This window comes from Adiantum capillus-veneris, chromosome 3 (genome assembly GCF_014529385.1).
Source record: "Adiantum capillus-veneris isolate H3 chromosome 3, ASM1452938v2, whole genome shotgun sequence".
Lineage (NCBI taxonomy): Eukaryota > Viridiplantae > Streptophyta > Polypodiopsida > Polypodiales > Pteridaceae > Adiantum > Adiantum capillus-veneris.
Genome location: NC_140933.1, coordinates 152,385,109 through 152,522,310, shown reverse-complemented (window position 1 = coordinate 152,522,310; position 137,202 = coordinate 152,385,109). Strand labels below are relative to the sequence as shown.

General features: G+C 42.1%; 1 protein-coding gene and 1 pseudogene across 2 annotated transcripts; both read right to left on the bottom strand.

Moving 5' to 3' along the window:
- Nucleotides 1-33,999: 33,999 nt before the first annotated feature.
- LOC147461958 (sterol 3-beta-glucosyltransferase UGT80A2-like) lies at nucleotides 34,000-91,341 on the bottom strand. Of its 2 annotated transcripts, XM_086509423.1 has the most exons (17): nucleotides 90,927-91,341; nucleotides 90,713-90,803; nucleotides 90,595-90,638; nucleotides 90,051-90,520; nucleotides 89,472-89,629; nucleotides 89,063-89,308; nucleotides 74,178-74,289; nucleotides 73,887-74,057; nucleotides 37,909-37,972; nucleotides 37,712-37,769; nucleotides 37,434-37,611; nucleotides 35,987-36,117; nucleotides 35,745-35,847; nucleotides 35,581-35,657; nucleotides 34,874-34,921; nucleotides 34,636-34,785; nucleotides 34,000-34,533 (listed from the first exon to the last, which is right to left on the bottom strand). In XM_086509423.1, the coding sequence occupies exons 1-17, from the start codon at nucleotides 90,998-91,000 to the stop codon at nucleotides 34,339-34,341; spliced, it is 2,370 nt and encodes a 789-aa protein (XP_086365549.1). In that variant the 5' UTR covers nucleotides 91,001-91,341; the 3' UTR covers nucleotides 34,000-34,338. The 2 variants fall into 2 exon arrangements, with proteins under 2 accessions (XP_086365549.1, XP_086365548.1); XM_086509422.1 differs by lacking the exon at nucleotides 90,927-91,341 and having other exon boundaries at nucleotides 90,051-90,846.
- Nucleotides 50,443-70,108, bottom strand: LOC147461959 (uncharacterized; annotated as a pseudogene).
- Nucleotides 91,342-137,202: the final 45,861 nt, after the last annotated feature.

Below are 137,202 nucleotides of genomic sequence, written 5' to 3'. Positions count from 1 at the left end.
TGTAAGATATTCATGCCTATGTATTCGATAATCCCTAGTGACCAATTAACTGCATGTTATAGATCTTTTGCATGTTACAAATCAATGTACAATTGTCATACATCCTCTGGTGGTCCCAACAAGTACAGTGAACAAAATTGAAGTGGGCGATTGACCAGATTGTACAGTATCTATGGAAGAGTAAGGTGGATGGGGATGGAGCTCTAGCACAAGGGCCCAAAACGCATGTCCATATGTGTTGGGTGTGAATCATGGTATGCATAATTTGGCTAGGCCTAGAGTCGGGGTGTAAAATATGCGGATATGGCAGTCTCTATGTCGACTCTCGATGATGTCGGTTGTGATCTCTTTCATGGCACTGTCTCTTGCTAGCTTGCAAGCCCTTTGCTCAAGCGTGACTTTACGCTGTGAGGGCATGGGTCTGGCGTAGACCCCAAAAAGAATGCATAATCTGTTTAATTGTTGTCCTGAGCCAATATAAGTATGACGATTTGAAGAGAGTGGGATATCTGTCTCTGATGATGGTATTGTATACTCTGTCTGCATTTGCACAAAATAAGACTCCTTGCACACTACCTCCTCTTGCCATGTTCTTTAGATTCTCTCTTCTTTGAGAATAAAATCCACTCTACCTGCCAGAGAGAGGGAGAGAGAGGGAGAGACCAGAAGGCTAGATTGATAATTGGTAGCCTCCGCCATACCTTTCACTTTCGAGGCTCAATGTTCTTGCTACGCACGTGGTTGCTTCCCACAGGGCTTCTGTAGCTCCTTCCTAGATTTCAACGTCTCCACCTAACCCTTCCCCTACCCATCATTAGACCACTTATCAGCTTCGAGCACCATCTCCTTCCATCCCTTCTCCACCCCCCATGACACTATGTGCCACGGATCTTAAATAAACCCCGAGTAGTGGGATCTATGGTGGGCAAGGTTTTGTGGGGATCTTACGCAGAGGATCGATGACCTACATGTGTTGATTGGCTTGCTACTTGACTCTCAAACCTGCAACCTCGGTATTTGGTAGGTAGCTGGTGCAACCGTGCACCCGCATGGGCTTGCCTATCCAAAACCTCCATGGACTTCGCCACTGTACAAAATAAACCAACGCACCTGCGTGGGTTTGCTTCTCCAAATCTCCATGGACTTCACAACTATATAAATTAAACCAACGCAGGAAAACATAAACTAGGACCACATCAACCGACCCTCCGGGGTTGTGAAAAGCGTGCCCGAGTTCTCGACAGTTGATCCCCTTGCTCGGTCTTCATTCAAGACCCTGTGTGATATAGTGTTGAGGGCTCCACCCCCCTTCATCCGTACCTATCCCTCTTCTTCTCGGGTGTGTGTGTGCGCACGCCCGTGCTAGTAAGAAGAGGGAAATGGTATAACCTTTCTATCACCAAGTGTGGTAGATTGGTTATGCCATTTCCCTCTTTAATAATAGGTTTTAAGTTCCAACTCTCCTCGTCTCATAGATCTTAAAGGTCTCTTGGGATAGTTTCCTACGACGTTAAAATTCTCTTCTTCTTCTTCTTCTTCCCTCGTCCACCCTTTCTTGGCCTCATGTACCATCTCAACTAGATCTCCCTCGAGACCCTACTCCTTCCACTCTTCCTTGGTTCCTGCCCTCGCTCCATTGTCACTTACCCTTGGACCTTGGTGCCTTGGTGTTGTCCTTGTTTACAAGCTGCAAAAGCCTTACCTTGGGACTTTGAGTGTGTGATTGCCTTTTTCTAGTCTAGGTACACGTGTACTTGACAACCGTTACAAGGGTTCAACTTCTTTGCTCAACAACCGCAAGGGACCTATGCTATCCTTCTATCTTCCTTTTGCAAGAAAGAAGGTTTGCTCATTACTTCTCTTTCCTTTATTTTATTTGAGCTGGGTGGGGAGGTGTGGATCAATGGTCCCCCATGCAGTGGCGGCCCCGTCCGCGTGATCTCATGCGTAGATAATCTCAAGATCCTGAGGTTATTTTTTAATCCCGGTATTAGCATTTTTGGATCTATAAACCCACGATCCCACATTGAAAACAAGATGACACACACGGGTGTAATGGTTAAGGCATTGAGCTCTCGCCTTAGTGGCGAGGGTTCAAATATCATGTGAGGGGGTGGGGTATCCTAAGATTAGGAGCCACATCCCGAGATTAGTTTTTCAGTGTACTACTTTTGGGATCTCGAGATTAGTTTTGACCACACAACGATTGAAAGTTTCCACTCTCCCCCAAATTCAACCTCCATCATTGATCCCTAGAATCGGCAATATGTCCTTCATATGTTCTAGTGAGCAGCGTGCAATATGTCCCTCATTTGTTCTAGTGATTGACATAGAGAACAATGATAAGATGTACATCACCCGCCTTATGCTTTACAAAGTGCTTTGCGTTGGACTATTTTGAAAATCCTTCGCAACCAAATAAGCATGTATATTCTCATACCAAGCATGTGGAGCTCGCTTTGACTGTATAGAGTCTTTTCCAACGTGCGTACCTTTTTGAGCCAAGATTAGGGTTAGTTTATATGAATACATAAACCCATACATATTACTGGAGGATGTGGAACTTGCTCTGACTATGCAACGCCTTTTCCAGTGTGTATCTTGTTTTCTTGTTCTTTATGAACAAAACAAGGTTGCACTACAAAAACTTCCTCCTGCAAATGATCATTAAAAAATGAAACCTTAATGTCCAAATGATGTACATTTGAACTAGTACGTGTTGTTGATGCACAAATACTACAAATGGTAGTCCTATGACAAGTGGGAGCAAAAGGATCATCAAGATCAATGCCCTTCTCTTGAGCATAACCGTTGGCTACAACTTAGTCTCCGATGGACTTTTTGTAAGGATGTAATCACACAAAGACCAAGCGCCATTCTTCACAATAGCATTATACTCACATTACCTTGCACCTAACCAATTTCATTTCATCAAACGAAAAAGGTTCCTCCTCGCCTCATATACTTGACACATCCAAAGCATAACAACTTGAGGGTGCTCTATTAAGAAGCCACATATATAGTGTGCGTTTATGGGCTATGAAAAAACTCCTTATTTAACTTGTCTTTATGAATAAAATGATGCGTCTTTTTTAGCGAAGAATGTTTTCTCTACATTAAATTCAAATAACTCCTCTTGTTAATGTACTTACATCTTGTATATATGCACAAATAGTGGGTTGATCCATAACATCATTTGAAACCTACATATGTGTTGTACATGCATCTCATTAGGACTTACATTCATATTTTCACCATTATACATTAGGAAGTTTTGGAGGTCATTTGGAGGGCCTTATTGAAGAGACAGAGAAAAGAAGGCGCAACCAATGAGCAGCAACTTTACGTAACGTAGAAATGCATGGAAAATATCACAAAAATGAAAGAAAGCATTTTAAAATATTAAGATTTGTCCCATTTTCGTAAGGTAACTTCCTCGTCTCACAAAGTAGGGCCCACTATCAGTAGTCGTCAAATTGCTAAAACCTCACTACTGATTGATAGCTAACTCTCTCCCTTCGTTAAAAGATATCCACTACCTTTATGAAAGGCTTTCAAAACTCATTCTCCCTCCATTATAGCTATGGCTTCGTTTTCTTCCCGCCCAAGAAGTTCTAGAGGTTGCTCTACACTGTCCCCAACTAACCTCACCATTAGGTGCCAAGAAGACCATGTAGTAGCATAAACACTATCTTAATCTCAAACTCTCACTACAGATAATAGGTGGCAAGAGCAGAGGATAAGCAAAGGTTCTTGGGTTCTTATGCAGCCAAGAAGGAGAAAAAGCTCGAAAGCAACAAATATGTTTTGTTCTGCATGGAAAGCAAGAGTTTTAGATTTCAAAGTCGAGGTTGGTAAGAAGACTGTGAAAGAGGTCTTTGTTCAACATGTTTTCACTCACTCAGGTGTGATTGCTAATGGCGGCGATGTCTCGATTGTGCATAATCCACGGTGCAAATGTGAGTTAATTATTTAGCACTCCTCTATAAATGTTATCTTACATTTCAAATGCGAATCTGTTTTTTTTTCTCTTATTACAGATATTTAAATAGGTTATAAGGATGTTTGTATTTATTTCTATTCTTTTACATTCACAGATGTCTATCCTTCCTCATATGAGGAATGGGAGCTACTAGAGTGCATTATAGGTCTCATCTCTGTGACCCATGCTCATATTGGGGTCTTGCAATATGCGGGCAGAACTAGCAAAAGCCTTGCAACAGACGATGGTATTTTCTTCTATGACCATTTCTACCAACTCAATCAAAGGAATCAAAGAGGAGTGTTGGTGAAGGTTTCACTACAAACCAACTGGAACTCCGTGGATTTGGCCCGTTCCCGATACAACAATGAGTGAGGCATTGAGGAGCAGGATCTATAGGGATGTTCAGAGGTCTGTCCGAAACTCTGTACCCACTAAATTGGTGAAACTTGCAAATTTCTGTCCTGTTGGTCTCTTTGTTGAGTTATTTCATACCTGCAATGTACATGTTACTAAAACTATGCTGCTCTCCAAATATTTTGATTCCCTCTTGTGTGATAAGCTTCTTGATCGAGGGTGGTATGTGAAAGAAACAGATGGCATATGTTGCGAGATTGCTCTTAACACTGTCATTGTCAAGTATATGCTTGCGACACAAACATTAATAATCTCCTTTTGGTACAAGCGTTCTCACATTGTTGAAGGTTGCTATGTGCCTATGGATCAAGAAGCAGCAAGTTTGACAAACAATGATGTCATAGACGTGGAAGTGATGGACAAAGACCTAAATCTTATGACAGTAATTACAATAAGGCAGCAATGCAATCTTTTGCAACTTCGACATGACATAGTGGAGGAGACTACCGACATTGACTCCGTAAACTTTTATTTTCTTGCTGGGTGGACGAAGAGTAATGCAACGAAGGGAGAAGCATTTTCTGTGTGGAGATCTTTCTGGCCATATTCAAATTGTGCCCATGTAATCTAGCATGAATGGCTTCTACGAAATGTTACTTTTTTGACTAGTTTAATCTTAATATCAAGTGTTTGCTCAAGGCTCTCTCTCTCTCTCTCTCTCTCTCTCTCTCTCTCTCTCTCTCTCTGAGTATTCGAAACACATAGACAGGTAGACAATATCAATTTATTGTATAAACAATGAATTACTAAGTACAAATTTCGATGTGCTCAATGGGCTTAAGTACATTCCTTGTAGGTAAGGGACCAAAATGTCCTCTAGGTAAAAATCGTGAAGATGCCCTTCAAATGAAGGTGGGGATATAGTAGTGCGGGGTGGATTAAGTAAACCCTTATGTGGTGTGTCATCAATCAACAAAGTATTGAGAGCATCATAAGGCACATTGGTCTGTTCAAAGGGCTTGTAGGAAAGTGGTACATTAGCTTTAGTTGGGTGGAAATGTCCCGCAATAGTATTACAATTTCTTTGACTATACACAAAATAAAATTCCGATCTCTGAATTTCAACCAAACTGCAAACTATGGAAACAACGGGATTCAAGTTTTGGGCCTGCATTGAAGACAAGATAGCAACCCTAAACCGTGGAATCAAAAAATTCAACAATTCCTTTGTGCCTGGTCGAATTACTACTTTGAGATTTCCCAAGCGGAAACTACTTAAATCAAAGATCTCTGTATGTACACTATACAATTGTCGTAGCAGCAACAATCCATTGAGATCCAAAATAATTAGTCTCTGCAATCATTGTGTGCATACATATAAGTAGTTAGAAACGAAAAAGAGTATATTATCTAGGTACAATGGATATTACTGGAACAACCATATCTGCTTGAAGCAAGAGTCCATACTGGTCATTTCTAATGTTGACATTCTGTTATTGAGTGTCGATGTTCCCTTTTGTATTGCCAAGGGTATCCACCTCTTGTGGTTGTGCATTACAGGACTCTTGTGTTCCCATGGTCGAATGGTTAACTTGTTCTGTTGTGTGTTCCTAGCTTTGATTTGCAACGATGGCCTCCTCCTCTACATGGTCTCGACACTTTGTATCTTCTCTCGGCTTTGAAGAGCTCTTCACATCAACAATTACAAGAGATTGGGCTCCCTCATATTGATCCTGTGCCTCATCTTGTGCCACAATAATAGGCAATCCCTTATCCTCCTCTACTTGGCCTAGACCCTCGGTTGCATTCCTCGGCTCTGAAGAGCATTTTACATCTGCATTTTCAAGAGCTTCGTCTACTTCACATTGATCAACCTCAACTTTTGTTTCAGCCGCTCCAACTGCAAAGCAAACCGATGTTCGTTCCTCTAATATGGGGTCAGTTTTAGAAATTTGGTTTCCAGTGGTGGAAACTAGCATGACTTCCTCATCATCGGTCATTGTTAAAGTTATAATATGGTCGTTAACAAAACTGTCTTCTGCATCTAAAACTCATGGAGTTGAAAGAGGTAGTAGATGTTGAATCATTGATGCGCGGTACCTTTATAAATATTCCAATGTATAATTTTCCACAGCATTCTGCAAAATTAGGTTAACTTGTGCTCAGTACTTCAATTAATAATAGAACCAAGTTGGTCCAAACCATAGCACAGAATTACCTTAGACATAAATGGATTCAAAGCAAAAAAACTCTGAAGTATGTACTCTGCGTGGAGAAGACATCTCCAACCACAGGAATTTAGGTCTGTTTGATTAGGCACTTCGACAGCTTTAAAGGTTGCCTGTAGAGTTCATGATCTCCACAAAGCCTTCCATAGATATGAAGTAATCTTTTTACATATCTATGAACAGTGAGAGTTATTTATTATTAACAATATTGAGGTCATCATCCATAGCCCAAATAAAAACACAAGGTTATACCAACACTCACACTCTTATCTCTGAATGTGTTCCTCGTATGGCGTTGACAGTCCATACCACTTGTTTGTTCAGTTCGATGCATACAAGGCTTCAATGATTATTTGATTCATATGGAAACACCAAAGTTGTTACCTGAAGCATTGGACAGTGGTCAAAATCCCAATATCAATAGAATCCAAAGCTAATTTCCGATCAGCAAGGGGAATGGTTGCTTATAGTCCTTCTTTCATGGAATGTAAAATATCGTTCTTTCTTTCATTCAAGTATGTGGTAACTTGCCCATAATTTCTCCTTTGTGCTTCTTCATCAGCAACAACAATCTGTATCCTCTTTAATTTCTCTGATTCCAGGTTACGTCTTTCTTCTTGCTCAAGTGTTCACATCATGAGTAACCTCATGAATCTTAACCCCATGATCCCGTCGGCCTGGTGGTATTAGCAATATATCCTTCATTTTAGGGTCAATAAACTCATTAGGGGATGAGGAGCTTATCGTATCTCCAACGTACTCTCTTGAGCGTCTCACTGTCCTTGTCCATTATTGTGACCCGGTGAGCATGAGCAGCAACAATGGTGATATCATTAAAGTACTCCAGTAAAAAATCTTATGCTGCTTCTTAAAGATAGAGCAGGGCAATAGCCTTCCATCTCATTGTACCAGCACATGCTTCCTCACAAATTTGCCTTACTGCTCTTTGGAAAGGAAGTTTAGGGACACAAAGCTCAATACATTTTTGAGCTTTTCTGATCTCTCTAAATAAACCCATGTTTCTCTGAATATTCTTCATTCTTGGTCCCTTCAAAATCTTCATTGGTTTACCTGAACTTTTCTTCTTGCTAGCAGACCTTCCACATGCTTTCTTTGTAAGCCCTGGTCCTTTCCCTGCCTTCCTTGCTGTTGCCTTTGTTCTTGCCATTCCACTATAAGGATAAATGCAAAGGATCTCTCTCTCTCTCTCTCTCTCTCTCTCTCTTCCCCTATATCTCTCTCTCTCTATCTATTTTCCTCTCTCTAACCATCTCTCTCTCTCTCTCTCTCTCTCTCTCTCTCTCTCTCTGTGTGTGTGTGTGTGTGTGTGTGTGTGTGTGTGTATGGATCACAACACGCGGGCTCAAATTTGCGTATAGAAAATAGTCCTTCGCACGTCGTGGTCCAATTATGACTCTCGTCTCTCTCTCTCTCTCTCTCTCTCTCTCTCTCTCTCTCTCTCTCTCTCTCTCTCTCTCTCTCTTCTACATCAACAAACTCTCTGGAAATACCTCTCTTGGTGGATAGAAGTGGTTTGAAATGATTATACGAGGCGGATTCCTCTATGTGCTGTTTTGAGTTGATTGAAAACGCTTGAAGGAGCTTTGCGCCTTGGTTGCAGAGGTCGTCTCGGTGGTTAGGTCTCTCTCTCTCTCTCTCTCTCTCTCTCTCTCTCTCTCTCTCTCTCTCTCTCTCTCGCAGAGGTGGTCTCCTTGCTTAGCTCTCTCTCTCTCTCTCTCTCTCTCTCTCATCATGAATCCAAGTGTGCATTTGTTACCATAAATAGTACACGTATTTTTTGGTTGTAAAAAACTATTTATTGTGGTCGTACCAGCCATTTATTGCATGTTGGTGTGCTTCGTTAAAAATGCTAACGGTAAAGTCTATTATTGTATGAAAAGAGGAGAGAGAGAGAGAGAGAGAGAGAGAGAGAGAGAGAGAGAGAGAGAGAGAGAGAGAGTAACTTAGTAAAGGGGAGAAGAGAAATCATAGTGGAGAAGCAAATACAGACATCGAGAGGAAGATAGAGGCTAGAGAGAGAGAGAGAGAGAGAGAGAGAGAGAGAGAGTTAAAAAGGCCTCTGCCTCCTAGAAGGTGCATTGATTAAAAGCGTGAAGACCACCAACAACATTCCCAGTCCTTAAATCTCTACTCCAAGAGCAATGTCTACTCCTAGAAAAGGTAAAGGCAATCTCTCTTCACTTTGATTTGGTCCATAGTTAAGTTGTGTCTAGGAATTGTGCTTCAAACTGTAAAAGACCATTTAACATTTCACCAACCAAAATTAGATCATGGCGCGCTAGTAGTGTTTTGAAGGTTTGTTTATGTATCTCACGCGCCGTGATCCACTCTGAAATTTTACAAAGGTTTTTTTTTTGGAGTATAATTTTTTTTGATGTTTTGGTAGCTATTACTTTGTTGAAAGCCAATCAAGTGGATCACGGCACGCCAGTAGTATTGTGGAGTTTTGTTTAGGTGTTCCGTGCACCGTGATCCACTTGATTGGCTTTTGCTCTTCACAACTATAAAGCTATTTTGCATTCTATCAAAGGATGCACACATACTAATCATCTTGTGTTATTGTGTATATGATTAGTTGGAAATAATTGTGAGACACCTACCTAGTGTTTATTCAATACTTATATGATCATGTGGTGTTCTTGTTATTTATGTTTGTAGAAACTTACTCAGTATGAAATAAATGGCAGGATTACGATCTCATAGGAGGAAGAGGCAGAAAATAGATCCCGAGCGCATCGTTGGCCAAGAAAACCTTCTGAGAAGACTGTCGGAACTGTTAAAGTAGACTTCACAGAACCCATTGATATATCTGGTGGAGAGCCTGCCATGAGTTTTGAGGAGCCTACCATGAGTTTGGAGGAGCGTGATACTGATCCATCTGTTGAGATGGAGTCCCCTTCTACTCCAAGATTTACTTTACTGAACTCACTTAAGAGAGATGTGGATTTTTCAGCACCTACTGTGCAGAGTGCCCAATGTGTTGCAACAATCCCAAAGAAAAAAGATGGCAGTTATTTATGAAGACCCTACAGTGATTGATGAAAGGCTTTTAGATTTTGCAGTTTCGTTTGGGGTTGGTGATAAGTTTGACTTGGTCTCCTGCATTTTTAATGCTCCATTTAATCTTGATGTGTTTATAGTTGAATAGAGTGAATACTTGAAGCTGGAACGAGAGAAGTTTGAGCTTCACACTCAAGAGGACAGGGTTAATGTTGGTGAAATGGTGGTAGTCCATTTAAAAGACTGTGATCCTAAAAGACAATCTTACAAGAAGTATAATCAATTGTCTCTTACATGAACGGGAGTGCAAGCTGGTTCAAGAATCCTTTGGATTTCTAATATTTTTAAATGGATTATTTACAAGTCTTATGAAAGATTCTAAGGAGGTCATGAAGGAACAAGATTTACCAACAGATGAAAAAGAGGAAAAGCATGAGGAATATATTGAAGTGACAGAGATAGAGGAGTCCATTGATCTTGAAGAAGAAGCAAAACAGGTGGAACGAAGCAATCTTCTCTCAGTGAGAACCTCAGATATCAAGCTACCTCTAGATTTTGTCAGGTTTCAATGAGCGGCAAGCCACCTTAATGCTACCAGGAGTGCCAGAATTTAAATTTGGAGATAGATCATACATTTTCCTTCATGATATACAAAGTATTTTTTGTTTGCGGGAGGACTTTGCATTGGCCACTATGTCCAAGTACCAAGAGGAGAGAAATGGATTTGTTTCAGATGACAGTAGTGATGACGAGGCAATGGAGGTCTCCAGTAACCCACTGGACTGCCTTAAATTCTGCTTTGAAAAGGCAAAAAAGTATAAAGAAAGCCTTCTTGATGAATCCACATTTCAAACTATTTGAAATAATCTCAAGCCATCAACTAGTAAACAGGATATGGAGGATTGGTTTAAGCGACCAACCCAGGAGTCAACCGGATCAGTCAACCTATGGAAGGATGAGCTTTTTTTGCAAGATGAGAGTTTCATCATATAAAATCCTGCCCCCCCCCCCCGGGCCCCCATCTCTATCTCTCTCTCCTGCTCTCTCTCTCTCTCTCACACACACACACACATACACAAACACTTCTTTTGTTTACTATCATGGATTGCTGAAAAGGGCGACTTTCTTCGTCATTGAAGAAGACAGTTCCGTGGTAGGGATGCAGCTCTAGGACAATATCTTCCTGGTTTATGTGAGGCACCCATCCTAATCTTCCACAACGGAACATCACAACAGGGAAATACTACAACCTATGCTTTCAAGACATTATCTCGCTTCTTAGGTGGTCCAATGCTGCCACAAAATGCTGACAAAGTTATCCTCGTCGATAAGGTTTTTGGGAGAGAATGTTTTGGTTACTCGCCAGGATATATTGGGGGCCGTGCAGCATATTACTACACATACACAACAATGACATTATCTTTAGGAAAAAAAAAACCCTACTGAACTCTTAGAGTATGGCAAGCATTTAATGATCAGATACAAGGGCGAGGTTCCAAATGATATTTGCAAATCATCAAAAGGTTGAAATAGTTGTGGTACATATTGAATTTAATTCTACAGGCATTTGTGGTACATCCGATCATCTAAACTCTAACTCTCTTGTTCCACCGATGATTGTCATATTGCATTGTCTCCCTCCACCTCATTTGACTTTCAAGAGCACTTGAGTTGTTGAGTGCGTCTCCTCGCTTTCTTTTCTGAAGTTGCAAATGTCTAATTGCCTGTACGGTTGTTGAAGAGGCCAATACTTGCTTTTATTGCATGCGATGAATGATTATGTGATAAAACCACTGAAATAACTCCTTCAGACTATTTGCCTTATTTTGAGAGCCTCCATGTTGTGTGTGTCTGAAGTAGGCATTTCTAGCCATGTAATGAGACTTCTCCAGGCCTTGGGTGTTCCATATACCTGGATTCCCATACTTTTGGATGAAGTATGGAAAATGATTAAAAATAATGTGCTGCAAAACAAGAAATTTATTTAGAAATTTAAACAAAAACTTAGTACTAAGACTATATGAGGTGCTTTGAATTTACCATGTAATGAGTGATTTGAGTGTCAGTCCATGCTGTCTTGAAGGAATTTTTCAGTAGCTGAAGGTTTTGTTTAAACTTGCTGAGATTATCCTGCGACCAATCATCATTGTCACACATTTGAAATAACGTGTCAATGGAACACCACACATCACCCTTTGCATTGCGAGTTGTTGGCTCTTGGTCTTTCACTGCTAAATGAAGTTTTTTCCAGTGCATATACTCAACTTTGCTAATGTAGGTAGAGTGATATACTCTCCCTCGCTTTGTTAGCTTCACATCTTTCATACCTTGAGGTTTAGATAGAAAACGGCATGCCTTGACCCCACCTATGGATGGTTTGCAAGGTACATCTTTCTCATTTGTTGACCTTTTTTCGTCCCTTTGGATTTTCACATTGTCCCCATGTAGACCAATATCTAACAAAACTAGTTCCAAAGCCTCTAGAGCGACTTGTCATTCAGCTGACTTTTTGATTTTCCAAGCAAACCCAATGTACAAATATACCAACTTCTCTACAATTCGGTAGAGACCATGCATTATACAAATATAGACATTAACAAGTGGTATGTCCAGAACTTAGGGGATTCACCCTGGAAAACTTACCGCACCACGTAAGTGCAGGGGAGGGGCATTTTTTTACAAGTTACATAAGCGTATAAGTTAGGGGCAGGCCCCCAATAATTTATCTCCCAAGCTTAAAAATAAGGGAGGGGGTATCATATTCGGGGGGGGGGAGGGGAAAATGAGAGGAAATTTTTGTTTTTCAAAATCATGGCTTTTCTGTTACCATATAAATGTGGCAGTGATGTGTATGAACACACTAGTACCGCTGGGGCATTTTTCCCCTCTTTAGGAGGTTTTTCCCCCTGTGCATCGTATATACGCCCATCACTCTAGGGCTATCCATCTTTCCATTGAAGACTAAGTAATATACTCTCAATTGTGTGCCTTGATCTTCATCTTCTCCAAGCTGTGTGCGTTTCTCTGCAACCCTAATTCCAACAATTTGTATCAGAGCAGGTTGCGTCCTCCCGGGCTCAGTCGCCAGCAGCTCCAGCACACGCCTGCTCAGTTCTTTGATTTTAGTAAGCTTTGACAAGCGTTCGCAGGTCGACAAAAATTTCGGGTCAGCTTGTAGAGCTTAGTCTGCTCAGATTTCTGATTCGGGCTCATTTCGGCCTCCGTTTCCACTACAATCAGGATTGCACAGGCAATTCCGTCATTTTGTGCAAAATTTTTCTCAGTGCCAAATACTGCATAATAAGACGCATACACTCTACTGCGGGTTGTGCTATATAGCACATGCTGGTCTCACTCAATTTCTCTTCATTTCGGGCAGTTTTCACATCAGGTGCAAGCATTTTCCATGGCTGACAACAACACAGATGTGTTCAAGATGTTTGCTGCTGAGGAAAGATTAGATGTGGACAATTACCCTATGTGGGCTTACATGATGCAACATGTTCTTGTGTCAAAGGGCATTTGGAATATTGTGTAGGGCATTGATGTACGCCTTGGTTTTGAGGATGTAGGTGATGTTGAGGGTGTTGCAGGTCTTGCTACAAGGATTGCTGCTATTAGAGTTGTTTTGCCTACGGTAGAACAAACTCGTTGGGATGTAAAGGATGCGCAGGCTCTTGCATTGATTGTGTTGTCTGTGAAGCACACCATTACTCCTCACATTTGTTCAACAAAATCTGCAAAACAGGCTTGGGATATTTTGGTTGGTCTTTATGCAAGTCGCAATGAGGCTAGAATTGCTTTGCTGCGTAAAGAGCTGGAATCGAAGATTATGCATAAGGAAGATGATATGGACACTTTCCTTGCTGGTGTCAAGGATATCAATGAGAAACTTATTTCTGCAGGTGAAGTCATTTCAGACAGTTCCCTTGTGTAGACTGTTCTTGATGCCTTATCAGATTCATACCGGACTTTTGCTAGTACTTGGAGACTTATGACCCAAGGAAATCCTGAAGTTGTCAAGTTTGATGCATTATGCACATTGCTGTTGCAAGAGTCACTTTCCAAAAAAAACAAGACTAGGTAGCGTGCAGTTAACATGCTTTTATTGCTTCTCAAAGAAAGGGTGGTAATAGCAATGAAGCCACTTTTTATGGTTCTCCTGCGAGTGGAAAAACTTATGTTCCTAATGCTTCTGGTGGCAGCAATTTGTTTGGAAATTCTGGTGATAAGGGCAAAAAGAAGATGCGTTGCCATTATTGTAAAGCTAATGATCACTTGATCAAACAGTGTCCTAAGTTGAATGCCAAAGAGGCTAAGAAGAAAGATGGTGGTTCCACTGCAAATACTGGTTCCACTACAAATGCAGCCATTGTTAAGTCTTCTGTGAAAGGAGACTCTGATGCTGATGTTGATGCACAATGGGCTTTTAGTGTAGAGTGCACTTACAATCCTGTTGTCCATGATGCATGCATGTCAGTTGCTGCAAATTCACATGTGTGGTATTTTGACAGTGGTGCTACAAAGCACATTACCTCACATTGTGAATTGTTCACCTCTCTCGAGTCTGTCCCTCATGGAAATTCAGTCACTTGTACCGACAATGCCTCTTATCCGGTTCAAGGAGTTGGAAAGATTGTGCTTATTGCTGCAAATGGTAGTTCTTTCACACTTGTTGATGCATTTTATGTACCTAGGATCAAGAAGAATCTTTTGTCTGTAATTGCACTTGCTAGAGTTGGACTTGTAGTCAAATTTGTGGATGATAGATGTAGAGTTCATGATCTCAGTTTTAGTGATGAAATTGTTGCATTTGGCCTTTCGTGCCGTGGGCTGTATAATCTCACTTTGTATGACAAGTGTGGAAAAAATTTTGCAAACGCAGTTGCAGATTCAAGGGCTATTTCATATGCAAAATTGTGGCATGCACGTTTTGGGCATTTGAATTTTGGCAGTTTGCTGCGTTTGTAGAAATTTGATATGGTTTCTTCTTTGCCGCCTCTTGAAGCACCCATCAAACATGTTTGTCAAGGATGTATTTTGGGTAAGATGCAACGTTCGAAGTTTCCAAAGGATGGTTCACTTAGGGCCACATGCAGGTTGCAGCTTGTGCATAGTGATGTTTGTGGGCCCATGCAAACTTCGTCCTTGGACAATTACCTTTACTTTGTGACTTTCATTGATGATTAATCCAGGCATGCATGGGTATTTCCGCTTAAAGCGAAGTCCGAAGTTTTTATGTGCTTCAAACAATTTCTGACTATGGCTGAAAATGTCTCGAAATGTGGTATGGGCACCCTCCGTTCCGATCGAGGGGGGGAGTATATGTCTCATGAATTTAATGCATTTCTGGCTAGTCGTGAGATAAAACACCAATGTACAGTGCCTTATACACCTCAGCAAAATGGTGTTTCTGAGAGGAAAAATAGGTCACGGAAATGGCACTATGTATGGTCAAAAGTCAAGCTTTGCCGCATTCTTTTTGGCTTGAGGCAATCATGTGTGCCACTTATGTACTGAACAAGTGTCCTACAAAAGCTTTGCAGTCTATTACTCCATATGAAGCATGGCATGATAAAAAGTCTTCTATTGAGCACATGCATGTTTTTGGCTGTTTGGCATATGCTTTGTTGCCACAAACACAACGCAAAAAATTAGATGATAAGGCTATCAAATGTATTTTTGTTGGTTACAATTCTGAAAGCAAAGGTTACATGTTGTATCATCCGTAAACAAACCGTATTCTGGTTTCACGAGATGTAGTGTTTGTGGAAGATTCTGTTCAGCCCTTGTTGTCATATACTAGAGACAGTAATGTAAGCTCACATGATATTTATGACACTTTGTTGCCTCTTTTCAGTGGTGGAAATACAAATGTAAATTCCAATGAGGCAAATGTACAGCCTATGGGGGTTCCAGTGTTACAGAGCAACATATTACTGATGCAGATATACTTGATGTACTTGATGAGGAAAGGGTTGAAAATGAGCAGGCTAGAGGTATGCCAAAATGGCTGGTGCATACATTGCGTGACAGTAAATTGATGCACCTTTGTCTAGTTGTACTCGTTCAGGCTCTAGCCATGCATCTTATGCATTAGATTATTATGCTTTGGCTGTGACTAGCTTACATGATGTTGAGGAACCTCTGTCTTTTGATGACGCACATACTTCAAAAAATTGGATGGTTGCCATGCAATCAAAATATGATGCACTTATAGAAAATGACACATGGACTTTATGTGATTTGCCTCCTGGCAAAAAGGCCATTAGTACAAAGTGGGTTTACAAGTTGAAACGCAAGCCGGATGGTGAGGTTGATCGCCATAAGGCTCGACTTGTTGCAAAAGGCTATGCGCAGCAAAAAAGCATAGATTATGAAGAAACTTTTGCTCCAACTTACCATATGACTATTGTTCATTTTGTATGTGCATTGGCAGCTCATTTTGGTTGGGATGTACATCAATCAGACATTGTTACTGCTTTCTTGAATGGTGACATATTTGAGGAAGTTTATGTAACGCAGCCTCGCAATTTTGTCAAGAAAGGACAAGAGGACAAAGTGTGAAGATGTAAGAAGGCTTTGTATGGGTTGAAGCAATCTTCTCCTCCTTCATATGAGAAAGCTGACACTCATTTGGTCAAACAAGGCTTTTGTAATAGTTCAATAGAAAGCACATTGTATGTAAAGTGTGAGGGTGATGTACTTTTTATTGTGGTTCTTTATGTAGATGATTTGCTAATCACTGGACCAAATGAGAGACATATTGTTGAATTTAAGGCTGATTTGAATGCTACTTTCAAGATGAAATATTCGGGGTTGTTGCATCATTACTTGGGTATACAATTTAAGCAGTGTCATGGTGGTATTGCCTTGTGCTAGAAAAATTACATAGAGACATTGCTATGTAAGTTTGGACTTGAGGATTGCAAACCTATTGCCACTCCCATGGAAACGGGTTAGAAATTCAGTCTTCATGATGCTGGCGATTGTGATGATGTCACTCTTTACCAAATTTTGTTGGATGCCTCATTTATGTATGCAACACGAGGCCGGATATTCAGTTTGCAGTTTCGCAGGTCAGCAGTTATATGCATAGCCCAGGATCTAAGCATTGTAGGCTGTCAAGAGGATTTTTCACTACCTTTGTGGCACTTTACATCTTGGCTTGTTTTATCCCAAGGGCGGATCATTGCCACTAGACTTACATGCTTTTTTGGACTCAGATTGGGATGGTTGTTTTGACACGCGAGTGTCCACAAGTGGTTTTTGTTTCATGCTTGGCAGTTCATGTATTTCATGGTTCACAAGAAGCAACTTGCTGCTGTGGCCACTTCTAGTTGTGAGGTTGAGTACAGGGCAGTTGAATGTGTATGGCTTAGAAGCCTTATGGTTGATATGGATGTTGGACAGGACACTGCCAACACTATCTACACTGACAGTCAGAGTGCATTGGCAGTTGTGAGGAACCCAATTTTTCATGCTCGCACAAAGCACATTGAGGTGCATTACCACTATGCCAGGGAGAGGCTCTTAGCAAGAGAGATCAGCTTGGCTTATGTGCCAACACAGGACAACCTTGCAGATCTTTTCACAAAGGCATTGTCTCTTGAGAAACTCAAAGATTTCCACAAAGCTTTGGGCTTACTCCCCTTTGTGGACTGGTCATGTCCTCAGGGCATGGCACTTCCCTTTACTCATGTTCCAGCTCTTATTCACCGCATCACTCCAGGTGGGATTTGTTACCATATACATGTGGTAGTGATGTGTGTGAACACACTAGGACCGCCGGGGCATTTTCTCTCTCTTTAGGAGGTTTTTTCCCCTGTGCATTGTATATACACCCATCACTCTAGGGCTATCCATCTTTCCATTGCACACTAAGTAATATACTCTCAGTTGTGTGCCTTGAGCTTCCTTTGTCTTCTCCAAGCTGTGTGCGTTTCTCTGCGACCCTAATTCCAACATTTCCAAAAGAGTCTTCCCTCAATCTTATGATTCAATAGCTATATATATACATGCAGAAACTAACACTGCTTTGTATCAATTGTTTGTTTTGTGATTATAGTCCATTTGTCGAGGGATGAAAGCTTGTATAGATGCAAATTTACATGGAGAACCTAACAAAACTTTATAACCATGTTTTTTGAGTAATTTAGATGAGTCCAAATTGGACGAGTAGCTAGAGTGCAGGTTGAACGAGCACATAGTTTGAAAGTCAAACTAAGAGACATTGAGAGTACATCTAGTTATCAACATAAGTGGCTCCTTTGTACGTTGCCAATCACTATGCTACACGCTCTTTGACTAGTTTTACTCGGTTAGATCATGTGAGACCTACATTTTATATGTAAGATAGGGGTATGATAGTTTTTTGCATTGATTGTCGTATAAGCATAGAAAGGGGGGTCATATTCTCTAATATGAGTCGTATATAGGGGTTTTATCAAAGTTGTCCGCTCGCAGGTGGCGTCCCATTTTGTATATAGAGTGAATCCCTTGGGTCCATAACTAGTCGGAAATTAGAGTCTTGATTGTGACGAGTAGGAGCCTTTCACCACCACTTTGGGTCCATCACCTTTGCAGGCTCCATGCAATACAAGCATGGAGACTTTGCCATGGCACCCATTCCACAATTATACATACACTTCAGTGTTTTGAGGTCACCTGCAAGATGCCATTGAACTTGAAAGTCTCCTCTCCCATCTACAGCCAGTACCTCTCCTCGATTCATTTGCCTATCAATGATATCTGGAATAGGGGTTTGATGGAACACCCAAAATAAAATGTCATGGTCTTCTTTCTTTACCTGCAAGATTAATCCTTTTGAGATATGAAAAATAAATCTAAAATTTAGGTACAATAGAGGGCTTGCTAGAGCTGCAAAATTGGAAATAATTGGATTACCTGAAATGCACCAAGCCACCATATGTTTGTTTCTGATTGAACATTGGAGTATGAAGGGTCATCAGTTGGACATTTTGAAAGATCCCTATTCATTAATGTGATTGTAACTCACTCTAGCTTCTTCTCTTTAAGAATTGCACAGTCATCTAGCTTCAAAACAAAATGTAGAACGCCACCTGTCTCTTCGAATGTGATATTTTAGAACTCTACCATTCTAGTTTGCAACAAAGTCAGATCCATGAAGATATTGTTGTACTCATCATAAGTGACAGTAGTTCCCTGCGAGCTATAAATATCTTGAATATGAAATGGACATCCAGTGAAGTCGGTCTGTTCATTATTGAGCTGGAGTCTTTCCTTCCAAACACTTGCAGCTGTTGGTAAAGCTTAGACTTTATTCTCTTCTTCACAAACATGGAAGAGATAGACTGTTGAATAGCTGAGTAAGCTCTTTTACTAACGCCAAGGGAGTCCAATGTACCCTGTATTTGCTTGGCAGGCACTTCATTCTTTGAAATGAATCTGTCAACGACATCCCGTTGCAAAACCTTAAACTTTTTGTCATGCATTATATCCTTTGCAAGACCACTAGTTATCAATGTCTTTAACTGCTTTCCTACATTGGCCTTCGGGTCTATGTTTTCTTTGTCTGGATAGATAGAATCTCTACAAAGAAAGCATAAGTAACATAAGCAAAAACTTAGATTAGTTTAAATTAATTATACAGTTCACAATGCTCACTTCAATGCTTGGATTCTTTTCTTGAGGCCGCCAGAGCCTACCTTCAACGTTTTAAGATTCCATAGTTTCTTCTTTTGCACTTAATGCCTAACATTGTGTATTTGTTTTGTAATGACCGTACCTTTGTTCGCAAGACCTGTGATTCTTGTGTGCACTGCATTACAGTCTTTTGGTCCTCATAATGCAAGTTTGAAAGTCCCTGAATCTCATTTTCTTGCTGCTTCACCATGTCTTTATAAGTTTTTTATTTGTTGTTTAGAGCTTTACAGTAGCCAAGCAATCCATTCTCTCCATTACCTGCAAAGGTCAATAAGTTAGTGGGATTTGAAAATGCAGGGAAAGCATTGGTCATGGGATTCAATGGATAGAGTGAGCCTTTTGTCCAAATATCTAGGTGCTTTGCTCCCTCTGCTCTGAGTCTCTCTGTCATGATCGGTGTCACTTTGATTTTAGTTTTGCCTCGCTTACACAGTGGCGTATATTGGAAATCCACATCAATGTGTAGATGATAGAAGAGTCTTTTAAGGAGGACATTTGTGGGGGTGGAAGAAGAAGCCATGTATGCAACAGTGCAAGAAAGGGAGGATTTCTTTGAGATCAGCGCATAAACAGTGAGAGAGTAAGGAGAGAGTAGGTTTGGAAGAATACGTCCTATTTCCTTTATTCATACATTCCACAAATAGGAAAATCCCTCCAATTTTAGGACATTCATTAAATGCAACTGAAAACGATTTATTCTTCAATCATCACGACCGTTATGATGTTGTGGCGAGAATCTAGTTGCAAGTGCACTTTTTGAATGGTTATTACAAGTTTACAATTGCTTTTACCACACCTATTTTCTAGAGAGAGAAATTCAAAATTCTATTTTTCTTAGAAGGCCCTCCAAATGACCTCCCAAATTTCCTAATGGAAAGGCAACATTGTATCATAGGTATTTATGAGCTCACATCTGTCTCCTTGGTATATGCGTGCTCACCCCTTATCTTTTCACATCCCACTCCTTGACAATTGTATACAACCACTAGTTATGTTTTTGTTTCAAACTTTGTCATTTTAGGTAGCAAACATAATAAATCAATTTTGGTCTCCACCTCTTTGTAGGCTTTTGTTAATGTATTTACATCTTGTACATATGCATTAGTAGAGTTGATCCATAGCATCATTGGAAACCTGCATATATGTTGTACATGCACCTCATTATGACTTATTTGTACTTTCACCATTCAACAAAGTCAACATTGTATCAAGTATTCTATGAGCTCACGTGTCTCCTTAGTACATGTCTGCTGGCCCCTTACCTTGTCACAACCCACTCACTAGTAACTGATGATTGATAGTTGTATACAACCACTAGTTATGTTATTGTTCCAAATTATGCTTTGTAGACTTAACTTGTCATTTTAGGTAATGAACATAATAAGTAAATTTTGGCCTCTACCTCTGCATGGGCTCTCTTAGTGTGTGCACATGTGCTTGCAAGAGAGCAAGCTTAAAGTTTCTCATTCTCCATTTCTTTTAGAAAGGAATGGTGCCTCATGAGGTGATCCCCCTTGAAGCTATGTATTTAAGCTATAGGCAATCCTTAAAGAGGTGTACCATAGCTTGAACCATCAAAAGTCCCAATACCTCTTACCCTAGATAATGAATTAGCTCTCCTCGTATGTATCTACCCTCTTTGAGTGGAATTGGAGCTGATCTCTTTTAGATAGGTGATTCCAGTGTTAGAAGTTTACAGCTACTGGTGATGTATTAGTTCAAACAGTAGACTGGACAAGGAAACATAAACTAAACTGGAATACATCTACTGGAATGAGAACCAGACTAAAGTACTGAGAATGACATTCATATTCAGACTCAGAGAGAACGAGTACAAAGTATGTATGACTGGAATATATTGTATTGCTGTATTTGGGATCACAGATGAAAGATTACAATGGAGATGATGTAGCTCAAGAACAACTTAGGGCTAAGGATTATGAAGCAAAAGCTTAACAGAGGTATAGTCGACAAATGACTCAATTCATGCCCGCAACTTATGCCAACCAGATTACAATGTAATGGGTCCTATTTATACGCTTTGTGATTACTATGGTAACTGTCATGGAAATTACTGACTGATCCACTGCCCGTCTCATAGGAGCCAGTTTCCACCCAGTAAGACTGTCGCAGCCATCTACATCCTTCCCTCCTTTCTTGAATTTTGGCAAGATTCCAAAATTTCTGAGAAAAGAAAAAATCCACCATCTAATTCTGATTCCAAGGATGGGACTTGACCAATGACAGAATGGCCATACAAAGATTGCGAGAAGCAGTTGAAAAGGCCAATGTAGAGCTCTCATCATCTACACAGACTGACATCAACCTTCTACCTGAGAAAAAGGAAAAAATCCTTGATCGAATTCTGAGATGGAGCTACCCAGTATCCTTCCACTGAACCCGCTTCCGTTTACCCTTTGGCCGGGATGGCGTCTGAGAAGTCCCAGTGCTAGCATTCTCCTTCTGAATGAGTCTGTAAATGGCCTCCTGCTCAAGCTGATCCCGCCTTTCTGTGGTCATCTCCATTTCATAAGGCGTGAGAGGATGATAGGTTTTGGTGTCGGGATCATAGAGCGTACGTCTGCCTTTGGTGATCCTAGTTCTGGCCATGATTAGTTTTGATCCGAGCTTCAAAAAGAATCTCAACCATCTCTCTATCATGTGGGCCTAGGCCTGGTTTAGCCATAATGTCCTTTTCAGGCAGTTTAGAGGACTCCAAAGTGAGTTGCAATAGTTGGTTGGTGATCTTAGTGAGGCCTCTGATATGAATTTTCCACTGGCCCATACACAGTTTGATCCTCTGCACGTCCTCTTTCAGCTCCTGGATATCATTCATTTGGAGGGCGTCATTGAACAGTGTTTGCCAAGTTTTCCATTCCACAGTCGATCGCTTATACCAATCCTGAAGTTCATCAGTAATCTTGAAATATGTGAGCCAATTGACTGGTTCTAGATGTTGAGGGTAAAGTGCTGGAAAAATCCTTGGCAACTCTGCCTCTCTTGCTGGTAAAGCATACAAGAGAATTGGGGAATCAGGCACAAATTCTAAGAAATTAAGGACAGCCTGGTTCTCTTGCTGCATCAATTTTTTGGTTATTCTAACCAATTGAAACAATTTCTGGAGAGCAGTTGCCTATTCTCCCACTGACATTCGAGTTTGAGGTCCCTTGTTGGTGGCAGTCTGGTCTTCACGAATGGTCCGCACCCTTTGATCCAGAACTCCCCTAGCAATCTGCATTTGCACTAAGACCTCTTTCAATTGATTCCTGACATCCTTCATACATCTATATGTTGGCTTGTTTCCCAGCAGAAGCTGTAATTCCATAGCCAAAGAGCGACAATCTGCAGTCGATTGTCATTGCCAAGGTGGATTAATTACTCTCTCTTCAGCAGTTAGGATCCATTCAGGTACCCTTTCCAACAGTTGTATTGTGCTGGCATGCGCAGGTAATTGGCATGCCTCTTGATCATGGAAAGCAATTGATTTCCAATGCTCAACCATATCTCTGGCTCCAACATACAGTCGCTGAAAGCGTTCCAGATCAGATATAAGATCATCATCCTCCAGATACCGCATGATTATAGGAGCCTGCTGATGTCTCAATCTCTTGTTCAGCGTGATGAGTTGTAATGAATGTTGCTCATCACCTGATGATTTCTTTGTCACAGCTCTGCTTTTCCCTTTGACATCCCTATCGTGTTGTGACTGTTGTGACGGTGGACTCCCAGTGCTGCTGGGTTGTTGCTCTTCTGGCTACTGATTGCGTGGCTGCTACCCTTCTTGCTGGTCTGGCTGGGCTACCTGTGTGATTGATTTTCTCCAGTTGGCCTTGTACCACCAATAGCAGGTCCTGAAGGTGGAGATGGAGGAGAGGCATAGTCATCATCATCATTATGCCTTTCGTCTCGTTCATCCTCCTCCTTCTCTACTTCTTCTTCCTTATCCTCATCTTCTTCAATGGTAGTCCGCTGTTCAATGTAATCAAGGATAAGAGCACTGTTATATTCAGTAACTTTATCCTGCAAATCACTATGCATCGTCTCCATAAGAGACTTCAAGTTTTCCATATCAAAAACAACATTGCCTGATGGATTCAAGATCTCTGCCAGGTTATTATAGATATATCTTTCTGTTAGAGTGGTCTTCAGAGCATTGTGGCGGAGCAGTAAAGAGTTGAACTCAAAGAGCTTCATTCTTAACATGGTTTCAAACCTATCAGCAGCTCTTTGTGCTTCAGCCTTTTCTTCCCACATGATCTGCATCTCAGACTCTACCTTGGCTAGCTTACTTTGTAACTACTGAATGGTCCTATCCAAGTGAACTTCAAGGAGAGTGTGGCGCAAGTTCTGTGATGCTCTTGCTTGCTCCAGCTTTTCAATCTGCTCCTCAGTCTCCCTCAATTCAGCTTTTACCTTAATCATTTCATCTTCTGACCCTGCAACATCCAACATTTGTCCCATACAATTGACAATAGTATTCCATGATGACTGAATGAGCACTGAACAACCATCATTAACTGTTGTTGGGTCAGAATCAGTTGGCTCATAGATTGTGATAGGAGCCATATAAGGTACTGCAGAATAATCAGATTTCTGCAAAAGGAGATGTCGCTTGAGTGGATGAGTTTGCAACTGCTGTAACCTCTCTTTCTTAGTCAAGTGCAAGGCTTCTTCACTGTATGGGATGGAAACTCGGCCCAATGGATTTGGAGAAGCTAGGCCTTTGCCCTTATCAACCTGGTCTACTGATTTCTCAGGACTAGCCTTTTCTGTCTGATCTTGGCCAGTACCGATGGTTATTGAAATCTAGCCTGCTGACTGGTTGATTCCACCAGTGGTCTGGCAGTCTGTTGTTCAATCTGGCTAACTAGAGTCTTGTCAGTAGACACTGTTTTGACTTGACTTTCCAGCTGCTTCAGGAGAGCACTGCTCTTAGTCAGTGTCGTCCTTGGCTTCTTTGAACTGCCAGGTTCATCTTGTTTAGCCTTCCTTTTCAGTCCAGTAGGAGTTGATTGAGTGTCTGGCTCTTCTTCATCCGATGACAAGTTGATATATTTGGATATTGGAAACGGCTTCTTACTCCAAGCCATTCTCACCGAATCATGGGTGTCTGGAGCAATTTCCCAGTATAGAAATTTCCAAATATACCAAGCCTTGAATACACTTAGAGATTTCAGCTTGGCAGTTTGCGGAAGCACATTGTGCGACAATATCTAGCAGAGGTTGATAGAGACTTTGGAATCCATTCTTTTTGCTAAAATCATGGCAAAAAGCTTCTGTGAATATGTCGGGTTATTCTTCAGACTCACAACCTCAGCCACAAACCGATAAGCAACGTGAGCCTCTAGTCCTGCAACTGGAATTCCTTGCCCACTGGCTCTCCTTTTCCTCTTAGCAGCATCATCCTCCTTCAAAACTGCACTGATATGCTCTGCAGTTTCCACAGACGGTTTGGGCCCATTTGGCATACGAAATGCAAAAGCAATGCTTTTTGGTGTGACAGACACCTTCTTGCCATCAATCACAACACTACCCTCTTCAGCATTGACAGAGTCCAAGACTTGCCTTATGATGGTTGTGTCGAACTCAATCCTTGTGGCTTGCAGAACCACACGCAAGTCCCACAGTTAGAGTAGACACAGTAAACACATAACACTGAATTTTGCTGTACGGAATGAGTGGAAGAGTTGCCTTTGTCGCAGTAATAAGATCTTGTGTTTCGTCGATAGTGTCCTGCATCTTTTCTGACAGTTTCCTCCTACCCATGCACCGTGAAGATGATGAAGTAGGTGAAGAATAAGAAGACTTACTTGATTCTTCGAAATCGTACCCAGGTGTGGCTGGCAAATTCAGACGACAATCCACGGTCTCCTCAGAGGATGAAGTCTGCAACTGTGACGAAGACACTTCAGAGCTCGGCGATGGCGAGTGGACAACAGGATGTAATCCTCGCGCAGGGGATTTGCGAGGAAAAATGCCTACTCGCCTTATTGTTATACGCGTTCGTGCCATAAAAGCTCCATCACTTACCGTTCCTAGACTTCTGTGCACCACAACTGACGTGGCAGACATGCATTGGAGAAGACTTTCACCCGTCATTGAAATGATTACCACTAATATCCATCTGTCCATTGGTCGCCTAAAAATTGATAATTGTCTCTCCATTGTTCTGGTCCTGGTATCAGCTTGGCTTGGTTGCATTGGTACTGGTCTGAAACTGGTTCTGAGACTGGAACTGGCTATACATGAAAAATCCCCAAGATAGCTGATTCTGGAATTTCTTGGTCTTCAATGCCCAGATCCTCAGTACCCTGTTCCTGGCAAGGCTCTCTAGCTTCTAAATAGTAGAGCTTGATTTTAGCTCCATTATACACCCCTAACAGCAGTAATCCAGATAGGTCTTTCAGTCTTACCGTGCCATTAGAGAAAACCTAGTCCACTTCAAATGGTCCTGCCCAGGCTATCTTTAGATTCGGCTTCTTAGGACCCAATCTGGACTCATATAGGAGTACCAGATCCCCTTTCTGAAACTCCTGGACCTTAATTCTTTGGTCATGCCAGTGCTTCCTTCTTTGCTGAACAATCTCCTGTTCCAGCATAGCCCGTTACTTGAGTTCATCTAACTGGGTAAGCTCCTTCAATCACTTCTTAAGATTGTGATTAAAATCTAACGCATATTCTACAGCCATTCTGAGACTTGGAATAACAAACTCCATAGGGACAACAACTTCAGTGCCATATACCATTTTGAATGGTGTTAATCCTTATAAGTTGTCATGTATGCCCATAAAGCAGTTGAAGCTTCAAATCCCACTGGTCTGTCTTTTTCTGCACAACCTTAGTGAGAATAGTCTTAATGGTCTTGTTACTGCTTTCAGCCTTTCCATTCCATCTAGGATAATAAGGTGTGGATTTTTGATGCTTGACTGAAAGCATATCCAGAAGAATCTCCATAGTGTCATTGATGAAGTGTGTCCCTTGGTCCGACACAATCTCCACAGGACATCCATAGCGACAGACAATATTCTCAAATAAAAATTTTGCAGTGGATTTGGCTGTGTTGTCAGGAAGAGCCTTAGCTTCTACCCACTTAGTTACATAGCAGGTGGCCATCACTATATACCTATTCTTCCTGGGAGTAACCTTCTTGAAAGGTCCCATAAAATCCAAACCCCATTTCATGAAAACACCTAGTGGTTGTACTGGTGTTAAGGGAGTAATGTCTGCAGCTGTGGGTCTACCCATTCTTTGACATATGTCACAAGTTTTACAAAAGCTCTTCTGACATCAAATATCAATGTTTGCCACCATAAACCAGCCTGCAGAATCTTGTTATAAGTAACATCAGTAGAAAAGTGTCCACCAGATTCTCCATTATGCGCCTCTGAGATAACTTGCATTCTCCCTTCAATAGGCACACATCGGCGAAGAATACCATCAACACCTAACTGGTAGAGTGAACCCTCGATGATGGTGAACTTTAAGATTTTGATAACCAAAGCCTTCTTCTGGTTTTGCTTCCAATCATCTGGGAAAACACCCTGAGAAAGAAACTGATATACTTCATATAATCAGGATCAATTCATGGTTTAGAGAGAGAGAGAGAGAGAGAGAGAGAGAGAGAGAGAGAGAGAGAGAGAGAGAGAGAGAGAGAGGTCGAAAAAATGGGAGATAAATATGAAAATACTACACTTCCATTAGATATCCAAAGTATAAAGAATGTGCCTTTTATAAAGTCCCATATGGAGGTGCTTACATAAGCTGGTCCAATATAACATAGATTATTGAGCTTAGGGATGGTGCACACAAAGAGAAAAGAATTATCTAAAATCTAGAGGATTATCAACCATCCTTCCTTTAAGCCTTTGCTAATGAGAGCAATGAGAATGATTAATTTCTAGGCAGACACTGATGTAAATGCCAAGTAACAATAGAGCCTCATGTTGGAAATATGAGGTAGAGGAACCTAATGCATATATAAGGTAATAGAGCATGCGGTTGACACAGAATGGAGCCATGTGACTTTCTAAGATAGAGGTGTAGAGTGAACTTGAGCACTCTGTGAGAGGAGCACATCTAAAACATTTCAATTATGTGTGAAGAGGATATCAAAAGCTTTTGATTGAGGTGGTCTTACTGCTTGAGCATCAGTAGCTTGAGGGTAGGGTAGAGTCTAAAACCTCTTACAAAGTTTGTTTGATTTGCTAGCAGAGAGATACAAAGATGACCATGATTTGTTGATATTCCAAGTTTTCAATCTTTGACAATATAATATATCTTCATGATGTGTATACCTTGTCCTATAATTGTTGATGATGTTGCGACATAACTCCAAAGAAAATGGCTAGCATTTGTGTTTTTGGAAGTATACATGGACAAGAGCTTTGAGAAAGAGTTTATAACCCACTATCAATGTCGCTCTTTATAAAAATAAGAAAACAAATGACAAATATCACACACATGTGGGAATGGCTTACACACACATATGATGATGCTTAGTGGTTAATGCCCCTTTTACAAGAAAATGGATGAATGAAGGGTTTCCATTATGAATTTTCCATGAGGCAGCTATTGACAAGTTTTATCCAACGGTCCACAATTTCTTTGAAGAGTTCCATGGTTTACTAAGACCTTCTCATATATGTAGGCTAAAACATGTAGAAGGACACATATAAGGCTCTTAAATAACAAGACCTACTTATAAAGTATGCAAGGTAAAGGATCGAGTTTGTATTCTAAAACATAAAAAAGAAAAGAACACATATCGAGCCCTAATGAATATCCAAAAAATATTTTAATGCTTCAAGGTGAGAACTTTATTGATATGATTTTTTATGTAGTTCAAAAAGAAACTTTGAGAACCATACGATAATCTTGTACAACTGTAGCCAAACCTTGTGATCTTATGAATTGTTCTCACTTCTTACTATCATCAATACATGCCCTCAAGCACTCTTCTACATGTTATTTCCCATTTTTCCCTTTGTCATTGTAAATACATAAAATCATATCACAAATTTTGACTTTGTTGTTTTGCTATCAATCTTGGGGTACACATACATAATCAAGCTCCTCTAGTTGCAGCAAACAAGTCGAACAACTCCCATGTAAAAGGTTCTCGATCTTTACTTGAATCAAAGCCCATATTTGTTTCAAATTAAGCTAGCAGGCAAAATGCATTGTTTTCAATTGCACCATATCCCTGTCAGTGATTATATTGCTTCTCAAAGTCTAGTTTTATGAGTAGTAGACATTGATAGGAGCACACTTTGTTACCCAAAGATTAATTCACAACAACCAAAAACAGTGGTAAGGGATTCATGCCTATGCTTGTCACACATAAAGAGTATTGCACGTGTTGGATTGCAAAGGTGATATTTAGGAACTACTGCCTCTCAAGACAGACACACACATGCACAAACATATCATACACAAGAGGATATGGAGTGAAAATTCCTCAAACATAGTAGGATCTGAGAAGGCTTGCTCCACCATCTCCTATCTAGACCTTTACTCTTTTGCTAAGATCTCTGATCTCCCTATAATGTGCTCTCTAAGGTTGGTCTCATCCTCTAGATAAAGCATATTGCCTAGAATAGGGCCTTCACTATTATGGGCAGTTCAACCAACTCGACCTTAACAAGGTTGTTACAACCCCATAACGGCACACTACTCCAAGCGAGCACGCGAAGAGCGACGACCCTTGCTTACGACCTAGCCATAGAGGAGAATAATAATGAGGAAGCCTTTCTCATTCTCGGTTTTTTTAGTGTGTGGCCTACAATCCACCCTTGCCCGGCCGCATGTGCACTCCAGAATGGGCATCCTCACCCACTGAACCCTGGCTAGGACTTTGTCGTGGTACTCCGACCACGGTACCGACCATCCGGTCCATCGTCCGTCATTGCATTACAACCTATCTGACATCTCCCCCCCCCCCCCCCCCTCCAACACTATAAAGAGTTCTCCTTCTCAAAAACAACGTACGGAAATCTATTGGCAATCGCACTATATCGTTCCCAAGTTGTCGATTCTTCATTTAAGTCTGTCCACTTAACTAGTACCTCTTGGCACATTTTATGAAGGGTTTTTCTATCTCGATACCCTAGAATCCTTTCCCATTCTTGCGATATCTTTGGTGGCTCTATCAAGTCATCCAAAATATGTTCTCCAACCCATGAATTGATTTTTTCAGTTTACTAATGTGGAAGACAGGATGAATTTCCGATAACTTAAATTTATATGCTACATTCCCAATCCTCTTAAAAGGCCTTTAAAGGGACCACACTATCTAGGAGAAAATTTATCACACTTTTCCATTTCAAACACAATAAAAAAAGATGGCTTTGAATTGTTTGAGAACCCCGTTTGGCATGCATATGATTTATATTTATTTTTAAATCCAAGGCAAAGGAGACACCTGAGAAAAAGTATGTAGATGCTTTAATGAATTTATTAGAGGAGTTTCAAGATGTATATCTTGGTGATTTACGAAATGGCTTGCCGCCATCTTGAAGTAGACCATGGCATCAATGCCATGTTCAAAACCTATAAGATTAATCCACTCCGAGACAGAAGAAGTGGAAAAAAAATTTGATCGAATACTTTGGACAATATTTTACGTATGTACTTGGGAAAATTCTCAGTAGATGATACACTCATCTACAGTAAATCTCAAAAAGAACACTTAGAATATGTATGTCTAGTATTCGAGTTATCGAGAAAACGTAAACTATTAACAAAGGAAAGCAAACGTGATTTCTTTGAGACCGAGACTCATTATCTTGGGCATATTATATCCGCAGAGGGAACGTGGATGGAACCTGAGAAAGTGGAAGCTTTTTTTAGATGGCTGGCACCAAGAAATCTCAAGTTTGTAGATTCTTCTTGATATGTCGGGGTTCAACTGGCAATATGTGAAGAATTACACAAAGACCATAGTTCTATTGGCATACCAATTGAGGTCAAAAAGTAAAATTATAAGTTGGGAGGAGCTTGAGGTGGCTAAACCAGATGTACCTATATTGACTATAGTTGATTCGAATGAGCGTTTGTCTTGGAGATAACTCAAGTTATGAGGTTGTTGGAGCCGCGCTTATGCAAAGGGGACGCTCGATTGCAGTAAAAAGTTAGATCGTGCCCAACGAAACTATTCAACCTATGATCAAGAGTTACTAGCGATGGTATAGGCACTTAAAAAAGTGGAGACACTATTTATATGGTGCCACTTTTAATGTCCGGACGGACCATGGAAGCCTGAAGTGGCTTTCAAGTCAAAATGAATTGAAGGGAAGAATAGCTCGTGGGCGGAGATCCTACAAGACTTTGACAATCAGATAAGTTACGAGAGGTAAATAAAACATATATTGCTATGCCATTATGGAGAATGTCCTCTCTGTGCGCATGAAGAGCCCCTTAGTAAACTTAGTATTTTTAAGTTTTGAATTAATCTCTGTAAATACCTTGGTGTTGACAACAAATGCACTATGGGCAAGTGCGATGGCCGGCGTAACGACAACGGACAACAGTGGCAAGCGGTAGCTCAAACTGTGACCGTGACGGGTAGCGCCAAGGCAGCCGACAGGAGCGTCGAATAGCTGCAAGGAGCGACTGTTGAGGGAACCTGCGCGCAGCACCATGGCAGGGGGAGGGAGGCTGACGACCTGCGGGGTCAGTGGACGATATCCACGAGGGTGAGCGGGGGCACACAGCGGGGTGAGGGAGTGGTGGGTGTGTGTGTGTATGGCTCCGAGAGAGAAAGAGCTTCTATCAGCTATGGCTGTAGCCGCACTACTCTAGAGAGTGACGACCCTTGCTCACCACCAGAATAATAATGAGGAAGCCTTCCTCATTGCCGGACTTTATAGTGCATTGGTTGTCGTCCACACTTGCTTGGTCGTTCGTGGGACGCTCCGGCACGAGCGTCCCACCCACCGACCCTGGATGGCACCTCACTGGCGCTCTGGCCATTCGATTGGTCGTCTGTCATGACATTATAGCCTAGGTGACAAGGGCCTTCACTACCATGGGTTGCGTAACCAATTCCACCTTCACTACCATGGGAGCCAAATCGATCCTTAATAATAACATATGCTTAGGGTTTGATACTGTGAATGACATGTGAGAGGACCACAATTTGTGGCCTCTCATTCTAAGTCCGTCATGAGGCTATGACCACATTGAATGATAGCATGTGTGACTAATGTGTCAAAACAAATCAGCATACCCCCCCTCAAATGAGCTCATTTCTAGTTGCAATCCCATGGAGAATCAGACTCAACTACTACCGCTTGGGCCACTAGTAGTGTGAAGATAGCAGGTGTGACTAAAGACAAATCAGCATACCCTCTAATAAGTGCATTGCTAGTTGTGATCCCATGGAGAATCGACAAAAGTAGCTTTGAACCACACATAGACTCAACTATCCTCACTTGGGCCCCTAGTAATGTGAACATATCTCTACTTTTGACTTATGAAGAGATGTAGACGATCAGCCAAGTTTCCTATGAGTCCCCATCTGTAGACAAAACTCATCCAAGGCTTGAAGGTCCTATTGTAGGCCCTCCTACAACATGAGTGTGTATGTCCCACATTGCTGGTACTCCATTCAAAGAGAAACATAGTGAATGAAGGTTAAATTCGTGTTGCACATAACATATTCACTCTACCTATTCATCGATAGATCCACCATGTTTTAGATGGCACGTAAGTTGGGGATGCACGAAGGAGAAGATAGAGCACGAGCAGTAGGAGAAGAGAAGGAGAGAGAGACTTTGATGTGCTAAAGCAAACTAACTCTCAATTTTAAAATTGAAGAACAATCCTTGCAAGGACTAAAATGAGCTACAAAAAGTGTCAACCACAGTATCCCAGTATTTCTCACCCATGAATAAGCAAAAAAATCTAGCCCGAGTATTCTTCAATTCTTGATTTTACGGTAAATATCCTCGTCCCTCTAGAGTCTCATGCTCTATTGTTATTCCACAATGCATGCTCTAGATAAACTTACCTTGAGAAATCCCTACATTCATCTTGTCATAGAATGTAGCATGGTTTTAGAGGGTGCACCAACCTGAATGTGGTTGTGCGACCTGTGGCTAATGGCTAAGGTGTGTAAGATGCACTTGGCTGGTGAGTGTCTAGTGGTGCAATGGGGTTGAGATGGTAGATGCCCTCGTATACAAGAGGAGTGCGGACATCCAAGAGGGGGGATTCAGCATATAAACTCTAGAGGACGGCGCACACAATTTTTCTGCTGTAAACTAATGTATATAGCCTATGTTTGGGTTTTGGAGCTGCATTACTCCATCCATTGGAAATGAAAAGTGCCATTGATGTGGGTTGTTTTCTACTTCTCTCAAGTGGGCCTGGCATGCAAGAATTGGTTTATTTTTCAATTATTAGGAAATGAGTCATGTTGGTTACCAAGGAGGAATCCTACATTGGCAACTCAATACGATAACCAAGGGCAATTCAATATGATGAAGTATGCTCATGGAACTATGCTTAGCTCTTACTGAGCATTTGCATCTCTACTGTATTATTATGGCTATAAGAATTTTGAGACTTCAGCCCGTGTCGCTCCATTAATTAATGTAAATTTCCTATTACGAAAATAGAGGTTGCACACGCAAAGGGCAATCTCGACTAACATGAGGATTATGTGGAGTTGCATTTTAGTTACTTTAAAATGCACCTTGAAATTGATTGAAACCCTTTTCACTTCAATGCCAACACTTGCTATAATCATTGAACATAGAGCAACCACTCCTTTCAGTGCGCAATGAGTACAAAGTTAGCAAATTGGGCAATCTCCAATCACCCCTTGATTGGTCGAATATATGCACATAAAGTGACAACTCCAATAATGGCAACACATACGTCATCAATCAAATGCACGTGCGCGCGCGCACACACGCGCGCACACTGACTAGCATCCTCTGCATAAGGCAATGATGGTGAATGAGATCCAAGTTGCAACCATCATTAAAAAAAATACAACAATCTTGCACAACAGTATAATAGTATATTGAGAAAGTCCTAATCTCTCTCTCTCTCTCTCTCTCTCTCTCTCTCTCTCTCTCTCTCTCTCCAACAGAGAGATGCATCCAGACGAAGACACGATAGCATTACTAAATAGACAATTTATGAAAGAGAAAATATTCATATTTGAAAAGAAAATGAATGTTTTTCATTGCTAAAAAGTGAAATATGACATTATCAATGCTGTATGACAATCATCCACTGGCAGGTTCCGTTATGTGGGACACACCTCAAGGCAGGGCTACCCAAAAACGTTTTGGAAAAAGGTCATACTTAAATTTTCCCAGTTTCTAGGTTAAAATTGAAAGCATTACACAATTGTCTAATTTTGCCAGTTTTCTTAAGGGCAAGCTCAAAATCTAGCCCAGATTTTGCAATTTTAGCCAGTTAAAAATACACTAAAACACCAGTTTTTTTGAGAACACTACCTCAAGGGGCACTTGACTGAGCGTAGAAGGCTCATGCTCCTCAGTAGATGTCCCACCCCACCAGTTTCAAGGGCAAAACCAGGGAGGCCACAACTGACTGACTACAAAGTGCAAATTTTCAAGCTAATTGGGCTGTATCAACAACATAGCACAGGGAAAGAAAACAAGCGATACAAAGAACTTAGCACAAGAAATACGGTAACTGGACAAGTCCAAGAGCTCCGGCTAACATGATGTGCAGTATGTGAGCATGTAGCAACAACATCATCATTAGTTAACACTCTTGCATAAGATCAGATCCAATTATAAGAATGCCAAACTCAGCTGTCTCTATTACCTTATTTTACAGTCTGACGAGATGCACAAGCTGCATCCCTTCAAAAGAATAGAACCCAATAAATCACAAAATCGCTACCTACCGACTTACTCATCCTGTACAGAGAGATCCTCAATCTACACTCCCTACAATATTCACAACACAAGTATCACATGGAGAATACTATGGGACAATGACCCACAACCATGTAACTGCCACCCCCAGGAAAGGAACCCTGCTATACTCTATCACACGTTCTGTTTCTTTTCTGTGTTGCTACTCAAAGCACCACGGCAAACACCATAATCTCCGCAACCTAATTAAAAAAGTTTGATAACAGTTTAATGTCTCCGTGGTCGAGGAGACCTTTGGCAGTTTTCTTGCCCAATGCCTGTAAAATGCATCAACAGCAACTTCAACTCCGTCATCGTCCTCAATTTGCATTGCTAGCTCAAGAGCTCTTTCTTTCACCTGCAAAAACGCTCAGCTAGCATGAGTTATAAAGACGAGAAATTATTACTAGACACTTGACATGATGAACAAATTTGGGTTTAGCTTTTTGTAAACGAAGACCTCTGGATCCTGCATGAAATTGATAGCTTGCACGAGTCGCTCCAATGAGAACTGCTGAACAGGGATAGGTGGTGGACCCACACCTTTTGCACAAACTCTCTCGCCCCAAAATGGCTGGTCACCAAAAAATGGGACAATGGTAGTGGGACACTGCCCAAGTCCCACAACAATTTTAGTACTGTCGTAACAAACATGTTTACTAGAAACCAAGCTTATATTATCCAGACACAAATCATACCCCAGCCTTAAGCCCTGCGGCTGTTGTACCCGCACCACCATGATGGACCTTTACCACATCATGCACAAAAATACCTCATTAGTTAGAACATGGCATGTTCATAAGTCATTCTCCTTGGTCATCAACTAGATGTAGCCTATAAATTACAGAAGGTTAACAACACAATTAGGCTGTTCTATGCATTTTTTATTTACAAAAATTTGGGTGAAAATCTGGGATCTAGTTGGCTTTGACAGTATTGATTTTGAACTTGGTAGTATTGAAAATGACCACACGATGCTACAATGAGGTATGCCCCTACAGATTTTACTCTACCACATCAGATTATCATGGCGAGGGTCTCCAGGTTGGTTGTTTAGACGAGTTATGTCAAGATTCCAGATGAATTTAAAATATTTTCACAGGAGCAACAACTCTATGTAAAGCACAAATGATACCGTGACAACTGGCTTTACCCCCGAAACCCCTAATCTGTGTCTATTCTGCAGCACATCAGCTCATCACCATCATGAATTCTTCACACATGCTAAAATGCAGATAGCTATTTCTTTTCTACCAACAGATGACTTAGAAGATAGAACCACTATCTCTTAGGACATATGTCAAGGTTGATCTAAATTTCCAAGAATCAGGTTGCACCTGGGGGTGTTGATGGTTGATGGGAAGAAACAAAAAGAAGTTATAAAAGAAGAACTTTTCTTACTTACCACAGCAGCACATTGAGGAAACAACCAATCGTGTGGACAATTCTCCAGAAGGAATATAGAATCTGGAATCTCTTTCACTGCATCAAAAGGGTGTATCAAATTTACTTGTTCAAAGCAGATGCCTTGGGACTCAGCATTGCCCTACAAAGTTCAGAGGTACATACAATTTCCCAATCCACCCCAACCCTTATCAATAATACCCCTCTGTTTCGTCTCTTGCAATGCTTGGACAATAATTTCTGTCATCTTGCCTGGATGCTCAACTGGCTGCATTTACAAATCAGTATCAGTCCAAGCAGTTTTATGACGTAAGTACCTTATATTTGGACCTCTCAACCAACTGATAGTCCCCTAATAAATAGCATGTACCAAAACTACCTTGAGATCAAGGCCAAGACAGACTTACAAGACTACCAAATCCGACATAAATGGGTTTGTCCCCAGCAGCAAGCCACTTGACAAGAGCATCCGGCGGCTTATAATCATTTGCAAGACTTAAGAAGCAAAACCCAACTACGTCCACTCGCGGCCCCCAATCTGCAGAATAAAGTCACCATTAGCCAGCTACTCAATAAGCATCATCAATTTCAGACCATGTTTCATTTTTAATAGTTCTACGTTGCATATGTAATGAGTCTTATACAGAACAATGGTGAGTGCAACCATGCTTTATCTTGAATGATCCCATGTACGCAACACAAAAAGCCTTTTTATATTGAACAAACCATGACATACGTGAGAAAACTAGCATCTCCTTTGATGGGTATTTGTCAGTGTATATCACTACATTACCTTGATAAGATCATTCTACTTAATAGAAAAGGATAACAATGTTGAAAAAACAAAGTCAACAAATCGAGAGAGGAACAAAAATTTGTTAAAGAAATTTGGATATAAAGATGCTTAGAGTTGAGCAAAAAATTGACATCAAAACAACAAAAAGAACGTAACACTTACATGTGATTATTCCTTTATCTACCACACTATTTGAACAGACCTTGTGCTTTGAATGATCAACAGAGCAAAGAAAAAGAAATGTCTTTTGTAGATACCAAAACTGAACCATGATCTACAAATATAAATTAATTCGAACTCGTCAAACTAATTTGAGGCCTGTAGAGGTTGAATCACACAACCGTAGCTTCAGTAGTGTGCAAAAGAGAAGACTCTAAGATTGTCAGCCTTACAAGGACATTCCTGGTCACATTTTTCAACGCCCAAGAGTACACACAGGTTTGCAAAAAATAGTATTCTCTCAGGAAAAAAATAGCATTCTCTCTCTTGGGGAAAAATATTAAAACATCAAAACTGAAAAAAATTTTGCAGATAGCTGCACTAGCAATCAAGCATTTTTTGGGATTCTCCAAAAACTTCACATGTAATAAAAACTTCTCCATTTCCAGCCCCCCTCCCCCCCCCCCCCACCCCAAAAAAAAAAAAGAAAACAAAAATGTTTGGACTTCTTCTACTATATACAATCTCGGTTGTAAAATCATGAAGAATTGCAAACTGCGACCTATAGGGGCACATCGGATTTGATGTTTTGGGACTCCAAATTTCATAGACCTATCATCTTGAATCTCGTGGTCCACTTGCTTCACCTTGACAGTCGTAACTTGACTTGAAAATCATAGAAATGGTGAACACTCCCAAGTATGCTTCAGTAAGGCTTATAACATATGTGCCATGGCTCGTGTGTGAATGTGCAAGGTATATCATAAATAAGAAGCCGAAGAAAAGAAGTCCCATTTCTAGGCTGAAACTTCTAAAATGTTTAAAAATGTTTTGAAACACGGTGCAATTATGGCTCACACAAGACCTGAGATAATTCCATGATTAACAAGAGAGTAAACCTTTAGGCTTTGGGACTAAATGTGGGCTCCACATGTAACCAGTTGGCAGATGTGCAATGGAGCCTTGACTCCGGTTGAAATAATTCATCGGATTCAGCTTCAACTCTTTGACCCTGAACTCGTTAACAAGGCTCCTCATACCCCACCAGATAAGCGAGTCAACCACTTGATATGACATCTACAAGGACTTCCCCTTTGTGAGTTTCAGGGACCAAGATTCCCTTTCATTATAGGCATTAATGATGAGAAATCAAAAGAAGAATATAACCACACATTACCCAATAGCCAGCCTGCTGCTTGACTCGAGCTAGTGGGTGTGGAAATTCACTGGTTGGCCTGAACAAACCACAAACATGGGTTAGGGTCTAAGAAACAAAGTGATCTGTAACATGCAAAATGCAGGAGACTTCCACCCTCAAAGGAGTAAAAACGAGGTGAATCACAGTGCAAAAGCTGAAATTTCGATGCAGCTTACGTCCAAGGCATGGTGAAGAAGATGTGCAATGGCACATCCAGATACTCTGCCACATGAACATGTCCTACAAATCCCACCATTTACAAGTCAATGGCCACTTAAAAGACCTTAAGTGATTGGCAGCTCAAAATAGCATGTAAGTTGTTATTGACGGTTATGTGTTGCTTGAAATATTATTTCATCTTTACAAAATATCAAATCCCCTACTGAGGTCAGTTGCTGTTCTACTGTTTGAAAACACTGCTCCACACTCACAAATTCAACACGTCAGCAGCTGTTTACATAATACCAATCACTACTAACAACCATTACAAAAGAACTTATCCACAAGTACAAAGAGCTAGCCTTCATTTTCTCTCTAATTGCAATACCTTTATTCCACTTTTGCTATGACGAAACAAGGTGAACACAGTGCACTACAACTGCAAAAATCCTTAATTACAACTCTGAACTTAAATAATTGAACAAGAAAGAAAGAAAGAAAGATTTATTACTGGTCTATGAGACAGAACGATGTGCATTTGTGTGTCTTCAAGGTATCCACAAAAAAGGACTAGGGTTGAAAATAAACATGCTACAAAATAAAGTAGACTGACGTTGGGGTGCATATACATGTGTATGAAGAATGAGGGGGATAGAGCTCTATCTCTAATGGATATGAAACTATATGCAGGGGATGATATGAAAAAGACTAGATAGCTCCATCCAGTACCAAACTCGGTGTGTAGTATGGCATGCCTAGGAAGGTAGCACAGGTTCTGAGAAAGCCCGCTCTTTCTCCCTCCCTCTGGTCTGCTCACATCATAGTCTAATCTCCCGGATGGCCTGGCCTGGTATCCTGTGCTCTGGGGCGTCTGCAGGCTTGAACAATCTCTGCCTGCTGTAGAGCGACCCCTCTGGCATGGTGAAGAAGATGTGCAATGGCACATCCAGATACTCTGCCACATGAACAAGTCCTCCTTGTGTCTAGCTGAGTTAGGTCCTGGCGAATGAGCCTGGTGATCTCGGATTGTGTAAGAGTCAGAGAGGGTGCATCCAACGAGTACTGGAAGGGGGGCAATCTGTCCATGCTGAACCCATGTACCTGAAACCTTGATGTCATCTCCCCATACCAGCATGTTGTATCTCCCTGCATAGCTAACTGTCGAGAGGACTCGAGTGCTAGGTGGGCATATCTATCTCTGGGGAGATCCCATAGCGGTGTATAGAAGAGACTGATCTGGTGAGCGCCTCAACCACTAGTGGGGGGGCAACTAACTCTGCTCGAATAATGTCGTGGTACTGAAGCCTTGGCTCTAATAAGCCATGAGATCATAGAGACCAGAGGCTTCTCCATGTTTCCCCATCCATTAGTGCGACTTCCATGGTGATCCATTGAAGGCCCCCATACCTGAACTCCATAGAGTAATGCCAAAGCCACCAAAGTGTCAAAAAGCCAGAGCTTCGTCCTAGGCTCTTGAAACTGGATTTGTGAACACTTCCTCTCCAATCCACCCAATGCTGCATAGCTCTGGTCAGTCTAGTCTCTGCTGCTCTCCTCAATGAAAATACTGGTCCACTAAACACCACCCCAAGGTAGGTGTAAGCATTTGTATACTCCACTGTCTCATGTGAATGCAGGTACTGATCTCCTGATCCACTGTGGGGTGGTGTTAAACACCATGACCTTGGTTTTACCAAAGGTTGACAGACAAACCACTGTCATGGGCAAACCTATGCAAAGCATCCAAGCGACATTGCATCCCCTCCGGAGAGTCGGAGATCAACACAATATCATCAGCATATAGCAATAGTGGAATCCATGTCCCTGCCAGCTGTGCACCTCTATCACCATCTCTCTCATCCACATACATACCAAATAGAGTAGGAGAGAGCGGGCAGCCCTGCTTCATCCCAGTAGTGCAGTGAACTATTGTAGATAGCCCTGCTAGAGTGCATACATGCCCCACTACTGACCTGTATAATGCCATGATCCCCCAAATCAGTTCTGTGGGTACTCCCATCTCCTAGGAGTAGTCTGTGCATCAATCTAGCTCTGGGCACTGTGTCAAATGCTTTGCGGAAGTCCACAAAGCTACAATAGATCCGTCTCCCATGTGATTTGCCCTCCTCAATAATGGCTCTGAGTGTAAGGATGTGGAAAAACCTCTCCTAAACCCTGCCTGCCCGGCTACGCGTATACCCTCCCTCTCTGCCCATCTACTCAGCTATTGCTCAAGAATGGATGCGTACAATCGTGCCAATGTGAGTCCAATCATGATAGTACGATAATTCCCAAGCTCCATAGGGTCTCTTGACTTGAAGATAGGTACAATAGTAGATAAGGTCCAAGCATCAAGCAAGTCCTCACACAGCACGGTTGAACATAACTGCTAGAAGCTCTGCGAGCAGATCCCTCGCATGTATAAAATGCTCCGCCACTAAGCCATCATGATCATATGCTCTCCCAGTCCTCATCCTATCAATGGCCTTCTTCACCATCTCAGTGGTGAAAAAAGAACATGTGTGTGGGCATGCCTCGGGCGATTCGGGAAGAGGCGACTGTCCAAGAACTGTGTATAAAGATGATGCGTATTGGCCCCAAGCCTCTGTAGAAGTAATGGCAAGAGGGGGGGAATGCTCATGAAAGAGTCTCCATGGCTCACCTGAGTCCTGGCTAAAGAATAGCTGATATAGATCCTGCTCTAGTCGAGCCAAAAATACCCTCTTCTTCCGCCGTACTAGGCGTTGCAAGGCAATCCATGACTGTCTGTGAGTGGTGTCCCCCAAAAGCACCTCCCTTTGAAGTCTGGCTCTCGTCTCGCGGCACTCCTCATCATACTAGCTCAGGCATGCTCCCAAAACGTCGTCTCTACTCATGATGGATGTGTGGGTATGCCTCTACTACTGCATCATGCAATGTCTGTGTCAGTATAGTAGTAAGCTCCTCCAGAGGTCGCCCAGGCTCCTCATTGCATAGACGTCAGTAGATCCAATCTATGTAGACACAGTCTGTCTCCTGTGTGAAGGTGTAGCGAGTAGGGGCTGCTACCCGTGGCCTCTGTGCTACACTAAACTGGAAAGATGTAACAAACTTGGACACCCCAAGTCTGGAATCTGTCGCGACACCAGAGAGAATCACTTAAAATACTTCACAACTTTAAAATCACAGTTCAATTCGAGACGACACGGCCGAGCGTAGTAAAGGTATTGGCCCCTTTCGGTATTTCTTTTGCGATCATGTCTATAGAGATTTTCCACTCAAGCACTGTCATGTGCAAGTAGTCATTCGCCTCAAGCACTATCGTGTGCGAGAATTATTTCTAGGGATCCCAATCCATCACTAAGTTCATACTAAACAGAGTGGTTTAATCATTCATTCAATTAAATCAATCGTGATCCATGATTTGTTATCAGGTTCATTCGTCAGTCGTGATCCATGATTCGTTATCAGGTTCATCTCATTATTAATCCTGTTATCTGTTCACAAGTAGTAGGTTCTTTCATAAAACATTAGTTTCATTCAAAATTCATGATACTTATCAGATTCATTTTGAAGCGATCATTGCTCCCAATTGCATTCATCATCATTGATTTCACTTGTTATCTGCACGCAACAAGCAAGTTCTTTCAGACAACATTAATCTCATATATAAATGAGATTTACTTTGGGAAATTCCTGTTTCAAAGTTTTTTATTCACACACTTAGTTCATATTGAACACAGTGTTTCAATCATCTAGTCATCTCAATCGTCCAGAAGTCTTGATGCACCTAGATCCCTGTGTAGCCATCTCATCCCGCAGGAACTCTTGATGCGCTCACCACAACATCCAATCATTTCTTTCATATGGGAATCTTGATGCACTAGAATCATTCAACATGCGTCATTATTCATTCATTCATTCAAATACATCATTCATATCTCGAATCGAAAGGATATCCAATTCATTCCTGAGCTGTCGTTGCTCTCCATCCCACCATCTCATCCTTGATTTCACTTTGCAAAGCAAACAAGGAGATGGCTCACCTCGTTGCAAAAGAGTGGATGTCCAGCTCCATGCTTCCCAATCCACACAGAAGCGAGTTCCTCGCTCCTATTTACGGTTATCTGCCACAAACAACCAGATTGTTAGTACATCAGTATCTCTTTCGATGTCCTTTCTAGTATCTGGTTCATCTCAGTTCTGTTCCAGCTCTTCTTGCGAGTAAAGCTTCTGCTTTTCTGCACTCGTTTGTCCTTTCAACTTTCATCCCGTCCTGAGAGGAGACTCAATGGTCTCACGCCATCTCGAGTAAATCTCATCAATCGGGTAATACTTCAGGTGTTTCACAATCTCGGGTCTCTAGAGTATTTGATCAATCTTTTCACACCCATGTACCTGCAGTGGATGCTTGTATTCTGCTCTGGCAAACTTTACCAAAAACAATTTGCCCAAATTTTCATTCTTTTCTTCAGTTCTCGCGCCAGATTTCAACTTTTCTTTGCCTTCCCGTTGAGAGGTGTTTTCTTTGTCAGATTCTCCACGAGAACCCATGTGTAATCTGGGATTCTTTATGGCTTTATGCCTTGTAAGACAGAGCGATGAAGACGGGAGCGCGCCCGATCCACGATGTATGAAGGGTGGGAGTGACTAAAAAATCCAGGGTCGAGACCCGAAGATTCTTCAAATTCTTTAGTAACAGTTTCCAAAAGTGCAGAAGTGCCTTGTCCGCTCTTTGATAGGACCTGTATGCTTTGAGAAAAGCACACGTCTGATGCTCTGATACCACTGTAACAAACTTGGACACCCCAAGTCTGAAATCTCTCGCGACACCAGAGAGAATCATTTAAAATACTTCACAACTTTTAAATCACAGTTCAATTCGAGACGACATGGCTCGGTGTAGTTGCGTGCCTAGAGGTATAGGCCCCAAAGACTGGTACCCCTTTCAGTATTTCTTTTATATTAATGCTTGAACAAAGTTACAACTCCTGCGGGTGCTCGCTCTCGGACTCTCCGTCTAGATGCTCTGCAGAGTGAGCCCCTGGGTCACTTATAACAAGGGATGCTAAAAGCAGAGCCCCAAAAGCAGTTAAACTCAGAAGCAAATTGTCCCAAAAGCAACTAATCCTCAAAAATTGGCAAAAAGCAGCCAGCGCAAATTACAAAATTTCGTACGGCTGCCACGTCATCATGCGAGCGCGAATTGCGAGCGTCCATACAACTGCCACATCATCAACTAGTCAACGCAATTTTCGGACATTCCGTACAGTCTACCACGTCATCATTTTGTGACAAAAGAGATGGTCATCGACACAAGGGCATGATCTACTGCCACACCAACAGGTATGGGTCCAACTGTGAGGCCCTAGATACTAGAGATAAAGCTTAGTTGTGCCATGACATAGTCCACTGTGCTGGCTCCATGTCTATGTGGAAAGCATGTAAAACCTCCCGCAGCGGGAAATCTCTCTAGGCCATTCAAAATGGCCAATCCATGTGCAGTCCTCCCCATGTCTATCAAGTGTCATCCATGCTCAGTATGCTCCACATCTTGTGATACTCTAGATAGGCCCATCTCTGCAACATCCAAATCCCTCAGCATCTCCTCTGAAGTATCATAAAATACTGTCTGGTGATGGGCAATCCTAGCATTAAAGTCCCCTAGGATGATAAAGTCACCATCCCTAGAGAACTCCCATATGTCATCATCCAAAGCAGACAAAGGGGAATGTCCTCTAGGTGGTGCATATAAAGACGTACACGGAGGAAAGTAGCAAATAGCAATGTAAAGACACCTGCATGTCTCTGCCCTCAATCTCACCCACATGTACCTAGCCTGCTCATCCCTATGGGCTATATGTATCAATGGCTACAACTCCTCTCTGCCACTCCTCCTGAGCCCCATACTCTCTGCTCTGATCGAGTCTCTTCTCTGCAAGCTCCCTCCCATCTGTATCCGCTGACAAGTGGCATAAACTGCTCAGGAGCCTGATGTGCAAAGTAGAAAATGATGTCCCTCCCAGTAAAACTATCCTCAAAAGCACCCGCATCAAGGCGTAGAGATCCATTATAATTCCAGTAGCAACTGCGAGTGTGATCCCATAGGTCTTGCACCGTCATGCGGAGTGTCGCTCCAATATCACCACTCTCCCATCTCGGTAAAAAGCAATCTTACCTTTTTCCCTTGCCGCTCTAATAATCGGCATTAACTCCTGCATATGAGCAATCTATGAGAGGGTGAGGTCACCTCCGAGAAAGATACCGATCTTTTTAAGAGTTTGTCTCTTCTTCAAGAAGTCCTTCGCTTCCATGGACAGGAAACGAAGGATAAGTGCCCTTTCCTTCAAGGTTTCCCCATTGCCTCCGTTTTTCTTATTGCCCACTCTCCAAGCTCTCGTATGCGTCGGCTCACTAACCCTAATCATAGTCATGAGAGAGAGAGAGAGAGAGAGAGAGAGAGAGAGAGAGAGAGAGAGAGAGAGAACCCCCCTTCAAAATCAAACCTTATGTCCGTTGTGGGGCCCTCAATTAAATCTTCACGAGCTTAATTATTAAGAACAGCTTATGTAAAAGTATCACTAGAAAGAGAATCGCATCTCAAATGTTGAATATAATCCTCTCACACGCCAAAAGTCCCCTTTGAATCCATCAACATTTATGCTCAAGTCAGCTACCCCTATGGTAGGGGCCCTTGCTTCATAAAAAGGCCTAGATCCTATCATACACCCCCCTATCAAAAGCATTGTTCCTCTTTTATTCTAAAACCTCCCAAAATTTTCTTTGGTCACGTCCCTGTTGCTACTTTGCAACATCTTGTTTCGAAGGTTATAATTATCGGCTTGTTGCTACATGCTTGGACACTCCAAGCGAGAAATCAATAGCAGCACACAAACAGAAACTCCAAAATCATTGAACTCGACGAGCCACACACACAGAGAGAGAGAGAGAGAGAGAGAGAGAGAGAGAGAGAGAGAGTCGACACGACACGACGGAGTTCCGAGCCAAGACGAATTGGCCCCAAAGATTGGCGCCCCTCCCAGTATTTATGTTCGCAAAGTACAACTCCCAAGGGTCCAACTCTCTCCGAGACTTTGCATCCAGATGCTCTCTGGAAGAGTGGCCCAAAGGGCACTTATAAACAGTACAAGGGATGCCCAAATACAGAGTCCCAAAAAAGCACATGGTCCAAAAGCACTTCAACCCAAAAGCAACTGCCCTCAAAAGCTCTCAAAAAGCTGCCCTAAACTGCGAACAACGCAAAATGCGGAAATCCGTACAGCCTACCACATGGCACTACCATTGGAGCTCAGACGTCAAGTTTTTTATTATTTTGAGTTTTAGGCCCCACAACCGGTGCTCCTTTAACTTTGAAGATATGCTTGATCACTATGCTACAGATCCCAATTTTGCAAACATCTTTCACCGGTTACAAAGTGGGGAGAAAGTTGCAAATTATACTGTCAAGGAAAGGTTATTTGATGAGGAAGACAATGTTCTATGTCACTAAGGAGTTGAGCATAAAGGTGTTGACGGAATGCCATAATAATAAATAAATACCGAAAGGGGCACCAGTCTTGTCAAAGGTGGCAACAGAAAAAGCAATGAAGAGAAGAACTGGCTCGTGACCCGGTGGACACGTCGACTCCGATCTAGAACACCTGCAATGCCAAACACATGAACAAGGCACACCTGTGGAGAAGAGAGATAATTGAGATAGAAAGAGATGAGACATCTAAGAATGAGAGAGAGAGAGAGAGAGAGAGAGAGAGAAAGAAAGAATGAAAGAAAGAAAGAAAGAAAGATTTTTAAACATCTATAAAAGGCCGAAATCGGCCTATGAGACAAATGAAAGTACATGAGGTGGGTGTCCTCAGTGAATCCGTAAAGGATAAAGTGACTATCCTGTATAATGACTGGCGGATGAGGGAGGTGATACAAGGGTGGGGATGGAGCTCCAAAACTGAGAAAAAGATGCAATCCTATATGTTGGGGCAGATACAATCTGTGAGGATTAGTGGTGGTAATCCTATAATTAAAACTTAAACCTTCATACTTAAGATCATCCTGAGACTCAAGAGACTGAATGTGTGTTTGATTGATTGAATGAATGCCTCAAAACTGAGTACAATAGGCTCCTTATATAGGAGAGGAAGAGACACAAATGAAAAGACACGTCTCATGGTGAAGAGATGCGACTTTAGACGTAAAGACACATCCTTTCGGCGAAGAGCTACAACCATTGGACTAAGAGTCGCAACCGTGGCGAAGGGGTGTGAAGGAGTGTGGCTTTTGGCAAAGAGGCACGTCTCTTGAGCGAAGGGTAGTGACCATCCAAGCGTAGGGGTTCTCCTTGGTATGGCAACTAGAAGTAGATGTAATATTGCAACATAGTCACAATCGTCACATTCCCTCCCATTTAAAATGAGAGCCTCGACTAAAGGAATGACTTTTGATGTTGATAGAATTCTCGAAAAACATTGAATTTTTGAAATTTTATGTCTTTAAGTTATATGAAACCTTTGTCTTCAGCCTTTGCTTCTTGCGAAACCTTTTTTCTTTGACTGCTAAATCCCATGTCATTGCATCGTTCAAAGACCTTTTTAGAGGAATCTGGCATAATCAAGTTGACTGCAACAAAGGATTGATCTTGAAAATCCTGCATGTGATGTAAGAATTTTGATTCAAAATCTTCCAATAGCTGCAAAATATTTAGTGAAGAGAAAATATTATCAAGGCACTCGGTAGATGGGGTAACTTCAACCTTAGTAATCACTGGAGAGGATTCTGGCTTGAGAGTGTAATCATCATGCAATAATGAATCCCAAAATTCTTCGGAGTCATCTTCAAAAACTGCCACTTCATGACTTGCAATTGGCATATCATCATCCAACAAAGAATCAAAGAAAGCATAGTCATCTTCAGACTCGGAATCTGCAAATATGTCCTTATCGTTGTCCCGTAACGAAGTATCACTTGGAAAAACTTCTTCATCAATTATAATTTATGCATCTGCATCGGAAATCATATTCGTTTCATAATCCACTGTATCATGCCGTTTGACTTGTACACGTGAGGCTTGAATCACTCGTTCCACATGATAAAGCCCGTGTAAAATCAATTCACGTCCATCTTTGAACAAATTGATAGTATGTCCTCGAAAGCTAATGGCTGGATCATATTGAAATAACCAATGCTGACCAAGAATCATGTCGCAATAAGATAAAGGCATAACTTCGAAATCCAGTTGATCTGCATAATTTTGAATACCAAACTGCAACTGTCGAACTATATCATCACAACTTAAAATTGATCCATCTGCTAATTCCACATCATATAAGTGAGATGTCTTCTAAGTTGGAAAAGCTGTTAAACTATTTGAGTGCTGACGAAATTATCCGAGCATCCGCTATCCACCAAAATGTTGATGGAGCGACCATTGATAGTTCCAAGAAGGCTCAAAACTTGCTTTGAAAGAGGCTCCAAAACTGAAGAATCACGCTGAGCATGCTTCATAAGAATAGTCGTATCCTCTGAGACACGAATTGTGTTGACCACAGATTTTCCTTTATCTTGAGCAGAAGCTGGTTGTTCAGAATTCGATGATGTTTCCGCATTGAAATTTCTTTTCAAATTAGATGGATTTGGTCTCTTTGGATAATGATACCATCTATGGTCACCACCCCAAATTGTACATAATCCTTCCTTCTTGACGAAGCTTGCTGAGTAGTGAAACGCCGATCTTGAGGAAAATCACGTCCTTTACCACGATCAAGTGGAGCATTTAAAGAAGATCTGCTTTGAGATTGTCGATCTTGAGAGTAGAACCTTGAAATTGAATAAGGCGTTGTGGCTTGCTGTCTGAACTGAGATTGTTGTTGTTGACTTCAGCTATAGCTTTCTTTGCGATTATGCTGTAAAAAGCGAGCGCTATTTGAAGATCTGTCACCAGGGAGAAAATTCCGTGTAGGGCGCCGATTATCACCAAGACGCTCCACATAGGCTATTGCTCGATCCAAGGTGGTAGGGTTGTAATTGTGCACATCGTCCTTTAGGTTGGGTTCGAGTCCGTCGATAAAGCCGTGGAGTTTATCAGAGGGACTAAGGGTCTCTATCTCCAGAGTTAGCCTTTGGAACTCTGTCATGTACGCGGCCAGGGAACCTGTTTGGCTCAGGCGGCGAAGAGAGGACCGAGCATGAAAATCCACATTGGAAGGTTCGTACGCCTAGCGAAAAGCATGCCGGAATTTATCCCAAGAAGGTGTGTGTTTACCATCAGCAACCGGTCGTTGCCACCAAAGAAATGTTGTGTCCTTGAGCAGAGAACTAGCAAGTGCAACTTTTTTACTCTCAACTAAGTTCGTGTTGGACAAGTAGACCTCCATTTTGAATAGCCATTGGTCCAGCACGCACTTGTCACAGCGACCATTATATAGTTCCGACAACTTAACATCAAGCTTCTTCTTCTGCGCAACATTAAAAAATTTGATAAAGTAATTGAAGTTCACGATTGTCTACCTCATCAGTTGGATCTGGTTCGTTTCGTTTGTCCACTGAAGCTTCGGAAGAAGGTGATGGAGAAGCAGTATTAGTGATGCGAGACTTGTGGAAAGTGTGGCCATCTGCTCCTTGATAAGAGGAAGGGCGTCGTCAGATTGACCACCCCCATACTGAGAATTCGGCATGGTTACTCCTCAAAGGGAACTCTCGAACAGGTGCAGGAGCACCTACTCTCGAACAGGTGCAGGAGCAGGTGCTGGGACGGGTACTCTGGGAGCAGAAAGTCCCTCTAGAAAAAGTTCGCTCTCTAGAGTCGGAGAATCGGAAATAATTATCACGTCCGGCTCTGACAAATCGAGAATCTCAATAACTTCCAGTTTTGAGTATCTAGAATAATTATGACTTCAGTGTAGTAGGAATTTCCGGGAGAACGTTGTCGAGAATCTCCTCTATGTATGAAAGATAAGGGATAGGCACTTTAAATTCCACGTCAGTCATGGATGCGGTGCCAAAGGTGCACGAAAGAGAGGACCAGTGCGAGTCTCTCGTTGGCTTTCATTTTTTTTAATAAACTTACAAGTTTATTAAGTGAGACTACTTTCACATGAGGAGTTTCAATTTGTGGGCTGGTGTCCTGTTTTTTTTTTTTAATGTAACTTGTTTCTCTTGATGGGTGAGTTCACATTGGGTTAAATTTGGGTTAAATTTTGGGGGAAGGCTGGCCAGCCAATGTGAAGGTTGTAATAAACTAAGGAAATGGCTGCCAGAGTACAAAGAAGTCCAGCGCAGAAAATTTCCAAAAGGATGAGCTGCTGATGTTTTACGTGAAATATAGGCCAGCGAAAGGGGAACCCAGCCAGCGAAACATCAGCAAGGCTGCGATTTCAGCCCACAAAGGGGTGCGCAAAGGGCACGTCTCCTTGGGGAAAGGGTGCGAGCATGGGAGAAGGTGTGTCTGCATGGTGGGTCCGTGCCCTTTCACACGATTGGGTAGGAGTGTGGGTGTAAGAGGTATCACCCAAGGGAAGGGACACACGAAGAGTCACCAGCAGACATTCATCACGTACGCCTTACAGACATATCTGTGTTCTGTCTTTTATATATAGAGTTTGAGTGATAAAATTCAAGTTACCTCATATGGTCGTATGTACCATCTTTCTTCTGCTTCCATGCAACTCCCGGAAGGGGATAAAGTGTAGCAGCGAGGGTGAGAGGCTCACAACCTTCGGGTCCTGGAAAAAATTTGCTCTAATACCACTGTGAGGATTAGTGGTGCTAATCCTATAATTAAGACTTAAAACTTCATACGTAAGATCATCCTGAGACTCAAGAGATTGAATGTGTTTGATTGATTGAATGAATGCCTCAAAATTGAGTACAATAGGCTCCTTATATAGGAGACGAAGAGATACAAATGAAAAGACACGTCTCATGGTGAAGAGACGCGACTTTAGACGTAAAGACACATCCTTTCGGCGAAGAGCTGCAACCATTGGACGAAGAGTCGCAACCGTAGAGCGAAGGGGTGTGACCAGTCGTCGAAGGAGTGTGGCTTTTGGCGAAGAGGCACGTCCCTTGCGCAAAGGGTCGTGACTATCCAAGCGTAGGGGTTCTCCTTGGCATGGCACTTTGTGTATCTGCAACTAGGAGTAGATGTAATACTACAACATAGTCACAATCGTGACACAATTATGAGAAGAAATGTTATCCTATCTCTAGCTCCATCCAGTACCATAATCAGGGTGTAATACATAATGCATGGGCAGGTAGGGTGTGAACAATCCACGTAAGATAGCGGTTGGATCTGCAAAAGCCCGGATGTGTCTCTCTTCCAGAGATCTATAGTAGTGCTCCTGGATCTCTCTCTGGTGTAGGCGAGGTGCCCTACGTCCATGGGTACATGGCCGTTTGCGAGCTCGTACCTCCTCAACCTGCTGTAGAGTCACTCCTCTCTGGATGGTCGGAGGTGGTGGTGCTCCTATGGTCCTCTGAAAAAAATATGTGAGCTGTCTCGCGCTCGTCTCTCACAGCTGATGCTGCCTAGAGGAGGAAGTCCCGATGTTGCTGTGCCTCTAGGAGGAAGCGATCGAACTGTCGCTGGTCTCTCGACTCAAAAATTTGATGTAGATTGGGTTGATCTGCAAACAAAGTCGAATATCTGCCTCTGATCTCCTCATATGCCCTACATTTGCATACATAATGCTCCTCGCTCTCAATCTCTGCCGTGCAAAGTCTGCAAATCCTCTCTGCTCTGGGGACGTGCAACTCTCCTTGAGGCTTGCCTCAATCTCTAGCTGGTGTGATGATACTCTGAGTTGTCCGATGGCGACCCGTGCTCTATGTGGCATGTAGATATCCATGTATCTCGGTCTTTGGATGAACCCATCTGCTAAAATGGTCAAGAAGTGGTCTCTGTAGTACTGCCTCTTCGTGGGAACAGGCTCTCTGGGTGTGATCCATGTCTCCCTGATGTATAGCTGCCAGAGATCCTCTCTGAGAACTCGATTCCTCTCGGTGTGTGAGAGACATATATGAGGGGAATCATAGTGAAAAGGAGGCAGATCTGTGATGTCCAAGCCATGGGATGTAAACCACTCGATGACCTGTGAGTACCATGTCCTCGTGTCCCCCTCCTGATGCAACTGTATCGATGCCTCAAAAGCTCTGCAGGTAAGTCTCTCTGGTGGAAGCTCTCGCATGCGCTGGATGAAGCAAACTATCTGCAAGAGGGCCTCTACTAGCATCGGTGGTGCAGCTAACTCTGCTCCGATGATGTCATGTGGTACTGAGGGTTTGTTGTGGAGCAAACGAGAGATCGTGATGATCTGTGGGCGCTCTATCTGTGCCCATAGAGATGTTGATAGCCCTGGTGCCCATACTGTAGCGGCATACATCATGACAGGTGTGACTAGAGTGTCAAAAATCCAACCCTTGGTACGAGGCTCCTAGAAGTGGGCTTGATGACATCTGCACTCTAAGGTGGCCAGCGCTGCATATCCTGGTGTAAGCCGGTCTCGGGCTGCCTAGGCCATGGAAAATCTGCCAATGGTGCAAATAAAAGTCACCCCCAAGTATACATATGAATCAACCACCTCGACCTGCCCGCCTACTGTTGTGAGTACTGCTCTGCTCCGAACTGTCCTAGAGGTGTGGAAGATCATAACCTTAGTCTTGCCAAGGTTCACTGTGAGCCCTCGATGTGTGCAGAAATCATCCAAGGCTCGTAGGTGTCTCTCTAGTCCCTCCTGTGTCTCAGAAACTAGAATGATATCATCAACATAGAGAATAATATGGACTGGTATACCTCCTAAGTCTGATCCCTCTCTGCCTGCTCGTAGAATGTATCTGCTATCTCGTCGATGTAGAGACCAAATAGAGTCGAGGAGAGGGGGCATCCTTGCTTCACACCAATGGTGCATCGCACTCTACCTATGACCTGTGCGTACTGGAGGTGTTGTGCCGTGTACACTTCCTGTGTGTAGACTCCCACTGATAGTCCTGTACTCAAGGTAGACCTCTCTCTCTCAGCTCTCGCGTCTCTCTGAGTAGGATGATGTCTCTACAATACATCACCTCTTCCCGTCTCCCTAGGTGTGTCCATAGAAAGCCGTTGCAGTTCCAAACTGCCATGTGTATCTCCTCGTAGAGTGTCCCATAGGCGTGCACGTGTCACAAACTGGTGACGTGGCTGGCCCCTGGACACACACACCTGCTAGCTCAGTCCCGGAAATCGCGTTGGCAGGCTGACACGTGGCAGTTGTACGAACGCCGCAATTTCGATGACTGCTCACGTGGCATTCTCTGCAAAACGCGTTGACTTGATGACGTGGCAGTGCGTACGGATTTTCGGAAATATCGCTGGCTTTTTTTAGCAGCTTTCAGATGGAAGATTTTTAAGGAATTGCTTTTGGAACTTTGCTTTTGAGTTAAAAGATTTTGGGGCTCTGCTTTTGGGCATTTCGTTGTGCCAATAAATAAGTGGGTTGGGCCTCATTACTCAGAGCATCTGGACACAGAGTCTAAGAGTGAGCGCCTGCCGACTCTCTTGTACTTTGAACACAGATTAATATAAAAAGAAATACAAAAGGGGCGCTAGTCTTTGGGGCCAATACCTCTGGGCACGGAACTACGCCGAGCCGTGTCGTCTTTGTGGACTGTTTTGAAGTGAATCTCTGTTGTGTCGCAGTAGAATCTTGACTTGGGGTGTCCAAGTTTGTTACAGTGGTATCAGAGCACGGCTGATTTCTCTTCTACCGGGAAGTCCGATCCTTTTTCTCACGACACTTATGGATTCCAACAAGAATCAGTCGACTTCTCTTGCATCTGCTAATGTGGGAGGAGATCACGAAGAAGATTTTAATGATCAAACATAGGAAGAGTACGGGCCACCTCGGCCTACTTAGTACGAACTTGAAGACATGGAACGTCAACAGCATGTTGACGAGTGCACAAAGCTAATGATTAAAATTGCGAAGGATCTGCAATTTGCAAAATTTTGTCAAAGTAATCCATCGTAGAAGTGCACACCCAGTGGCAGAAAGCCACAAAACCACCCATCAAACCGGCAATCAAGAAACCTCCTTCTCCGAGGATGTTTACAGAGCAAGAATTACAAGAGGTGGTTCAGACACAGATTAGTCAGCTTTTGGACGCAAACAACAAATCCAAAAAGCAAGAGAAAAAGAACAAGAAGGGGATTCACTTCCCCGGTTATTTGGGTCATCAATCTTCTTTTGCATCGGCAAGAAAGCACAAGGAGCGTGTACGATTTGAAGGACTACCCAGTTCTTCTTCTTCTTCTTCTTCTTACAGTTCTTCTAGCTCTTCTGACTTGAGCGAGGAAGATAGAAAAGGCAAAAAGCGAAGCAAAAAGCTAACCTTCGGAAAGGGAAAGAAAAAGGCAAAGAGGCCTAAATTTCGCCCAGTTTCTGACACTTCTGCAGAGGAGTTCGGACTCCGAACGACCACATGTTTTATGCAAAGAAGCATTTTTACAGAGCCAACCAATATGACTTTATCAAAGATAAAAGCAAGAAAGTAAAAGAATTCAAAGAAGGTGGACAATCCATTAAGTTCGAATCCTTTTCTGGGTTCCAAGATGCTCCAAGGGCTTTAGCCTTCATTCAGCAGTTTGACATAGCTTTCTCTGGAGGGCATTACTCAGAGCACTCCAAGATTAGGAGGGCTACATCTTTCTTCAAAGGAAATGCTCGAACATGCTGCTCCACCCTTCTTCTGAGGAAGGAAGCTCCAGTTAAATGGTTGAAATTCAAAAGGCTCTTTATTTCTTCTTGGCTGACTCGAGAGTATGAACGAGATATACGAACTGCTTGGAATCATCTTCGGCTGACCAAGGGAGATTCTTTGGACGCTTATTGCGAGAAATTTTGGAACTCTTTTCTACCAACCTCTTCATTTAAGAAGGTCTCGTTTTAGGAACAGATTGAGCGGTTTTACTGCGGACTCCCTACAGAGATTCAAGACTACTGCCTGGAACAAAAGTCGAATTCTATTGAGGAATTGGTGGGTCATATGAAATGGGGTTTTGCGATATATTCGGTAAATTTGACTTACCCCACTGATGAGATCTTGACTCAGAAAACCCAACAAACCTCTCACAATGAAAGTAGAAAGGAAAAGAGTTTCCAAGAAAAGAAAGACAAGAATACACGACCCCGCCTCACTCTTCGAGAGAGGACCAATTACATCAAAGAAGGGAAGTGTTTTGGATGCAGGGAACATGGGCACGTCCCTGCGAAGTGCCCCAAAAAGGCACAGCAAGAAAAACATGAAGATAGGCCACAGAGTCCGAGAGCAATTGAGGAACGTGGCAGAAAAGGCAAGATGAAAGCAGGACTGGTTCCAGATTGCATGGTTATTGACCCAAGCATGATTGATGAAAGTACAAAACTTCGTCAAGCTTGGGGTAAAGTGAAAGATCAAGAAGCCCTGATTTTCTTTGATGGAGGCCCCAAGGCCAACCTCATTTCACCTGAATTGGCGACACGGCTAGAGATTAGACCCGATCGGATGGGACCACCAGCAGAGGCAGTTCTAGCGGCACCCGAACGTGACATAGCCATTACACCTATCATTGGCAAACTTCGGTTGCATTGTCGGGGGTATTTGGGGCACAAGTACTTTTACATAATGCCCTTGGAAGGTTGTGATGTCCTCCTTGGAGTCCCTTGGTACCATAAGAACAACGCCATGGTCGATTATCGGGTAAAAAAAGCGACATTGACAAATGAAAAGGGCTGAAAATTTGTACTTGATGTAAAACTGAAGGGCGAGTCTGTCCCTATTGTATCGGCTTCGGCCGTTTCCAAATTAATGAAATTCAGTCTCTTTGTTTACTCTATCTATTTGAAAGAGTTAAAAGATGAACACAGAACAAACACGTATGAACTTGATAAAGAACGCCAAGATTTTCTCCACACTCATGCCAATTGCTTTTCTGAGGGCCTATTAGGCGAGTTGCCACCATCTTGTCCTGAGGATCACACTATTGTTCTGATACCTGGAAGCACACCAGTGTTAGCCGAGCCCAAAATAAAGAGATTATGAACCAAGTGAAAGACCTTCTGGAAAAGGGTCTTATCCAACCGAGTACTTCACCCTACTGCTCTCCGGCGTTGATTTTAAAGAAAGACGGATCTTGAAGAATGTGCATTGATTACAGAGCTCTCAATAAAATCACCATCAAGAATAGATTTCCGATTCCAAGGATCGATGATATTCTTGACCACCTACAGGGATCCTCTTGTTTCAGCAGGATCGATTTGAAAAGCGGATATCATCAGATCAAAATCTTGCCGAGAGATGTCTAAAAGACAGCCTTTCGGTCTTATATGAATTTTTGGTGATGCCCTTTGGCCTTACCAATGCTCTAGCGACTTTCTACCGAACAATGGATAGGATTTTCAGAGAGTACAAATCGTTTGTTGGCACTTTCTTTGATGACATTATAGTCTTCTCCATGGATGAGGCAGAACATAAACACCATCTGCTACAGGTCTTTCACGCGTTGCGAGATCACAAGTTAGTTATCAATGCCAAGAAGAGTGATTTTTTCTTACCAGAGATGCACTTTTTGGGACACATCATCTCAGCAACAGGAGTACAGATGGACCCGACCAAGATTGACACTATACGTGATTCGCCCAATTTGAAGAATGTTCATGAAGTTAGAAGCTTCTTGGGCTTATGTTCTTTCTACCAGCGGTTCATTCAAAAGTTTGCAAAAGTTTACAGAGGGAGCTTCCCCTTTGCACATTCTGACACAAAAAGGAGTCCCTTTCTCCTGGGGACCCACAGAGGTGACTGCCTTTCCGACTTTGAAAGAGAAATTGACTACGGGACCAGTATTGACTTCGCCGGATTTGCAAAAGTCATCGAAGTATATTGTGATGCTTGTGGTCGTAGTTTGGGTGCGGTCTTAATGCAAGAAGGCCATGTCTCTCACGTGACACATCCAACCCATGGACAAGCTACAGCACGACAAGGGTTCAGTCGGTCCAATCAGTCTAGATTAGAAGTGATATGGCACTTTTGTGAGTCTATTCGTAGACCGTGCATGCCCAGTCACTTAGTATAGATGCATATCCTCTGGTTGCACACAGCATGATCATAAGCATTCCCATCAGAACCCATCAGAATCCTTCAGGGAATTTTCCAGTGCATTTAGCTTATTTTACCTATTTTTGACATTTTTCGCTTATTATTTTTAAGTGACTTTTGTTGGAAAGTAGGTAGGGCAAATTGAGTAAGTTAGTATGTAAGCAAACCTAGACTAGCACTAATTGGCAGAAGAGGCAACAGGATCCAAGCTCAGCAAGCAACTTCTCAACAAGACCCCCCCTCCAAGCAAGAAGAACCATCCCCTAGCGTTTTCTCAACAAGAACATTGCCATCACCTGCATCAGCCTGGCGTTTCTCCATCAGAAGATCATCGCCACAGTACCCCCATCAACTAGCGTTTTTGAAGACCTTCCTTAGCGTTTTGGAAACACATCAGCCTAGCGGTTTTGCATGTCCCAGCGATTGCAAATTTTCAGCAGTAGAAACCTCAGCCTGCAGGGTTTTTCAGCCGTGAAGAACCTGCAAAAGTAAACCCTAAAGAGTAGCAGATTCAGCCCAGAAAGACCATCAGTTTTCAGCCCTAAACCTGCAGATTTTCAGCGACAAAAACCCACAGAAACAGCCCCCCAAATCAGAGTTTTTGGATTGTAGCAGATTTCAGCACATAGCGTTTTTGGACAGCAGTAGAAAGATTGCAGATTTCAGCCCTTAGGTCGGTCTCGTCGTCATCGCCGACATAGCCTAGACTTGCATCAGTCACATGCATTTAGTTTGTACCAGATTGTACAATCATAAGTAGACCACTCTCGCCAACGAGATTTCGGCCTTCGGAGGAGGGTTTTACAACGTCTCTGGTGTCGTATCTCTCTTCTCTCTCTATCTCTCAGTCTCATACACTTAAACGCACAGTGTCCATTCACTTTGTTTGTGATCATAGCATTCTCTCATGAAGAACGGAAGGCTCTACCTTCCATAAGAACAAAAGGAACCTTGAGCACAGTTCGGAGCACTCATCTTGAGCAAAGCGCAAACATTCATTCCGCTGCACCTAACAATGTCATTGCCTATGAGAGCCGATTGTTTTCAAGACCGGAATTGACAACACAGATTTAAGAGAAAGAGCTTTTGGCGGTTATCCATGCTCTTACTCAGTGACGACATTACCTACTCGGAGCTGATTTTACGGTCTTCACTGATCATCAGAGTTTACGCTACTTCTTGTCACAAAAGTAGCTTTCGGAAAAGCAGATGCGGTGGGCTAACATTTTGTCACAGTTACACTCCCAGATTGTCCATGTACAGGGACAAAAGAACTTGGTGCAAGATGCTTTGTCCCGGAAGCCGTTAGTCTTGGTTATTTCTGCGATTCATCATAGAAGCTTCGAGGACATGGTCGATCAGTACACCACAGATCCAGATTTTTCTGATATATTCAGTCGAATACAGAATGGGGAGATAGTAGCAGGATATTCCATACGGGATGGCTACTTGATGAAGAAAACGATGTTGTGCGTTACACAACCGTTGAGGGAAAAGGTTCTAACTGAATGCCATTGTCCACCTTTACGGGTCACCGCGGCATTGACACCACCTTGAAAGGTGTGGAGCGTTACTTCTTTTGGCCGAGACTCAAGAAGGATGTGGACGATTTTGTACGCAGTTGCTTGGTATGCCAAAAGGTCAAGTTTGACAGGCATAAAGCACAGGGATTGTTCCAGTCTTTAGCCATTCCCACCCGCCCCTCGGAAAGTATTGCTATGGGTTTCATTTTTGATCTCCCAAAGACACAGAGTGGGCATGACGGCATTTGGACTGTCAATGACAGATTTAGCGAGCAAACTCACTCTGTTCCAATGAAGAAAACAGTCAAGCCGGATCATTTAGCGAGACTATTCATTTCACAGATTTTCAGATTACATGGCATGCTTGAGACAATAGTCTCTGACAAAGATCCCCAATTCACGAGTTTGTTTTGGAAGGTTATTTGGGAGAACATTGGCACACAGTTGCAGTTCTTGTCATCTTTCCACCCGCAGACAAGTGGGCAATATGAGATTGCAAATTCAATCGTATTGGACTTGTTGAAGTCTTACATTTCTTATCAGAAGACTCAATGGGAAAAAAATTTGCCCTTGGTGGAATTTGCCTACAATAACACGATCCACTCTTCGACGAGGAAGGCGCCATTTGAGATTATTGAAGGTGCTACGAAGGTTCCACCCTTCCTTAGCACGAAACATAAGATTTTTAAAGCCGACCAGTACACGAGGGACTTGGACACTGCTTTTGCCAAGGTCCGGGAGGCTTTAGCGAAATCTCAAGAAAGACACAAGAAAGAGCAGATCAACACCGTCGCGATTTAAAGTTAAAGGAAGACGATTGGGTACTCTTACGTTTTGATAAGGCACGCCTAAGAAATAAAAAGGGAAAGGAACGGCTTTTTCCAAAGCTTAGCATGAGATACTATGGACCTTTCTAGATAAAAGAAAATATAAATGATGTCTCCTTTAGACTAAGCTGCCCGATACTTGGAAGATTCACAATGCTTTTCATGTGAGTCTCTTGAAGCCTTTTAAAGGCGATGTGCCCGATGATGGGGAGGCAGAGGAGCAACCCGAAGTGGAGGAAAGCAAGGAGATACTCGTTCCACAACAGATATTGGCACACAAGGATAGAAAGATTAAAGGTAAAGTGATTAGGCGGTTCTTGGTTAAATTCGAGAACTATCCTGCATTGGATGCGAAGTGGATCGAGGAGCAAGACCTAGCAGACACTCCTCAGATTTTGGAACTTTACCTTGAAGCATTCGGTTTAGCATAGTCTACTCCGATAGAACCTCGATTTCAGCATGGGTGAATCTAGTGCAGCGGGCTTGCACAAGAGGGGAGTCACTCCGCTCCTTTGTCAGCGGATTACCCTGATTTTGATATAGAGTCACTGATGTCCCTTTGGGTTACTGATGGGCTGACAGTATTCTGCTGATTGACTTCATGAACTGGAATTCCTGAAAATGAAACTGATTGATTTGTACTTGACTTGTTTGAGTGCAGGAACTAAAAGACGAAATGACCGCAGCATTTCGGTCTCATAAATCTCTATAGACATGATTGCAATAAGGATTAGTTAATCGAGCATCTATGAGGTCCCGACTGGATCTAGATGCGATTACTAAATACGTTGCCGATTAATCATGGTCTGAGATTTGGAATGAATTTGAATGTGATTTGTCATGCGATGTCCTGTGATGTGACTATCGATTTGTACAAGTGCTAGATGGGTTGTGTCTAGTGCGTCGGTACTAACAATCGGTGTCTACTAAGACAGTTTATGGCCTCTGTGTGTTTTGCAGGCGTAATCAAGGGCGATTACAATTCTTTCAAGAGGGGGTATGTCACAAACTGGTGACATGGCTGGCCCTTGGACACACACCTGTTGGCTCCGTCCCGGAAATCGTGCTAACAGGCTGACACATGGCAGTTTACGAACGCCGCAATTTTCGCTAACTGCTAACGTGGCATTCTCCGCGAAACGCATTGACTTGCTGACGTGGCAGTGCGTACGGATTTCGAAAATCACATTGGTTGTTTTTAGCAGCTTTTGGATGGAAGATTTTCAAGGTATTGCTTTTGGGAACTTTGCTTTTGAGTTAAAAGATTTTGGGGCTCTGCTTTTGGGCATCCCTTGTAGCAATAAATAAGTGGGTTGGGCATCATTACTCAGAGCCTATGGACATAGAGTCTGAGAGTGAGCACATGCCGACTCTCTTGTACTTTGAACACAGATTAATATAAAAAGAAATACCGAAAGGGGCGCCAGTCTTTGGGGCCAATACCTTTGGGCACGGAACTACGCCGGGCCGTGTCGTCTTTGTGAACTGTTTTGAAGTGAATCTAAATTGTGTCACGGTAGAATCTTGACTTGGGGTGTCCAAGTTTGTTACACCGCGTGTCCCTATGCTATGGCCTTGCCATCAATGATGACACCACAATCTCTATATGAGGCCCTCTTCCCCTCCTTGCGGGCTTGGTGTACTCTAGGCATGCATTGGCGCCGGTGTGCCACTTGCATGGGTGTGAGATCGTCATCTAGGTAGATGGGTGGTCCATCAAGCCCTCTCAAGATCACCCTCTTGCGAAGGAAAGTAGTCCATGCTTCTTCAGAGGAGAAGTGTAGGATGAGGGCTCTCTTCCTTGTAAGGTCTTTACCCGCTCTCCAAGATTTGATGAAAGGGGGTGATTCCTCTTCATTATAGCCGAGTTTCTTGCATAATGCCTTTCCATCAAACTCGGGGGTGGAGCTTCCTTTTCCATAATGCCTGTGACACGGATGTTGAGATGCCAAGCTTGTCTCATCTTCTCCTCCTCAAGGGTGGTGTGCACAATGAGGACTTCCTCCTATTGTCCCTCCTCTTTTCCCTCCTCCTTGATGTTCTTCACTACCTCGACCCACCCCTCTTTAGTGGCTTCTAATTTGTCCTCAATGCTACCGGTCAAAGCCTTGGTAAGTTCCTCTTTGAGGGATTCCTTTGTGTCCGTGGTCATCTCTCCTTCTTCGGGGGTGAGAGATGTGATCGAGGCTTTGAGGAGCTCGATTTTGTTCTCTCATGTCCTCCCTCTCTTTGGTCCATTCTTCTCGCCTCTTCCGCCATTCCTCCTCCTCTTGCTCCCTCTCCATCTCCCATCTCTCCTCCTCTTCTTCCATGCTTCTCTTTCTTTGTTGTAGGTTTCTCCCTCCTCGAGCTTGGAGAGGCGGTTGATGAGGGTGTTAAGGGCGGAGTTCGTCATGTTTTCCTTGATTGTGGCGTGTATTTTGTCGTCCATCTTCAACATTTCTTCCTTTGTTGCTCCCTTTGCCATGTCGACGGCCTCAATCCTTGCTTCGGGTGGTGGTCAAACTTCAAAGTGATCAAGATGATCAACAAGACAAAGGCAAGAGGGCCATGATGGGGGGGTATGTATGTATTTGTATTTGTGGATGTGGATGTGTGTGTGTGTCTGTGTGTGGGTATGAGGGGAAATGTGGGCGTGTATATATGTGGGTGTGTATGTGTTTGGATGTGTGTGGGTGAGAGCGGATGGGCTTGGAGGGGGCTGGGTGTGAGAGGGTGGTGCAGGAGTGTGTGCTTGAGGGGTTGGGTGTTAAGGCCTATAGGCGAGGTTTGCAGCTCAGGCGGGGATGAGGAGCAGGGTGCAGCAGGTGGCGCGCGTCTCCAAGTCACCAGCAAGGGCAATGGCAGGCGATGGCGATGTAGCAGGCGGTGTCGTAGCTCAGCAACAGGTGACCGGCAGGGACCACGCTAGCGCGAGCAGGCAGGGGATGGTGGTGTCGCACGGAGAGAGAGAGAGAGAGAGAGAGAGAGAGAGATGAAATGTTATATTAACGTCTTCAAAAGGCCAAAATGACCTATGAGACCAAACTGATACAAAAGTGGTGGTGAATCTGTTACAATGTCTGGGTACCTTAGTACTAAAGTACTAAGTGTGAAAAGTGTGAAAGTGTGAAAATAAATGTGAAAGAGAGAGAGAGAGAGAGAGAGAGAGAGAGAGAAAAGGCCCCTGCTACGCGAACCCTACCCCTGCCTGCGCGAACCCTGCCCCTACCTGCGCAGGAACCCTGTTTCTACTGCGCGCGAACACTAACTTCGCGATTCTGCCTGGTGCTTGCGCGCGAAACTTCACTGTGGCTGCGCGCGAAACTGCTGCCTGCGCGTGGCGACCTTGCTGCCTGTGCAAAGCCGCTGCCGCCAGCCCGAAACCCTAACTGTGCGAAACCCTGACTGTGGGCTGCGCGCATTTGTCTACTCCTTGAGAGAGAGAGAGAGAGAGAGAGAGAGAGAGAGAGAGAGAGTCGAAGCTTCACTTTGGGTCCTGCTTTTATCATTTGCCAGTCTCGCCCATTCCTCATGGCGGCTTTGCCGGTCTCGAGTGCTCCTCATGGCGCTCCATCACCACTTGCCTGTCGCGTGGATTGCCCTGGCGACCTATTGACACGCATTGACTCCAAAGTACACCACTTGGCTCAGCATGCCTTAGTTGGCCGGATGATTGGACAATCTCCACCCCGATCTTCTATCCGTGATTGGTGTCAGACTGCATTGGGCACTACTCAGGGACAAATCTCGGAGCTTACACTCCTTGGCAAAGGCATATTCATGGTACGTTTTTCAGATCCTGCCACCGCCTCAGCTCTACTGGCTCGCTCTCCGATACTCTCTGATCGCAGGATGATATACTTGACGAGGTGGTATCCCGAGTTTTCCACTGAGGAGTTTGACAGTCGACACCTTATTCCCAGATTCCCTCTGACACTCTCCTTTCCGGATATGCCTCTCCATTTTATCGATGAACATCTCGTCTAGATGATTGCTGCTCATTTTGGCACGGTAGTTCCACGATCCTGCATCTTCTCATCTCGCCCACCTCGCATTCAGGTCTTTGTGTTTGGGGATACTTCATTACCAGATAGAGTTACTATGGATGTGCGCGATCGAGACTACTCTCTCCGTATGGTAGTCACTGGCCGCCCAGGACAGTGCTTACGCTGTCACGAGATGGGACACTTGGCGCGAGATTGCCCCACCCTGCCACGACACCGGCGGCAACAAAAGCCGGCCTGCAACAGTCATGTTCAGCCACGTGGTCAGCGTCAACAGCCGGTTCCTCCTTCTTTCCCATCTACTACTCAAGCACCTCAACAACCTAAAGGCGCTCCTCGAGCTCCTGTCCTCCATGTTCCTCCCTCAGCTTCAGCTCCCACTGAGGTATCATGGCAGACAGTGGGTCGTAATCATTCCTTCCATCCTCGTCAGCAACCAACAACGCAGCCAGCTCCCAGTGTTACCTCTCCTGCTCCCTCGCAAGTTTCCACCACCCCCTTACCCCCTGCATCTCCTCGCCATTCTTCTTCTTCGCGACAGGATCACTTGCCTCTGCTACCAGCTCCTCCTTCACCTGCAGTTCCCCCACCCGCTCCTTCCCCTCTTCCTGAGGTCCCTGTTCCCATGCAGATGGATCATTCACCGCTACTACCTCTCCCTTCTCCTCCTCTTCCTCTCGCCCTTACTCTCCCCCCTCCGCCTTCTGGTCCTCCTCCTCCCTCAACAGCTCATACCTACGTCTCACGCAGTTTTCTCAGCTCTTGTCCTCTTTCCTGGGGCACTCATCGGCGGGCTGAGATGTGCGGTGACTCAGAAGGGCCATTGCGGGTGCAGCTCTATCTTATGCATCACAAGACAGGTTGTGTTCCCTCTTTAATACGCAGTCGCTCTCAGCCTACCCATTCCTTTTTCCTTCCATTCCACGCTGCTCAGGAATGGACCGAGGATCAGGTTCTACATTTTGTGCACGCACAGACTATGGCTCAGCTTCATTTATGGTTGTCTACTTCCGCTCCTGATGTTTTGTCTCCTCACTACCCTTCACGTATTGGTGCTATGGAGTGGAGTGATGTTTATGCTTGCTATTCATTGCCTATGGTCATTCATGTATCCTCAGATGTGGTGCTTCCTATGTCTATGCGCATTTGGGGTGTCAAAGCTGCAGCATTGGTAATGCAATGTAAACAAGTTGAGGTACGCAGTTGGTGCGATGAGACACCATATCTTAGAGAGGGCTTGCGGGTAGCTTTCCTACCGCCTGAAGCTCACCCCTTGGATGGCCCAGCTGCCCGCAGTTAGTCAGATGCTATTCAAACTCTTTCATGCAGTCTATGGATTTACATGTAGTTTTTTGGAATGCTAATGGTTTACAAACTTCTCGGGTAAAAGGTTCCTGTCAGCTTTTACTTCGCAGAGATTTACACACTCATGTAGTGGGCACTGTGGATATATTGCTAGTACAGGAGCATAAGATTGCCACTCCCTTTCGCAATCTCATGCCCTCGGGCGCCCGCACTTTTTGGGAGCGAGCCTGCTATGGGCCTTCATGGACAGAGTTGCGGTGTATGCATCTCAGTGGGACCACGTTACTTGGCCTCAGTTCAGCAGCATGGCACCCTTGTCGCTGGCAGAGCAGTTTATGTTTCTATTTGGATTCGGGAATCTATCATTGGTTTTATGTCAGTCTATGCACCCACTACTCCTCGGGAGAGGGCTACATTTTGGTCCTCTTTGGCTGTTGTTCTACCTGCTGTAGACTCTTGGGTTGTTGGAGGTGACTTCAACAACGTTGAGAGCGACTCTGATTGGCGAGCCATCACACCTCCACTTCTATCATCCATCTCTCCCGATGAGAACCCAGCTTGGGATCGATTTCTTCTAGCTATTCAAGGTGTTGACGCCTAGCACTTACCCTCTTTTGGTCATCACCCTGATACACTTCATTACTCTTGGGGGTTTCAGAGACAGCATGGGAGATTATTAGAGTGACTCGATCGTTTTTACATTGGCCCTTGGGCAGTAGCTCTAGGCGGATTCACTACTACATGGAAAGGGACCAGCCTCTCAGATCATTTACCCATCTCATTGTTTATCTCCTTCACTAGATCCTCTGCACAGAGACGAGGCTGCTGCATCCCTGACAGTGTTCTCACCACCCCAGTATTGCAGTAGCAGATTCGTGACTTATGGTCCTCGGATGCTTCTTATTGTGGACCCCCTGGAGAGTTTCTTGCTCATTGCATTACTCAGTATTTACTGTCGTGATCAGACCGCTATTATTCATCGTCAATTGAGAGTACGGGAGTATGATCTTCACATCCCTCTTGGTTCCACTCACCGCTTGCTTGAGGAGTGGCCTCAGGATGCATACCTCGCTGCTAGACAGACAAAGCTCACAGAGGAGATTCGTCGCGTACAGGATGCTAGGTCTGAGTTCACTCATCATGCTTCAGTATCTCATTGGATAGCTAAAGCTGATCGAATGAATAAAGACTTCTTCGCTGCGCATAAAGAGCGCCCTCCTGGCACCACCCTTCGGACTTTGTGCGATGCTCAGGGGACACTACATATGCATCCTGATGTTATACTTGATATGTCTGCAGATTATTTTGAGACATTGTTCACTGCTGATGTATGCACTACTGAGGTTTTACTTGCCCGTGAGCAGATCTGGCATCACACGAGACACCGTTGTACAAACACTATGGCAGAGATCTTGTTGGCACCTTTCACACTTGCAGAGCTCCATGCTGCTATAGAGAGTCTTGATCCATCCTCCTATCCAGGAGAAGATGGCCTCACTAGAGCTTTCTTTTTGACATATTGGGATGTATTGCATATACCACTGCTTCGCGGTTGTCAGGACATCTTTGCATCAGGATATATGCATCCGGATCTTTGTTCAGGTCTCATATCTCTTATTCCGAAGGGGGGTGACACCACTCAGCTCCGACAGTGGAGACCTATTACCCTACTCCCTTCGGTCTATAAGATATTAGAGTTAATGATCAACCATCGCTTGCGGCCGTTCTTACCAGATATTATTCATACTTCTCAGACAGGCTTTGCCATGGATCGATGCATCCTCGATAATATCTTCACTTTTTATGAGGCAGTAGAGTGGGCCAGATCATCTTCTGAGTCTCTCGCTTTTTTCATCCTTGACTTCGAGAAAGCATACGATCGTGTTGAGTGGGACTTTCTTGAACTTTAGCTAGGAGGGTTTTCCTTCGAGATGGATCTTAGGCATTTCCGCTCTCTTCAGGACTGCCAGCAGTGCTATTACTACTGGTGGCCGTGTCAGTCGCAGTTTTGAGCTTTCTCGATCTGTCCGTCAGGGATGTCCTCTAGCAGCATATCTGTATCTGTTTGTAGGAGAGACTATGTCCGACTTTCTTCGTGCTCAAAGTCATGCATTTTGTGGCTTGACCATGCTTGTACCTACAGCTCCTGACCTTATCGATCAGGAGTTTGCTGATGACACTACGCTCATGTTACGCTATTTGCTAGCTGCTCTTGATGCTATGCAGGAGGCCCTAGAGGTTTTTTGCATTGCTAGTGGTCCACGCATTAATTGGCATAAATCCTATGGGTTACTGGTTGGCAGTGATGACATACCTACTTGGGGGGTAGCTGATGGTTTCACATGGCTGCGACCGGGTCAGACATGCAGATATCTAGGCTTTCAGGTTGGATTCGATGTTACCTCACAGCAGCAGTTTGCACCCGTACTACAGTCTATTCGCAGGAAGCTATGCCATTGGTCTTCACGTCATCTGTCATTGGCTGGCCGTGCATTGGTCGCCAACCAGGTCATTCTGGCTACAGTATGGTGTACGGCTTCTTGCTGGATGTTACATTCTGGTGTGATAGCTCCGCTCCGCCGCTTAGTGCGGAACTTTTTATGGAGTGGCACAGATGGGACTACTAATACCCATGCTCGAGTTCGCTGGTCCACGATTATTCGTCCTAGGTCAGAGGGAGGCCTTGGCATTATTGATCCAGAGTTACAGAGCCGTGCCCTTCTTACCAAGCTTATTGTTCGGGGTCTTTTCCCCGGACAAGAACCTTGGAAGATGCTTCTTCAGGCCGCTCTTTGCGCAGTGACTCCACGACTCGGCACTAGAGATGGTCATACTTGGCAGACAGGGTATCGTTTTCTCTTTATTGATGCCCCCTTGTCCACCGCCTCCCTCTCACCCTTCATCCGATCGCTCCTTCAGATTTGGGTTTCCATGCGACGCGCTATCATATGCTCACCTCCCTCATGTCGTGAGGAGATTGAGCGCCAGCCCCTCATTTGGAATGCTGCAGTTCTTGATTCTTCAGTTTATCCACCCCGTCAGCTTGGAGAGAGGACTCACATTGATTGGGTTGCCTGGGACACTGGCCCTGCTGCCTCTATGCGGTTGTTTCATGAGTCACGTATGCTGGATGCTGATTTTATGGCAGAACATTATGACATTGGTCGCGGGGTGACAGACAGACTGCTTGAGATTGATTCCGCCGTTTCTTCACAGTGGGATGCAGTCATGAGAGGCACGGTTCAGATGCCTCCCAATTGTGGCTGGGAAGGCCTCTTTGCTCAGAGCACCCTCTTATTAGCTCGTTTAGACACCATGCTATTCACAGTTGATACTGACCAGTCTCAGGGGATTCATGCTAGATTGACAAATGATGCCACCTCTCCGCACCTTGCCCTTCCCGGAGCTCGATGGGAGGCCATCAGAGTAGTTGGCTCCCGCGGGAAGCGTCATTGTGTTGACCCTCGTTTCGCTTCCGCCGATGCTGCACTTTGGAGGCTTTGGGTGTGGGAGGGTCGTGCCCTATCTCAGTTTTATTGGGACCCAAGCGAGTGGCATTGGCCTCACTCTGACCCCACCGGTGCACCAGTATCCTTCTTTGAGTACACTATCAGGATTGGACGGTTAGCATTGATGAGACAGCAGCCAGAGCAGCCCACTCGTATGCGTTTCTGGTTACATTTAGGCCTCTCCCATGCCTATCTGCAGCAGTTTTCTGGGATTTACATGCGGCTCGTCGTATTTCTTTTTTCATGTGGATGATTGCACATGCGAGACTTCCAGTTGGGACTTGGCTAGCTACTATGGGTCATGATCCGATATGTACTCGCTGTCCTTTGCGACTACTTGAGTCACCTGCACACTGTCTTTGGTCATGCTCAGCTTCCCATGTACTTTGGCTTGCAGTTTGCTTTCTACTTAGCAGAGCAGGTGTTCAGCATGGATTTCTTACTTGGGGATCTGTCTCATGGTTGATGCCGATGCCCAGCCCCCATCTTTTCTACGAGGGCTCAGACACAGATCCAGCCTTTATGCTCACATTGACTGGTTATCGGCGAGGTACTTTGGCTATGCTACCACAGATTGCTTGGCAGGGGGATTCTCAAACACGTGATGAAGTTTTTTCAATCATCACTAGTATTACACTATGGAATGTTTGGAGAGCTCGTTGTCTCCACATTCTAAGTGCGGCTCCACAGCTCCTTCAGGATACCCTCACTGTCATTTGGCTGGACATCATTCATACGCTGATTTGGCAGTGGGATTCATCCTCAGGTACATCTCGAGCAGCCGAGGCACACCGATCTACCTTCCTTCGGCGTTGGGCTCGATCCCCACTCTTCTTCACACTTACAGGTGGCCAGATTACGTGGCATTATGCCCCTCCTCGGTGGTTTCTCCTCCACTCATCACACCGACCACCATGAGATTGTTCAGGTCGAGTTGTCACTATAGTGGCTCTCCTCCTTACATTCAGCTTGTACACCCCACGTGATAGGCTATTTTGGCATCCGCTGGGGATTATATTGTACTCAGTAATATACAACCCTAACTTTTTCCAAACAAAGAGAGAGAGAGAGAGAGAGAGAGAGAGAGAGAGAGAGAGAGAGAGGAAAGGCTCTCCATGCTGATAACAAGTTGCTGATACAAGTGACCAAGGGTGGTCCAGCATAGAACCGACATCCCAACTGGATAGACCCGAAGTGTACACAATAGAGACTGCTACGACACTGCCAACTGCTCTTGCACATGAGACCATTGTCACGGTCTCAACATGGGCTGGAAACCCCAACACAGATCCACCTCCTAGCATAGAGAGAGAGAGAGAGAGAGAGAGAGAGAGAGATGAAATGAAATGAAATGAAATGAAATGAAATGAAATGATATATTAACGTCTTCAAAAGGCCAAAATGACCTATGAGACCAATCTGTTACAACATAGTGAATCTGATACCATATCAGGAATCAAAAAGAACTAAAACAAAAATACAACTATTAGAAAGTGGGACCAATTTGTATGGATGTGCCAGCTAATACAAAAGGTGCCCAGTACACTGTGTAGTACAATGAGAGAAGCGGGGGGGGGGGGGGGGGGGGGGGGGGGTGGGGGTGGGATGGATATGGTAGAGATCCATCCTCATCCGCACTCTGGCCGTCGAGAAAGTATGGCTCGAATCCTCTGTTGTAGTCTCCGTCTATACTGTGTAGCTCCTCTCCTCAATCGCGGTCTTCTAGATCTCCCTAGCTCCAATGCTCGGTCTATGAGAATGCCAGTAGTGGTAGTATGAGTGCGGGCAAAACTCTACAATGGTGGCATGCTCCTCTAGCTGCCCCTCTCGGTGTCCAATATCTAGTGTAAAGAAATCTGTAATCTGTCTCTGGGACTGTCTCTCTCGAGCTCTCCTCAGTAAAGTGTCTCTATGCCTTTGTAACTCAAGTAGATACAGTCCAAGACATCTCTGATCCTCATAACTCATGACCCTAGATAGAGGCCCAAAACCCTCTCTGAATTGACAATGGAAACAGCCTCGTATCTCTTAGTATACTATGCAATGGCATATGTAATGTAACTCGGTCTTTGGCTCTAGATGACATAAGCGGCATATCCTGCTATCTGCTGGTATCCCTCTGAATCTGCCAGTCTCAATCTCGAGCTGATGTGAGGATGTACGTATCTGGCCAATGGCACAACGCAAACCATGAGAAAGATGTGTGTCCATATAGCTAGGTCGAATCACAAACCCATCCTCTGTGAGGTGGAGAAGATGCTCCCTATAGAACGCCATCTTCGTGCCCAACTCTTGTACCGGCTCTATCCATGTCCTCCTCGTGTCTAGCTGGATCAGATCCTGACGAATGAGTCTAGTAATCTCCTCCCGTGTCAGAGACATCAAGGGTGCCTATAGCGAATACTGAAAAGCAGGCAGCCTGTCCATGGTGAAGCCATGTGTCTAAAACCATGATGTCATTTGTGCATACCAGCATGATGTATCCCCCGGTAGAGCTAGCTGTCTGGAGGACTCTAGGGCCAACCTGACATATCTATCTCTGGTAGTGTCCCTTAGGCTGTGTACAAAGGAGACTGATTTGGTAAGCGCCTCAATCTCCATAGGAGGGACAGCTAACTCCGCTCGAATGATATCATGCAGTACGGAGGCCTTCGCTCTAATCAACCGAGGCCCAACCTTCCTCGTCTACAGAAAGTCCCCAAACCTGCATCCCATATAGCATAGTAGAGGCAACCAAAGTATCAAAGAGCCATAACTTTGTCCTAGGCTCCTGGAACTGAACCTGCGAACACATCCTCTCCAATCCTCCCAAATCCTCATAAGCTCTAGTCAGTCTAGTCTCTGCTACTCTTCTCAAAGAAAATCTCGGCCCAGTAAAGACTACCCCTAGGTAAGTGTATGCATCTGTGGCACAATCTCCTGACCATGCGTGAAAGTAGGTGTTGATCTCCTGATCCACTGTGGTGTGGTGTTAAACACCGTAATCTTGGTTTTACCAAGGTTTACACACGATCCACTATCCTCTGCAAAACTGTGTAGTGCATCCAAATGTCGCTACATACCCTCTGGTGAGTCAGATATCAACACAATATCATCAGCATATAACACAATGGGATCCACGTCCTGCCAGCTGGGCACCTCTGTCACCCTCTCTATCAATGTAATCAGACACCTCATCAACATACGTACCAAATAGAGTAGGAGACAATGGGCAGCCCTGTTTCACCCCAATAGTAGAGTGAACTAAATCAGATACCCCTTCCGGAGTGCGTGCATGTCCCATCACTAATCTATACAAAGCCAAAAACCCCCAAATCAACTCTATGGGCACCCCCATCTCCTGCAATCTGCGCATCAATCAAGCTCTTGGTACTATGTCAAATGCTTTGCGGAAATCCACAAGCTACATAAATCCGCCTCCCATGTGACCTGCCCTCCTCAATGATGGCTCTGAGTGTCAGAATATGATCAAGAGTGGAGAAACCCCTTTGAAACCGGCTTGACTCTTTGCTCATACACCCTCACCCTTTGTCCAATCACTCAAGTGCTGCTCAAGAATGGATGCATACAACCGTGCCAATGTGTGTCCACTCTCCACCATAATAGTGCGGTAGTTCCCAGGCTCTGTAGGATCACCTGCCTCGAAGATAGGTAAAATAGTAGACAACCCCTCCAAGTCTCAGGTAACCCCTCACACATGGCACGATTGAACAACACTGCAAAAACCTTCATCAACATATTCCTAGCATGTATGAAGTGCTCCACTACTAGACCGTCATGATCATATGCCCTCCGGGTCCTCATCTTGTCAATGGCCCTTTGTACCATCCGAGTGGTAAGAAGTGCTCGTAGATGGGCATGGCTCTGTAGGGTCTAGAAGGGGTTCCTATCCAAGAACCGTATATAACAATGTCGCATATTGGCCCCACACATCAAGTGAAGTAATCACTGGGGGAGGGCTCTGATATAAGTCTCGCTGCATCTGAGCCAGGTAAGCTCGCTTCTTCCATCGCATAAGGCACCGGGAGGCAATCCGAGACTGTCTGTAAGTGATGACTCCTAAAAGAAGATCCCTATGAAGCTGGGCTCTCATTTCTCTGCACTCTTCATCATACCAACTATTATGGGCCATGCTCCCAGAATGGCGTCTCCTGTCCAGCTGAGTGTGTGGGTATGCCACTAATGCAGCACCATGCAGTGTCACTCAATAGAGTGATGCACTCCTCCACTGAGAGGCATGTACCAGTTGTGCCAGTTGTGCCTTCCCGTGCGAGCTGTGAGAGAGTAAAGTCATTGCCGAGGAAAATACCTGTCTTCTTGAGAGTAGGCCTTTTCCTCAAGAATTCTTCCAAGGAGGGGAAGTGACGTATGAGAGCTCTCTCCTATGAAGACTCTCCCGGGCCATCACTTTTCTTGCCTACTCTCCATGCCTTTGTGTGCAAAGGCTTCTCCACCCCCATCATGGATGTGAGGCTTGACCTCTTTCTCCACATTGTTTATGTCCTTGAGGCCGGTCACTCTCACATGTAGAGCCCGCATCCGCCTTCTTTGTTCCTCTTCGAGGGTCATGTTGATAAGCGTCGATGTACAAGGAGCGACCTCAATCCATTTTGCGGCCTCGTCCGCCTTCTTCTCTGTCTTTGTTATCATATGAGGCCTCAACCACGATCGGTGGTGCTTCCATCTCTACTCTAATGATCTCATGCGGGACTGAGGCCTTAGCCCTAATCATTCCATAGATCATATCAATGCTCGCTCCATCGATCTCCATCCCTCATATGTGCGTCCGGATCTACTCTGATCATCTAAGGCCCCATATTTGTACACCATAGAGTATGATTGATGTGACCATTGTCAAAAGCCATAGCTTAGTCTGTGGCTCCTCGAACTACACTTGTGCACACATCCTCTCTAGTCCGCCCAATGATGCATATCCTCTAGACAGAGCCTTGCCTTAGTTGCCCCTCTCAAGGAGAAAATGGGCCAACTAAAGACCACTCCAAGGTAGGTATAAGAATCCACATACTCTAGAATCTCCTATCCATATAAGAAAGTAGGCAATGATCTTATGCTATGGTGTGGAACACCATGGCCTTGGTTTTACCAAGGTTTACTGACAAACCATTGTTTTGCACAAAAGTGTGTAAGCCCGAGGTGTTGCTGCGTAGCCTCTAGGGAGTCTGCTATAAGCACAGTATCATCAGCATACAACAAAAGTGATATCGAAGTGCCATGGGCTCCTCTGCCTCCTGAGCTCCCAATGTAGTCCAAGATCTCATCAATATATAATCCAAAGAGGGCCAATAAGAGTGTATCTATGACCCAAAGTGGAAAATCTCCTCCACGTATCCCCTCTCTATGTGTCCATCTGCTCAACTCATGTTCCAAGATAGATGCATAGAGTTTGGCCAGTAAGTGACCACATATGGTGGATCCAATGCTCTAGTGAATTAGGGATTGTACCTTATGAGCTCTTATAAAACGAACTGGTCTGATCAAAGAAGGTTCTACTTCCAGAATAGTAAATCTTTCAAGGCATGATTTTACACATGTTTTCGAGCACAAAAAAATCCTTTTAGCATGGGAATGGTGTCAAAAGCAATATGTCCATAGTTAGAGAGATCCGCCGTTATTATCACAGCTAACATAACATTAGATGTGACTTCTTAATAGTTTGGCTAGCTTTAGCTATTGTGCATCCAGTCATGCCATACCTTAATCAGGACAAGGCAGGATATGAGCAGTTAGCCAAAGTGCGTAATCAAACTCTAAAAACGCAAGAAAAGGTGTCCAATTCTTGTCCTCTAGCAAGGGCTGTGGTGCTTTATGTTTGTACGGTTTAAGGTTGGGTAGGTAGTGTCGCATCTATCATTCATCCCTGATTAACCAACATACACTAGTTAGCTTTCTTGATACTCTAATGCACTTTCTATAGATAGTGGTCAGCATGATAGTAATGAAGGTAAGGTCCTATTTTTTTGTAAAACATGTGACGCTCAATCAGATATTGTTAATCCACTTGGCAATGATGCACATCTATGCATAACTCAACAAGAAACATAACAAATCCCAATGCATTCGCACTAAAAACACAATCTTTCTTGCTTGATTCATCATAACAAAGCTGTTTTGCAGTTAAACACACTTTTCAAAAGCCTCTCAACAACAAAAGCTTCTGGGCTGAGGACATTATAACAGGCACACAAAGAGACTTGAATTCATTTGTTTAATTTGAGAATTCAACTGAAAAGCAATCTATCCGAAACCAGGAAAACAGGAGATAGACGACGGTCCTATCATTTGGCCCAGCAAACATAAGTTATTGACAATCCCAAAAGCATAGCTAACTTCACTGTAACTCATTTTCAGCCAATCTTAGACTACAAAATTGGCATGGATCAGAACTTCACAAGATAAGAGAAGGAACCAATTGCTTACTTGACTTTCACAAGTATTTCCACGAACAACTTTGAGTTACATAAAATCCATATATTTCCTTTTGAATCTTGAAGGCATGAGGGAACAATTTAAACATCCTGCTTATTCCAAACCCTCTCAAACCCTAAGCTTGATATAACTGCGCATCTTTCAACAAAAAGGGACTACAGAAAACTAAAGCCAAAAGAATACTCTTCCTTAAAACTATGCCCATATCAATAAAGGAATACTGTAGAAATTGGAACCAAACATTTCTCTTCGTCAAACAGGTAAATATGTTAAAACATAGAAAGATTAGATTTTCTCACCATATGCAATTGGATTAGCAATAATTGCATCAGCCTTAAATGGATCACCAGAATCACCATCAGCTTTTGTGCAGGCAGGTAACAAAGAGTTCATTATTGCTTTTAACTGCTTTTTCTGAATAGAAATTTCCGAGGGTCCTGATGGTAAAAATCCCTTGTTCTTGACCATATCTATACCAAAAAAAAAGAGTAAAAAATCATATCTAGTGCAGCAGCTTGTCATAAGAATATCTTGCATCTCCTTTCTGAACAGTGGTGAGCTCGAGGAAAAAAAAGATGCATCAAGCTTACATCCAGCAAGAATCTTGGGATCCCCCCCAAGAGGATAAAACTCGAGACCATTTGAAGTGACAAAGCCTCGAAAATTTGCATGCGTAGCCAGCCTTACACGATGTCCCCTTTCCTGAAAAACAAAAAAATGGATTAACAATGAGACACATACCACATCACTTCCTCATTCGAAGTGCTACTCTGCAGATTGAATAACGAAATTGAACCTAGCGCACATTCCAGAAGTGAACCTGGATTCTTTCAGCACAAACAATCTTTTTATAGAACCTTGGGGCACCTCTAATTATTTGAGGTTATGCTATGTAAAAGAGATCCTAACACCACTAAGGCCATTGATATGATGACTGCACTTGGGTGGGGTTCAAGAGGTTGTTTGCCTCTTTGTGGTTGACACCAAAGTATGAAGCAAAGATCTTTACAGCTTGGAACCACTTGAGGATGACAGATGACAACACGCTCATGACCTACAACCAGAGATTTTGGACACGTTTCTTCCAGTGGCTTCTTTCCGGATGGTCCTACTTGAGGAGCAGATGGAGCGCGCTAGTCTGCTGTTGTGGATTGCCTGAGAAGCTACAGAGTTATTTCCTCTAGCACAATTTTTTTACCATTCAGAAGTTGATGGCTATGCTCAAAACGACTACTCACTGCTCACCGCATCGTTGGCATATCCGATGAAACCATTGGGAACCAAGTCAGCCGAGAAACACACTAAGAAGGGAAAGAATAAGGACGAGAAGTTTGTCAAGAGAAAGCAAGCTGGCCCTGACTCGGTGAAGGCATTTCTTACTTGGAGTAGATTTCATCGAGTTTACATTTATCAAAGTTTGAAATACTTCTTGTCCCACAAACAGCTTTCAGATAAGCAGATGAGATGGGCAAACATTTTGTCGTAGTTCCATTTTTAGATTGTTCACGTCACGGGAAAGAAAAATCTGGTGGTAGACACGTTGTCTTGAAAGCCACATGTTCATCAAAACTTTGAAGAAATACTTGATCAGTATGCTACAGATCCAAACTTTGAAAACATCTTTTACCAGGTACAACGTGGGGCCACAATTCTAGGAAATTGTCACAAAGTGATGACATGGCATTCCCAACTGGAAGAGAAATGGCCGAGTGGACAAGAGTGATTGAACCAACCAACTAAAAGAACTTATGAAGTACCGGCCGTGGGGCCCAGAACCCTAAAAGAGAGAAGCTTGAACTTTGAAAAAGATTTCCGGAAATCGCGCTGACATGTTGACGTGGCAGTCCGTATGATGACGTGGTAGGACAGTACAGATCCGTGTTTTGCGCTGCTGGTGCCACGTGGAAAGCTGTACGAGTTTTCTTAATTTACACTCGCTTCTTTTGCACTGGCTTTTCAGAGCAGGGTTAAAGTGCTTTTAGAATCGATTGCTTTTGGGGCTCTGCTTTTAGGCATCCCTTGTACTGTTTAAAGAGCCCCTGGACCCTCACTCTGCAAAGCAACTGGACGTAGCGTCTGAGAGCAGAAGACCCTTGGTGACTTTTCTGTGAGCAATATTAAAGAAATACCGAAAGGGGTGCCGATCTTTGGGGTCAGTGCTTCTGGACGCAAAGCTCCGTCGTGCCGTGCTCTCTCTCTCTCTCTCTCTCTCTCTCTCTCTCTCTCTCTCTCTCTCTCTCTCTCTCTCTCTCTAAAGTTCAATGATTTTGAAGTTTTTGTTTGTGTGTTGCTATTGATTTTCTCGCTTGGAGTGTCCAAGCTTGTAACAAATTAACTATTAGGGAAGGTTACTTGATGCGGAAAAGGGACCCCTTCCGATGGGGCCTCAGTGACATAAAGGGATTAAAATTAAAGCAGGACTCACACACACACACACACACACACACACAAAATTGATGACGCAACAGCTGTACAAATGCTCCGCGTTTTGCGCTGACTAATGACGTGGCAGTTATACATAATTCCGCAAATCGCGCAGGCAGCTTTTAAGCATTGCATTTGGAGCAGAAGCTTTTGAGTTTTGAAGGCTTTTCATGTAAACTGCTTTTGGGGCCTAGGGCCTTTAATATGTGCAAGGGCTCATTCTCCGGCATGCTTCCAAAGGTGCAGACTCTGGAGTACCGGCTTGTACGGTGTTGATGCAATATAAAGAAATACCGAAATGGGCGCCAATGTTTGGGGCCAATACTCTCTGGGGTGGAATTCAGCCACTCCGTGCCGCGTGTCGTCTCTCTCCCTCAGTTCAGTTGTTATTGAAGTGCTAAAAGACTGTTCAATCTGTTCTTTTCTATTGGCGAAGTATCTTCGGGCCTTGACCCCGGGCCTATTAGACACTCCCATCTTCACCGCTCTGTCTTACAAGGCATAAGCCATAAAGAACCCAAGAGATGGATTCTGTCACAAAGTGATGACATGGCTACCAACAGCAGAAACCCTAATTCCTGCCAAAAACCCTAATTTGCAGAAACCCTAATTTCTGGAAACCCTAACCCTAACTGCTGGCTGAAACCCTAAAGTGGCTGGAAACCCTAAAACAGGCGCCAAATGCCACGTGGCAGCAGTACGGACACTTCAAGATTTTTCGGGATTGAAAAAAAAAAAGCACAGCCAACGATGCTATTTTTTATGCTTTTGGCTACGCTTTGGAGATAGAGAGAGAAATGGAATAATTGCTTTAATTTACTCTCTTGTGAGAGAGAGATTTTTCACTGCTTTTGAATTGAAAGCTTTTGGGGCTCTGCTTTTGGGCATCCCTTGTAATCTTTAAATACACGGTGAGGGGCTCACTCTGCAGAGCATCTGGACGCAGAGTCTGAGAGTGAAACCCTAACCGCCCTTTGTACTCTGACATTGATTTTAATACATAAAGAAATACCGAAAGGGGCGCCAGTCTTTGGGGCCAATATCTCTAGGCACGGAACTCCGTCGGGCCAGTGCAAATCTTTTGTGATCTGTGAATTGTTTTGAAGTGGTTATTTGGTGCTGTGGTGATTGATTCTTGACTTGGAGTGTCCAAGTCTATTACAGTGATATCAGAGCACGGCCGATTTCTCTTCTACGGGAAATCCGATCCCCAAATTTTTTTCCGCGGCACCTATGGCTTCACGCAAGGATCAGTCGACTCCCTCTGCATCTGGAGATGCGGGCAAGGATCGCAACGAAGATTCCGACAGAGAGTATGGCCCGCCTCTGCCTACTCAGGCGGAGCGACGAGAGATGGAGCGTCGTCAATTGATCGGCGATGCAACGAAGATGATGCTCAATTTTGCAAAGGACCCAAATTTTGCAAAATATATGAGCGAGACTTCTTTTCAAGAACTGCATGAGCAGTGGCAGAAAAGCACAACACCACCCCCGAAACCCGCTCTCAAGAAACCTTCTGCTCACAAGAAATATTCAGAGAAAGAACTAGAAGAGGTGGTTGATGCACGGATTGCTCAGCTTTTTGACGCGCAAAGGAAAGACAAAAAGCACGGCAAAAAGCAGAAGAAAGGCATCGACTTCCCGGGTTATTTGAGTCGTCAGTCGACATTTGACAAAGCAAAGAAACAGAAGAAGCGTGTTCACTTTGGAGGAGTACCCACTTCTTCTGACAGTTCTTCTAGCTCTTCAGATTCGAGCGAAGAAGACAGAAAAGGTAAAAAGCGAAGCGAGAAACAACGCTTCGGAAAGGGCAAGAAAAAGGCAAAGAAGGCTAAATCTCGCCCAGAGACTGACAGTTCTATTGAGGACTCGTCTACAAACAAGTCAGATTCCGATGACGGAAACTTTTATGCGAACAAGAAGAATTTTTATAAAGCCAACCAGTGTCATTTTCTGGAAGATAAAAGCAAGAAAGTCCGAGAGTTTAAGGAAGGTGGACACTTGATCAAATTTGATACTTTTCAGGATACTCAGATGCTTCGAAGGCTTTGTCTTTTATACAGCAATTTGACATCGCTTGCGGGAGGACGCTACTCAGAGCACTCCAAGATTCAGAGAGCTGCCTCTACTCTAAGGGGAATGCTCGCACTTGGTGGTCCACGCTTCTTTTAAACAAGACTGTGCCAGTTAAATAGCTGAAATTTAAGAAGCTTTTTATTTCTTCCTGGTTGACGCAAGAGTATGAACGAGATATGCAAGCTGCTTGGAACCATCTTCGGATGACCAAGAAAGATACAATAAATGCTTACTGTGAGAGATTCTGGAGCTCTTTTCTACCCACCTCTTCATTCAAGAAGATCTCGTTCAAAGAACAGATTGAGCGGTTTACCTTGGGTCTACCTACAGAGATCCAAGATCACTGCTTGGAACAGAAGTCAGCTTCTATTCAGAAGTTGATGAGTCATGCGAAGCGGGGCTTTGCCATTCACTCTGGCAGTCTGACCTACCCCACAGATGAGGCCATGATACAACGAGCCGAACAGACTTCTGGGAATGAAAGTAGAAAGAAAAAGAGCAACCAAGAGAAAAAGGATGCACGACCCAAGCTTACTCCTTAGGAGCGAGCTGGATTCATCAAGGAGGGGAAGTGCTTTGGATGCGGGGAACATGGACATATCTCCGCGAAGTGCCCTAAAAAGGCACAGAGAGAACAAAATGATAAGGACGACGACAGGCCTGAGAGTTTGAGAGCAGCTAAGGAACGTGGACGAAAAGGCAAGATGAAAACACGAATGGTTCCAGATTGTGTGGGTACCGATCCCGACACCATGGACGAGAGTACAGAACTTTGCCGAGCTTGGGGCAAAGTGAAAGATCAAGAAGCCCTGATCTTCTTTGATGGAGGAGCCAAGGCCAACTTCATTTCACCGGAATTGGCAGCGCGGCTCGAGATGGGACTACTTGCGGAGGCAGTTCTAGCGGCACCCGGCAGGGACGTAGCCATTACACTTGTCATTGGCAAACTTGGGTTGCATTGTCAAGGGTATTTGGGGCATGAGGACTTCTTCATAATGCCTTTGGAGGGTTGTGATGTTCTCTTAGGGATTCCTTGGTACCACAAGAACAACGCCGTGGTCGATTATCGGGCAAGGAAAGCGACTTTGACTACAGAGAAGGGCAAAACCATTGTAGTTGATATTAAACCGAAGGGCAAGTCTGTCCCTATTGTATCGGCTTCGGCCATTTCAAAATTAATGAAATCCAGTCTGTTTGTTTACTCGATCTTTATGAAAGAATTGAGCGATAAAGATAGGACAAATATGTCTAAACTTGATAAAGAACACCAAGATTTTCTCCACTCTCACGTCGATTGCTTCTCGGAGGGCCTACCAGGAGAGTTACCACCTGCTCGTCATGAAAATCATACCATTGATCTGATACCTGCAAGCGAACCGGCCACCTTACCGTGTGAGCCGAGCATAGAATGAATAGATTATGAACCAAGTGAAAGACCTCTTGGAAAAGGGTCTTGTCCAGCCTAGTACTTCACCGTATTGCTCTCCAGTGTTCTTAATTTTGAACAAAGACGGATCTTGGAGAATGTGCATTGATTATAGAACTCTCAACAAAACCACCATCAAGAACAGATTTCCGATTCCTAGGATCAATGATATACTCGACAGGTTACAAGGATCCTCGTGCTTTAGCAAGATTGACCTGAAGAGTGGATATCATCAGATCCGAATCGCGCCGGGAGACCTCTACAAGACATCCTTTCGGACGACTTTTGCGTTATTTGAGTTTTTGGTGATGGCTTTTGGCTTAACCAATGCTCCTACGACATTTAACCGGATGATGGACAGGATTTTTCGAGAGTACAGGCTATTTGTTGGCACTTTCTTTGACGACATCATTGTTCTCCAAGAATGAGGCAGAACACAAAGATCATCTGCTTCAGGTCTTTCAGGCATTACGAAATCACAAGTTAGTGATTAATGCAAAGAAAAGAGAATTTTTCCTACTAGAGATACACTTTTTGGGACACATTGTTTCAGCAGCAGGAGTCCAAATGGATCCGGCCAATATAGAGACTATACGTGATTGGCCCGATTTGAAGAATGTCCATGAAGTTAGAAGCTTCTTGGGACTGTGTTCGTACTACAGGCGGTTCATACGAAAGTTTGCAGAAGTTGCTTCCCCTTTGCATATCTTGACACAGAAGGGAGTCCCTTTCTCGTTGGGATCCACAAAGGTGACTGCCTTTCAGACATTGAAAGATAAATTGACTACCGGACCAGTTTTGACTTTGCCGGACTTGCAGGAGTCATTTGAAGTATATTGTGATGCTTGTGGTCGTAGTCTGGGATGCGGTCTTAATGCAAGAAGGCCATGTCATTGCTTACGAGAGCCGATTGTTCTCTAGGCCGGAGATGACAGCACAAATTTATGAGAAAGAGTTTTTGGCGGTTATCGAAGCTCTTACTCAGTGGCGGCATTACCTACTCGGAGCGGATTTTACTGACTTTACAGACCATCAGAGTTTGCGCTACTTCTTGTCACAGAAGCAGCTTTCGGAAAAGCAGATGCGGTGGGCGAACATCTTGTCACAGTTTCACTTCCAGATTGTCCACGTACAGGGACAGAAGAATGTGGTGACAGATGCTTTGTCTGGGAAGCCGTTGGTTCTGGCTATTTCCGCGATACATCATAGGAGCTTCAAGGATATGGTCGATCAGTATGCCACAGATACAGATTTTGCGGATATTTTCACACGGATACGGGATGGGGAGACAGTGGCAGGATACTCCATTCGGGAAGGCTACTTGATGAGAAAAACCATGTTCTGCATTACACAGCCGTTGAGGGAAAAGATTATGACTGAATGCCACTGTCCACCTTTTACAGGTCATCGCGGCATTGCTACCACCATGAAGGGGGTAGAGAGATACTTCTTTTGGCCGAGACTCAAAAAGGATGTGGAAGAGTTTGTGCGCAGTTGTTTAGTATGCCAGAAAGTCAAGTTTGACAGGCATAAGGCACATGGATTATTACAGCCTTTACCCATACCCACCCGCCCCTGGGAAAGTATTGCAATGGATTTCGTTTTTGATCTCTCGAGAACACAGAGTGGCCACGATGGTATCTGGACTGTTATTGACAGATTTAGCAAACAGGCTCATTTCATTCCAGTGAAGAAAATAGTCAAGTCGGATCACTTAGCGAGACTGTTTGTGGCCCAAATCTTTAGATTACATGGCATGCCTGAGACGATTGTCTCCGACAGAGACCCCAGATTTACGAGTTTGTTTTGGAAGGCAATTTGGGAGAACATTGGCACGCGGTTGCAGTTCTCGTCATCGTTCCACCCGCAGACTGATGGGCAATCTGAGATTGCAAATTCAGTGGTTCTAGATTTATTGAAGTCTTATATCTCACATCAGAAGACTCAATGGGAAAAGTACTTACCTTTGATGGAATTTGCCTACAATAATACGATACACTCTTCGACGGGGAAGGCGGCATTTGAGATTGTTGAAGGTGCTGCGAAGGTGCCACCCTTCCTGAGCACGAAAGATAAGATTTTTGAAGCGGATGAATATATGCGAGATTTGGATACGGCTTTTGCCAAGGTTCGTGAGACTTTGCAAAAGTCTCAAGAACGATAGAAAAAGGCAACGGATCGCCATCGTCGCAACTTGAAATTGAAGGAGGATGATTGGGTGCTCTTACGTTTTGAGAAGGCACGCCTAAGAAAGAAAAAGGGAAAGGAGAGGCTTTTTCCAAAGCTTCGTATGTGATACTACGGACCTTTCCAGATCACTGAAAAGATAAATGATGTCTCCTTTCGATTGAAACTGCCAGATACTTGGAGCATTCACAATGCATTCCATGTGAGTCTCTTGAAACCTTTTAAAGGTGATGTGCCTGATGATGGGGAGCCTGATGAGTAACCCGAAGTGGAAGAAAATGAGGAGATCCTTGTTCCTGAACAGATTTTGGCACATAAGGATACAAAGAATAAAGGTAAAGTCCAAAGGCGGTTCTTGGTTAAGTTCAAGAACTATCCTGCATTGGATGCGAAGTGGATGGAGGAGGAGGACCTAGCAGATACTCCTCAAATTGTGAAACTTTACCTCGATGCTTTTGGTTTAGCATAGTCTATTCCAAACGGAACCCAGAATTCAGCTTGGCCGGAGATCTGGTGCGGTGGGATGCACAAGAGGGGAGTCACTCCGCTCCTTTGTCAACAAATGCCTTGATTTTGATACTAAAGTCACTGATGTCTCTTTGAGCTTGAGGGATACTGAGAGCTGACAGTATTCTGCTGGATGACTTTATGAAATGGAATTCCTGATTATGATATTGGTTTGTTCTTGGCTTCTTTTAAGTGCAGGAACTGATAGACGAAATAACTGCAGCATTTTGGTCTGATTGATCTCGGGTAGACATGGTTGCAATAGGGGTTAGTCAATCGGACATCGATGAGGTCCCGATTGGACCTAGATGCGATTGCTAGCTACATTGCCGATAAATCATGGTCTAAGATCCGAATGAATGTTGAATGTCATGTGATGTCCTCTGATGTCTAGTGATGTCGTGTGATGTGACTGTCGATTTGGTACATGTGCTAGATGTGTGTTCCTAGTACGTAGGTACTAACAGTCAGTGTCTGCTAAGACGGTTTATGACTTCTGTCGGTTTTGCAAGCGTAATCGCGGTTGATTACAATACTTTCAAGAGGGGGGTATGTCACAAAGTGATGACGTGGCTACAGACAGCAGAAACCCTAATTCCTGCAAACCCTAATTTCTGCCAGAAACCCTAATTTGCAGAAACCCTAATTTCTGCCAGAAATTCTAATTTGCAAAAACCCTAATTTCTGAAACCCTAACTGCTGGCTGAAACCCTAAAGTGGCTGGAAACCCTAAAACAGGCGCCAAATGCCACGTGGCAGCAGTACGGACACTTCAAGATTTTTCGGGATTGAAAAAAAAAAAAAAGTAAAGCCAGCGACGCTGTTTTTTATGCTTTTGGCTACGCTTTGGAGATAGAGAGAGAGAGAGAGAGAAAGGGAATAATTGCTTTATTTTACTCTCTTGTGAGAGAGATTTTTCACTGCTTTTGAACTAAAAGCTTTTGGGGCTCCGCTTTTGGGGCTCCGCTTGTAATCTTTAAATACGCGGTGAGGGGCTCACTCTGCAGAGCATCTGGACGCAGAGTCTGAGAGTGAAACCCTAACCGCTCTTTGTACTCTGACATTGATTTTAATACATAAAAAATACCGAAAGGGGCACCAGTCTTTGGGGCCAATATCTCTAGGCACGGAACTCCGCCAGGCCAGTGCAAATCTATTGTGATCTGTGAATTGTTTTGAAGTGGTTATTTGGTGCTGTGGTGATTGATTCTTGACTTGGAGTGTCCAAGTCTGTTACAGATTCAACAAAATATTTGCAGTTTTTGCTCAACAAACTCCACGACATTCTTTCGCAGCATCCTTAGCAGAATCTTCCGATGCTGCAAAGTTTTCAGCAATTTTTGAACTACATGTTACCCCCTCTCATGCCCCAGGTGGTACCTCCTCCTCCGGCACCAGAAAGTACGAGAGCTTCCAGCTGGCAACCTTCTCAGCCGTCTTTTCCGATCGGGGGAGTTTTCAAGAATATGGTGCAGCCATCTGACCCTGATCCAGTGCAACCGCCTTTGCCACCGCCATTGCCCCCACCTCCACCACACCACCACCGCCACCAGGCTACATGGTTGGAGCCCATATGGATACCCTTATTATCCATACCCAGGATATGCGCCTAACCAACCCAAAGATTTCAAAGATGGCGGCACGACAGTCAAATATTTCACTTTTTCTAGGATGAAGGATCGCAAGAAAGCATTGCATTTCCTAGAGCAATTCGACAACATCTATGCTTTGGGGAACTATACAAAAGAATCCAAGATTTCTCGAGCAGCGGGATTTCTTAAAGATGATGCTATGCAATGGTGAAGTTCAGTCACAACACAACCGCATGCTCCAAGGACCTGGCAAGCTTTCAAGACAGTTTTTGCACGTAGTTACATGACTTCTATGTTTGAAGTCCGGATTTTGGTAGAGTGGGGCAACTTGAGAATGCTTGCCACCGAAACCATGGATGAATATAACCAAAGGATTCTCGACGTGTACCTTCCAATGTCTTCTAGATTTGTTCCCTTGGAGGCCCAATGCCAGCCATACACCATTGGACTACCATCACCATTGCAGGAATATTGTCTATCCAAGCAGGTCTCCACCATGCAAGAACTTATGGACCATGCCGCGATCGGCTACAAACCGATGAAGGGAAAGCTAGAGCTTACCACAGAAGAATCTCCGACCACTAACCACAACTCTCGGCAACAACAAACAAATTCTTGAGAGTCTCTCGTGAAAATTAATCGCAAAGGCCTCATTTGACACCTCAACAACGAGACACCTTACTACAAGAAGGCCGATGCTTTGGATGCTTTCAAACAAGGCATAATCATTCTAATTGTCTCAAACGCACTGATAGACCAGAGGAGCCGACGTCCACACCAACGGTCGACAGAACCCCAGCGCCACCTCCTGCTAAGAGAGCTAGACCCGCACCAACGGTCGACATAACCCCAGTGCCACCTCCTACTAAGAGAGCTAGACCCGCTATTGGACTACTTCCTGATATTTATGGCATACGCCTTGAGAGTACAAATGAATTGTGTCAAGCATATGGCAAAGTCAATGGCTTCAAAGCCCTTATTTTCTTTGACCCCAGAGCTACAAAGAACTTCATCCATCTTGAATTCTTAAAGCAGATGCACTTTGATTATGATGCACAGGGTGGAGAAATTGAAGCTGAGCTAGCCACGGGGCAAACTCAGAAAGTAGTACCGCTCATTGGTGCTCTTCCAATGACTATTCAAGATTATCATGGAAAAGCTGATTTCGACATCATGAAGTTGGGCAATTGCGACGTTCTCTTGGGCATGCCTTGGCACGACAAGAATGATGCGACTCTCCAGGTTCGGAACCGAACCGTCACCGTGATGCGGAAGGACAAGCTAGTCGTCCTCAAAGTTCGGTTGTCCGAACAAAACCTCGAAATAAACTCTCTCTCTACTTGTTTCTCTTTATAGCTAGAAAGTATTGTTTGAAAATTTGTTTGAAATTTGTTTTAAATGGATGGTATCTGTTTTGAACTTGTTTTGGTGCCAATTTGAAATGTTTGACTCTGGTTTTAATACTGGTTTCAATGATTGGTGATTTTACTCCCGAGTGGAGTAGTGAGAAATGATGATTGAAAAGTGTTGTGTTTACTCATGACCTGGATCCTTGTGGTTATTTTATGGGGGGAGTATTGTTGTTGTGACTCCCGACCCGAACCTGGATGGTTATGCGGGAGGAGTATTAAGAAGTCTGAGCAGTGGTTACTCTCAGCACCTCCAAACGACACAGGCAACAGCAGTGTACAGTTTGACAAAAGTATGAAGGTCCCATTAAGTCATTTGTACATATGTTTTGACAGTCTTTCTTGCGGATACATGCGATGATAAAAGGGTGCTTACCACACAAGATCATCTATGGCATGTATTTATGGTATGCAATCGAGGACGTTTGCGATTTCAAGAGGGGGGTATGTCACGAGGACGTGGCAATTGCTAACCTTAGTTGTTGGTTTCTTTCCAATGATTTTTGTTTTATTTTTGAGACCCTCTTTTTGAAGTTGCAAATGGTCGGACATTGTATGGCCAATGTGAACGGTAGTTTCACCCGCAGACGGGAAGCTGGTCGGCACTGGAATTCGTACAGTAAGAGGATGTCTAGGCTCAGAGCAAGATCATACAGGTCCCCCCCGTCGCACTTAGCAAGTTGGTGGATACTAGGAAGTGAACTCAATAAAGGCATAAAGTCAAGGTGGGATCACCAACAGAAAGTATCCGACAGTTGGGCCACATTGCACTTTTGGATGCGGTCCCAATGAGGATAGATGGTCAGAAGACCAGCGAGAGCCCGACGGAAGCATCTCCTAAAAATTAGGGAACTGCTATTTTGGGCTGTGAAATGTGTTCGCGTCATTACCTTCGGTATGACCAAGGGAACATTTTAGTACTCTGCTGCAAAGTCAACTGATGCACAAGTTGAGAGATTTTTAAGCAGGAAGCCCAATGCGGGGAAATTGCATGTATGAGTGCCAAGTGGCACTTTGTGGTCAATTTACCAAGTCTGGGAGAACAGAACCCGTAACTGACTTTCTGGAGCAGTTTTGGAGGCTGTTAACTTGGATTTTCAGCCATTTCTCTCCATTTTTGAGCTTCCCATGACTTTGCCTAGGTCCAAGGAGCTCATTTTCAGCATTGGAAGGCATCAGATGCGTGTTTACAGGGCTGTTTTGCTGCGTTTTCAGCGATACGCAGGTTTTGGCAGCCATGGAAATCTTCTCCTTTTTGCATCTATTTGTTCACAGATGCATTACAGGTCAAGGGTAGAAGAGAGGGCGCTCGATTTATGCTGGGAGGATGCTTCATTGAGAACCTATCACAGGTTAAGAGCTATGGAGTGCTTCCTTTCCCTCTATGTACAGTATGGTGACGGGAGTGATGCCCCGCACGCTACATACTGCTCTCTTTCTCCCCTACGTGCAGTTATGTGATGCCCCACAAGAGGGCTACTCATTTGACTGATGTACAGTTGTGTGGGTTCATGCTTTTGTGCTGAGGCAAGAGCCTCCTTGAGCAGGAACAGGGGTAGCTAACTGCTGCTCCAAAGCAGGCACTGGTGAGGGTCATAACCTCACCGTATAGGTGCAAAATCAGCGCTGTGTATGCGCTGTAATTTGACTGTTTTTCAGCCATACAGACGCCAGGATCATTGGGAATCGTGCCCCACTGGCAAAGGACAGTTAGGGGACTGTTTGGGGCTGAAAACAGGGCAAAAACCAGTAAATACAGCGTGCTGAATTTACTGTTTTTGGACAGGAATCAGAGGGTATACGACAGTGCAAGCGAGTTCCAGCAGGGGAATTGGTTTCGCGCAAGTTTTGGGGCTGTTATGCTACCGAAATTTGGCCAAATCAAATGGTATCTAGGTGGATACACGTGAAGGATTCCCAGGACCTTACCTTGTAATTTACCCTCCTAAAGAATAAAGAAATACCGAAAGGGGCGCCAATTTTGGGGCCTACAGGTTGTCGGCGTCTGCTCGGAGCATTCTAGCTTCCGAGCCGTGTGTGAGTTGAAGTGTTAATTCCCATTACGGGTTCTCTTTGCAAAGTGCTCTGTGTGTGTGTATAAAGTAAAGAATTTCGGGTGAAAGCCAATGCCTACCGCCCTACGGGCCGGTTACACAAACCACAAAAAATCCCGGGCTCGACAAGGCTGAGCATGACCAAGGAGAAAAGATATCTACCTCACTCTCTCGCCCTCACTCCCAATCACTTGTTCTTGGGAGATATCGGGACCAACTCGACGAATCCAGAGAGATGCCAAACTCTAATAGCTTTGTTGGTTGCTTTTAGCAACCAAGAGGTTTATTAGTGGGCTCGCATGCCAACTGTACTCAGATCATGAACATAGTCTCTCCGAGCAAGAGAAGGATGAAATACTGCTCAGTTGAAGGATGAAATACTGCAAGGAGCGCCTACTTTAAGGGCCAACACATCTCAGAGGGGAACGCAGCAGCACTCTTGTCTCTTTAAATTGTGTTTCAAATTTTCTCAATCATCCACCGCTTGTGTCTGAAGCACAAATCTGTTCTAGTATCTATGGGATAGTGAGGAAGAGGAGAAGGGCGCCTGCAATATGTCCGGCCAGTGTGAGGCTGACTTCTTCATTTGGGGACTTTCCATCCAATGCTATAGGGCGGCGGGCCTTCTCCTTGGCACGTTCTCTCTAGTGAGGTATCCATGCTACTAGGGCTCACAATCATGCAAGGAATGCCTCACTAAAATCAGGTCGTGATAGCCTTCATACAAAGACACTATCTATCAACTCACATGCACACCATAAGTGTGGTGCACTTGCAAGAGCACAACAAAGTCGTGCTCTTTACGGCTAAGTTTAATGCAAGGTATGTGTTCACATGGGCATGTGGCATAATGTAAGAAGTAGACATGGATAAATTAATGTTGGGAGAGATTTGCCACTTATGGAGTGTACTTGTTGAAAGCACAGAAGGTGTTTAATGAGCTTCTTGTGGTCTCTTGGCATGCATTGACTGCAAGATATTTCGAACAAAGGCAATGGACAGCTTTTAGCGGATGCAATGTGAGGGTTCTCTCCTGATGCAATCACCCACGATCGCATCTTGACAGCATGTGGCATTATTCAAGAAGTTGATCCGGCCAAACAAATTCCTTTTGAAATTGCTTGAAAGTGACGAGTGTTTCTTTTGTGACCTCACTAGTTAGCAAACAGTGTACGCACGGTTGAGGCCGGGTGTCACTTGTTCACTTCAATTTGTTCAATAGTTATGAAGTTGTAAAGTTAAATCACGTGTTGCAAATTCTAGTAGTTCACATCAGACAACTGGTCCAAAGTAGCATATGCATAATGCAATCCTTTTATAACGTGTAACAAAATGAACAATATAAAGACCTAGAACGAAGCATTACAAACAACATTTATACATTAATTTCAACATTTGTCATGTACAACCTCTATTTCACTGCCTATCCAAACGGAAAAGTGCAGATCAACACGTTCAGCATGCATAGTTTGGACAACATGACATCCTAGTCAGCTCAGTAGTGCACAACAGTAGGTTGCAGATTTACATAGAAACAATGTCTACTTATCAAGGACCTGACTTTCTATCACACTCCAAAGCCAAACAATAACACTTCCTCAATGACCAGAGTAGGTGCAGGTTTGTATAATGCTAGGTTCTTATAGATGCTACCTTAAAGAGCTAGGTTCATCACCCACTCACTTCCTCAATAACCAGAGTAGGTGCAGGTTTGTATAGAGCTAGGTTCTTATTGCTACTACCTTAAAAGGAACCAACAAATGAAGCTGTGCCACTCCAAAGTCAAACAATGATGCTTACCTTTAGTTTCTTCCCTATTGCTACAAAAGGTTGAACATCTCCCCTAGTGCCAACAATAAGCATTGCGATTTCCAAGTATGAGGGGATGGACTTGATCGGATCTTCACATTCCTCCTCCATGTTGTCAGCCAACTGATCAGCTGGATGCAGCTCAAACAAAGTTGGAGAAATCTCGCTTCCACGATCGACGTCCACCTCCACAGTGCCATCATTTTTTATTCTAACTAGGTTTTCAATTATTTTCTTCTGTTGTTAGCCAAACAGTAAAAATAAAAATCAGAAGACTTATAAGTATTTAAACAACTTGGACAGTGGCAATGGCATCTAAAAGTATGCAAATTAATAATGAAACTTTCCAAAATGAACAACGAGATAAAAGACTATATTTTGAGGTATGTTACGTCCATACCCTCTTGCGTTCAGATAATCTCTCCGCTGGACTTGGCGTCTGATAAAGTTTCTGCTCCTTCTCCTTGTCAGTTTTGGACCTTGACAAATTAGGTGGGTGTTCATTCTTGTCCAATGTGATTGAAGCTCCTACGGGTGCAGTTTTACACCTATTGAACACTGCAACATGCAAACCAATGTGTTAGTACACTAAACCCATACCTTAAGCTGCGCTCCACTAGACCTAATATTGCAGTCTACACCTATCAAGGTATTAATTCTCTCTCTAATAAGAACAAATAAGAAGATTCAAAGCTTGGGCCCCAGCAAACTACTTCTCGAATGTTCAATGTTGTGCAGATGGCTACAATAAGATCCAGATTATTATCAAGAAAGAGCCATTAAGACACACCCATCATATCATCTTCAATATCTTTCTGATGCATGATAGGAACCTTCTAATATGTTTATGACATATTGACATTTACCCATGCGTGGTTCCTTTTGAAAGGCTGCTGTACAACCAATATACTAAATCCTTCCTTCATATAAGTTTTCAAGTCAATAAGATTGGGAGCCAAAAGACAAGTTCCAACCACACCTGGAGATGACCATGCTGGAGGTCGTGGGGAATCTGACACTGACAAAGGAGAATCTGTGGAAGCTCGTGAGCTCCATTCATCAGGAGAGTAACACAGCCTAACATCAAAATCTAAAGCCTCCGCACATTCTGGTACCTGAAGGGGAGCAACAGAATTTCCATCTACACTTTCAACACACTTCGTATCCTGAATACAGTTTCTCCCTTCCTCTAGTCCTTCAAAGCTACAAAATTTGCCTCCAAGATTTTCGTCATTTAGTTCAGTAACAGTATTGCAACCATCACTGCAAGTATGCGGTTGGGCCCCATTCATCAGATTGAAACTCTCCGATGCTTCAAGAGCCCCGTCTGCATGGTACCCATTTCCACCACCATAGCCATTGCTGTCAAATCCCCTAGTTCCAGAATCTAACGATCTTGAGCAGCTGGAAGTCCATGCTGAACTGCTTGCATTGCATCCATTCCCATCCCTGGGTGAAGACTCCACTTCAGCATCAATGAAGCCACCTAATGAACTATGCAAAATAGAATTCTTAGGAATGACATTATGAAGATGGTTATCCGAAGGTGCATAGAAGTGTGGCTTTGCTGACAAAGGCCGGTGATGTATGTGATGGTGGTCTCTTCCACGTGCAACTGCCTCCATCACGAAGTAATTTCACTGCTGCAAATTGAATACGCATGCATGAAATCGTATAAGCTATCTCGCTTCCAGCTTCAGATATTTGACAGCGATCACACTTTGTCGGTTGGCTGTACATGCAACAAACACAGGGTTTGAGATGCTAGAACAGAGCTTCATAAGAATCAACAAAGAGTAGGAAGCCCAGCGGCCAATCCCTCTTGAAGCCGATGATGGCGAATCCAAACACCCGCCTGCGAAGGATTACAAAAGTAAAGAGGCTGCCTCCATTAGAAGAAGATTCCGTGTTGTAAGACGAGCAATTCATCTAATCACGAACAGAAAATGGTGTCAGAGCTCCGATCGAGAGAGGAGCAATAAGCAAACAGATGCGCAGCGTGAGAAGACGGATCGATAGCTTTATCCCTCGATTCAAATCAAGTTGAGCTTTGAAAACACTGAACTCATCGAAGCGCGAAAACCTTCGGAGGAAGTGGTAGGCATCGATGGAGAAGCCTAGAAGGGAGGCGAGAGAGCGAGAGAGAGGGGGGGAGGGACGGAGATAGGGGGGAGCGGGACCCCGGGGCCCGCAGCAGAGAATCGAGAACCAGATAACCGCGGGTACGGGCCAAGGAAGTAGGAGCGAGGGAGGATGGAGCCTTCCGCGCGTCGTGTGTGGTCCCTTGAGTCCAAGTGTACATGCCACAGTTTATTACTCAAAATGATTTTGTTTCCGCAGTGGCTCCATCGATTTCTCTCTCCTTGACACGAGATTCACATGCCCTACCTAGGCCTATCTTCAGGCCTTCGGCCAGAACGAATACTCTAATGACACCCTCGAGGAACAAAGATTCCTTATTCACTGCGGACTCCGGTTCAAAAACAACAGTTGAGCATTGCCACTGATAAAGAACAAAGCGTGTATATAAACACAAGCAATGCCTCGGCGACACAATGGTTATTCCAATTCGCTCAAATATCGCACACCACTTGAATTATTTTTTTAAGCTTGGAAATTTTGATTAGTCAAAAGGACGCAAAGTGACAATTGAGCACGATGAAGTCTACTTAGGCCCAGGCCAACGTTCATTACAAATTCCTTTTACAAAATTCCTCTATAAAATGTTATTCCACCAAACATCCCCAAAGATTTAGTACGAAAGATTTACACTGCATTCGCCTAGTGCTTCTTGTCAACTTTGACCTTAGGAGATGTGACCTTTTTGCACCTATTCGTTTTTTCCAAATCTCTTTGACCAAGTCAAAACTCTTGTCAAAAGTGCAATTATTAGTGAGTGTGTCTCTAAAAAGTGCTTAATGTGCATGATTAATTCAATGGTTGATTGCATATTTGATGTGTGTAATGGTTAATTCTTGCGATTTTTAGCTCAAAACAAAGATTTACACACTCCAACTGCGTCAATTTTTAACTTAATTTTGTCTATTTAATTGCTTAGTTTTGGATTTTATTGATGAAATTATTTGGTAATTGAATTGATGTAATTATTGTGATTTGCTTTGGTTGCACTAATCCCCTATGTGTGGAAAATTTTTAGAATTTTTTTGGGATTGCTAATTTTTGCATTAATTTTCACTTAGTTTTGTAAAAATTTGATATCTTGCGATTTTGATGAGTTGTTTTGCATGTGTATTTATGGATTCATTTTGAGCGCATATGTGCCCTCCTTGGTTGAGTTTTGAGCGTTTTGCTATTTTCGGGGGTCGGATTGTTGATTCTGTCACAAATCACGTTCTTTAGACAAATTGTTATTTTTGGTGTGCCTGTGCAAATTGAAAGTGTTCGATTGTGATTGATGAAGAATTTTTGAGATTTCTAGAATTTTTTGGAAATTTTTTTGGATTTTTCTGGTAGTTTTTTGGATTTTCGAGTGATTTTAAACGTTTTAGACGGCTAAATTTGACTTTTATGGTCAGGCAATAAGAAAATAAAAATTGAAAAAAATTTGGCTCGACGGGCGTCGGCGATTGATCATGAGCTTGGGTGTATGCTCCGACAAATTTTGACAGTCGTGCGGATCCAACGGTCAAATTTCGAGTTTAATGCGAAAGTCCGACTCCGACGCTTTGTTTAGGTGAGAATCACTCTTGCGACTATTAAGGTTTCAAATAATTCAACAGAAAAAAGAAAAGAAAAATCCCTCCTCCCAAGCCATCTTAAGCACAATCGAGACACTCTCTCTCTTCTTTATTCTCTCTCCGCAAAAATAGCTCTCTCTTCCCCTTGTTAGTCAACGCTGAAGATGACTTTGTAAGTTGGTAAGTACCGAAGATAACATATTCTCTCTCTATCCTTCTTCCTCTCTCCCTTGTCGTGTTCTTGGCTAAAGGTGAGCACGTCCCACTGAGTCCCACTCTCTCTCTTACTTTCTCTCTCCCACACTCCTATGAAGTGCGCCACCATGGCAAACTGAGTTTCTCTCTCTCAACTGCCCCGTTATCAGGGCTCTCTCCCGAGTCTCTCCCCCATGCTGGCATGTGGTGACCCACACACACACACACACACTAGTGGACCGATTCTCTCTCTTCTTCGTGATTGTTGCCAAGCTGCAGACCCCTCTCTCTCTTTTGCGCATGCGTGTCCACTGCCCATCATTGTCGTTTATCGTCCCTTGCTGTTGCGCGCTAATGAGAGTACACTCTCCCTCATTGTCTTCACTTCGTTGAGTGCGCCCCGCCTTGAGTGCCGACAGACAAGCCTCGTCTCTCTCTTCGTTGTCAGTGGAACCACACACACACTCACACTCTCTCCTTGCCAGGGCTGCCGTACACCCTCTCCCTGTGTCCTGCGCGCCATAGAGACCTATTCTCTCTCTCTCTAACTTTCTCTCTCTCTTCCAGTTCGTCGCGCACCGCCCCCACCAATAAGCTCCTCTTTGCCTTGCGCGCTCTGCCTCAGCCTGACGCCATCGCCATCACTAAGGTAAGTCAAAGGTAATTGTGTTTATTTTATTTTATTTGATAGTTATTATTTTATTTTATTTATTTACTTAATTCTCTATTACCCTTAGTCAATTAAAAACCCCAAATTAAAAAATATATATACATTAAAAAATCACCAAAAATTATAAATATCCATAAAAATACCTAGTTTTTTTAATTAAATTAAAAATTTCACAAAAAGTAACAGAAATAAAAAGAGAGGATTCGAAAAAGTAAAAAAGACAAAAAAACAAACAAAAATAAAAAGCAAAAAGCGAAGTCGAGAGAGTCACGCACTGCAAGCTAAAAAAATCGAGTCCGGCAGAAAACAACCGAGCGGAATCGGAAAAAAAAATCGGATTTGCATCAAAATCCGACCGGCTAGGATACGTTCACACGAAGACTCAATTCGAAATCTGAGTTAAATTTGATTGTTAGGGCATTGTTCACGCGTCAAAATTGCGATTCGCGACTGAGAATAGCACATTTTGCTGAAAATTGGAAAAATTCAAGTCGTGAAGCTCGCTCGAATTCAAATCTTGACCTAGAATCACGAAAAGTCCTTGGAAACTAGCCCGATGTAAGTGCATCTAACTCGTCACTTTTGGTGCAATCAGATGTTCATGCATTACCATTAGACGCACCAGTAAAAGCACTACAAAATCAAAATTTGCATGAAGATGCACAGGCACATGCAAAGCTTAAAATTGATCTTTGAACAACAAATTCCAGCGTGAATTTGGTCAAAGTGCACAAAACGAGTGTAAGGGTTGCAAATGATTTTGCATCCATTGCCACAAGTGTGCAATCATTCATGAGTCTAAGGGACACATCAAAGCGAATGATGTGAGTTTCGTATGGAACACATAATTCATATGCACACTATGTAGAACAAAAAGGGCAACTGTACAAAAAGGATCAACCAGTGTTTGAACGGCCCACATCCCAGCTCATAGAAGTGTGTCCAGTGATAGATCAGAAAGGATGGTTCAATTCAAAGTTTAGAATCTATTATAGCCCATCCTCCCTAGAGCTGAAGGATATTAACCAAGTGAACCCAAAAATTTATCCAGAGACAAACTCTCCTCCATCAAAAATCAAGCTTCGACTTTGTGACCAAACGAGCATATACTTTGACCAAAACAGACGTAGATATAGACAAGAGTCTAAAATCTATGATGCCTTGGGTCCTCAAACCACAGAATCTCATATCATAGGAGAGCCATGGGATAGAAAATATCAGGGCAAAGATAATGTTATCTACAGCTTGGACTTTGGGAATAATTTGTCATGTTTCACGGACATACATAGGAAACTATGTAGAAGGTTTACAGATACTAAACATCAACAGTGCTACCCAAAGTGTGTCTTATAATCCCAAAAGGTGAGACTAAACCAGAGCCAAACAGTTTTGAACTCTCATAATCGAGCAGGCTATAGTGATCACCCTAGGAAGGGGGAGCTGCAAATCCATCAAGCTCAACTCTAGTACCAGGAAATGCTACACCAATAAGAAGCCCTAGAACTTCTAGCCAACAGACCCCTTCAAAGCAAAAACCATTGAAAGATCATATGGTTGTTGCAAGTTTCCCACTTACCAAGATCCCATCAAAATCTGCAGAAAAATGCTTGTATGAAGATCATGAGGGACAAAAGTTTCAGCTGATCTCCACAAGTCAAAGCCAAAAGCCGACAAATCCCAAAGTGTTCAAGCAATTGCATGTGACCAAGCTCAAATATGCATATCGAGATGCAAATGGCAATGATTATCAGCAGGTTCATGACCTTGTATAATCCCCTACGGATGCTAAACCTGAAGTCAAGGAGTATCTAAAGATGATGCAAAGCCTCAAGCTGCCAGAACATGTGACAGAAAAGTCAAAATCAATGAAAGCTAAAGTCTAGAAGGCTACACAAAGGTCACCACCAAAAACTCCTTCGAAGAGATATATTTTGCCAGAAAGTACCGTGGATCTTCTAAGATCAAAGGTCACTTAGATGCAGGTAGACAATGCTCAACAAATTGCAAGCAAAAAGTGCAATATTACATCCAATGGAGTCAACATCGATTAAAGACAATGGTCAAAGCAAAGAATTTGACGAAAAAGTTCAATCCAATGACATTGCCACAACAAAAGCAGTCAATTCAGACACAAATCTTGAGAAGATCAAGTGCAACATTGTTGGTGAAAACAAAAAAAAACTGTTGAGAAGTAAAGCTAGATTTTCATCTAGAGAAGAACCTCATGACTTTTTGCACTTGGAAAAATTGTGCCCAACCACAGCTGGAAGATGCTCCAAAATTCATTAACATATCTGTAAACAAACGGGCAGAATGCTAGGGAATCGTTTCCACCGCCATTCAATTAGGTTCACAGATCATGACAACCCAATTCCATGTGATCATAGCAAAGGATATACCAGACGACATCATAGTGGGAATGCCAATGGCCAAGAAGATGTTAGAGATACAGAGTTCAAATACAATGGAGTCATCACAGACAACAAAGAATGAAGACCAAGACTGGTCACCCACGGACGACAGCACAAAGTTCAAGCACAGTTAAAATGGAGACTGATGCCAAAGCAAAGGTTATTGAAGATGAATCATCTCCATCGAACAGAACCTCAGTAGAACTTAAAGCAGATCAAGCAATAGCAAGTGCAGATCAAACAAAGCAAAGAGAAACCATGAAAGCTATTGAGAAAAGAACGCCACCAAAGCTAGAAGTAAGGAAGAACGAGGTTGCAGAAACCCACGAGGTAATAGGAAGCCCAAAGGTCAGTCAATCATTGCGAGTAAAGTCAACAGATAGAATTCCTAATGAAAAACAGAGTCTCAAGCCACCCTCTCATAGAGACACAGTTAGATCAAGGTGAGACCATGGCATAAGCAAGACAAAGATCTTCAAGAGAACCACCAATGAAGATAGCTATAGTTCTTAATAGTGCAAATGAAGCGAGTGTCATATGAAATGCTCTATTAGATAAAGAAGCAAAGTGCAATATGGTTGCAGATAGCATTCTAAGAATAATTGAGATCACCCCAAGAAAACAGAACAGTAAAGCAAGTTGCGAGTTAAGAAGAAATGGTTGTTGTACTTAGCATCCAGAAGAATGAAGAGCAGGTAAAGTTTCAAGTAAAGTCTTCAAAATACATGCTTGGAGATGTCATTCTTAGACATCAGTGGTTAGACCAACACAAGGCCCATAGAGAAGAAACAATGCTACTACTCTATTTTCCAAGAGATAGCAAGCAACAAATACAAGTACCATTAATGTTAGATTCAGAATTGCAAAAGTCACAAGAATCAAAGACAAATCTTGCAGACAAAGGTAAAGCTAAAATGGACCTTCCACCAACTAGCACAGAAGGTGCGACATCATATGCCTCTACATCAAAGAACCCTCATGGATCAGCTTCTTCAAGTAAGTAAGGCTTTCAAAACTTCAAGTCAATTGCTAACCGAACTGAAACCTCTAAGGGGACACCCAAAAAAACAAAGATATTTCAACCCAAGTACTCAAGAAAGCAATAGAAAACCAAGCAAGTGTTTGTTTCAAGCAGTTTAGTAAAAGTCAGTGATCCAGTGTGGATTGAAGACATCAAATCCTAACAGAAATTCAAACACATGGGATGGATAGCATCACAATGGAGCTTAAAAGAACATGAGTACTATAGAGGTAACAAACAGATATGGGTACCAAAATTGCAGGTTAGAGCATATGAAGTGAAATCAAGATCCTCCCAAGAAAGAAGGCCCACTCGGTATCAACCTCCACAATATCTTAGGATACCTAAGAAGCAAGTCTACAACAAAGTGACATTAGATGCTAAAGTCTACCACAACTCTCAAGAGGACATAGAACAAGGATAAATTACAACTAATCTTCCTCTTGTACAAAGGATCTACACAGGCTATACAAAGATTTGGCAACCAGTTGACCACAAGCCAATTGCAACTACACTTGTATAAAGGATCTACACAGGTTATACAAAGACTTGGCAACCAATTAACCACAAGCCAACTGCAGCTACACCAAACCTGCATGAAGATCTCAAGAGCTCAACAAGACCTAGAGCTAAGCAAAGTCAACAAAGGAGTTACAAAGGTAATGGAGAGATTTGGATTCCCAAGTCTTCCAATGCTCTGAGTCAAAAGTCAGATAAAGACAGTAAAAAAAGGGCTACATCAGCATCAAAGACTCCTTACAACATGCCTAATTGGAGAATCAAATGGACAATGGAGTCTTCACAGTCAAAGAAGGACAACTCAACCAACAAAGCTACATATTCCAAGATAAAACAAGTATGGCAAAAGAAATCTTCAATGCCAATGCGGTCCTTCAATAATCATCTTTTTGAGGATTCAAGCTCACTTTTACCTGAAGAAATGTTTTTAGTAAGCTCAAGAATGTGAAAAGTCAAGTTTCCAAGGTGAAAAAAACACCCTTTGGCATAGTCAGAGTCGGGTTGCTGAGCCAACAAATGAACAAAGTGTTAGTGCCAAAGCTTCAAGTCATATTAAACTATGTGCTAAGAGTCATAGTTATTAGGCTTACGCTCAAGCTGGAAGAGTTGATCATATCTAAATCGTGTCACTCATGCTAGATGAGATGAGCATAAGAATCAAAGTCTATTAACTTAATCATGGCAGAGTGTTGTAGAGTCCAACACTCATGCACAGTGCACAGTAAGATGAGAGCACATATCCTCGACAACGAAAACCATTGTTAAAGGGGTGCCAACTTGCAAAGCCATGTCATATGCTTTTATAGCTATACCATCTTTCTGAAGAACCCCTCAAAATCTTTCTTGCACAACATATTGTTTCCCATGCATTTCTGTGTATGCATATAGGATGTCCCATCATCGGATTCCACCTATGCACCTTGAGTGGACTACAGCATTGCCACCAATGTTCCATCATGCTACCTTCATATATTTGTTGCCCTCTTATTTTAATATCTATCAATAAATAATCCCTTCAATACTTTATTAATATTTCCCATGCTAATCAATACTTCATAATGTGCTTATCCCAAAGGCATTTTTTTCCCGCTAGGTTTTTTTCCTTTGGTCATCCAGATATTAGACCCAAATTTAGATCCTCATTGTTCTACTTCCCTTGTAAATACTTTTCATAAATAAACAACAGCCTCATCATTATGCTATTACAACGGACAAATGCAACATCATCTCTCACATCAGACATATTCGGATCAATCAAGATGCTACAGCGGAATGAATCTCATCAATAAATTCAACGACAAATGAAGACAATTCAGCCCATCGACAATTTTAACAACCTTCCACGGACACTTGTCAAAAGTGCCCGAGGACGGATACTAAAATCAGAAGAGGAGAATGTTAACTGAGTCAACGTCGGTTAACAAGAGCTGCTAAAGCCCAAGCCTTACAAATGAATATCAAGGATAAATACAAAGGAGCAGTAAAGATTGGAGTTGTAACATATTTTTCCCATTTTCCCAAAATGGCCATGTATTGTAATTTCCCAATGTATTTCAAGCCATTGTAACATTTGTAATGTGTTACGGGCTCAATAAGAGTTTCGAGCTGTAAAGAATAGGTCAGTTAGTGTGCCTAGATTGCAGATTCTGTAAGTGTGGATCCCTAAAGGCCTTGGGCACCCGGACAATGCATATTTTTGCTCTAGGTATATAAGGTAGTGTGTAAAGGGAATTAGGATTGTCAACCTCATTTGTTGAGACCACTCTTTAGTGAGAGCACACGAGGTGTGTGGCTATGGAGTCCTTGAGCTTCTCCTTGCTCATGTGACTTAATTAGCACTTATTAATGCTTCAATAGATCTATATGTGTGCGCTTGTGATTAGTGTGTTGCATGATGGGATTAGTGATGTGTGTGTCTATGCAATTTCTAGTGTGTGTGATTGGGTTGATTTGAGGTGAAGAGAAGTGGATGTGAAGATTGGCAATCATTGTGGATTAGCTCCTCCATAGACCAAGAAGCTCACCTCATAGAGTCACCATTCGTGTTGCCATGATTAGCTCACTAATCGTGTGAGTGTTTCCATGCCCTAGCCCGGGTAGCTCATCTCTTCGGATTGATAATTTTGTTGGTCATTGGAGCTATGCTACGATGGTACCCCCAATAGTTGACAACAACACATATATTTTCAAGATGTTTGTTGCTGAGGACAAATTAGATGGGGATAACTACTCAATGTGGGCTTAGATGATGACGTATGTTCTTGTCTGAAAGGGAATTTGGAATGTTGTGCAAGGCATTGATGTACATCCACCTTCTATGGATATAGGCTCTATTTAGTATGCTGCATGTTCTAGCAAGTTTGTTGTTGCTAGAGTTGTTTTGCCTACAATGGAGCAATCTCGTTGGGATGTAAGTGATTTACACACTCATGCAATGATTGCATTATCTGTGAAGTGCACTATTACTCCTCCCATTGGCTCATCAAAATTAGAAAATAGGCTTGGGATGATGTGGTTGGTCTTTATGCAAGTCGCAACAATGAGGCTAAACTTGCATTGCTGCGTAAAGAGCTGGAGTCAAAGATTATGCAAGAGAAAGATGACATGGACACTTCTTCATGGTATCAATGATATCAATGAGAAAATCATTTATGCAGGTGAAGTTTATTGTGATAGTTCACTTGTGCAGAGTGTTCTTGATGCGTTGTCAAACTCTTACCAAACTTTTGCTAGTACTTAAAGACTTATGACCCAAGGAAACCCTCAAGTTGTCTGTTTGATGCATTATGTACATTTTTGTTTACAAGAATCACTTTCAAGAAAGAACGTGGCTAAAAAGCGTGCACTTGAAGAAGCTTTTGTTGTTGTTCAAAGAAAAGGTGGTAATAACAATGCAGCCTTTTCTCATGGTTCTTTAGTGAGTAGCAAATCACCTGTTTCTACTGGGAATTCTAATGAAAAAGGTAAGAAGAAAATGTGTTGCCATTATTACAAGGATAATGATCACTCGATAAAGCAACGGCCTAAGTTGAAGGTAAAAGAGGCCAAGAAGAAAGAGGCTGGATCTACTACCAGTGTAGTGATTGTAGAATCCTTTGTTAATGGAGATTGAGATGTTGATGTAGATGCATAGTGAGCATTTAGTGTAGAGTGTACTTATGATCCTTCTACCCATGATGCATGTATGTCAATTGCTGCAAAGTCACATGTTTAGTACTTTGATAATGGTGCTACAAAGCACATTACTTTGCATCATGACTTGCTTGCCTCTCCCAAGACTGTCCCTTATGGGAATATGGTCACTTGTGCCAACAATGCCTCTTATCCCGTCGAGGGAGTTGAAAAGATTGTGCTAATTGCTACGAATGGCAGTTCTTTTAGACTTGTTGATGCACTTTATGTACCACAGATCAAAAAGAACCTTTTGCCTATATCTGCACTTGCAAGACTTGGTCTTGTTGTCAAATTTGTGGATGATACATGTACATATCATGATCTTAGTTTTCATGATAAAATTGTTGCATCTGACATTTTGTAACTGATTTGTATAAGCTCATTTTGTGTGACAAGTATGGATAGAATTTTGTGAATCCAATTGTGGATTCAAAGGCTATTTCAAATGCCAAACTTTGCATGCCTGTTTTGGGCATCTGAATTTTGTTAGTATGCTGCATTTGTAGAAATCTGATATGATTGCTTCTTTGCCACCTCTTGAATCACCTTCTAAACATGTTTGTGAAGGCTATATTCTGGGTAAGATGTAGTGTTCAAAGTTTCCAACGGATGGTTCAGTAAGGGCTCTATGCAGGTTGCAACTTGTGCATAGTGATGTTTGTGGGCCTTTGCAAACTCCATCCTTGGGTAATTACCAGTACTTCGTGACTTTCATTAATGATTACTCCAAGCATACATGGGTGTATCCGCTTAAAGCTAAGTCAAAAGTATTCATGTGTTTCAATAATTTTTTTGGTTATGGCTAAAAATGTCTCTAAATGTACTATGGGCACCCTCCGTTCAAATCAAGGAGGGAGTATATGCCTCATGAATTCAATGCATTTCTAGCTAGTCGTGGGATAAAACACCAATGTTCAGTGCCATAGACACTGTAGCAAAATGGTGTTGGTGAAACAAAAAACAAGTCACTTACGAAGATGGCATGATGTATGGTCAAGAGTCAAGCTTGACCACTTTACTTCTAGCTTGTGGATGTCATGTGTGCTACTTATGTACTTAACACATGTCCTACCAAAGCCTTGCAATCCATCACTCCTTATGAAGCATGACATGATAAGAAACCATCTATTTATCACAAACGCATTTTTGGTTGTTTAGCTTATGCTTTGGTGCCACAAATACAACGCATAAAATTGGATGATAAGGCTCTCCACAAAAAAAAGTATCTTGGTTTCATGAGAGGTTGTATTTGTGAAAGATTCTGTTTATTCTTTGTTATCATGTACCAAAGACAATAATGTAAGCTCACATGACATTTGTGACACTTTGTTGCCTCTCTTTTATGGTGGAAATTTGAATGCAAGTTCCGATGAGGAACATGTACAACCTTGGGGGTTTTTGAAAATGTTAATGATTAGCTTATTAACTGATGCAAATATAGATGTTGTACTTGATGTGGAAAGGGCTAAGAATGAAGAGTCTAGAGGTATGCCAAAATAGTTGGTGCAAACTTTGTGTGACAGTAAATTGGATGCACCTATGTCTAGTCGTACTCATTCGCGTTCTCGCCATGTATCATATGCATCAGATTGTTATGCTTTGGATGTTTCTAGTTTATGTGATGAAGAGGAACCTCTTTCTTTTGATGAAGCACATAATTCAAAAAGCTGGAGGTTGTCATGCAATTAGAATATGATGCAATTATAGAGAATGACACATGGAATTTATGTGATTTTCCTCCTCACAAAAAGGCCATTGATACAAAGCGGACTTACAAGTTGAAACGCAAGCTGAATGGTGAGATTGATTGCTACAAGACTAGACTTGTTGCAAAAGGTTATGCATAGCAGAAAGGCATTGACTATGAAGAGACTTTTGCTCCCAAGTTTTGTATGACGAATGTTCATTTTCTATGTGCATTGGTAGCTTATTTTGGATGGAATTTACATCAATGAGACATTGTTATCAATTTCTTGAACGGTGATATATTTGGGGAAGTATATGTAATGCAACCTCATGGTTTTGTCAAGAAAGGATAAGAAAATAAAATGTGTAAATGTAAGAAAGATTTGTATGGGTTGAAGTAGTCTCCTCGTGCTTGGTATGGGATAACTCACACTCATTTGGTTAAATAAGGCTTTCGTAGTAGTCCAACTAAAAGCAGTTTGTATGTCAAATGTGAGGGTGATGTATTTCACATTGTTGTTTTATATGTAGATGACTCGTTGATTACTAGTCCGCATGAGACACACGTTGTTGAATTTAAGGTTGAATCGAATGCCACTTAACTTGGGGCTTTTGTATCATTACTTAGGCATATAGTTTAAACAGTGTGATGGAGATCCGGATTGCTTTGTGTCAAGCAAGATACATAGAAACATTACCATGTAAGTTTGGAGTTGAGGACTACAAACCAACCTATTTTACTCCAATATTGAGTGTGTATGGCTCAGACGCCTTATGGTTGACTTGAATGTTGGACATGAAACTACCAACATCATCTACAAAGACAATCAGAGTGCATTGGCAGTTGCGAGCAACCCAATATTTCATGCTTGCACAAAGCAAATTGAGGCGCATTATGTAAGGTGTGAGATTTGTCCTAGAGTCTTAGAGTACGAGTCAATGAGAGAGGTGGAATTATCCCACATGTAGTGGTGCAAGGCTGTAGAGCTACTTAAAGCTCATTTCATGAATAAACAAATATATTCCAAGTTTGCATTACATCTCTCTTGTTTATGGTGAGCTTGTGATGGGCTAGAAACTATTCAAGATCGTGTTTATGACTTCAAGTTAATCTATATTGGAACCTAATTTGCTTGAGTGATAATCTAGCTTACACAAACTCACTAGAGGGATTAGTATTTCTTAATTATCGTTACGGTCAATTTGCATTCTCCATAACTAGTTGCATCTCTCACCAATTAATCCCTAATCTAGCTATGCGTGGGCATGTCCTTGGCACACCCAAGACGTCACTACCCTCCATGGCTAGGTAGGTTTGATTAGGGAGAGGATTAGTATCCACCTTTTGTGTTTGCATTTAGGTTGTTTTGTGTCGGTTTTTTAGTGGCTTGCACATTCAATTAGCCTTTTCCTTCTTGCATTCATCAAGCATTAATCATCTCATCTTGAAGCTCTCCTCGCAAGCTCTTCATAGAGCCTTCATGCTCTGCATTCTGAGCCCAGGAGCCCCCTCATATCCATCCCCAAATTTTCACTAAAATAGGTGTGTGAGTGTGCTTATCTCTATCAGAGTAGGGTAATCACCATTATTTTCGGAGCTCTAGACAAGCAAAGCTTGTGAGCCTTGTTGGTTCACCCAAATTGGGTAGGCCATATTTGGCGTGGAGGGTGCGGACTTGATTCCATGCGCAAGCTCGACAGATCTCAAGTTTGCGGCAAATTGAACTTCGATCGGCTTCGCAAGCAGGGGATCACACGTGCAATTTTTGGACGTGAATGTCGGCGGATGCCAAGGCCTCGTCAAAAGCCGCTTACGCTCTCGCTCAGGTCCGCAAGAGGGAGGCCCCATAGATCAAAACATGTTGCTCCAACAAGTCAGGTTTGTGGCTCCCCTTCCCATGCTAATCTCGCTACTGGCCTTCTCAAGCTTCTGTTCCCGTGGCCGGCCCCTGTTGCTCCAAATCCCACACGCCCTTGGCCCTTAGCAGGCATGCCTTCCCACAGGAGATCTCCAAAAGGATCCGAGACCCTTTAAAGGGCTGCTCCCACGAGCTCTGCAACAATCACCCAAGCAAGAAAATCTCTCTCAAAGCTATCAAGAGCTTCATAGAGCCATTCAAAGCATCTTCAAGGCTTCAATTTTTTTAAAGCAAAGCAAAGATTGAAAGTTGTGAAGAGGGGCTTCACCTTGGTGAAGAGGAGGTTCACAAAGTTCAAATGAATTCTCTCTCTCTCTCTCAATTAACTCTAATTTTTTTTGCAACCAAGCACCATTTGCAAATGTTTGTCATAATCTACATTTATGGTGAAGAGGATCTTCATAAAGTTCAAAGGAACTCTCTCTCTCTGATCTCTCTCTCTCTCTCTCAATTAATTAATTAATTAAATTTTTTTGCAACCAAGCATCATTTGCAAATTTATGTCATAATCTACATTTACAGGGTGATTTTTAGTTGTGCTTTTGTAAGGAGATAGACACTGGCTTGTGGAGAGTCGACCTTGCTAAGACCTCTCCATGTGTGCAAAAATTTATGATGATGTGTATGCGAGATGCTGCACGCTTGGGCTCTCAGAGTATCTCGAAGATGGAAGAGAAGACATTAGTCCTTCACTTAAGGTTTTCATAGGATATTTTAGCATATTGTTGTATGTGATTATGATGCATGGAATAAAGCTTGTTTGGACAATGAAAGAGGAAAGAAGCACTCGTTTGAGGGGAGGATACGAAGACAAAGACCCTGAAGCAAATGAAGACAAAGCATTGAAGAAGAGTAAGGTGCTCCTGGATTAGAGCGAGCAGACATTTCTTAGGATTTTGCTCTTGGATTAGAGAATTGCTTCTACTCCTAGGTTGGAGTGTGGCTCCTACATTGGAGTGTTATGACATTTGTCTCCTAGATTGGGGATGGTCTCCTGGATTGGAGATGTTCTTTTGCTCCTAGATTGGAGTGTGCCAGAGATGTCAGTTTCTTCATAGTCCAAACCTCAAGAGGAGGATTGTAAGTGTGAGCTTTGTCCTAGAGTTGCTAGAGTATGAGTCAATGAGAGAAGAGGTGGAATTATCCCACACGTAGTGGTGCAAGGCTGTAGAGCTACTTAAAGCTCATTTCATGTGTAAGATCCCTAATTTTTGAGTCTCTTTTAAAAATAAGAAAAATTAGCTTTCAATATCTATTTTGTTAAATTTTAATTTAAGATGCTTAATTGACAGTATTGGAAGGTTCTAAAGTAAGAAGCAAGGCCGTTTCCATGTTCCAGTAGGTTAAACGGACATTTGGTTTAGTTTTGGAAAAATCTGCTATTTTTAGTTTTTTTTATGCTTTTTATGCTTTTAAGTACTTTGTTGCAAAAAGCAAGGTTGGATCCTTGATCTACGTGTCCATGGAAGCTATGATTCAAATTTTTATAGTACTTTTCACACTATTTTTTAGTTTTTCATGATTTTTAATGCTTTTTAGTGAAAAGCGAACCCGCTTTCTTATTCCGGTGGACGAGGGGAACCCGTGGTTCAATTTTAGAAAATTTTGTTTTTTTTTTGTTGCTATTTTTAGCTTTTCGTGCTTTTTGGTGTTTTTGAAAAGCAATATGCTTTTTATGATGACCTAAACATAAAAATATTACTTTTAGTCTCCATTGGATTTAAAAATGGTCACCCGAAGCAAAAACGAGACTAAACGGGATTTTTACGAGAATTATATTTATAAAAAGCGGTATCATAATTAGGTCGGGGCAGTACGAGAATTTCATAATTATGCCGTGACATTATGGTGCGGCATTGTCTAGCTACGGCTTCCATTAGTTGGCTAGATACTGTTCAATTGGCCAATTTTGCTGTGAAAATTGAATGGTAAGTGGAAAAGTTGACCACCAGCAAAGGATTGTTTTTAGGAAAGTTCCCAAAAGTAGGAAGCTATTCCTAGCTGCAAAACTAGCGCTACCTTCAACTTGGGGCACACTCCGGGCAGTTGGAGAACCTATAAATTGGCATAGAGTGCTCAGTTTTCAGCGCCGTTTGTTGCGTCTACTACCGCAAGGCTATACGTATCTATTATACGGAGTGGTGCAAGCTCTTCATCACCATCTCCATAAGCTCTTCTCTCTATTGAGAAGAAGAAGGATACTCTCTCTCTCTACTAGGTTACTATCTTCTCTCTCGTTTCACGATGTACGCGCTCTCTGGAAGTTTTCGTGGTGAATACCTCTACGTAGCTCTCATCACTGCTCTCTTGCGACAAAGTAATAAGCTTTTCGACAGTCCCTAATCGATTCTAAAGCATGGTGAGAAGCTCTAAACTCCATAGCCATCATCTCTCTCTCTCTCTCTCTCTCTCTCTCTTGTTTTTCTGAGTAGTCACCCTCTCGGTGATTTTTTTTCATATATGGAGTGCATGTATGGATTAACCGAGTACGTATGAAGTTGCCCCATGATTATTTCATCATGTTTAACATGCTGATTTATGCACATGATGCGTTTATGATCACGTGCGTGCATAAAAAGCGCTTTTCGTTTCACGTCAAAGAGGCGGTAGGAACATTGTTTTGGTCATAAATCACAAACCGTTTTGAATCGACCCAAACCCTTTACATCAGAGATAAAACACATCATTTAGAACAATTTCTCTCCTCTGTGTCATATAAAAATCACGAACGAGCTAAGAGATATGGTCAAAAAATAGCTGGCTGCCATTGCACAACCACATTTTTTGACTCCAGGCTCCTTGGAGAACCACTATATAGATTCACCGGATGGGCAAACCCACTTAATCAATTGAAAATCTCGATGAAACCGAATGACAAATGAATTTAGGTCTCCGTTATCACCTCGGAAACGTGAGTTATTAACCGTTCCATAATCGATTTTACTTACACGTATAAGGGTGCTACCAGAGGGGGAGGGGGGGGGGATACCATATGACATCGTGAGTTAACCGAGCTGTTTATATATGATTTATGGGTTGTTTTGGTGAGTTGATTTCAGTTATTAGATGCCCATAAAATTATGTGAAGGTATATGGTTAGACATCTCGAATCGCATAGGCAGATATAGTTAAAGTGGCTTTCTTTTGGGGTTACTGTTTCTTGTGTGAGTACCATATGGGTGAAATGATGTGATAGAAGGATAGTCTATATTATGGAGCTGATCTTGATGCATTGGTTTGAGGTCAGATACTTTCATTTGCATGTTTTGCATGCTCCCAAAAATGCCAAAAAGTTGATTTTTGCATATGTGTGAAGTTATGGTTTATGGTTGACCTAAAGGTGGGATCTATTTTGCATCATGTTTATGGTGATGGAATGTTATCATATGATGTATGGGAACTCATGGATTGATGTTAATGTCTCATATGCATGGTTATGATTGCTTTCCACCTTTCTAGGTCAAAACTAGCTCTATGTGCTAGGGAGGTGAAGTGCAGATGTGATGCATCAACTTTGCATGGTTGGATGTTGTCAAAATTGGATTTTATATCCTGATTAGTTACTGGTCGGGCTCTTTTTATGCATGAAAGAATCACATCTTAAGAGTCATATGTGTATGAATTCTGATTGACTCTACAGGGGATTTGTCAAACTCCAAGTGTGGGAGTTGGTTCAGTGAGATTATGATTGGTGGTTAAGGATTGAGATTCCCTCATGGATTATGGTTGTGATTTTTTGGTGGAAGCCAGTGTGGCTTATGGTTTTTTTCTCTGGATATGGTTATGCAGCCATGTTATGTTTTAAAGTGGTTATGCAAGATTGGTCATGCCTCACCCAAGTTGGGTGAGTGCTCACCCGTGTGATACGATTGGATTATGGTTTATGGTGTTTGGAAATGGATCATGAAGTGATCTAGATGGTTTATGGTAGACGTGTAAGGGTAGAGACCCTGTACAATCTAACTGCTTGAAAAAGATTGTTTATGCATATGGGAAATGCTATTGTGATTGGACTCATGTGTTATGTTTCTCATGGTAGCGTCGCTACAAGACTAGGATCACCTACATCACTTAGACTTAAACTAAAGGGTCGTTGACCTGGGCTTTGCTGTATCGGGGTTGTTGCCTAGATCTTCTTCTTTTTTGTTACGCTCATCTACACGATTAGTGCGTTGGGGGTTGAATGACCTACACGGCTAACGCGTCGGAACACCCGGTGCTGGACATCAAAGAGGCGTGGCGCCTAAACTGGTATGGTTGGTGTTGATACCCTACCACCTTTGATACTTAGGATCCTTTCAGAGCTTGGGTTCATGGAGGGAGGCGAAGCGGCCTCAGCCTATGTCTGGTTTAGGTAGGTTGGAGGTGTTATGGCTCGCTCTCGGCGAAGTGAAATTCTCTCTGTCTGTAGTAGAGCGGATATGGATGGGTGGACCGGTCGATCCCTACACAGCGTTTGGTGCTCTGCTAGTTATTTTGTCACAAACTTTTTGATGTTATGGTATACCCAGGTTTTGTCATTGCATTAATACATGGTTGCCTGTTTCATTTAGATAGGGCATTTGAAGATTCTCTGTTGTCATTTTCTCATGTCTCTGTGCACTCTATTTCACCCTCCACTATACTCTCTCTCTCTCTCTCTCTCTCTCTCTCTCTCTCTCTCTCTCTCTCTCTCTTCCCGCAACGCAGTGTACACATATATTCACCCTCCACAATGTTATATTTTTCTTGAGTACGCTTTCATTCATAACACCCATTCAGGGGTAGCACTAGTCGCTAGGTACCTGTGAATGCATTCTGACTCATGGCCTATGTCCATGCTTGGTCGGGCGCTGAGAACTCGTCCCCTATGCAAATGCTTCCGCAACTTTGATGTATATTGAGAATTGTATAAAAGTGTAAAAACTGTATAATTTGTGCATAGACCCTCGGGGAGGGGTATCTCTCACCTGGTATCAGAGCCAATGCTTAAGGATATGGGGATAGCCTAAAGCTTGATACTAGTCGGGTTAGTTATGCATCGTGCACGCATTCATGCATAGTGTTTGAGAAAAGATATTGTAGTCATGATGCATCTATAAGTGACATTGGTTGTTGATACTTGTTTGACTTGTCTTCTTAAGTGGAAGTGTTTGGTTTGAGTTATGGTTGAAGTGTTCAAACAACGGCATTGTAATTTCTTTGAATGCTTGTTATGTAGTAACAAATGGCTCCCAGAGTGACGTCTGAATGCTTTAGCCAAAGGAATGAGGTTTTGGCCATAGTGTTCAACAATATGGCGACACGGTTGTCCAGGGATGAACGGGAACTCTTTTACTTAGAAATCAAGGCAAAAGTCTTTGGCATGCCAGGAAGCACAACTTGTTGAAAGAGTATTGATTGTAGTTACCTTACCCGTCACTAAGAACCCTTCCGTCCATTCTTCATCTGATGACAATCCAAGAGATTGGTTTGCCAACCTCAGACTACTTCAACTCAGAATATGGTTAGGCCTAGAAGACATGTTCTACTACTTGGCAACGTGCTCCCAAATGTTAAGGATTGCTGAAGTCGCTAAGAAGTTTAAAGCTCTTGCAGCTATCATAGGAAAGGAGAAGCTAGAGGATAACTATAGACCACACTGTCGCATGGGAGGTCTGAGAGAATACCCTGTATGAGAGTTAAAAGAATATTTAGGGAATTAGCTCCAAGACACCCATAATATTGTAATGAAATCATAAAAACCAAATTTTGATGAATAAAAGAAGCGTAGACTCAATTTTGGTTCACATGTGTACTAAGTTTTCTCTCGCTCCTTGTCTTTTCTTTAGATGGATCTTCTTAATTATCTAAATGAACTCCGGAGTGACTTTTCACAAAGAGTCTTTTTCAACTATGCGGTTGGATTTAGTATCCATTGGGAAATTGTAGTGGTTCGAGTTTCAAAGGGGACTAGAGATTACCTTGTGCCGAACATTACGTAGCATGGGAGTTGTATGTTGAAGCTCAACTTGAACATCGAACACAAGTGCCTGATAGGTTTATGACCAACCCACAACTTTGGGTAAAGAAAAAGATCCAAGAAGGGGACATTAAAGTGCAAGGATATGTTCTTTACCTTAACCTATGTTCTCTTTTGGACATACCAAGTTGTGAACTCATACTTAGTAAGAAGGCCCTTATGCTAAACCAAAGATACAACTTTTGTGAGAAGGTCATAATCAGAGTATGGAAGAAGTCAAATAGCCGCAATCAATTCTATTATGTACCCTAGGATTGGTTCAATAGAGTCTATGGACCTATTCTCAAATACAACCCTCATAATGTTACTGTTATCTTTGATGACTACGAGAAACCAAGGTGCATTAGTGACTTTGCCCAAGCACAACCAATGGCAATGAACTCGAGTAGATATTTCTATAGAAATGATATAAATGAACGAAATGCTCATGTAAACTGCTTTAATGGATAATCACCCAAGGATGTATCACGGGGGAACGAATGGTACAAAAGAAATACATGACTTTTAGTGCACAAGTTGAAGTTCTAAACTTTGACACAGGAGATGTGAACAAATATAGGGGTAGAACATCAATTGTAGGGACCAAGAGTTGGTTCATAGGACCCTTTCGTATTTATGTATCTCCCTAGAAACACTATGTACCTTTTTGGTCTTCTACGGTTATAAAAAATTGATTTTGATATAACACATATTGTTTTGAGGATATAATATTTGTGTTTGAATCTTGGTTTTATCATTCTAACTAACTTGAGTGATGGGGTGTGTGTGTAGATGATCGACCCGTTACCTCGAGGGATATGGGCGGATATACACTCCCGCCTTATGGTGGAAGAGCATTTCCAAACTGGAGTGAAAGTGCAAAGGCTTGTCACTACCACGCATAATGAGGAAGAGAAGAAAAGGTTGATGTCTACGTATTTCATTGTACCTAATACCTTCAGAGCTTGGTATCATTATGCTACTGCAAGGAACCTTGAGTTTAGACCACATGAGCATAAGTCCTCGCCTGTTGGGAGTATCGAGTGGATACAATCCAAGTTGGGAACGAAGATTATAGTCACTAATCAAATAATGTACATAAATGCTTATGAACTTACCCTAAGACTGACAAAGGAAACATGGATGACCAAAAACATACTTCCTTTAGTAATGGCTACGGGATACTTTGACATTGTTATGTTTAATGTATGGGGCCGGCAATGTGAAAACAACGACCGACATTCCTTTAGCCCGGTACCTTGGAAATTTTTCTTTGACTTGTTTGGAAATTCACTAATCTACAATCCTCGCCATGTAAAAATTTTATACAGTGCCTACAACAGACCATAGTGCCTTGCAGATTGTGCAAATATACACAGCTCAGTTGGATGGGACACACCGGATGTGTTTCCAAAAGAATCTGCTTACTTCGATGACTACTTCGGGTACAAGAAGGCAATTATTCACACCAAAGTGGGGATACATGTAACAAACAAATCTCATACTCAAGAATGGTATGACTCACACGCCAACGAAGAGATGTTCCAGTCAAAGATCACAAAGGATTATTGGAATCACCCATCCAACATACTTAAGGAATGGGACAACTATACTCCATTAGTGGAAGGATGTCACAGTGGATATTACAGAGTGCATTATGTTAGAGTTATTAGGATTTATTAGGAACTTTCAAGACACTTTGTAGACTTTTTGGAAGTATGCCCCTTTGAAACACACACACACACACATCTCAAAGCACTAAAATTAGTACCTAAATCTTCTTGGAGCCTCTCTTATCCTAACCTAGCCTTCCTATAAGACTAGGTTTGCATGGCTGGTTCTCTACCTTTGACTGAATTCTCCTTGCTTTGGATCTTGTTAAAAAAAGTTGACCTATCAGTTTGGGATTCTTTATTTAACACTATGGATTGAAATAAAAGCACTTGGAAATAGGTTAATAACCCTCTCTTATGGAGGAGTGTGATTACAATCATACCTTATCGCATGATTTTTGGCCTTTGGTAAAATACTTCTAAAAATAGATCCCTCTTGACCAAGACCTATGACTATTTCCTAATCATGAATGGTACCCTAAGCTTCCTTTGTTTCCCCTTGTATGATTGCCCCAAAAATGAGGGGGGACCCAAGTTGGTGGAAATATTCCCTTTTGTTTTTTCCTTTGGGCTGAATGAGGCTTGTTGCCTATCGTGGTGATTAGGTATCACTTTAGTTTACTTTCGTTGGGGATAACCCTCTCTTATGGATCTCTTTGATCCTAATAGATTTTTAAAAGGAACTTGACTTCACCTAGTGGTTTTTGAATGCTATTGAAAGGTGTCTTTTCCCAGTGGGCATTGAACCTTGTTAAGAACATGCCTAGTGGTTTGTCTTGGGTATTGGGGGTGGGCATGAACTACCCAGCATCCCACGGGTGCCTGTTGTAGCTTGCTCCTCTAGACCACCCTTGCATCACCTTCTACGTGGTGCTCATCTCTTATACTTCTACATGGAATGAAATCACTCCCTTGCATATCTCAAGCTATTGTATCACCTTCTTGATGGCTATGAGCTTTTGTTTCATGTATGGTAAGCTCACATAGGCCTTGCTGGCTTGCATTTGCGAGATTGGAGAATGCTTTGTGGGACATGATGGACCTAGGAGGAAGAAGGTGGAAGATGTCCAATCTATTGTCTTCTTCATCATCTTTTATTTAAAGGTGAGGTAACTTTGGTTTCTATAACTTATTTCAGTTATGCACTAAAGGAGAGAGAGGGGGGGCATCTAGTTGTATTTTTGTTTTACTTGCACTTGAACGAGAAAGAGGGTGTCATACTTGCTTTTAGATTCAATGGAATTTAACTATGAAAGGAGAGAGTTTTCCTTAAGAGAAAGATAGCAAGGAGATTATAGATTGTGTGGGATGATTTTTACACAAATTCACATAAAAAACACTATAATCATGCACATAATTCAAAGAGAATACCCAATTAAGATTGACAATTCAATGAGGACTGGATTTTCCTGGAGTTGATCCCCCCTCCAACACATATTCTACTAAGGGTATATACTTTTCTTATTGATCTCTTTGATTTGCTTCCGTAACATAGGCTTTAAGTAGGTCAATGATGGTTGATTTTGTTGTCTCACTTTGGCCATCCGTTTGTGGGTGATAGGCCGAAGAGAAATTCAACTTGATACCAAGATTCTCAAAGAGACCCTTCCAAAAATTGATTATTGAATCTCCATCAAATACTATAGATGTTGGTAAGCCATGGTACTTAAAGACCTGTGAGATAAAGAGGGTTTCCATTTGGTGTGCTTTAATAGTCTTCTTGACTGGTAAAATATGCATTTGCTTGCTAAACCAGTCTACTATTGTCCATAATCCCTTATTCCCATGAATAGACAAAGATTAAATTCATGGATATGCTTTCCCATGGGGCATTAGGTATAGGCAATGGCTAAAGCAAACCAAGCTACTCCCTCTATCATACTTTTTCTTTTGACATACAATGCATTTGGCAAGATAGTTCGATATGTCTGACTTCGTTGTTGGCCAATAAAATTACATCTCTACTCACTTGAAAGTAGCTTGAATCCCTCTATGTCCTGCATAATGTGGAAGATGAGATTCATACATAGCGTTTTCACGTAAACTATGTGTAATGCATATCCTATTGCCATAAAGAAGATAACCATTTTGCAAATTGTATGGTTCCTCTTTCTTTCCTTGTGCAATAGCTGAAATTACATATGTGAAGCCTACATCTATAGTGTACTCCTATATCATAAAGGATAGATCTTTGTCAGTAGCTATTGATACAACATTTACTTTTAGCCTTCGTGAAAGTGTATCGACCACTTGGTTGTGCTTACCAGCTATGTGAGCAATATGAAAATTAAAATTTGAAAGAGTGTTTGTCCACCTCGTTTGATCACTTAATTTAGTTTGCATCAAAGAGTATTTAAAACTTTGATGATTTGTGCGCAAAATAAATATAGTGCCTAGGAGATAATGCTTCCAAGCATCTAGGGCATGTAGGATAGCTAACAACTCTCTTTCATATATGTCTAGATTATTTTCTTGGTCATCCAAAGTCCTACTTTTGTATGCTATGGCATGTCCTTCTTGAAGAAAAACAGCTCCAAGGCATTGTCAATGGAATGGGAGCTGGTCTCTTCAGACAGCTATTCTAGCGTAAGATTATAGAGCTCCTGACTATTTAGGCAGTTCAATTAGTAATGATTAGAATTAAGTACCGGATTGGAATAGAGAATTGATTGGAAAATTGTACTGAAATGGAAAACTGGAAGACTGAGAGTGGCATTATAGATTCATATCAGTAGTACAAGATAATCAGTACAGTGTACAACAGGCTTAAACTCAAATGAAGTTTGAGGATTGATTACAAGAGTAAGTGATTAGAGAGTTGAAAGCCAAAAGCTTATGAAGCTAGGATTCTAGAAGAAAGAGCTCGTAAGCCAACAATTAAGAGAACTTTTGTAAGCCCAAAAAGCTTTGGAGACACTGTAGCAGGTCCTATTTATAGGCTTACAAAGTTACTACAGTAACTACTATAATTACTGCCGAATTACTGCCGGTATAGCAATTCCCGCTAGTCGGCCTTCTAAGGACCAGTTCCCGCCTGTTGGAACTGTCCTCGCCTTCTACATCCTTCCCTCCTTTCTTGAATTTTGGGATAATCCAAAATTTCCTTCTGATTGGAAAAATTCCACTGAAACCATGAACCCTAAACCCCTCTGGTTTTCTGAGTTGGTCGATGTTCCTCATGATAGTACTCTTTTGGTATTGCTAGCTTTATACCATACTTCATGCTTGTTGAGTGCTTGACACCCATATAGTTGTAATTCCAAGGGTGTCCAGCCAAGGAGATTCCAATGCCTACTGGATGGTTGGAAAAATCCATCGTCTGATTCTGAGATGGAAGCACCCAGTATCCTTCCACTGAACCCGCTTCCTCTTGCCCTTCTTCTTTCGTGCCTCAGAAGTCCCAGTGCCAGCATTGTCCTTCTTTATAAGTCTGTAAATGGCCTCCTGCTCAAGTTGATCCTGCCTTTCAGTGGACTTCTCAAATTCATAAGGCGTGAGGGCGTTGTAAGTTTTGGTGTCGGGATCATATAAACCGCGTTTGCCCTTAGTCAGACGGGTTATGGCCAATTTATGACAATGAGAGGCTGTGTGGATCCATCCTTGCGGGACTGGATGATTTGTCTTCATTCTAGCTTCAAAGAGAATCTCCACCATTTCTCTGTATTGTGGTCCTAGTCCTCGTTTGACAGTGATATCCTTTTCAGGAATCTTGGAAGACTCCACAGTCAATAGAAGTAGCTGATTTTTGATCTTCGTTAATCCATGGAGCTGGATCTTCCATTGTCCTGTACAGAGTTTGAACTTTTGCATTTCTCCCTGCAGATCCATGACAGTGTCCATTTTGAGAGCATCATTGACCAGTGACTGCTAGGCTTTCCATTCCATAGTGGCTCGCTCATACTAGTCATGGAGTCCATCAGTGATGTTGGGATAAGTGAGCTGATCTACTAGTTCTGGATGTTGAGGATACAAGGTTGGGAAGAATCTTGGCAGTTTCACCTCTTTGGTAGGTAAAGCATACAGGAGTACTGGAGAATCAGGCACAAACTCCAAAAAATTGAGAACAGTTTGGTTCTCTTGTTGGATCATCTTCCTAGTGATCCAGACCAACTGAAAGAGTTTTCGTAAAGCAGTTGCTTGTTCTCCTACTGACATTTGGGTTCAAGGTCCTATACTGCTGGAAGGCTGATCTTCAATGATGGCCTACACCCTCTGATCCACGACACCTCTGGCAATTTGCATCTGAAGCAAGAGTTCTTTTAATTGACTCCTGACCTCCTTCATACATCTGTATGTGGGTTTGTTTCCTAGTAGCAAATCTAGCTCAATATCTATGGAGTGGCAATTTGCAGTAGACTTTCTCTGCCAATGTGAATTGACAATCATATCATCAAAAGTCAATGTCCACTGAGGCACCCTTTCTAGTAGTTGAATGCGGCTGGGATGAACAGGTAGCTGGCACAGCTCTTGATCATGAAAAGTAGCCGACGTCTAGTGCTGAAGCATCTCCCTGGCTCCTACATACAGCCTTTGAAAGCGTTCCAAATCAAAGATCAGAGTGTCACCCTCAAAATATCATCTAGTAATATGAGATTGCTGATGCCTTAATCTCTTATTCAGTGTGATGAGTTGCAAAGAGTGTTGTGTATTAGCTTCAAAAGATGCAGTCACAGCTTTGGCTTTTCCTTTGCTGTCTGGAATGTGTTGTGATTGGTGTACTAGAGATTCTCCAGCATTGCCCTTATGGTGCTGGTCACTACCTTGTTGTTGCTAATCATCTGATTGCTGGTTTTGCTGGTCCTAAGCAGTACCCAGATTGCCTTTGTTGGGTCCACTGCCCCCGGTTGCAACAACTAATTCTCCAGCTCTAGAGCCTGAGGGTGGGGAAGGAGGAGGGTCATCATCATCAGGCTTGTCATCCGACTTGTCTTCCTCATGCTCTTCTTCCTGCTCAGACTCCTCGTCAGCATCATCTTGCTTGTTGATATAATCCATAATAGCATGATTTACCAGGGCTATATTATATTCAGTGATCTTATCTTCCATATCACTCTGAATAGTTGCATGGAATGCCTTCAAATTATCCATATTCATTGTTACATTCCCCTGAGGATTCAGTATATCAACCAGGTTAATGTATATGTATCTCTCAGTAATGGCATCCTTTAACGCATCGTGGTTGCTAAGCAGTCCTTTGAACTCTGCACGCTTCATTTGTAACATGGTTTGAAATCTGTTAGCATCTCTTAGGACAACATCCTTCTCTTCATCTAGTCGCCTATGTTCAATTTCCATCTTCAGCATCTTTGTTTGCACCTCCTTAATTGTTCGATTTGACTGATTCTCAGCCATTGCATGCCTGAGAGACTGTTCAACCATTTTCTGCTGAAGTTCGTGAGCATGATGTTGGTTGCTTTCAAGCTCTTCGTTCAGCTTAGCCACTTCTGCATTGGAAGCTGATACATCCATCATCTGTCCTAGGGAATGTAGAATAGTATTCCATGATGCTTGGATGATTCGCCGAGGAGCCATCAACTACTGTAGCGGCATCATATTCCATTGGCTCATAAACCATGACTAGAGCCACATATGGCAATGCTACCAAGTCTGGCTTTTGAAGTAGCAATCTTCCCTTGAGAGGGTTATTTTTCAATTGTTGCAACCAATCCTTTTTGGCTACTGATAAAGCCACTTCATTGAAAAGGGTTTTGGGAATCGGGTTGGTAGGTGTTGGGCCCTTTCCTTTGCTAGTATTAGCTGCCACCTGTTCAGTGCTTGCTTTTTGCTGGCTTGTTTCAGTGCTTACTGTTTGAGTCTGCTCTTTAGACAGTGCTGAAGTCTGGGGTCTTCAAAAGATTTCCCAATGGCCAGGGTCTAGACCTGACTCTCAAGGTGCTTCAATAGAGCAGTACTCTTTTCTAATAGTATCTTGGGCTTCTTTGAACTACTAGCCTCGGTCAGTGCAACCTTCCTTTTCTGTCCAGTGACGGCCAATTGATTGCCTTGTTCTTCTTTATCTGAAGATAACTCCACATTGTTAGTTAGTGGAGTAGGCCTAGGACTCCAAGCATGCTTCACTTGGGGAAAGGCCTTTGGAGCAGTAGCCCAATACAAAAACTTCCAAACATACCAGGCTTTGAATACATTCTATGACTTCAGCTTGGCAGTCTGCTGCAATACATTGTGAGATAGAATTTGGCAAAGATTGATTTTATCCTTATCATCTAGCCTTTTTGCCGACAGCATTGCAAACAATCCTTTTGACACATATGTCGGATTATTTTTCAAGCTAACAGCTTCTGCAATAATGTGTACGCTGAGGGAACATCCAGTGTGGCTACTGGAACCCCTTGCCCACCAGCCTTCCTTTTCTTCTTGGCAACCTCATCTTCCTTCAAAGCATGACCGATCTGTTCTGTAGATGCTGTGCTAGGCTTTTTCTCATTAGGTAATATGAAGGCATGAGCAATAGCTTCAGGTGTCACTGTTATTTTGATTCCATTGACAGTGGCACTGCCTTCATCAGCATCAAAGGAATCGAGGACCTGTTTGATAACATCTGCATCAAAGTCAAACCTCATAGCGTGTACTACCACATGCAAACCCCATAGTCACATCAATGATTCTTCCTGCTCATTAAATATATATCCGTGTATCTTGCTGTGTGGAATGAGTGGTAGGGCGGCCTTAATAGAAGCGATGACTGCTGCAGTCTCACACATTGTGTCCTGCATCTTCTGTGACACTTTCTTGGGACCCATCCTGCGATGACTACGAAGTTGTAGATGAAGAAGACTTACTTGTATATGCTATCCCGCAGAAGCAAGATGTATTAGGTAGTGGCAGATAGGCACAAGAAAAATTTGTCGACAAGGATGTTTCAGGTTGGAGCGAGGAGTTATCAGAGCTTGGCGATGGCGAGTGTGTAACAACAGGTAGTCGTTGCGCATGAGACTTGTGAGGAAGAGTGCCCACACGCCTTACTGTTTATACGTGTACGTGCCATAAAAGATCCACTACTTATCGTTCCTAGAGTTATGTGCACTGGTGGCGACGTGGCATACATGCATTGGCCATACTATTCCATAATTCCCTTAATGATTACCACATTTATTCTAGCTGGCCCTTTTCCCCATAGAAATTGGTACTGATTTTGAAACTCCTCTGGCTCTGTTACTGGTACTGGTTTATCATACTGAGCTTCCATTGGTTCTGATAGTGGATTGACATGGAAAAGATAGCCAAATTGGATAATCCTTGGTCATTAGTTCCCGGAATACAAGTATCTTCAGCTCTAGAGGTCTCCTTGTCATTATAATAATGTAACTTGATCTTGGCCCCATTATAAACACCTGGTAGCAGTAATCCGATTAAGTCTTTTAGCCTCTCTCTGCCATTGGAAAATACCCAGTCAACTTCAAATGGACCAGCCCAAGCGATCTTCAAATTTGGTTTCTTAGGCCCCAGTTTGGACTGATATAACAGAACTAAGTCACCCAATTGAAACTCCCTAACCTTTATCCTTTTGTCATGCCAGTGCTTTCTGCGTTGCTGAACAATCTCCTGTTCGAGCATGGTTCTTTGTCGTAACTCATCCAGTTGCAATAATTCCTCTAGTCTTTGTTTAAGATTATGATTAAAATCTAATCTATATTCAACTGCCATTCTAAGACTGGGAATTACAAATTCAATAGGCACCACAAATTCAATACCATACACCATTCTGAAAGGTGTCATTCCAGTGGTAACTTTATAAGCTGTTCTGTAGGCCCATAGAGTAGTCTGGAGTTTAAGATCCCATTGGTGTGGCTCCTTCTAAACAATCTTGGTCAAATTATTCTTGATAGTTTTATTACTACTCTCTGCTTGACCATTGCACCTGGGATAATACGGAGTCGATTTATTGTGCTTGACCGAGAGCATCTCCATCAGGATTTCCATTATGTCATTAATGAAATGTGTCCCTTGATCAGACACAATTTCAATGGGGCATCCATAGAGGCAGATGATGTTTTTAAACAGAAAAATAGTAGTGGACTTGGCAGTATTATTTGGAAGAGCCTTGGCCTCTACCCATTTAGCGACATAACAGTTATCCATCAAGATGTACCGATTCTTCCTTGAAGTGACCTTCTTGAATGGTCCCATGAAGTCCAGACCCCATTTCATGAATACTCCTAGTGGCTGTACTGGAGTGAGTGGAGTCATATCAACTGATGTTAATCTGCCCATTCGCTGACATATATCACAAGTCTTGCAGAAACTGTGGACATCCCCTATAAGGGTTTGCCACCATAGTCAAGCTTGCAGAATCTTCTTGTAAGTGATATCAGCGGAGAAGTGTCCTGCAGAATCTCCATCGTGTGCTTCAGAGAGGACTTGCATCCTCCCTTCCATTGGCACATACCTTCGAAGAACACCATTTACACCCAATCTATAGAGCAATCCTCCTATTATGGTGAACTTCAGACTCTTAATGATTAGAGCCTTCTTTTGATTCTCAGTCCAGTTTTTTGGGAATCCTCCTCTTGAAAGGAACCGATATACATCATACCATTCAAAATCTGTATTTTCCTCAGGTGTCACCTGAAACAGCTCTGCATCTACTGGCTCATCTCTCAAGGATATTTCGGAGTAGCCCTCAGTACTTCTAGAGAGAAAATCAAAAGCACAATGAGATTTACCAGGCTTGTGGAATATGAGGAACTCAAACTCCATCAGGAACATCATCCATCTAATTGATCTTCCTTGGATAATAACTTTGTTGATAAAAAATAGTAGTACCTGATGATCCACATAAAAATGAAATAATTTGCCTAGTAGGTAATACCAAAACTTGGTGGCGCTAAAAACCATACCAAGTGCTTCTCTCTCTGTGTTTGCATATCCTTGTTTAGCTAAACTGAATCTTCAACTGGCAAAATAAACTAGATAGTCCGTTCTGCCATCTGGTTGAGCCAGGCCCATTGCCAATCCCGAAGCCTCGACATGCACATGGAATATAACATTCCAGTCTGGTTGTCGGAGTACTGGCTTACTGATAATGGCATCTTTAAGACATTGAAAACTTTCTTCACATTCAGAAGTCCAGATGAACTTACTGGTTTTCTTGGTAAGTTCAATATAGAGATAATGCCTTTGAAGCAAACATATGAACAAATCTTCTATAATAATTGACATACCCCAAGAATGAACTTAGTTCAGACGCTGTGCGGGGTGCCTTGGCGTGCTAGACACACTGGACTTTATCATTGGCCATCTCTATGCCATTTCTAGACACTATATGCCCTAGTAATTGTCCCTTCCAAACTTGAAAAACAGTCTTGAATGGATTCAAGCAGATCCTCTTTTCTTGACATTGCTGAAAAACCATTTCCAAAAACAGTAGATGCTTCTCCTCGGTTGAGAATATAGTGAAGTCATCCATGAATATAGCTAGAAATCTGTGCAAGAATTCATTGAATATCTCCATCATGTAACACTGGAATGTTGCTGGAGCATTGTAGAGACGAAATGGCATGACTATATACATGAATGCACCCTATTCAGTAATAAAAGTGGTTTTTTTCCTATCTTCATGAGCACTCTTTAACTTCTTGTAACCACTGTAGCCATCCATAAAACTATACATATCATGGCCTGTAATCTCATCAAGAAGCATATCAGTAAAGAGTAATGGAAAAGGATCTTTGATAGTCTGAGCATTCAATTTTTGGTGGTCCACACAGACTCTGAGTTTTTCATTCTTCTTCTATACGACCACTATAGGGAATAACCAATCACTGTTGGCTACTTCTGTGATGAATCCAGCTTTCAAAAGGTTGTCAATTTCCTCTTTGACCTTCTTAGCATAATTTGGATTCATTCTATACCTCTACAGACGTACTGGTCTGGCATCTGGCTTCAGATGTATTTTGTGTTGGCAAACCTCTTGATCTACACCTTTCAAATCAGTGTGTTCTATGCAAATACATCTTTGTATTTCTAGAACTTAAGTCTGGCTTTTTCCTTCATTTCTAGGTTCAAGTGCTTATTCACCTTGATCAATCGCGGATGTTCTTCAGAACCCAAATTCCATTCTTCAATCTCTTGATCATCTGGGAGCAACCAATTCAGACCACCTCCTTTCCTTTTGAGTGACTTTGCAGCATAATCCCACGACGGATCTGTTGGTGCTGAATTCTCATTCTGAACTCTAGTGACCTCTTTAGTATGCACTGGTATACTGGAATCTGAATATCCTTCTTTGGAGTCAGATGATTCCTCTGGCCGTCCAGTCAACTGAAGTTGTCTCTCTCCAGGATTTAGTTCAGTGAACTGATATGGAAACTGCTTCCTCTATTTCTCAGCTTGAGCCTTGTCAAATAATGCTGCATTCAAATCGGTTTCAGCTAACGAAAAAATGTTCATGGCTGCAAGCATCCTTTCAATCTTCTTCACCCCATATTTTTGGCAAATTTTCTCAGGTCGAAGTGCTTCCTTACAGCTTTTGGTGTTATTTGTCTAGAGTTGGATTCTTCTACTGGTTCCCTGGATAGTTAAGGTTTGATTCTCATAATCATGAACATCCTGCACCGTCCGAAGACATGGGCGTCCCAGTAGCATGCCATATGCTCCTTGAACATCTAGTACTAGAAAGTTGGTTTTGAATTTCTCTTTTCCCACCCAAATCTGCACATTGTCGATCATACCAGTTGCCTAAACAACTCTATGATCAACCATTCTAACCTTAAAGGGTGTTGGCTTTAAATCAGTGATACCAAGCTATTGCTGAAGATGTACCCCTAGAATATTCACTACGGCCCCTCCATCCAGTAGAACACCGAATAGCGGCTCCCATTGTTTCCTGACCTTGTAATCCACCTAGATTACACGCACTTCATCATCTCTGACAGTTGGCATATCAACTGCTCTGGCATCGACTTCAACTTTTCTCCACTGTTTGATAAACTTTGCTGCTTCAGGTAAAGTTTTTCTGATATCCTCTAATTCGACCGTCAATTTCTGAATCTATTCACAGATTTTGACATGGATCTCTTCTCTCTCTTGGTCAATATTATCATAAGAACTCTAGGAATCAGGACTATCTTCACATTGCCATTTCTCTGTTCTGGTATCTGTAATGAGCCTTGACTGACACTGAGGAAGACATTGTGCTTTCTCTAGTTCAGTGCTTTCCATTACAGTCAAATCTGATTTGACCTACCCTAGATCATCCACCAGTCCGTGCACTATAGTAAGCATGGTCTCAGAGATTCCAGATTTTGACTGATCTTGTTGCCTTTCTCAAAAGACTGGCCTGATATCTTCTGAATAACACAAGCATCAGAACTCTCTGGCTGCTCTGGTAGCTTTTAGCTAGATCCTTTGTGATCTTAACTGCTAGTTCTCGCTGCTCTTGCCATTCATCGACTACCTTCTCCTTGCCCTTAGCCTTCCAGACTGCCCTTTGCTAAGTCCATTTACTGGTTTCAGGACTGACTGGTTTCTGAGGCTCATCTAGGATTTTTTCAATAATCACCCCTTTACTACGAGTGACTGCCAGTACTAGAACTGGTTTCGGCGCTTTTGTCGTAGTAGCCTCAATACTGGGTGCCTCTGGACACTGAGCTACAAAGTGCCCATATTTTCCACAAGTATAGCAGTTAAGACTTCGGTTCTGGACAATTGCCACAACCTCAGCCTCGGCCAATACCCCTTGGTATCTACCGCGTCTAGTACCAGTCCCATTGGTACCTGAATTTTCTTCTTTGGCTCCATTGGTCGTCTCTACCTTGGTTGATTCGGCATTGGTAAATGCAATGAGAGACAGATCCTTACCTTTCTTGAAATGATGGATTCAAATTCCACAGATGGCCATACGCTTTGCAGTACATGCACTGTGGGCATTCATTGGAAACATGATATCTGGATTTGCATTTGGAATACTAGGTTTCCATCTTCCTGACTGGTTGTCTGGTTTGGCTGATTTCAGCAAGAAATCTACCTGGCCATTTCGTCGATTTTTTGAGACCAAGACCCTTTCTTAGCCTTGTCCTTGCTCTTTTCATATGAGCTACTATCAGAACCGTTGGAGGTCTCACTGGAGTTGTAATTCTCCGTAGAAGAGCTGTTACTGCTAGACCTCCGCTTTTTATGGCTTCGCTCCTTCTTGGCTTGCTGCTCAAGCTTTAGAGCTCTCTGCACCAAGTCATTAAACTTCTTTGTAGGTGCATGTACCTCTTTCTCTCTCAGCTTCTTGCTGCGGAACCCATTCAAAAACCATGCACGTAGTCTTTTTTTGAAGTTGGCTCTTACAGCAGCTGCCTGGTCAATTCTTTGATCTTTCCACATAGCTTCTTACATACAATTTTCCTTGCCTGATTTTGTTCAGTTCACAAAGAATGTCTTCATTACCTCTTTTGTCTAAGTACTCAAGTCTGAAAGCTTTGATCAATTTATTACAAGACCCGAGCTGACAAGCTTGATAATGACAATACTATTTCCTTGCCGCATCCTTCAGTGTTTGAGGAAAATATTCTCCCCAGTCAGCTTCATCAATATTCTTTAATTAGGCATATTGCTCAAAGGCTTGAATGTGGACATCAGGATCATCTTTTTTCCCACCTTTGAACACTAGAAAAGAGATCTTTAACAAAGCAGTGTAATCATGCCTATTCGTATCAGCTTTGTTTCCTTTGGTCTTGGTAGCTTGACTTCGTCTGGATGACTTTCTATAAGGATCAGTGTCAGCATCCCAGTGACCTTCTGTTTTAGTTTCAGTCTCAGTCCTTCCTTGGCTTTCCTGCGTGTACTATGATGACTGCCTTTGCTACCCTTGGCTTCAACTGTCTTGTGCGTGGACCGAGAACCTTGAGTCCTGGTTTTGCGTTCCTCACGCTCAACCCTTCTCCTCCTTGAGTAACTGGAATGCTGAGAGTCTCTGGCCTCTTCAACATTACTCTACTCCTCTTGAGCCTTAGTCTCACTCTCGAGGTCCCTCTTAGTATCAGACTCTCTTTTTGACACTTCGGGAATAGGGTCGACACGGGTGGAATCAGTGCGCAACTGGGTTGACGATTTTCGACCACGACTGACTTTGGGCGGCATGTTTGTAGCTGAGAATTCTAACTGGGAGACAGAGCTCTCTAGTCTAAGAGAAATCAACTCTAACCATCGTGATTGCCAAAATGGAATGGGAGCTGGTCTCTTCAGACAGCTATTCCAGTGTTAGAGTTCAGAGCTACTGATTATTTAGGCAGTTCAATTAGTAATGACTAGAATTAAGTACTTGATTGGAGCAGAGAACTGACAGGAAAATTGTACTGAAATGGAAAACTGGAAGACTAAGAGTGGCATTATAGATTCAGATCAGTAGTACAAGATAATCAATATAGTGTACAACATGCATTAAACTCAGATGAAGTCTAAGAATTGATTACAGGAGTAAGTGATTACAGAGTTGAAAGCCAAAAGCTTATGAAGTTAGGATTCTAGAAGCAAGAGCTCGTAAGCCAACAATTAAAAGAACTTCTGTAAGACCAAAAAGCTATGGAGACACTGTGGCGGGTCCTATCTATAGGATTACAAAGTTACTGCAGTAATTGCTATAATTACTATCGAATTACTGCCGGTGTAGCAATTCTCTCTAGTCGTCCTTCTAATAAGGAGCAGTTCTCGCCTGCTGGAATTGTCCTCGCCTTCTACAATCCACAGGCATCACACTAGACCTCAAAAGGCTTTAAAAAGTTTGGTAATATTAGAACGGGTTTAGAGATAAGCTTTGCCTTTAAATTTTCAAAAGCTTCATTCCCTTTTGCAAGCCATACAAGTTTTACTTTCTTTGTAGTCAAATTGTACAGTGGGCTTGCTATGAATGAGAATTTCTCTATGAAGTGTCTGTAGTATGCACACATTTCTATAAAGCTTCTCAAGTTGTGTAGATTCATTGGTATAGGCCATTCTTTTATTACCTCTAACTTTGCAGGGTCCATTCAAATCCCTGTTTGAGAGATAATATGACCTAAATACCGAATCTCTTTTAAGAAAAATTCACTTTTGTTTTGATTAGTGTAAAGCTTATTCTCTCTCAAAACTTGAAATATTACCTAAAGATGTTGCTTATGTTCCTCAATATTCTTTGAGTAGATGATAATGTCGTCAAAGAACACTCCTATGAAGCTTTGATGAGGTCTAAAGAGCCTTTCCATCAGGTTGCAGGTTTATTGGTAAGTCCAAAAAGGGAGTACCAAGAATTGATATGGGCCAAAGGTGGTCCGAAAGTCCGCCTTATGAATGTCTTCAGGCAGTATCCTTATCTTGTGATAGCCACTTATGAGACCTACTCTACTAAAGTAGGTAGACCCTTGTAGCTTATAGAATAGGAAATTTATTCTTTATGGTTATTTGATTAGTCCACACACATTCTATAAGTACCATCTTTCTTTGTACTGGTAGAATGGGTGAAAAAAATGGAGATGAACTAGGTCTCACCATCCCTTTTTCCACAAGCTCATTCACTTGCCTCATAATCTCCTCTTGCTGAGCCAGTGAGACTCAATCAGTAGGCTTATCAGGAGGTTGAGCTACCAGGTAGAAGTTCTATGGAATGATAATCTTGTCCCCCTTTCGGGAGGTAACTCCCTAGGAATGTCATCCGTAGATTAATTTTTAATCTCATTTAGGAAACTAGAAAGTTCTACTCCTCTTTAGTTTCAGTTCTAACTTCATTAGAAACACCTGCATCTTTCTTAGACCGCTTGACAAAAACCATGTAACAAGAAAGAGATCTTTTCATCACTCTATACAAAGTTTGAGTTTGTACAAGTGGTATAGTGTTGCCCACAATATTACATCAAGTGCAACATCCTTGCCTTGATAGGAAAATAACACTCTCCTCTTAACAAGCTTCATGGTGGCAGCCATGCGAAACAAGGGTGCCCCTAGGATAACATCTTCATGATTGAGTGGAGAGATGAAGAAATCTTCTTTATCGACATAGCTTTGCACATGGAGCCTTAGCTTTCCAATCAATGGAGTGACTGAGGCCTCTTGCCCTTTGAAAGCTCCATCTGCTTATCCACATCTCCCATCTTGAATTCATGAATTCTTAGCTTTGTAGCTAGCTCAAGAGAAATGAAGTTATGGGTAGAGTGAGGGTCAAAAAATATGAAAGAATCATGCTCTCTTACTTTTCTCCAAGCATAAGAGAGTGGTGATCCGCAATGGCCTTCCTCTTTTAGAGCTTCTACCATGGTGGCTCTAGGAGGGTCATAATATTCATCACTCTTGGGGCATGCCCGAGAAACATGACATTGCTCTCCACACTTGAAACACTTCTTATCTTTACAATAACGCTCAACCTTTGCAAGAGAAATCTTGTTTTTACCTTTGTAGCCTTTTTCCTTTGCATTTCCTTTGTTGTTGTTGTTGTTAGCCTTGGGAGAATTTTGCATCGCATTGTTCTTTTCTTTGGCTCAATTGATTCCTTGGCTTTCGTTGGCTTGGAGCCCTTGTTGGTCCCTTGTTGGAATAAATCCACGAAGTAACCATAGTATGATGTATGACCTCCAAAATAGTTTTAGGTCTCAGTGTTGACAAACTCACTCATCTCTTCAGATAGGCCATCACAAAATTGTTGCTTTTGTTTTGCAAAGTCTATCTGTTTTTAGACAGTGGCTTTGAGATGTAACTTCTAGAACTTATCCATATACTTTTGGACATAATTATATGGGGCCATATTCAAGCTTCTCCATTTTGTGAGGACTTTGTATTTAGTATCACTTACAAGGAATTTATTTGTATTAGCAATCCTCAAAGCTTTCTATATCTTTGGAGCTTCACCGTGACTACATAGGCTTGCCCACCATTGACAAACTAACTTTAAAAATGCATGGAAACATTTCAAAGCTTTGAAGGTTCCATAAAATCTTCATCTCCAAAAGCCACGTCAAATTGTTGATGAAAGGCCAACACTTTATCAGTTGCTCCAAAGGTTCCATCATAGGTATGTGACCTCTTCCATGCCACATATCTCTTTTGTTTACCCCTTCTCTTCTCTCTCTTGGGTGGCAAGTGGTTGTCCTCCATGTCAAAAGATGGTGATGATGACGAAGAGGAAGAGTAGGAATAAGGCAAGGATAGTGACTGCTTTCTTCGCTTCCTCTTGCTTGGATTTCTTTCTCCCTTCTTTGGATTGGCATGGGAGGGGGTTACTTGATGACTTTCTCTTCTTTTTGGAAGGATTAGATGACCACCGTATTCGCTATCTTCTTGGGGTGGGATCACGTTCAGAGGTAGGAGGGGTGTCGCTTTCATACCTCTCCCTTGAAAGTTTATGGCACACTTCTTCATCTTGAGCAATTTTCCTTGGAGGTTCTTCTCGTGTATCCTCTTTATTACCCAAAGAGATTCCTCTTTTGGAGGTCTCACATGATTTCTCCCTTCTTGGGCACTTGTGGGAACTTGAGCTTGAAGGGCTTGAATTTGGCTTTGAACCTCCGCATGAAAAATAGGGTTTCCCATTGCTTCTTGTAACTTTGTCAACAAGGTAGTTGACAACTCTGCAACCATCATCAAATGCTATACCATGAGGCAAACCTAAGTTGTCAATATTAATTACATTCTCTTGATTATGTTGGGCCATGATTAAATTTCCTTGTATCTGTATGCTAGCTCTTTCCTTGGCACTTCCAAAACTTTGGTTGTTACTCCTTTTATCCCTTGAAAATTAGCACTCAAGTAACTACAACCATGATTTAGAATATTGTTAATTGCTGTAAGGTTTTCACCTTTCAGAATATAGGAAAGTGACTCGTGATCTATATTTGAGAGCACCAGGCCAACAAACTATAAAACACTATGTAAAAAATAGCCAAATTTGAAATTTTAGAATCTTAACGACGACAATACTATAACAAAAAAATTTCAGAACTCAATTCAGGCAAAAACTGACCCCACTCTTCCTTTTGTAACTTTTCACGATTAATTTAATTCAAAAAATTAATTGAAGACTTTGATAATTATTAAAGCACATGGCCTAGAAGATATTTAGTCACATCGCCTAACAAATGACTACCAAATATTTACAAAAAAAGAAAAAAATACATCCAAAATGGAAAAATTGACCAACCAAGTTGGTTAGGTGTTAGGAGGTGCCATTACGAATCTACTATAGGTAGGGGAGGGTGCTTCCTAGAGATGAGGGGCTTCCTGGGGTTGCTAAATTGAGCTTTGCTTGGCAGAAACCTATAAATAGACCCCTAGGATTCACATTTTCAGTCAGACTCGGAGTTCTAGCCAAAAATCTCTTGTGCTTAGAGAGATCCTTCATGGACATCACTAAGAGAGCAAAATCTCTAGTGGTTAAACGAGGTAATTAGTGCTAATCTCAATTAATTAGTAAATGATATCAATTTATGATTAATTTTTTAATTATCTTATTAATTAGAAAAGATTAGGCCTTTGTCTACTCTTAATTACTCTCTTATAAATTATTATACTATGGATTACTTAATCTTTAATTATGTTAGTAATCTAATTAGTTATTGTCTTTTACCAAGACTAAAATCAATTATTTTTTACCTTAATTAAGAAAAAATATAGTAATTAAGGTTAATTAATTACAACTTATTTTTCAAAGCTATTGCATAGTGATAAGAAGTTGTGGAAATTATGTCATAATTTTTCAATTAATTTTAATATTTGACTAAGCAAAATTTATCTATTTTTAAGCTTAAAATTAATAAGAAAATTAAAAATGTAGTTTTTTAATCCATGAAATAATTATTAAAGATATATTATGATGTTAGAAATTTGTGATAAATAGCTCATAATTAGTTAATAAATTTTACTAGTTATCTTGGTCTAAAGATCTTATTTTTGACTAAAAATTAATCAAAATAATTAAACAATTTTTTTAAACGTTAAAGAGATATTTATCAAAAAAATGTATAAGTGTGAATAACATGTGATAATTATCTCATAATTAGTTAATTAGTTTTAATAATTATCTTGGCATAAAAACCCTATTTTTGACTAAAAATTAATCAAGATAATTAGAAAACATGTTTAAATGTCAATAAGATAATTATCATGGAACGATTGAATGTTAAAAATCCATGAAAATTATTTCATAATTAGTTAATTAATTTTAGTAATTATCTTGGTCTTAAAACCATGTTTTTGGCTAAAAATTAATGAGGATAAATAGTAAATCCATTAAATTTGTTTGAGATAATTACTAGAGGTATAATATCTTGTTAGAAAATTGAGATAAATATATCTTCATGAGATAATTACTCTAATAAATATCAAGCAAAAAATAAGCCATTTTAGAAATAAATTAAAAGAGGAAAATTTGCAAAAAGATTCAAAAACTTATAAGAGAATTAGTAGAGCCTAGAAACCCTATAAAGAAATTAGGATAAAAATATCTTAGATATTTAAACAATTAGAAAATTACCATGTCGAGAAGTTATTAATTCTGACTTAAAAAAAAAAAGCTAGTAACTTAGTTTCCAAAAATTAGTCGTGAATTCTTATGGCTAAACTAAGGTATAAAGAGGTATGAGAACGATATTGAACCACAAGAATCTGCTATAACCAATTAAGTTACCCCAAGGGTCTAGACATTAGGTTAAGTCATGGAAGTACGTTATGGAATGGTAAAATTAGGTTATGATAACTTACCTAATGATTAGATGTCATTTTTATAAGGAGAAAATTCATGGCTTCGAAGAGGACTTGAGCAAACCAACCAACTAAACAAGATGATAGTATTACAAAGAGGGCCAGGTCCTCACACAATCACGAGGCCGGTCCAAGCACTAGCCCTACGGACAAGAGTGTTCGGGCCCCTGAGCTTCAACAGATACTTGACCAATCACAAGTGGGTCTTTGTTGTAAATGAAGTTATTTGTAATTCAAATTCCTTTTAAGTAATAACACTACATCCGTTAAAGAGTGGATAAGAACTTAGGAAATGATAAAATTGGTGGAAAATCGAAAGGGTATCTTCCAAGAAATAATCGTGTATTTGTTTATTAAACTGGGAAAGAAATGTTTTGGTTAGTCTGGTCGAATTAGGAAAGATATGATAGAGAGAGAGAGAGAGAGAGAGAGAGAGAGAGAGAGAGAGAGAGAGAGAGAGAGAGAGAGAGAGAGAGAGAGAGATCTTGCTTTGCCAACTTGTGCAGTTGAGAGAGTATGTGAGAGGAGAAAGAGAGAAAAATACCCACGAGCCCTCCCTTTAATACTTATGCTAGTGTGCAACTTGTATGAAATTGGAATGCTTGCAACTTGACCAATGAGGTGGGAACACCTCATAATGCAACTCAATCATGTTCTAACACTTGTCCTAGCTTGCTATGCATGAAGAACTTGCCCACTCCCGCCCCCCCCTCTTGGGACTGTTCTTTGTAAGTGGAGGCACCACATACACTCACACACAGTTGTTAAGGTCACACAAAGCAAGTGCGTGCTACTTTGGACATGTGGCCTAGCCAAGCTTAGTAAACAAAGACTACAGTCAACTTACTAAAATGAGGAAGGGTTGATCTAACCTTAGTCTTTAGCTTTTTCCTTTCATTTATTAAAAACCATAAAGTTGGGTGCAAGATTTTTGTACAAACCTTATTTTATTGTTAAATTTAGGACATGTTCAATTAGGATAAACTTTGGTAAAAATTAAACTCACCCTTTGGGCTTTAAAACTTTCACCTGCTGTGCAAAACCTTGGCGTATTGCTTTGGAGGTGCCACCAAGCTTCTCCAAAATCTACTAATCTTAGACTTGCTAAATTTAGACAATTTGCGACAAGTTAGAATTTCATCCTAAGGCTTCCCAAAATTTATACTTGGAGTTTGAAGAGTTATTCAAATGATTTGAGCTTAACACACTCACTTTCTATTTTTAAACTCCTATAATTTCTCTCAATCATCTCCTTTGTCCTATATCTTTGATCAAGGCTGCCCAGGATACATTTATCCTTCCTTAACCTTAACCTATGACCGAGATAAGTAGTTAGCAATTACCCTTGATTTTTTTAAAAGAATTTTCTCCTTTGGGTCCCAAGACTTGACCAGTTGGTCCATCAACACTTGATCAATTTCACTTCTTCTCTTTTTATTTTCCCGGGAGTTAAGTGGCCAAATTAAGATGGAAAATACAAAATTATTATTCATGATAAAGGAACTAATGCACCTTCATGATTTTTCTATGGAGATTGTTGATGATTCTACCTCCTCACAGTGTAATCTTTTTTTTGTCAAACAAACTGGTATTTTTGAAAGTTTAGATTTTGACATGGAAGACTAGGTAGTTGCTTTAAATTACTTCTGGTTGCTTTATAATTATTGACTAATTTTAAGTGTACTTTCGTTTCTTTGACCATAACCTTGGTAATGGGAATGTCATGGAAAATTGAGGGAGTTAAACCTTAGAATGATCTGTGTTCCTGCCTCTGAATGATTACACATTCATCATTATTAGATATGGTGGTCTTTTGAACTAAAAATTGGCAGTTTAGCTCTCTCTTTCTAGTTTTGACCATGTGGTTGCTTTAGGAGATTGTGGTTGGTAAGAATTGATGTACTTAAAAATTCTCACATTGTTTTGGATTATTGGCCATGGCACTCTTTTGCAGGTTTTTAAGCAATTTCTTAACCCTTGGATGACATTTTGCTTTGGCTTACTTGGAATCCTTGGAATTAGTAGAACTTGCGATGTTTTTTTTGAATTTGTTCACTGCCCTTTGGATTGCCATAGGAAAAAAAGAGGGGTTGTTGCTCTACTCATACACACAATTTTTTTGGCTTTTGATTATACCTTTGGACTTTTACCACGTATTGAACTTTCATACTATGCTTGAGAAATTCAAAAACGTATTAATTTTTTGACTAATGATTTTGACTCGAGATAAAAATTTGATTGGCCTATTTGGTTTGACCTTTCTAAGTTTTATATCCTAAACTTATTCAAGAGTATCTTCTTTGGATCAAGGATAACTGTGAAATGGTACAGACACTAATAGGATTTGAAGATTTCTCTTGGACATAGTCAGTTAAATATATGACTTTTATAAAGGCACTTGGTGTTGTGAATCATGTCTAACATGTGTTGGGATAAAGGCATTTGTGGTGTTCGGCCATCCACTGTATGTACATACACATTCCTTATTCTTCATATACACAAAGAATAAGGAGCTCCTCACCACATTCTTGGAGGTGGCTTCACCCACACAATGTGTTGTCTACTCTTCTCCTCCCTCGCACTCCGCACTCACCGCGCATCGCTTCCACACCCAGGGCAGTCACAAGTGGTATCAGAGCTTCGATTTTGCGTGGGTGTAGTGCGATGGTCGAGGCGATGGCTTTGCAACAACAATCATATTGACGGTAATAGATTCAAGAGAACGAAGAAGGGAGCAACTTGGCAATGTGTGCGTTTGCGAGCGGTTTTGCTCGTGTACACAGAAGCTTCTACGCCGACATTGTATACATACAGATTTCAGTGCAAGAGAAGCCCAAATTGCAGATCTGAGCTTAGGCATGTATATTTAGCCTGTATAGTATGACTGTGTGGGACGTTCTAGAGAGTGGTTTTGGTACAATTTTGTGCAATTTATGATATATATGCATTTTTGGATACAACTTGAGCTAGGTATAGCTTGCAGGTACTAGGTTCACAAGTATACAGGCGTTTCAGATAGGTGGAGTTGTCCATAGAGCTACTTATGCAGGAGTGAGCTCGATTGCCATGCTTATGGTACATGTATGCCATATGTGGATTTGTGATCGAGACTGATTAGTTCCAAAAAGGTTTATGTGCTTTTTGATTACGGTCCACATGCTATATAAATCCACGTCTAATTTTGAAAAATTAATCTGCTAATTTTTTCCTTTAATTTGTAGTCAAAATAGTAACTTTTTGATATAGTAATTTTCTAACTACATATATAAGCTATATATTTTTATCCTATCTTCATCATGGTGTTATTTAACTCTAAAAATTTTCCTATAATTTTTTGAGTTAACTTCCTAATTTTCTCCTTTAAGGTATAGTAAAAAATAGCTCATTTTTAATTTGATAATTATTAATATAATTATTTGATGATGGTATATTTATCCTAGCTTCCTAAAAGTATATTATGTCTCTAGAAATTATCTTAGAAATTTTTAAGTGGATTTGCTAATTATCCTCTTCACTTTTCTACTGAAAGCGAAAGAGTTTAAATATAGTTATTAGTAAAACTAATTAAATAATTATGAATTATTTATCACAAATCCCTAACACTTCAATATACCTTTGAAAATGATCTTATTAAGTTTTAAGCCGATTTACTAACTATCTTACTTAATTTTTTGCTAAAAACAAAGAATTTAAGCAATAATATTTAACAAGTCTAGTTAAATAATTATGGGATAACTATTAAGGATCCCACAATGTAATCTATATTTTTTACATTATCTCACAAACTTTTAAACTCGTTTACTAATTATCTTACTTAATTTTCCATTAAAAATAGAGAATTTAAGCCAATAGTAATTAGTAAAACTAATTAACTTACCATGGGATAATTATCACATGTCTTTAAGACTATATTCTACCTCTAAAAATAATCTCATTAGCTTTCAAGCTGATTTACTAATTATATTACTTAATTTTCTATTTAAAATAAAGAATTTGAGCAATAGTAATTAGAAAAACTAATTAATTTATTATGTGATAATTATTACAAAGTCTCAATATTGTAATATACCTTTGAAAAATTATCTCACTAACTTGTAAGCTAATATACTAATTATCTTGCTTAGTTTTCAACTAAAAATAGAGAATTTAAGCAATAACAGTTAGATTATCAATTATAAGTTTAGTATTCAACTGATTAATAATACATAAGAGTGTAATTATAAGTAGAGATAGGCTTAATCTTTCCTAATTAATAAGATACTAAAAAAAATAGAGACAAATTAATATGCCTTTCACTAATTTAACGGGATTAGTGTTAATTACTATGATTAATCATCTAGAGTTTTTGCTCTCTAGTGATTTTTAACATAGTCTCTCTACGCTAGAGAGAACTTGCCAAGGTCTCTGAGTCTATTTGAAAATCTGATTCCTAGGGATCTATTTATGGGTTTTTGGCAACCAGGGCTGCATTTAGCAGTTCCCAACTTTCCAAGGCATCTCCTCTAGCTTTCCCTAGCACCCTCTACTGCTTTTTCAATCCCTGGTAAGTGCATCATATCGCTCATAACACTTGTCTCGCTTGAATTTTCAAATGTGCTATCTTTAGGTCAATCTTTTGCTTTATCTGTAAATATCTGGTAATAATTTGTTAGGCCATGTGACTAATATCTTCTAGGTCATGTGAAATAATTATATCCTAAAGTTTCCATTTTTTAATTTAATTAAAGTGATTGTAAAAACTTTTGGCAAAGATTCGGAGATCAATTTTTGTCTGAATTTGATTCAAAAAAATATTGATTTCAACTATGTTCAGGATAAGGTTTTACTAATTTGGATGTCCAATGTTCTCAAATAAAGCTTAGGATTCATTTTCCAATGTGCAAAACCTTAGCATAGTACTTTAAATGTGCCACCAATCTACACCCAAAATCTATTAAATTTTGACTTGCTAAATTTAGGAAATTTGTGGCAGGGTAGAATTTTATACTAAGGCTTCCCAGACTTCATACTTGGAGTCTAAAGAGTTATTCTAATTACTTGAACTTAGCACAACTACTTTCTATTTTTAGACTCCTATAATTACTCTAGGTCATCTTCTTTGTCTTGTACCTTTGATCAAAACTTCTGAGAATATATTCATCATTCCTTGGCCTGTACTTATGATTGAGATAACTAAATAACAAGTACCCTTACTCTTCTATGACTTTACTCCTTTTTGTCCCAAGCCTTGATCGGGTTGGTAGCACTTAATCAATTTCACTTGTTCTCTTTTCATTTTCCTTGGACTTAAGTGGCCACATTAAGATGGAAAATGCTTTTAGGAGGTTAGAAATTAATATTCATTAAATTACCTCTTCCTTGAAATCATAGTCATCCTCGACTATGGGGTAGGGAAAATAAAGTCAGAGCTACTCTTGTTGCTTTGGATAGAGGATCGTTTTTTACCCATCGACATTCTTCCACAGTGGTGACTAAGTCCGCTTGGTGCTTGGAAGGCTTAGCTATCGCAAGCCTGTATTTACTTAGCCCTAATCATCTTTCATAGTAGATTGACAAGGTCTACTAGATGCTTGAGAGACTAGCTTAGTCGTAAGCTTGATTTATGGTATGCATACACTAAAAACCTATTAAAGCCTTGTTATCTTTACGATAATGCTCAACCTCTTCAGGAGAAATCTTGTTTTTACCTTTGTAGCCCTTTTCCTTTGCCTTTACTTTGTTGTTGTTATTGTTAGCCTTGGGAGAATTGTGTGTCGCATTGTTTTTCCCCTTTGGCTCAGTTGATTCCTTGGCTTCCATCGGCTTGGAGCCCTTTTTGGTCCTTTGTTGGAAATGAATCCTTGAAGCAACCATAATATGATGTATGACTCCAAAATAGTTTTAGGTGTTTGTGAGTGTTACCATATACATGTGGTAGTGATGTGTGTGAACACACTAGGACCGCCTGGGCATTTTTCCCTCTTTAGGAGGTTTTTTCCCCCGTGCATTGTATATACGCCCATCACTATAGGGCTATCTATCTTTTCATTGCACACTAAGTAACACTCTCTCTATTGTGTGCCTTGAGCTTTCTTCGTCTTCTCCAAGCTGTGTGTGTTTCTCTGCAACCCTAATTCCAACAATTGGTATCAGAGCAGGTCACGTCCTCCCCGGGCTTAGTCGCCAGCAGCTCCGGCACACGCCTGCTCACTTTCTCCGATTTCAGTGAGCTTTGGCAAGCATTCACAGGTCGAAGACTCGAAGAGCTCGGTCTGCTCAGAATTTTGATTTGGGCTCATTTCGGCCTTCGTTTCCACTACATGCAGTACTGCACAGGCTATTTCGTCATTTTGTGCAGAATTTTTGTCAGTGCCGTTTTTTGTATAACAGGTGCCTTATAGTCTTCTACGGTTTGTGCTATATAGCACAGGTTGTTCCTGCTCCATTTCTCCTATTTTCGGGCAGTTTTCACATCGGGTGCAGCATTTACCATGGCTGACAACAACAACACAGATGTGTTCAAGATGTTTGCTGCTGAGGATAGGTTGGATAGGGACAACTACCCTATGTGGGCTTATATGATGCAACATGTTCTTG

What these genes read in the sequence shown, in the direction of transcription:
- LOC147461958 (XM_086509423.1), bottom strand. Translation starts at nt 91,000, where the DNA reads ATGAATTGCTCGTCTTACAACACGGAATCTTCTTCTAATGGAGGCAGC. An exon ending in CAATAGGGAAGAAACTAAAG is followed by an intron (nt 74,290 to 89,062) that starts GTAAGCATCATT and finishes TTTGTTTTTCAG; the next exon opens with GAAAGGGGACATCGTGTAAG. An exon ending in ATGTCGGATTTGGTAGTCTT is followed by an intron (nt 35,848 to 35,986) that starts GTAAGTCTGTCT and finishes TTGTAAATGCAG; the next exon opens with CCAGTTGAGCATCCAGGCAA.